Source organism: Vulpes lagopus, chromosome 21 (assembly GCF_018345385.1).
Source record: "Vulpes lagopus strain Blue_001 chromosome 21, ASM1834538v1, whole genome shotgun sequence".
Classification (NCBI taxonomy): Eukaryota; Metazoa; Chordata; class Mammalia; order Carnivora; family Canidae; genus Vulpes; species Vulpes lagopus.
In genome coordinates, this window is record NC_054844.1 from 34,662,414 (window position 1) to 34,806,592 (window position 144,179).

At 37.4% G+C, this 144,179-nt stretch overlaps 1 long non-coding RNA gene across 2 annotated transcripts; it reads left to right on the forward strand.

The window, feature by feature from the left end:
• The first annotated feature begins 17,266 nt into the window (after positions 1-17,266).
• On the forward strand, positions 17,267-107,846 carry LOC121479722. 2 transcript variants are annotated; one of them, XR_005984808.1, is made up of 5 exons: positions 17,267-18,506; positions 19,658-19,778; positions 35,435-35,590; positions 85,363-85,446; positions 106,266-107,846. It is a non-coding gene; the product is annotated as an uncharacterized LOC121479722 (long non-coding RNA). The 2 variants fall into 2 exon arrangements; XR_005984809.1 differs by lacking the exon at positions 85,363-85,446.
• Positions 107,847-144,179: the final 36,333 nt, after the last annotated feature.

Here is a 144,179-nt window from a genome sequence, read left to right on the forward strand (position 1 = left end):
GGACGTGACCATCTCAGCTGGAAGGTCAGGCCGGCATACTTCATAGGGACCCTCAGGTAGCTGTTTTGTTCTTAAAAGAAGAGATACAGTAGTTTCCCTTCATTTGCAGTTTGCTTTCCATGGTTTCAGTTTCTCAGGGTTAACTACAGTCCGTAAGCAGATGATCCTACTTCTGACGTACTGCCAGAAGGTCAATAGTAGCCTACCACTGTGTCACAGTGCCTACATCATTTACCTCACTTCCTGTCATCCTGTAGGCGTTTTATCATCACAGGAGGAGAGTGAATACGGTATAATATTTTGATAGAGAAGAAGAGGGGGATGCACTCACAATACTTTTATTACAGTACAATTGTTCTATTGTGTTATTGGTTATTCTTGTTACTCTGTGCCTAAGTGACAAATTAAACTTTATCATAAGTATCCATGTATAGGAAAAAACACAGTATATATAGACAGGGTTTGGTACTACCCATGGTCCCGGGTATCCCCTGGGAGTCTTGTAACATATCCCTGGGGATAAGGGTCTACTGTACACTGACAGGTATTTGGTACTTCTTGTCAGGAGTCCCAACTTGTCAGGGGTCTTGTTTCTAAGATATCCATTATTCTAAATGAAGTTGAAAATTTTCATTTCAGTTTTTACCTGTTTACAGGTAAGACAAACATCTGTTTCTAGTCTTGTTCTCTGCCTTTTCTTCCTGCAGTGGGGAATACTGACAGCACCTACTTTGAATCAAGCAGACTCATGCCTCCCTGTCTAACATTGCCACTTCATCTGATCTTTGCCTGCCTCTCTCACCATGCTCTCATCGTCACAATAAATGCATCACCAGTCTCATTTTATCTAACTCCCATGGCAACTCACTGCAGCGAATGCTTTTTTGCTCCATTTTAAAGATCAGCAGATAGGCTGAGATGAGTTGAGTGAATCGTCTATTGGCAAACAGAGCTGGAATTTGCAGGGCTGGAATTTGAACCTGACTGATTCCAATGCCTATGTTCTTAATCACTGACTTCTATTGACACTTATATTTCTCACGATTTATTTAAATAAGTTAAAGCAAATTTTTGATGTACTCAATAATAGTCATTTGACATTTCATGAAGTTAAAAAAATGCACAAAGAAATACAATTCAATACAGCCCTAGCATATGTTTTTTTTTGATACCTCATTGACCATATAAAGTAAGATACTTTGGAAATACTCCGTTATTTAGACTCGCCCAAGATAATGTTTCTACTTATGTGAAAAGACAAGAGTCTTGTTTTGAGATTCTTTCACTGGAATCATCTTTATTTGCCAACATTATTGTAGGGGTTCTCAAAGGAGGCAATGGGATGCTTTAGAGAGAGCATGAGGTTGGAGATCTGGAACCTCCAGTTCTGTCTGGCTCTAGCTCTGTGTGCCTCTAAGCAGTCACTCCGCCATTCTGGGCCATAGTTCCTCCTCCATGTAATGAGTGGTTTGCATTAAGGCAGTGATTTTCAAACACTTTGAAGCAACAAATTTCTTTTTTTCTGATGACAGCTTGAAAGGAAACCCAGTCAGATAAAGGACAAAATGCTTGGTTTAAAAAGAATGAAGCTATGTTGAGCCACCCCCATCCCTCTGTGTTCCCTGAGGGACCTCCTCAGAGCACAGCTTGAAAACCATCGAACTGGATGATCTCCAGTAATCAACAGTTTTAATAACTAAATAATTATCCATTACTTAAAAGAAAAAAATAGAAATATACTTGATGTATAACATTGTATAAATTTAAGGTGTCCATGTTATCTTGTTATATTTATCTATTGTGGTATGATTGCCATTGTAGTGATAATTAGCATCTCTGTCACTTAAGGATGATCATTTCTTTTTAGTGATTGGAACAATTAAGTTCTAGTCTCTTAGCAAGTTCGATGAGCATGGCATAGAATCGTTGTCTAGTTTCACTATACTATCTGCATTAGGTCTCTTATTAGGACTTATTTACTAAAAGTTTGTACCTTTAAACCACATCTGTCCTATCTCTAACTTTAGGTATTATTAACATATAATAAACTGTCCATATTTAAAATGTACAATTTGATGAGTTTTGATCTATGTCTACAACCATGAAAGCATTACTACAATCAAGATAATGAACACATCCATCACCTTCAAAACTTTCCTTGTGACCCTCCTCACCATTTGCCACACTGACCTGTTTTTACCATCAGAGATTAGTTTGCATTTTCTGGAGTTTTAAATAAATAGATGCTCATCTTAGGTCTGGCTTCCTTCACTCAGTAGGATTATTTTGAGATTTATCTATAGAGCATCTACCTGTAATTTCTCTTTTCGTTGCCAAGTGGTATTCCATTAAATGTATGTACTGGTTTATCTTTTCATCTGTTGGTGCATATTTTGGATGTTTCTAGTTTTTAACTATTAGAATAAAGCTGCTATAAACATTCGCATACTGTGTACGGGCATATGCTTTCTTTTTTCTTGGGAAAACACCTAGGAGTGGAATGTGTGGGTCATATGGCCCTGTATCTTCAACTTTCTATGAAATGGTCAAACTGTCGTACTATTTTACACTTCTATTGGCAATATATGAAGGTTCCAGTTTCTCTATAACTTTCTAGCACTTGCTGTGGTCAGACTTGTTAATTTTAGTCATTATGCCAGATGCATAGTACTATCTTATTATGGTTTTGGATTGCATTTTTCTAACAAGCAATGATGTAAAGTATCTTTTCATGAGCTTATTTGCCATCTATATAACATCTCTGGTGAAGTGTCTGTTCAAATAACATCTATTTTTAAAACTTAGGTTGCTCTCTTGAGTTTAGAGAGTCATTTATGTATTCTTGCTCTATGTCCTTTGTCAGATACATGTTTTATAAATATTTCCTCCTAGTCTGTGGGTTATCTTTTCATTCTATAAACAGTGTTTTCAAAAGAGCAGACATTTTGAATCTTGGGGAAGCTGAATATGTCAATATTTTCTTCTGTAGAGATGCTTTTGATGCTGTACCTAATGTGTACATTTAGTGCTATAAATTTCTCTAAATCTTGCTTCAGTAGCATCCCCAAAATATTGATATGTTCTCATCTTCATTCAGTCGACAAGGCTTTCCAATTTCCCTTCTGATTTCTTCTGTGACCCATAAGTTATTTGGAAACATATTATTTAATCTTCTAATAGGTGGGGATTTACCATATAATTTATGTTATTGATTTCTAATTTAATTCCATTCTGGTCAGAGAATATACCTTGTATGAATTAAAACCTCTAATTTATTGAGACTTGCTTTGTGGCCCAGAATATAATCTGTCTTGGACAATTTTCCTGTGCCTTAGAAAAGAATGTATATTGTTGTTGGATGGAGTGCTCTGTAAACTGTCAATTAGTCAGGTTTGTTGATGCTGTTATTAAGTCTTCAGTAATCTTACTGATTTTCTGTCTCCTGTTTTTATCAATTATTGATATGTGTATTAAAATCTCTCAGGCAGCCTGGGTGGCTCAGTGGTTTAGCGCTGCCTTCGGCCCAGGAAGTGATCCTGGAGACCTGGGATCGAGTCCCACATCGGGCTCCCTGCATGGGAGCCTGCTTCTCTCTCTGCCTGTGTCTCTGCCTCTCTCTGTCTCTCTCTGTGTGTATCTCATGAATAAAATAAAGAAAATCTTAAAAAAATAAAAAAATAAAATCTCTCTAATTATGAATCTGTTTTCTTCTTTCTGAAGTTTTATCAGTTTTTGTTTCATGCTGAAGCTCTGTGATTAAGTGCTTAAATGTCTATATATCTCTTGGTGAAGAGATTATTATATTTTGAGGTTATTATTGTTGCAAAGGAACTTCTTTATCCCTAGTAATATTCTTTGTTCTGAAATCTCCTTCTGATTTGTGTAACATTTTTTAATCCTTTATTTTTAACTGCGTGTCTTTATATTTAAGGTGCATTTCTTATAAGGGCATCAAATTGGGTTTTGTTTTTTATCTAACCTGATAGTCTTTGCCCATTAATAGGGGTATTTTGACCATTTACATGTAATGTGACTATTGATATAATTAGGGTTAAATCTGTCTTTTCGCTATTTGTCTTATCTGCTTTTTGTTTCATTTGTCCTTCTTTTCTGCCTTTTGAATTAGCCAAATATTTTTTGAGGCTCTATTTTATTTCATGTGTTGGCTTATTAGCTATAACAGTTTGTTTTAGTATTTCAATGGTTCTTTTTAAAAAAGATTTTATTTATTTTAGAGGGAGAGAGAGGGAGTGAATGAGCATGAGTGGAGGGGAGAGGTAGAGGCAGAGAATCCCAAGCAGATGTGGTGCTGAGCCTGGAGCCTGACATGGGGGTTGATCTCATGACCCTGAGGTCATGACCTGAGCTAAAACTGAGTTGGACACAACTGACAGAGCTACCCAGGTGCCCCTCTGTGGTTGTTTTTTGATTTACAGTATACATCTTTAACTTATCACAGGCTATTTTCAAGCTATATTAAACTACTTTATGAATTATTGAAGAACTTTTTAATAGCATACAGTTGACCCTTTAACAATGCAGGTGTTGGGGCATGGATTTTTAACTCCTCCCAAATTTAACTATCAATAGCCTACTATTGATTGGAAGTCTTATCAATAGCATAAACAGTCCATTAACACATATTTTATATGTTATATATATTTTATACTGTTTTATTATAAGAAAGGAAGCTAGGGGAAAAAAGTAATTAAGCAAGTCATAAGGAAAATACATTTACAGTACTATACCATAAAAAATCTGCATTGTAAGTGGACCTGTGTAGTTGAAACTCCTGTTGCTCAAGAGTCAACTATACTTACATTTATCTCTTTTCAACCTATGTACTATTGCTGGCATACATTTTGCTTCTATATATGTTACATTGTTATTATTTTTGGTTAACTATCAATTACTTTTTAAAAAATTTAGGTAATATTAAAACATCTTATATATTTACTATGTATCTACCATTCCTAGTGTTCTTCATTCCTTTATGTAGATCCATATTTTCATCTGTTATCATTTTCTCTATGCCAGAAAGACTTCCTGTAACACTTCTCATACTATAGGCTGGCAGGTGTTATATTCTTTCTACTTTCATATGTCTAAAAAAGTGCTTGTTTCACCTTTGTTTTTGAAAGACATTTTCACAGAATTCCAAATTGGCAGTTTTTTTTTTTCTTTCAGTATTTCGGAAGATGTTGCTACACACTTTCCACAAATTCGGATGAGAAATCTGCTGTCATCCTTACCTTTGTTCTTTTTTATATAATTTATACTTTTTTGTGGCTTCTTTTAAGATTTTCTGTTTATCCCTACTGTTCAGCTGTGAGGGACGCTGAGACTTTAGTGTACTGGACACTTTGGACAAAGGATACTAGAATCAAGTCTATGTATTGGGATGTGGGCTGTAAAATTCAGATTGCCCCAGAGAGAAGGGGGCCAGAATTCTGTCAAGAGGGCAGGAGCCTCAAATCAGGAGTCTAGTGGTACAGGTTGGGCTCTATGAGCAAAAGTAGGGTGACACTGATCTAGAACTCCCCGTGTTTCTGGCATCATGACTCATTTTAGAACTCTGTAGCTAATGACTAAAGCATGGGGTAAGAAGTGAGTGAAGCTGAACCCAAATAAGGAGGCATTAGAGATCCTACTGGAAGGACTAGCAGATGACAGACCTCAAAATAATGCAGAGTTAGAGTAGAGCAGAGTAATGGAAGTGATAAAGGGGAGTTGAGAACCAATTCCAAGGTTTTAACTCTATAAAGCAAAAGCATTTAGACCTGTGTGCACGTGATTGTGTGGAGATCTGCCTAGTAGAATTCCATTCCCTTTTCAAAGTTGTTTCCAAATGGGCAAAAAGTCAGGTGCACTTTCTACAAAATAACTAATAAAATATTTTTGAAAAAAAAACCTTAACATCATAGACTACTAGTATTATTAAAAAGTTTTGTGTTAGAGATTTTTAGAATAGTATCAGGAAGTAAAAAAACACCAAAAAAAAAAAAAAAAAACCCACACACACAAAAAAACCCACTCCACAAACCCAAAACACCTTTTACTGTTTCCATTTATCAATTAAAAAAAATTCGTTTAATATTTTCCATTTGGTGTCATTTTGTTATGACTTTCTATTGTTTGCTCATTTTGCTGTATGGACAAGTTCCTGCTGCCTATAGCCATCTTTGCAAATAGGGAACTCCTCTAAAAGCTTTTGTTTAATCTTGTTAAATAAATTACTAATCATCTTTAAGCAGGGACAAGTCCAAAGTCACCACATGAAGGATAATTCATAATAGGTTTTTTTTTAGCAACAACTTTCTCCCTTTCTTGCCAAACTAGTCAGCAGTCTGGCAGTTTGGTTTTTTGCAATGAATCAGAATGTATGTGCCAGGCCATTTGCACCATCTGCTACAGGAGTGTCATGGGAGAGAGGACTGTGGACACCTGGTGGGTTGACGTTGAAATGTCAGCTCGAGGGTAAACACCAGCTCCAGTGATGAAAGGCCAAGAAAGCAAAAAGCCTGTAAGAAAAAGAAGCTGCTGGTAACAGCAAAAGAGGAACACCTGTTTCTGAACTGGGAAGAAGGTACGTGTGTGTGTGTGTGTGTGTGTGTGTGTGTACACATGTGATGTATGTATGTATTTCCAACATCAGTTACTTTTTTAGACTCTTAATGAGAGGATACATTGAATTCATGGGGAAGGTAAAGGACCGGTAGGTGACATTACACATGTAAGTTCTGGTAAGGACAACTGATGCTTTCTGTAGAAAGAACCGTAAAACATACGTCTATCTATGTTGCCTATGGGAGTTAGATTTTCCACGTACATCCTTTGAGAACAAAGCTGTAATCATGGGCTCACTAAAGCTCTTTTAATTCCCCTCATGGCATATGTCATACAATATACTCAAATTTGATTTCTTTTTTGTTAAGGAGCCATTTAATATCCCCCAACTTTTTAGATGCCAAATATACGGTTTTATTGTCAACATCCAGGACTGACTTGAATGGACAATTGTTTCTGTTACATAATAGTTTCAGAAAGGAGAGCTCTAGAATAATTGTTATCAACTAACGTTCTCATATTTGTTTCTTGAAGTTTAAGTCCCTTATGGAAAACTTTTCTATCCAGCAAGTAAACTTGTTTATTTAAGTGTATATCTTGCAGTTATGATATATTTAAAGTGTATGTTACTTTATGGGAATCTCACTCCGGTGGTATATGGTTCAGATGAGCAATGGGGGTAATCTGCTTTAATTTTTTCTAGGCAAAAATCTTAAGGGTTATTTAAATGATAACAAACGTTTGGGGCTATCATTATCTAACTGTCCTTATCTTAACCTGGACACCTAATCTTTTTCTGAGAAAAATCTTGGCTCTGTCTGGCGGCTACCCCTTGGCCTGTCATTGTGGGTATCAAAACATATTTTCAGGCATATATCACATTTTAGACCCCTTGTTCTAATTTCTAAGCCAGCTGAGCCGAATCAAGCTATCCAGCTGTGTGCTTCCCAGGACCATGGGATACCTGTGTTCTAACGGCTTTTGGGAAATATAACTCCAATTTGTGGCTTCATTATAATTATCAAATCTATCCCCCCAATTTTTAGGGTGATTAAAACATCAAGCCGTTGAAACCAACTGTGGAATACTTAAGGATGTTGGTTTTGATAAACCCCTGGGCATGGTAAGAGAAGAGTTGTGAGCCATTTTCCAGTTATGGACTCGAAGTTGGTTCACTACAGTGATAATTCCCTGTAAAAATAACTGTCTTCTGCGTGGTTTTATCTAGCTTAAATGTACACACACATCCTTTCCTTCTCTCTGATGGTATACAGGAAGATAAGATCATCATCAGTATCATGTTTAAGGGGTTCTGAACATGGAGTTCAAGGTCAAATAGTAGTGCAAACAGCTTTCAAGGTCAAGTCCTCCCAGCCTCAAAGGATCACGCGTACTTTATTCCACATCCTGCATTGTAAGATATTCGTGCATTACTTGCTTCATTGTTGATAAGCAGAGCCAGGGAGGTTCTGTGGGGTGTGCAGTTGACTCCCCTGGCATCAATTTCAATATTTAGACCCCACCCCAAACATTTTAACTTCCTATAAGAGTAGACTTGTAATAAACATCAATGTAAATAATTTCTTGTGGCTGCCATGCAGTTATAATTTTCGCATATATATATCTAAAATTCTTATCTTTAATTTTTCCATTTCTACCCTCTCATTTCTCTCAAACCTGTAGCCATTTTCTCTGTCCCTTTAGTTAGAATTTTTCACGTGGAACTTTGCAGCTTCCCAGTAGGCTTTCCTCCTTTGGCTTTTTACTATGGTTTTATACAAGACAGTTTACAATGTGACCTCTTAAACCTTGCTTTCTCCCCTCATCCTGAACTGCCTGATGTTTTCTTTCTTTTTTTCTTTTTTTTTTTTTTGCCTGATGTTTTCTAAGTGTAAAATGTACAAGGCTATTTTGATTTCCTGATGCTTCTGTCTTCTCTGCTTCAAGCTACTCATCTTACCTGCCTGATGAATTCCTCCGAAGACAGCACTGAAAAGCCTCCACTTCCATGAAGCCTTTAATGATTGTTTCGGCATTTCTCCTCCTTGCTCTTTTAGCATCTTGTTTATCCTAATTACAGTGCTCTAATTATTGGCTAATTGCCTGTCAACCCTGCTGCTCTGCGAACATTTGGAAGATAGAGCCTGAGTCATATTCATCTCTGCAGTCCCAGCACCAGCACAGTGCTTGGCAATTAAGGGGTGCTTAATGAGAATTTTTTGAATGTGTTGTTTCTGAATGCTTTCTGAAAACTTCAGGAAGTGTCGTTGGTGTTTGGGGGAAGTATTTTATTGAGTATCTGTGGTGTGTCTTCAGGGGAGATATTTGAACACAACTGGGAACTACCAAAAGGAACTTGACAAATTACCTACTTTATAAATATGACTAAATGCCTTGGAATTGGCACAATTTCTCAACTCTGATCTCAGGAGAGCAGAGATTTAAATTTCCATTTACAAACAACGATTCCAGCCTTTAACTGCTGCCCCAAATGCTCTTCAGAGAGAGCACCCTTACCATGACCCCAGAGTACCTACTAATCGTGCCTGCTTGCATACCTCCTATAACCCCCAAATCCTTCCCTGACACTGTAGAGAAGAATGGATGGGACTAGATGCCCTACTGAGGAATTATTTGGAAACACTTGTCTTTCACTCTCCCACATCAACATCACTAGGTCCCACTAATTCTCCCTCCTTAATAATATTGCAAATCTGTTCTTTGCTCCAGTTTTACAGCTACTCCCACTGGGGGGTCCCCATATTTTTTTCCACAGATAACTGAGAAAGGCTCTGGTTTGTTTTGTCTTTTCCTATCATCTGTTTTCTACTGTGAGTTGAATGACTTTTCCTGAAACAAATCTGACCATGTGTTGGCCCTACACAAAGTTGTTTGTGCATTTCTACCACCCTCCATAGAGTCCAAACTCCTCAGCCTGGCTTCCCAGGCCCTTTGTGGTCTAGTGCCTACTTTCTATTTTAGCTCAGCTCTTCTCACTGCCCCCAGGGCTTCAGCCATACTGAATGACTTGCTTTTCCCCTAAAAGTGACATATTGTTTGTCTTCAGGTGTTTGAAAACAGTGTTCTCTTTTTCTAGAGCTCCCACTTACCTCCTCCTTCCCACCTTCAATGTCCCTCCCTTTCTTTTCTTTTCTTTTCTTTTCTTTTCTTTTCTTTTCTTTTCTTTTCTTTTCTTTTTTTCCTTTCTTTTTTCTTTTCTTTCTTTTCTTTCTTTCTTTCTTTCTTTCTTTCTTTCCTTCCTTCCTTCCTTCCTTCCTTCCTTCCTTCCTTCCTTCCTTCCTTCTTCCTTTCTTTCTTTCTTTCTTTCTTTCTTTCTTTCTTTCTTTCTCCTTCCTTCCTTCTTCTTTTCTTCTTTCTTTATTTTTTCCTATTCATCTTTTAATCCTTAACTTAAACAATATCTCTTTTGGAAGAATGTATTTATTCTCTTAAACTGGGTTACTACTCCTTGTACGTGTCCCACGAATACATTATTATGATTCTTACCACAAGCATTGTGGTGATCTAATGCATGTTTGTCTCTCTCACTGGGCTGCGAACTCCATTAGTATAAGGATAGGTCTTATTCATCATTATAATCCTAGTTTCCAACACAGAAGTTGCTCAAGAAATATTAGTTGACTAAACAAATAATTGTCAATACATAGCCACATCAATACGTTGGGCAATTTGCAAATGCTTTGGAGATCTGCCCAGACAAAACTCTTCATAACCAATACAATCTTGACATTTGTTTTAACCCAGATACTTAGAGCATTCAAAAATATTCACCTACTTTATTCAGATCTTTATCTGTTTGCTTATGAAAGGTGAGAGTCAGTCCAGTCTAATTAGGAATGAAAAGGGTCTGGGGTGTGCAGCCTGGCCCTATAATGTCATGAAGGGCATGTATTGTCTTGGCATCTGCCAATTAAAATAATAATAATGGAGAAGTGAAACTGGGAGATAATCCATTTATCTTCTTATGGTAGGAACAAATTATGAGTTTAAGACAAAGGAGATTTAGTAGAAAATATTTTGACCTTGAATAATAGAAAGTATGAGAGAAGTTTATGTAGATAGGGAAATGATAGTAACTTCCTTGCCCTAGGTTACTGCTGAGGGCAAGATTTACATGTGATTTCCAATCCTATATGGATGATCTCACTTAAAGGGTGTTGAAAATCAGCCATCATTATCTACACTGACCTTCTTTGTTTCAAGTCTGGGTGCAATTCATGAAACTTCTCTGAAAACACCAGGGAGACTGGTTAAAAAAATGAACATACACACATATTAACTTGAGTTACCAGCAATGATTAGTCTGCTGTATGGATCATTTTTTTAAGCTCCAAAAAATTAAACTCTTTGGAAAAATAATTTATAGCCGCAGCAGATGTAGAGAGAAAAGTCAGTTCCTAAAAATGTGGGAAAATGTTTATAATCCCAAAATTTGTTGATGTTTTGATATTTGGTGAAAGAGACTGTGATAGTGGTAAATCTTTTGGAAAATATCACTGTTCTGTTTGAGGAAGGTTGTCCTCAGGCAGCTTGGTGATTTGTTATCTCCTATGTGTATTTCTTGTCATGTAAGACTTGGCTTATTTGGCACTCCTAGCTCATTTATTCAGTATTTATTGGGAACATAGTGTCATTCATGTCTGGTGTATAGAGGGCCCTGAAATGGAGATGCTGCTTGTGAGCAGTGCCTAGACTCAAGATATAACCACTGATGCTAATAATTATAGTTCAATAGGAGGAGTGAAGGGACTAAATCTGCTTGAGAGAGAGAAGGCTTCAGGGCTGAGGTGACGTTTGACTTGAATAAAGTCCTCACAGAGGGTTTTCTAGACTTATTCAGAGTAGAGACTGCAGAGTAGAAAGTGGGATGGGGTTTGAGGAGATCATTCCAACCATCTGGACTGGTATGGGCAGAGCAATGTAAAGTTGCATGGGATGTAGGAAGAAGGATGGATATTTTGTCAGAGCAGTGGAGTAAGATTTTGGAGAGGGAGTGAGTGAAGACAAAACTCCAAAAGTGGGCTGTTTTCAAATCTTGAAAAACTTGGTAAATAACTTTAAGATATTATTACCAAACTTTATTCATTTCTAAGATACATTTTAAGATTAACTTTTTAATTCAAACTTTTATGCACAAATGTATACACATACTTTTTGTTTTGTTTTGCAGGGCCCTGTGCCATGTTTGCCCTCCCTCCCTTTCTTTTTTATAGTTTTTATTTTTAATTAAAGTATAGTTGACATATAATAATATATTAGTTTCAAGTATACGACAGTGATTCCACAATTAACATGCATTACAAAATGCTCACCCACTTAGTGTAGTTACCAACTTTCACTGAAGTTATTATAATATTTTTGACTATATTCTCTCTATTATACTCTAGAAAGACAAATAGTTCTAGCAGATGTGCTACAGAATTTTATTCTTCACTCACTCATTTATTCATTTACTTGTCAAATACTACGATTGCTGTTACGTGCCAGGTGCTCTACTAAATGCTTTACCAATATTACCTCATTTTAAACAAAACAGAGCAATTTGTTTTTTCCCTCTGTATCACATATTAGATTCTTACTCAACAGGGACAACTATTGTAAACTATTTTAAAGTATTTTAGTTGGTTCTTCTGGTGTTTTCCTTATTGTTTTTAAACAACAGGCTTAGACTGCCATTTATTGATATTATCCATTGAATTCCTTCTAATATATAGTTATATCCTTACTTTTGGTTAAGTCAGTATTCAGTATTTACATTATTATGTTCACACAAATGTAATTTACCTAAGAGTCATTTAGAATTCTATGTTGTTTAATTTTTTAATGAAAAGTTTTTGTCCTTTCTGGACATTATAATTGTTTTGGTACTTACTCTCTTTTCTATGTACTCATTACTAATTCTTTCCAAAAATCTTTGTCAGAAGTGTTAGTATTCTTATTACATCCAAAACACATCAGGAATTCTATTGCTTCTCCTCTTTTGAGCATGTTTCCCCTGGAGTCCTTTGTTCTTCTGTTCTTGCCTGAGTCTCTTTCTCTCTGGATCTGCTGCCCAGTTGTTGCTGCAGACTCTCCGTTGGACCATCATTCTAGGGCTTTCTTTCACTTCTTTCCTAGTTTGGATTCATTACTTCTTTGATTCTATATAATCCTTTCTTGGTTTACTCTCTTATTTTGGCAGAACATCTGCTCTCATAGTTTCTTAAGAAATTGTGGGGATGAGCACTGGGTGTTATTCTGTATGTTGGCAAGTTGAACACCAATAAAAATAAATTTATTATTAAAAAAAAGAAATTGTGTATGTGAAACTTTCGTAGAGTTTGAGTGTCTGATATATATTTATTTTACTTTGATTCTAGCAGAGGTGAAATTTTGAATACCATTTGGATTCTTGATACTTTGTATGAAATCTGATTTTCTTTTCCTTCTAAGCTTATAAGATCTCTTCTTTGTCCCTAGTGCTTTAAGATTTCATCATAAAGTTTCATGGTATAGATCTTTTTCACTCTTCATTTTAGGCACTCAGTGAGCCTTTGCAATCTGGAGACTCATGAATTCTATTCTGGGAAATTATCTTGAATATTTCTCATTTTTCCTGTTACTCTAAAATTTTGTCTCAGAACTCGTGGACTTCCTTCTCTTTTCTCAATGAGAAGTAGGATAAAGGCCAAATAAAGACTAATACTCAGTAATAACTCAGGCAGGAAAATGAAATAATATCATATGATTGAGTTCATTCTTTTTTCACATTAATAAGAGGCCATTTTAAATACATGGTTGCTTGAGTAATGGCCAACTCTAGGAAATGCAGCTGAAAACCTCTAGCTTTCTAGGACATTATAGAGCATGTGCCTGTGAAAGACCTACTCCACAAAGCTAGCTTCATGTGTCCTAGGTGTTTATATAGAAGAAGCCACATCTTATATTAGAAATAAAAAACCTAAGATTGCTTGCTTTCAATTTGCCCAGATAAAGATTAGACTAGTGCATTAAACTAACAGATTGCAGGCCCAAGCAGAAAGATTACGAATTCTGTTAGAGCATGACACACAGAATTTCTTTTATAATAGAATAGCTAGTAGTGGTAAATCTTTTCCTATTCCTTCCAGAAACTTGGTTTTTAGTGCTCTATTACCTCCTGTCAGGCTTTATAGAAAGAAAATTAGTTCCTCCAAATAAGAGCTGGGGTCCTTTAACTGGAGAACGATTTAGGAGTTGGTTGTTGGTAAAACTTTCATATATTTAAAGAAGTCAGGTAACCATCATAAACTTCAAGAGTATTCTTGAGATAGTTGTAAAACTTCTGGAAAATCTGAATTTTGGACTGTGGTGTTCTTTAGGGTCTAGGATAAAGAAAGGATTAAAGTTACCTCCAAAGCCTAGGGATAAAGTCTAAAGATGTTGGGAACTCTGATGCTTTATTTTTCTTCCTTTCCACCAATGCATTCTCCTAAGCAGGTTTAAGAGTAGTGACATTAATGTTAGCTAAACTGTAGTAAGCATCTACTGCCTTATTATACAAATAACTGCGACAGGTGCTATGCTTTCTTTTTCTCATATGTCATTTAATTGTTCCATTCATTTCATGAAATATGTCTACTTTATTATATTATTTTGCAACTGAGAAAAATAAGCACAGAGAAGTTAAGAGTGTTTATCCAAATCACAAAGTTAGTGAGACAGAATTTGAGCACCGGCAGTCGATCCCCCCCCCCCCCCCCCCCCCAGAGTCCAGTCTCATTTGACAATCCAGGAATGAAATTAGTCCTGGAAAGACTAATTAGCCAGCACAGGCAGCCCTGCTGGCTGCTGTGGGAAGGCCTGGTGCAGACTTGTGCATGCATGGAGGTGAGGGTTGCTATAGATGTGTAGTCAGAGAGATAAGTAGTTCATAGTAGCCACTTATATTTTCTTTAACTGTACCTTCAGATGTCTGGCTTTCACTTAGAGCACTTAACTAAAATAATTTTCTTTGAGATTAGCAATGACCTCCCAGTACTGGTGATTTAGTATCTGATGGCCTTTGCTCAGTTCTTAGTCTCTTTGACCTGTCTTCTCCACTCAACACATTTCCCCCTACTGCCCGTTCTCTGCTGAAGATCTTTCCATGTCTCTTCTCTTTTGCTCTTTTTTTCCCTTTTTTTTCTTTTTCTCTGTGCTCTCTTACTTCAGAAAGGAACACATACCTATAATAATATAAAATGATGTAAAAACAAAATTGGTTGAGGAAAACAGACAAAGGGAACAGTGTAGATAGGATCATGAAGATCATGCCAGGGGTGAGATTATACACAAAGTGTCACACCTAACTGGGAACATTTACTAGAGTTGGGCCACAAGTTTGGATCTAGTTTCTCAGGAGCTACATAAACAACTTTAACAATTGATTATATGATTCAGTGTCCTTAGGATAAAAACAAATCTGTTGTTCAAGAGGAACAAACATTTCCTGGAACTGAGACTCAAGAGACATTTACCTGGGAACACGGGGACTGTTTTCAATAACATTTTGACTATAAACCCAATAATTATTTCAAAAGAATCTCTATATTTCTGCATGGCCCACCTCCTCACTTCCCAGGGCCTCTTTTCAGTTGTCACCCTCTGAGGCATGCTTTCTTGGTGGCCACATCTAAAATGGCACCTGCTGTCATCTCTTTGCATCTCCTTTCTCTGTTTTATTTTTCTGCTCACAAGCTGGCAAATCTTTATTAGTTTAGTTATTGTTCATTTTCTTCTTTAGAAGGTGATCTCTATGAGATTAGGAACATCAGTTTCTTCCTATCTTATAAGTGCCTAGGACAGTGTATGACACGCGGTGTTATCAAGTTATGAGTGAACAAATGGCCAAAATGTCATCAGTGAGCTCTAGGAGCTTTAAGGTTATGCTTATTGGAAAGTGTCTTATTTGAGGTAGAGCACGACTGGCCAGTTATTGTAATAGTTGAGTTGGTTAGCTTTTTGTATCAGGTCAGTACAGCAAGTTGAGACTTGGTGCTCAGCAAAATAGGAAATATTCTCAAGTGAAATTGTGAGAAGGGTAACTCTTTTTCCATAAGCAGAAAACATTGGAGGACCATGTTACTTCCTGAGGCAGAAAAAGAGGTATAGATTATCAAGTTGTGAAACAATGGGGACAGGATTAGTTCTCCAAGGATTAGAGCTATAGATTATCAAGTTGTGAAACAATGGGGACAGGATTAGTTCTCCAGGATTAGTTCTAAAGTACCTCTTAGCAGAATCTTGAGTGAGGACCCGATAGGGGTGCTGTGGGACAAGAGTGCATGTGGCAGGGGTGTGGCCATTAAGATTGAGCCATCCTTTGGAGACTCAATCCTTTCCTGTTCTTCCTTAAGAAGACAGGAAAAATATTAAGGAAAACAACCCCAGTTATGTCCATAAAACTTTGTGAGGGAAACTCATGTCCATTATGTGGAGCTGAAATGGCCCTTTTGCTGTCCTTAACTTTTCTAACCTGAGTTATGACAAAAAAAAGCAGCCTCCAACAGGAGCACATCAGATTCATGTTTAAAAGCCCTATTTGTGATAACTTCTACTTTGGCCATTTTATTCACTTTTTATGTTAAGGGAAGAAGTGCTCCTGAATTTGCTGAGAAGGGGGAAAACCAACCTGGGAACAAGTATTTTAGAAGCAGATAAGTTTATAAGTGGTGCAGGCAGTCTGATTAAGGGCCATTTACTTTACTTCCTCCTATGAGGACTTTCAAAATCATTCATCTTCCTTACTAAGGTCTGGTTCTGGGATGTTGTTACATGAAGGACTAAGTTTTGTTGATCCCAGTTATCATGTCTCCTTGGTTGGTATGATACCATTGACCTTTGCTAAAAATAGACAATATATATATTTGAGGCCATGGATTTGAAAACAGAGTTTTTCTTTTCATTGATTATGTTATTTATTTACTTTCATTTTTTTTTGGTCCAATCTTACACAGGCTAGAGGATTCACTGGGGGGACCAGAAAAGCAGGCTTTGGATAGCTAGAGGGTGAAGGTAAGGGTGGGGAAGAAGTACCAAAACTTCCCAGTAATGATGGTTTTGGTGCTTTGTATGCTACTATCCCTTGATGTTCATTGTGAGACTTTGTTCAGAGGCACCTGGGTGGCTCTGTCAGTTAAGCATCTGACTCTTGATCTCAGCTCAGATCTGAATCTCAGTGTCTAGCCCTGTGTTGTGTTCCACGCTGGGTGTGGAAACCCAACTTAGAAAAAAATAATAATAAAATTAAATTTAAAAATGCAAAATTGATAAAAAATAAAAATATGTTCAGATAGGGAAGCAATATAAAAAAAGGAAAGAATGAAGCAAAGTTAAAAAAAAAGTTAAAAGGGATAGTTGGTTGAATGGAGGTTAAAATTTAAAAAGAGAGAATAAGGTAAGAAAAATTAAGCTAAAAGAAAATGAAGTGGAAGCTAAAACAGGAGATTTAAAACCCCCACAAAGGCAAAAGGTTATGAGTTTAAAAATACAAAACACATGAGATTTAAAAATAAAAGATAAAGTACTATAAGCCAATGAGATAAAAGGTTAAAACATGACTAAAAGCTATAATGGTTTGGGCTAAAAGGCTAAAGCCTATGAGATGAAAATCTAAAAACAGACCATTCCTTGGGATTAAGGCTTTGGAACAGGAAATCAGAACTAAAAAGGCAAAAAAAAAAAAAAAAAAAAAAAAGAGTAGGGAAAAAATTAAAATTATAAAAATGAGGTGGATTAGTGAGGCTATTATATATTTTTTAAACTAAAAGGAAAACGAGAACTGGCTCAAGAAAGTGGAGTATGTGGCAACATTTTCAGGGCAGCCTGGCCTTCTCTGTGGGGGACGGAGGGCTGGGTAGAGGCTGCACTGATGGTGTCTTTGTTCCGGGGCCCAGGACAGAGGGCAGAGACTGTCACCCTCTGGGAGCTGAGGAGAGGATTGCAAAACAGGAGCTGGCCTGGCTTCTGGAGCCTCCTTCAGGGAAGTACCTCCTTCCTCTGTCTGTTTAAAATTCTCCTTTACTTGCTCTCCCAGCACCCTGTTCACTCTGCACCCCTGGGCCAGCCGGCCAGCCTCTGCCTTCAGCACCTCCTCTCTGATCTTTGCACTAGCTGTGGTCCTAAGTCTTTCCCCTTCCAGTCTCTTCCCACTTTGCAACCAGACTAACCTTCTGAAAACACTGTTTTGGTCATGGAATTATGTTGTATAAAAACCTTCTGTGCTTATCATTTGAGAGACCAAAGTCCTGAAAGGCCTCATGAAATCTGGCTTTAATGCCCTTTTTCAAATAAGTTAGAGATCTTCTATGTTTGTACTTAAATCCAGCCTTGTTTACTGCATTACTTATGCTAACCCCCGAGATATCTGGAGGTTACGTATTTTGAACCTTGGAGTTTGATCATGAGATTTGGAATTATTTCAGAAAAAAAGGAATTCTTAATTCCATTTTGAAAAAGTCAGGGTAAATTGATACTGATTTTGTTTCAGTTTTTGGTGCTCAGACAAATTAAAAGGAAAGGGGAGAAAGAAGGAAGGAAAAGAACTAGGATTCATATGTATGTGTTTCTGGGAAAATTAGATTTTTGTTTTACTGGAATTAATGCTGGAGCTCTCTTCTTAGCTGTTCCCCAGAATGACTTTCTTTCCTAGTTTAAGGATATATTATCTTTAAAAATGCTTTTTGAGTATTTCTCTACTCAGTTCTGAAAATAATGAAAATTCAGCTTCTCTCACTGTTTGAAGGGGAAAAAAAAAGATTTGGAAAATAAAACTAACCATATTTAAGATTATCCCAATGACTTTTCTGCCAAAACACCAGATGCTACTGGAAAAAAAAAAAATATCTGCCACAATTTGCTGTCTGGGAACTGTGCCTGACTCTTTAACAGGGATAAGGAGAGCAATGTAAAAGAATGAGGTAAATGGCAAATCCTATTCCAAATAAACAGTACTTTTATATATTTTTTAAAAAGGGGGGGTTCTACTTAGGACTATTAGTATTATTGCAATAATTCACATCAAAATCCTATATTTATCAGGAACTACAAGGATGCCTTATAGCCAATGCAGTATGAATGTTGGCCACTATCACACTTAACCATCCTGAAAACATTTTTATATCTTCATTTCATAATTAAATGTTCTAGCAATATCATAAATTCCAGCCTAGGAGCATTTTAGATTCAGAGCTATTTTCTTGTGTTGATTTTTGTTGTCCTTTCAATTTTTGCTTAGGTTTGGATATGTCTAAAGCCTTTTATAAGCCAGATCTATGTTGCATTTACCATATACATATTTAGATTTCTTCTTCTCCTCTCAGTGAATGAAAGCAGCATTAGAAATAGAACTGAACTTTGAGAAATGGAATATGTGTGTAGCTTAAATTGAAGCAACTGAAGCAAGCTTCAAATTAGACGGTAGTCTCAACTTAATATGATTTTTGATCCTTAAAAAATGCTCAGGTGACTTGTATCCTCTATTTTCATGCAATTCTGTGATCTGGCTCCAGCCTACAGCTGGAGCAGAAGTTCCCATACGTTGTGTGAAATGCAGACTTTGCTATACTTCTTAAAATTCTGCAGGATTTAAAAGAAACCCAGAAGGAAGATGGGATCTAAAATTTCCTGCCTTCTGCTTTTTGAGTTACCCTAGTTTTTACTCAATCTGGGGTTCAGATTATTCAGTAGTTTATCATTTCTTAAATTTATTATGGACTGAATGTATGTGTCACCTCCAAATTCATACGTTGAAATCCTAATGTGGCTGTATTTAAAGTAAGGAAATAATGAAGTTTAAATGAGGTCATAAGGATGAGGCCCTGATCCAATAGGCCTTATAAGAAGAGGCATCAGTGTGTCCTTCCCAACCCTCATCATTCCTTTTCCCTTATCCATGCACCAAGGAGAGGCCATATGAGGACACAGTGAGAAGGTGGCTGTCCATAGCCAGAAAGAGAGCACGCATCAGGAACTGAATTGGTCAGAAACTTGATCTTACAATATCTGGTCTGTGGTATTTTGTTACGGCAGCCTGAGCAGACTAATACAACATTTCTATTTCTACTGATAGCAAAAGAAGTGAAATTAGCTCCAAAACGGATATAGGTTATAGAAGAGGGCAGGGACCTCCTTTATCTTGGTGAATAGTCGACCATATTCCTAGCCCTGGAGGACGGCCTGGCTTATGACAGGTACTCAGTGTTTATTTTGTCAAATGAATGAATGAATGAATGAGTGAATGAGTAGATAAAACATCTAAGCTTCTCTAGAGCACCTGAGTGCTACCATCGGTTGAACATCTAAGTCTTGGTTTTGGCTCAGGTTGTAATCTCAGGGTCATGAGATTGAGCCTAGTGTTGAGCCCTTGTGTTGGCCTTGTGCTCAGCCTGGAGTCTGTTTAAGACTCTCTCCCTCTCTCTGCCCACCTCCATGCTCCTGTGTTCTCTCTCTAAATAATAATAAATAAATCTTTTTAAAAAATCTAAACTTCTCATAATAGCTACATTGATCACTGATGTGGATTACAGAAGGGAATATTGCATTTCCTCCTTTAAAAATTTTACATGTATGCCTATCTTGTTTGTTTCTTTTTCTAAAAAAAAAAAATTATTTATTTATTCATAAGAGACACACAGAAAGAGGCAGAGACATAGTCAGAGGGAGAAGCAGGCTCCCCACGAGGAGCTTGATACGGGGCTCAATCCCAGGCCCCAGAATCACAACCCCAAGCCAAAGGCAGGTGCGCAACCACTGAGCCACCCAGGCATCTCTATCTATCTTGTTTATTTCCGATATCTTTGGGGCAGCCCCAACTAAAAGCCATCCACATTTTTTTTTTTAATAAATCCACACTTTATTTAGATTCCACTATCGTTTCCATTAACATTCTTTCTCTTTCTCCAGGATTCATTTCAGCATACTGCATTGCATTTGTCATGTCTCCTTAGTCTACTTTGGTCCGTGATTTTTTTTTTAGGCTTTATTTTATTTATTTGAGAGAGAGTGTGAGTGTGAGAAAAAGCATGAGCAGGAGGGAGGAACAGGAGAAGGGGTAGAAACAGACTCCCTGCTAAGCAGGGAGCCAGACTCAGGGCTCTATCCCAGGACCCTAGATCATAACCTGAGCCAAAGGCAGACACTTAACAAACTGAGCCACCCAGATGCCCTCATCTGTGATTTTTGCTCTGTTTTTTCCTTGTTTTACATGACCTTAAAGAGTACTGGCCAACTGCCTGTATAATGTTCTGAGTCTGATAAACATCAGACAACACTCATTATTAGACTGGTATGGGTCTTTGGAAAGACTACCTCAGATGCGGAATGCTCTTCTCACCCAGATATGAGAAGGTGCATGATAACTATGTGAAATCACTAGTGATATTAAACTGAACTTGTTTATACCAAATTATTATGATTACTGAATACTTCTACAATATTTGCAACAATAATATTTTGCACTTTCTGATTGGACTTAGAAGATCTCACTTTTATCTCCCTAAATTCAGAAATGAAAACTTCTTTCTTCCTATGTTAGAGAAAGTAAGATTATATGTCCATCTTGGTGTGGGGTCTTATATATAGTAAATATTATTTTTGTAGCTTAATCTTCTTTGTCTGAAGAACGGTAGTGAAATATGCTGAATAAATTAATAAGGAATAATTTTTCTCTAAGTTTCTTGGTTCATTTCTGAGATCCAGATAGGAACGTTGATGGCATAGAGCCCAACTTAGCCCTCCCAGTATTAGCGCATTAGGCACCTTATAAAACATAATTTATTTAATGTCCTGCCAGCCATGCCACCCTCAAGTGTGATGTCATCAACACATTAAATAAGGACATTTGGGACCTCCAAAAAAAAAAAAAAAAGAGTTTTGGCAAGTAACTGAGAAGGTAGAATGAAGTAGCAGTGTTGTCTCCCTTTGGTTCCACCTGAGTAATGCTCTTGTGAGTGATGCATAGGGCAGTGTGCTGTGTGCTGATGGACACAAATGAACAGACACAAAACTAGGAGTCAGGCGACTTAATTCTAAAAAGATTGAGATGTTTCCCTCAGCCTTATATTTTGTGGGAATATTTGTGTTGGAACTTATCCAAAGTTGAGTCAAATTAGGTTGAGTAAAGGAGTCTCCGGAGGGGAGAAAGCTTGTCCAGAAGGGGCAGTTCCCTTGGCTAGGGTTTGGCACGGGAATGAACACTTTGCTCCCAACAAGGTCTTTAAATTGCCCAGTTTCAGTCTTGAATTGGGCCCATTATGCCTCACTAAACTCTTGAAATTTTATCGGCTATTCATATTTTACTGTCTGGCTTGGGATATAATTTAATGCATCCACAATCACTAGGCAATCAAGAAGTGCCTGTGACTAAAAAGGGAGAGAGGTAACTGCAGATAGGTAGTAAAGAAGATTTCTGGATTAATGTTATTTTAACCATGAATGTTGACTCCAACTACGATTTTTTAAAAAAAGACAACATTGTCAGTGTCTTTTTCTAGTTCAATAACTCATTTTGAATGCATATTGTGTGAAAATCATTGTTAGGTCTAAAAGGATATAATATAAAGGAAAATAAGAAATGACCCTGCCCTCTCCTAATAGATTGCTAGACAGAAATAAAGTCTATTGCCAATCAATAATAAAATCCAGAATATTAAATAGAATAAAAACATAGCAAGAGATTTAATAAAGCTGTTGGTACTTGGAGATATGTAAATTGAGTGGACATTTCACTTTATTAAGCGGTAAGGGCATACCTGGGTAAAGTGGCTTGTATTTGGTCATCCATAGTCATTTCTGAATCTCGTAGGTAAAACTTCACACTTGCCCTTGAGGTTTTATTGTGGGAATATTATCTCACCAAATTAGAAGGCAACCTTAGACCTTTCAGCTGTATAACTTGGCAGTTCTTAATACTGCACCCACATTCCTTGGCAGAAAAAGGCTCCCAAGAATTCTGAGTTCCTAACCTCTAAGTTTTCCTGGTGGTATGTCATCAACCACACCTATAGTCACCTTCTTCATTCCTTTAGAATTCCACTAAGCTGAGTATAAGCAGTTAATCTCCCCAACACATAGGCTTGACTTATGCATTAAATGATGTATAATGACATTGGGTGGCTTGCAGAGGAAAAAAAAATTGGAAACATTGTAGTGATTTTCATTATATTTCATCTCCAGTAAGTAGGTCCTATTTTGAAATGTGGAATCTGGTGATGAAGACCCCCATGTCTGGTTTCCAGTGATGGCATTGTCTCCCAGGGATAGCCACACCTTTTTTTTTCTTTGCTTCTTTCTGTGTGTGTGTGTGTGTGTGTGTGTGTGTGTGTGTGTGTGAGAGAGAGAGAGAGAGAGAGAGAGAGAGAGAGAGGTGAGCGGGGGTTAAGGGCTTGGGAATTTTCTAATTTTTATATATCCTCAGCAAAGGATTTAAAATAATTGTATTTTATTCAGCATTTAGGTTTTTATTGTTAAAGAGCATTTCAAAATATCTAGTTCAAAATGGTAGTTCTCTCTAGAAAAACTCTAGAGGAAGGAAATGGCATAAATGCATGTGATTTTATCTCATTCTTTTCAGCTTTATCTCATGCTCTCCCTATAAAATGCTCTTTGCAATGAATGAGTTACTGCAGTCAGTTCACTGATATTATTAGAGAACACACAGAAATCTGTTAGGTTCTCTTCTGTACTCTTGCTGTACCATTTCTGCCCTCCCTCTCCCCCGGCTACTTCAAATTTCTGGGAGATCTTAGTCATTCTTCTGGAAATAGGAAATGTGACTTGGATCTCCCTTGAAAGAGCAACAGGAAGTCAGGCCTCCATTGCCTGCTCTCCAGGCAGGCTTATCCAACTGGGCTTGGCCTCATGAATGACCTTGGAAGAAAGCATAATGGTGGAGCCTGGGGTTGATACAGTATTGCCAGGGCCAGAGATAGAATTGGAGTATGATCAAGCAACTGAAAGGGTCAGTTAAGATACAGAAGTTTTGATGATGAGGTAGTAATAAAAACAAAAAACGACTTACACCAGTGCTTATGATCTGTCAGGCATTGTTTTTAGCATTTTATATACTTGAACCATTGAATGCTCACCACATTCTTATGAGGGAGGTACCATCTATTCTCCAGTTTACATTGTTTTGTAAAACTTGCCTCAGGTCATCCAGATAGCAAGTGGAGGGTTCTGGCCTTGAGTCCACATTCTAAATCCCCATACTGTATCTCACCAAATCACCTACAATGGTTACCTCTATGGCCTGGGTTCCTAAGGCCACATAGTCATCCATTTAGATATTTGAAAGGAGAAGACAGTTAAAAAAATAGTTTTGTGTTATATTAGCAATAGGTGATTAGTTACATCTGGTCCTTTTAATATATTTACTTAGTGAATTCCTAGTTTTAATCTTTTGTTTTAGGGGACAAGGATAAGAATAGGTTGGGTGCTTTTTCTGTTTAGGACAAAGAAGGGGAAATACAACAGCTCTGGATTTAGTGAAATTGAATTCAACTGTGATCCTTAGATTCCTCTGCAGCATTTGTGTCCACTGGGTGCCTGTCACTTGGTAGATGAGCGAAGAAGAAAATGAGTTTGTTTCCTTGCTTTTATGTCTATTTGTGTCAACTTGTAACATTCGACAAATATTTCTCTCTCTTTTAAGTGTCCTCTGTTACCTTAGGGTCTGGGATAACAAGGTAGAGCAGGACATACAAGGTCACTGGACTGTGGGGTTTTAAAATCTTGTGGAGGTTATAGACAAGTAATTACATGTAAGTACAGTTGGATAAGATAGAAGAGATAACTCAGCCTTCTACCCATAGATACCTAGTTATCTTGAGATTTTGCTTTTAAAGTCAAAACTTTGGATGACAACAGCAATAGCAAAAAGCCCAGTAATATAGACACAAGACAAAGTTAAAGAAATTGTGGCTGTTGATCTATGAAAGTTTGTAATGATGATTCTCCAGCATACTGAGATTTTTATATAGCAGAAAGCACTGATGGGGGGAAAAGCTGTAATTTTAACATGCCCAGATATATAATTTAAGAAGATGGTGGCAAATTGGAATAGCACCAAGTGAAATTCAGAAATATTTGTTGATTGGAAAAAAGCTAAATTGACGGTAGAGCTCTTCCATCTTGCTCCTTAGTTGAGAAACATTTGAACTACTTTTTAAATTTGCCTAATTTCATTCCTCATGTTAATGATTGCCCTGCTATATCTCAATTTAGTTTTCAGGTTTTATTTTTCTTTGTAAAGAATTCAGCAATTCTCTGCTTTGTTCTGTGCTAGGAACATCTGTTGCAAATCTAGTATTGAGTTTATTTGAAACTAACAGCTGCCCAGTAGCATGTTAAGAGAAACAGCCTAGGTGAAATTTCCCTGTTGATTCTTTTCTAAAAGGGCTAGTTTCAAAAATACATGGAGATATGTAAATTTACTTTTAATTACATTTAAATTATGTGATATGAGGGATATGGGAATGGCAACAATTGTCCCTCTTTAGCATGATGGATCAGTGTTTTGTGTTTATGATAATCCCAACAAATTTAATCCAAATATTTAGATATTTAAAGGCTACATAAGAAAAGAAAAGTTACAATCTAAATTTGAGGCCAGCTGGCTTATCTGGCTCTTGGCTAATGCTTTCCAAGTGAAGTACCACTGCCCAGACTCTGCAAGTTTTTTTGACAAATTCCCAACTCATGTCTGTCTGCCTACAAATCACATTAAAATAAATTTGAATGGTATAACAATCCGAGTCTTTGAGTGGAGCTTACTTTTCAGAACTAAGCAAACAACAAGCTACTACTAAAACAACCATTAAAAAGAAAACCACAAAACTATTACCAGACTAGACTCTACAAATCTTGGGGCCTCTGATGCCCGACTCAGAAGTTTTAGCGAATTCAGCAATGAACATTTATGAAATGTTTGCAAAGTCTCCTCTGGACACATAAAATATGACAGCAACAATGCGCTCTTTAAAGCTTGATTTTGTAAAATTGCTCAACAACTGAATATGACTTAGGTTCATATGGCTAAACCTTTGCATAGAATCCATTGTGAACCTCATACTGTTCTAAGCTTCTAGACACACTATGTCTTACTTTACACAACAGCCTTGTGAGGTGACGATTATTGCTAACCTCAGGTCATAAAGAAGGAATGGAAGTTGAATAACTCATTAAAGTCATGTAACAAACAGATGGACAGAGTCTAAGGGCACTAAGCTAGCAAATGGCAGAGCTGGGACAGACATGGGCCTTTCTAATTCAAAATTCCATCTGTCCTTACTGCGGTTAAGGACTCACCTTTTAGGTATCTGCCTTTGGAGAGGGGAAAAGTAGTGAAGAAGACATTAGGGGTAGAACTCAAGACTCAGAAAACTAGATAATTCTGTGTCAGGATGCTGGTTCTCTTTACTTCATCCCCTAAAAGTGAAGCCCTTCCTACATTGTCCTTCTCCCTGTCCTTTTCTTGCCTTTAATCCCTTTGGCCCCTATATTGTTTATTCCTACTTTGTACTAATATGGGCAACTCTTCCTAAGTGCTCACCAGAGTCTGCTAAACTGTCTACGTATTACAGGGCAAGAAAAACTTTAAAAAAATATGTAAAAGGGAGTGTGTAGAGATCAAATTATACCATTCAAACCTCAAAGCCAAGTTTTGTTTTTCTTTGCTATTCCAATAATGTAGCCGTAGAGAATCATTGAGGGATGGCATGCTGGAGTCGGAAAGAACCATAGATGTAATCAAGTCAAAGTTTCACTGTAAAGGGGAAGAAAATGTCTTCTAGAGACTGGGAGCGGTGTCTAAGGTCACAAAACCAGCAAGTGGCAGATGTGGGACTTTGCCGTGGGACCAGTTATGCGCAGTTTATGCTCTCTCCTTTGAATCCATGTAATGGAGGCGTCTTTCCGGCATGCAGAGTGACTGCTTGGCCTCTCTCCAAGCATGAGATCCCATGTCGTGCTGGATGAGGCAGGGTAAATTGCCTCTAAGACCTTGACTTCTGGAATCAGACAGACCAGGGTCCATATCTCAACTCTACAACTTTCTATCTGCATCATCCAAGGCATGTTACTTACCCTCTTTAAGTCTCTGTTTCCGTATCTGTGGCAAGTGATGATACTTCATGCTTTCTATGGTTGTTGAGAGGATTAAAGGAAATAATACTTAATGTTTATAGGCTGCTTGCTTGCTCTGTGTCATATCTGTACTAAATGTTTTATATCTATTGTGTAATACAATTCATGCAAAGTGCTTCAAACATAAAGTAGTAAATGTGCGCATACACACAAACACACACTAATACACACATCAGTTAGGAATGCCACACACACACATACACACACACGTGCACATCCCAGTATAGGTCAGGAATATCATTTAAGCCTTGACTACACTGACTTTAATAAATAGCATTGTCCTATGGCAGGCTCTCCCATGCCCTTGTTGTCGTCCCATGAAGTTACCAGAACTCATCCTCTTTTTGTCTCTCTGCCCTGCCAAAACCTTAGTAGAAGGCTTCCACTCTCAAGGTCATAGGATGGCTGCTCAGCCATACTCCATCTGTGCTTCAGGCTGTCAAATAGCAGGAAGGAAGAGAGCAGGAGCAGAAGGGCAAAGCATGTTATTCTGGAAATATTGTCCAATGATATGTAAGGGCTTCTGCTTACATATCATTAATACCTCTATCTACAAGAAAAGCTTGGAAAGATAGTCTTTATTTGAGCTTATTCCATCCCTAAGTGCATTAAATGAGTAGGTAACTGGCCATTTCTGCCACCTATTCGTCAAGGTCAGGTGAAAATTCTGTATAAATCCCAGTTTATTGAGAAGCATGTGTGTGTGTGTGTGTGTGTGTGTGTGTATGTATATACACACAATTATAATAGTATGTTGTTTTTTAATGATAAATATTATTTTATAACACTGCATATTCACACATTTACATTTTATTATAAAGAAAACATGACTGCTTGTCACACATAGCACTGTAGTCAGTATACGTAGGGATCAGGAATATAAGTATGATTTGCATATCATCCTAGTGGATTGGTGGCTGGGATTTATGGGGCAGAAATTAAAAGAATCATCACAGAAACAAAGTGATTTGTCACGTGTTGTAGCAACTGAAGCAGGATTCAGAAAAGAGTATAACAGCAGAGAATAGGCAAATCAGCTAGAAATGTGATCAAAGGGATAGTTATGGATGGAAATTTACCTGCATAGGGAGAAACTGTCCAGGAAAGAGATGCATATCTATAATTAGGAGATCTGGAGGGTACTCTTGCTCAAAAAGTTAGGAAACTGAGGGTTAGTCTTGCCTAAACTTGAGTTAAACAGATGGAAAAACCAAAGAGATGGCCTGGCTTCCTCCCTGATTGGACAAGAGGTAGGAAGAGAGAGAGAGATTGAGAGAGAGAGAGAGAGATCTCTAGTTTATATTTGGGATAGGAGGAAATTTGGGATTAGAAGGGAAATGTAATAGCTTGTAATAAGTTGTTCCAAGTTGAATTGAGTAATGAATCTGTATACTTACATTTAATGGCATATAATAAAATAAATGTCCCACCCTCACTGCCTCCCTGAGTTTGGGCTTTCTTCCACACTCCATCTGAACACGACCATTGGGGAAGACAAACAGCAAAGGCTACAGACCTAAGTTTGAAGTTTTAGAAGAGAATCTCTAGAAGAGACGTTGGCTGAGAACCATAGAAAGTTAATTGTGATAGGTATTTTCTGGAATTCTCCATTCTAAGATACTCTGAGCTCATTTTGTCATAGGCCTTCATGACTTGATGAATAACATATTGACTAGTTCCTGCAGTTTAATAAAGAACAGCATGAAATCTGGGTGTATCAATTCCTTGTTAGCTATATATGAGGTTAAGAATGCTTAGCACATAGTAAGCACTCAATAAAAATGTAATTTAATTTATAAATTAAGTGAATAAATAACTATCAAGGGAGTACTTATATAGCTCCAGTAAATAGCAATATGGTTATACTATGCCATTTAGCTACTTACTTAGCTAGTGTTAGTGCTGAAAAAAAACTAGCTTGCATGAAGTACATTTTGAGTTTTTAGTATTTCTTAGTATTTGGCTGAAATCATCATGAATGGACTATTTCCATGCAGTGAAAAAGTACTTTGGAGGAAGAACATTAACAATGCCATTAAAGCATGTTGATTTTCTGTTAAAATGCCTTGAAATTGTATCACTTTTCTCAAATCTATAATTCATGAGGATGAGAAAATCACTCCCTACCCTACCAAAAAAATCTCTCAAAACAAAGTAAATTATTTCTAATATTTTATCAATATTCATAAGAAATTGGCTGAAAGTTCTTTTCTAAGTTAGATTTTCTTCTCTGTTTCCCCTATTTTTTTTTAAGCCTAAGCCTTATAGATCTGACTCTGAGTAGCATAAAGTCTTTCCAACATGACTCATCTGATGGTAGTGTTTATTCATTAGATAAGGGTATGGTCCTACTATGTTCCAGGCAGTGATCTGATTCTTTCTCTCAAGGAGCTTAGTCTACCAGAAAATAAAAACATAAACCATCAGTTAAAATATAGTGTTATTATGTATGTGCTGAAATACAGGGATGTAAAACTCTAATGACAATTGGCACAGCGTTCTCTGGCAACAAAGGGAGGCAGACTAGTGTCATTTTTAAGAGACTAAACTTGGATTTTGAAGTTTGTACTTAAGTTTTCTCATCTGCTTATGACCCTCACTAGCTGTGTAATGTTTGGCAAATTACTCTACCTTTCAGAGCCTCAAGTTCCCCATTTATAAAGTGAAGCTAATAGAAAGATTCATCTCAAAAGGTTTTGTGAGGACTTAATGTGATATATTTATAACGAAATCATTTAGGATAAAGTAGAACTCCTTAGCATCATACTGTGTTCTCCTATTGTCTCTCACTAAGCTCGTCTTTCCTACCCTCTCCCTCCCTCCTTCCCTCCCTCCCTCCCTCCCTCAACACCAGCCACACTTCCTCCAGGTCCTGGAGTACACCAAGCTTTTGCTGCCTCAGGACCTCTGTACATGCTGGTTCCTTGTCTGAAATGCTCTAACACCCTAATTTACAACACTACTGATGATTCATCCTTGAGATTTTGGCCCAAGTATATTTCTCATCCCAAAATGTAAATAAATCCCTTTGCTACCTTCTCTCCTAAATGCCTATTATTTTCTTACCCAGAACCTGTCATAATTTGTAATTATACATTCTGTTGTATCTATATAGTATTTATCTTCCTCATTAGACGGTAGCTCAAGGAAAGTAAGGATTGTGTGTCTTTGGGGTTTGTCACCATAAACTTAGTTCAGGACAAATCTTGGCACACCAGATGTACTTTAAATATTTGATATTTAACGACCAGACAAATGAATGGAAACATGACTTTGCATGTAAAGCATTAACACTATGTTTTTGGCTTTTAGTAAGCATCCTTTAAATGACAAATTTTCTCATTTCAAAGAGCAGTTATCAGATTTAAATTGTGAGAGAAGTCATAAATATTTTGAGAAGAGATGACACTGAAGATGAATTTTGAGGTCAAATTTTATATCCCTCTTTACAGAACACATGTTTTCAGGCTATACCAGTAAGTTTTATGGAAATCCTGAAGAACTTTAGAGAAAAAAATAGTCACTTCACTTTTGAAATTATTTAGTATAGTTTCTTCTGAAGCGTTCAAAGCATTCATTGCCTCACATCATCTCTTTGAGGTAGACAGTAGGAAAGATGATTATTTCTGTTTCAGAGGTGGAAAATCAAAAGTTAACTCAGGCTATGTGATACAACTTCTGGAAGAGATGAAGGATAGACTAGAAGGTAGAAGGCAACAGGGCAAGCTTGAAAGCGTACAGGTCAAGGAGACTATTACTGAATTCTTAGCAAATTACACATTTGGCAGTCATAGGCTACATGCTAGAGCTGATCTGCCCAAAAAGGGCATGTAGGAAAAGGGAGTAGCCCAGTTCAAGCAGTCTGGACCCCCCAAGTGAAACTCACTGGAGCCTCATTAGGAATCAGGATGTCTCTGTCTTGGTGGGCCTTGGCCTTCATTCTGTGGACTGAAATGACCTCCAGTAGGTCAAAATAAGATTCTGATAAAATCTGAAGTATTGCAAGGCACTTATAGTCTTAGGACCATTTTCCTAAGAAAATGTTGAAGATTTCAAATCTGAATGCCTATTTATGAAGTTTTATAAGAGACTATCATTCTAGCACATTCTCTGATATTTCAACACTGTCAGTCTAAGCTCATTTACAGAACTTAACCAAAGATGCTAAAGTACTGAACATCTGTTTTCCCTAAGATGAATGGATGACAGAAGGATTAGATCTTCTTTTTGGGACACTCATCAAAGTTTACAATAGGAAGAAAAGGGTTTTGATTTCTGTTAAATTTTTTTTTAATTAATTTACTTTTATTCTCCCTTGGTCGCTGGCCCCTAAGATAAGAATTCTCAGAAAAGATGACAACAGAGACTACTTTTCAGTTTTTTTCTGTCTCAGCTTTGGCAGGCATGACCCAGCCCACCTGAATTGCTTGACTGTGTCATTCTTGAAATGAATACAGTTGCTTTCTCTGCCTGACATAGCAATTCCGGAGACTGAGGCTCTGAGTCAACATTCATTTAGTGTGTAAGCTCTAAGAATGTAAAGACAATAAAACAAGATCATCCTATGAGGAACTCTAATGTACTGAATAGGGAGAAATGCCAACAGTTTGTTGCAGTGTGATAAGTACTCTGTGCTAAGCAAATCTTCTATGGAAGCTCAGGAGAGAGAGTAAGGCCATTAAATCATTCATCTATAGAGCATCTACTCAAGGCGAAGCCTTCTCCTGTAACTGGGGAGAGGAAACACTGAATAAGAAGTTTCTTTTCCTCCAGGAACTCTACATGCTTTTCTGTGAGAGGCAAATACACAGATAAATAACTCAAATAATATCTAAGCAAATCTATTATATATTCTTTAAAATAACTGAAAAAGTGCTCTGTGTCTGAGAGGACATCTATTTCAAGCATTATCAGAGACTAGAAATTCTAAGGGTCTCACATACCTAAAAATTCTCATTAAAATATTTTAATATATATTCAAAATGCATTGCTGAGCTAGAAACAAAGTAAAGGAAAACCTAAGAGGCTGAAAAATAAAGCAGAAGTACAAATTCATAAAGGTAAGCCAGTGGTGAAAATCAGCTATTCCTCTAAAATCATCTACTGTCTCCCCATAACTTAAAGCATTAGTGTTGTTGATAAATGTGGGTCATGAAGAAATACTAGAAGGAATACCAGATTAGAGATAAAAAAGTCCAGATGTCCAAAGTTATAGTCAGGGAAATGGTGAACTATAAAAATTCCTTCCTTGACTTTGACTCCGGGTAGAAAGGAAAAATTCTCCCTTCAGCTGGGCATCGCAGAGATTTGGAGGCCAAATTCATGCTACTTTTGTGTTTGAGATACCTTGAGCTGAGAATTTATTATAAAGTGACCCTATGTTGGTAGTGTCCCAAGAATGCTCGGAAGAAGAAATATAAAGCCTCCTCTGAAGGATTGTACCTTTGAAATCTGGACCTCAAAAATTCCCATAGATGAAGTTTATGGAACATATGTTTATGATAACAAAATAGTAAAATTCAAGGAAAGAAGCAGTCAAGAACATAAGTAGTCAAAACAAAAAAAAGCATAAAACTACCAAACAACTTAAAAAGAAAGACAGCAGCCTCAGACCCACAAAGACATTAGATATTATGATGACTGAATTAGTATATTTAATATATTTAAAGAAATAAGAATATATTTGAAGTATAGAACAAGAATTTTTAGGAATGAATAGGCAAATTCGAAAAGATTCAAATAGAAATTGTAGAAATAAAAAAATATAATTAAAATGAAAAACCCAATGAAAGGATAGGTGTTAAGCAAAATATTAAACGAAGCTGAAAGGAGAACTAATAAACAGGAAGGATTTCTGAGGAAATCCAGAATGTAGCAAGAGGAAGAGTTAAGATATTATAAAAGAGAAATCAAGAAACATGAAAGATATAGTGAGACAATGTAACGAAATGTCTAACTGGGGTTCCAGAAGAAAAGCAGAAATAATGTAGAGAGGTACTGTTTGAAGTAATAAGGTCTGAGAATTATCTAGAAATGATAAAAGAACTATGAATCCTTAGGAGCAGAGAGTCCACAGAGTTCCAAGCAAGTTAAGAGAAATCTACATCAAGACATTTGTAATTAACTTTCTTTATATCAAAAACATACTAAAGTCAAAACCAAAACCCTTAAAAATAGAGAGAAAAGCCAGGATATCTGTGGAAGAAACAGAATGGCATCTAACTTCTCAGAAACAATAGTGTAAATGAAAAGAACAAAGAAAACTGTCTTCAGAATGTCAACCTAGTGTTGTATACTTAGCAAACTTATCTTTCAAGCTTGAGAATCACATGAGAAGTTTTTTTAGACAACACTGAAGGATTTTTTGATTAATAATAAACCCTAGTTTTGCAAGAAAGACAAATTAACAAGAACCATTTGTATAAAGAAGAACAATACTGTAATTTTGTGGGCACAATAGTGATATAACTAAAATATTATGATAATTAGATATTTTTTGATTAAATACAAATGTTAAAATTTCTAGCTGAATGGTTAAAATAATAAAGAGTGTATAATTTCAAATTAGTTGTGGGCAGAGACAAGAATGAAAAAAAATTCCACAAAAATATACAAGGAAGATTAAAGGAAAAAAAAAACAGAAAAAGCAGAAAATTTAGAAAGAACAAAAATAAGAAAGTAGAAATGAATTAAAATATATCTGGGATCATAACAAATACATATGGGCTAATTTTTTGTTGTTGTCAAAAGATGAAATTGCCAGACTGAGGAAGAAACAAAATTCAATATATGAAATTCAAGAGGCACACCTGAAACAAAAGAATTCAGAAAGTTTGAAAATGAAAAGATGGAAGAGCAGATATAATAATTTGCTGAAACTCTAATCATGAAGGCAATGAAAATAATGATACCATTTACCCAACTTCCATCTAGCAAAATTTTTTTAAAAAATCCATGTTTGGCAAGAATGTGGAGCAATCAGAACATTTATATACTGCTGGTGGAAGTATACATTGGTGCCATATTCTCGAAAGTGCTTTGACATCATCTAGTAAAGTAGCTCACTTATGTGTATCACAGGTTACATATATAAGAATGTTCATAGCATCACTCATTGTAATGCTCAAACTAGAAAATGTCCAAATGTCCATCATCAAAGCAATGGATAAATGTGGTATATTCATATAATGAAATTCTGTGCAGTAATAAAAAGGAAGGAAACACAGTCACACCAAAAAGCATATGTTACACTAATGAGCTAGTGTCAAAAGAAGAAATACACAAAAGAGTATGTAGATAATGGCACCATTTGTGTAAAGCATAAAAAATAGGTAAAATAAATCATACGGTGAACAGTGAACTAGCCATAGAGCAAATCTCAACAATCAGTTTCATAGAGATTCTGTTACCAAATCTCACTTGGGTTAAGCTGTAAATCAATAAATATATGTTTTTAAAACTCCCATACATTTGGCATTTTTTAAAGAGGTGGGGTTTGTATTTGAAAAGATGAATAAAAGCATGAGCAGGAAGAGCATAGTAGCTATATATCCAATGATATAAAGTGATTTGTTAGTGTCAGACGCTGCTCCAATGCTTTATCTATATTTTTTCACTGATTCTGCCAACAATCTTATGGATTAAGTCCTTTCATTAACATTATTTTACCATTAAGAAAACCAAGTAACTTGCTTAAAGTCACACAGTCCATATGCGGTAGAGGTGGGATCCAAACCCAGGCCATCTGATTACGGAGTTTGTCCTTAACCGCTCTGCTATGCTGGCCGGAAACAGCAAAGATGAGAAATGGGGACATGCAAGACATGTTTGGGACACGTGTGCAGGTGCAGATGGACTGTGGGGAATGGTGGTAATAAAGATTTTTAAAGTATCTGGTAGTGGAAATAGAGCAAAATTTGATAAATTGGATTAGTTGTGTGTGTGCTAGAGAAACACTGAAGATTACAGATTATGAAGTGGCACAATGAAATCTGTATTTTAGGGAGATCTGTCTCTTGTCACAGAGGAGAAACATTTGAAGGGTGAGGTAGAAAGACCTTTTAGCAGAAATTAGAAAGGACCTGGACCAGAGAAGTTTGGATGGAAGAGAAGTACGAGAGGAAGATACACTTCCGAGGGAGGATTAACATTTGATGCACGATTAGATGGGAAGGCTGCTTCCAAATTTCCAAACCTTTGAAACCCGGAAGATTATGATCCCATGAACCAAGATAAAGAAGGAAAATGGAGGAATAAGTATGTAGTGGAAGGTGAGCCTTGAGTCAGGGCTTTAAGGTATCTGTGAGATGGACATAAAGGTGTTTTGCTGATGCGGGAAATGTGGACTGACTCAGAAGCTAACTCAGCTCAAAGGGAAGGGCTAGGGATGTAGGTTTGGGCAGCATCCTCTGTGGTGATGAAGCATCATGGGCAGCTGCCAAAGAAATTGCTTCAGAGCAGTGAGACCTAACCCCAGATGGTGAAGGGTGGAGGAGAGGAAGGAGGGAGAAGTGCAGACATCTGTGTCTGCTAATCTTTTAAGAAGTTGGGTAGTGAAGAGAGAGTGAAGGAGAAGATGGTGAACTGGAGGAAGATGGAATCAAACTGTTAATAATCACTGACATTTATCGAGTGTTTAGTAAAAGCTCTGCGTAGATTGTCTAGGTTAACCCCTGCAGCTCTGAAATGGGTCCTTCTGTTACAGATTTTTCCTGAATGGGAGGATGGAAGCGCAGAGATGAAGATCACACAGCTACGTGGTGGAGTCGGGATTTATACAAAGGCAGTGTCTTAAACATGATACCGAAACATAGCCGGATGCTGGGCAGTAGGTGAGATCTCCGCATGCTTGTAGCACAAAGTGAGTCAAACTAGGTGATGGTTGTGAGGACAGAGGGCAGGTGTAGCAGAAAATAGGAAGTCCCGGGGTTGACCAGGAGACGAGGTGGGGAGGGAGAAAATGTGGTCCTCTGGGACTAGGGAAAAGGAAGGGTGGGGGTGGGGGAGGGACTTCAGGGAGTGGGTGGCAGGAAGTCCTGAGGTTCATTCTGGGCTATTTGATCCGGTAGTTTGGTTACAGAGATCATCTGTCGAAGTAACAAGAGCCCAGGGTAGCTTTGTGGCATGGAGTGGGGGCTCTGGTTTGAAGCAGCTGGGGCCACAGTGCTGAAGCAGTGGCAGCATAGTGGAGGAGCACAGTACTCGGAGTCCAGTTCTGATACATAAAGTAAAAATCACAATCATCAAAGAGACTTAAAAAGAGAATCCCTTAAGTCTCTCATAAAGTACAGGATATACGATTTTGTGTCTACGGTCCCGTCTCTCAATTAGTCTGACAGATCCAGCTTTTCCGCTAGCGATGGAACAGATGGCCATTTCTTTGGTTGAGCACCAGAATGATGAGTGGGCTTGCACTGGGCCCCTTGAGTGAAAAAGATCCATGCAAGATGGGGCTCCACTGTGCGGGGAGTATTCCAAGTACAGGCTGTGCAGACAGACTAGGGTGTGAGTCCTGGCATGGCCTGTTCGCTGTGTGATGGTGGGCAACTTTACCAGATTTTTCAGTCTCGGTTTCTTTTTCTGTGACAATGGTTAGTAAGGGCACTGGCATCGACTAGACGCTCAAGTGCTGGTAGAAAATAAGAAAACATAAAACCAAAAAAAAAAAAAAAAGAAAGAAAAAGAAAACATAAAACTGAATGGCAACACCAATTGGTGTGGAAAAGTAAAGAAAGATGGACAAAGGATCCAGCTAAGGTGAGAGAGCCTGAAACAAGGATTCATTTGGCCTTCGTTGGGGGTGCTCACAATGTGGAACGTACAGCAAGAGAGCATGTGGTTGAGTTTACCCAGAATTGAGGGTCCGCGTTAATGTTGTATGGGGCCTACCAGAAGGTCAAGAGCAAAGGCACGTAGGGTGCTGGAAGGGAAAGTGGTAGAACTCGATGCATCAGGAGATGACACTGGGTGACTCAGGAAGAATCAAGCAACTGAGTCACACTGCGTTTTAAGAGCAAGCTCAGTCAGGATGAGGGGAGAGAAGGAAGTAAGGTATGTGAGGGGATGCTAGGGGGAGAAAGGACTTTTGTTCACTCTTCGGTTTTGTGCGTGGGGACTACAAATTAAAGTGGGCAAATGACAGTTTAAGAGGAAAGAAAAAAAAAACCATCCAAAGAGACGGTCAGACCTGGAGGCTTATATACCATCTAACAAAGAGCAATAAATTATGGAGATGGGACAAGACAAAGGAAAAAGGGGTTTGGGCTAGGGCCAGTAAAGTGTGGAAAAGTGAGGAGGCGATATATGGAGGAAACTAATGGATGAGAAGCGTTATTTTAACAAGGTTTGTTTGTACAGACTCCTCTTGGCATGGACCCCCCTTCTCTGGTCATAAGAATGTTCTCTTCCCACTATAGGGAGAGCACCTTTGTCCCTGGAAATTTATGCCCTGCTTTGCTTTTAGGTAGGAAGGGCCCTTCCTGCATCTGCTCTTTCTCAATTGCCTGCAGCTCAAAATAATATGCCAGAGTGGCATATTTTGGGGTGGTATGTTTTGATCCTCTTCAGTGGAGTTCAGAGACAGCATCTGGAGATCGTCCTTACTGATTTTGAGCTTTTCTTTCCGCAGCGAGGCCTTTCATGGACTGAGGGTGGTCAGAGCCAACAAAACTGGTCCCTTCTGAGCTCCGATTTGAAGAGTGCGTCACAGCACGTTTCTTTGAGCAGGCATGAGAGCCTTGTGGTTTTCTAAGGACGATAGCACTACGTGTTGGGAGGATCATTAGGTCTGGAACCAAAAGCATTGGGGTCTGGAGCCATGCTAGGTTCAAATGCTGGCTCTTCCACTGATTAGCTGTGTGATCTTAGTCAGTGGGATTAACTTCTATGTTTCTTGGTTTTCCCATCTATAAAAGGGGTGTGAAAGTGGTTGTTCAGAGGCTCAAATGAATAACTCTTGGTAATAATACTCAAATAATAATACTCTGTGATGAGCCCTTAGGAAATACCAAATGAGCTATTACCGCTATTATTATGAAAATGGGAAAAAAAGCTAATTTTTTAGCCAAGTGGCCACTGAGTTTTTTCTGGGCGGGTTCTAGTTTCATTGTCTAGCTTGCTCTTAATCAGTGCCACATACTTTCGAGTTTGCTGGCTAGGATTAAAAGAGCCATCTGTGGTCCTGGAGCATAGAATGCTCTGTCAAGGGAATGACCCTAGGTGGGATGAAGCGTTCAGTTCTGGGACTGTAAGTTCCGGAGCACAGTACTGGTGGGAACGAGCAATGTCACTATCCACAGGCATCTTTTCTTAGCCAGCACAGCAACAGATCTATTCCCCCCTTTTCTTTTCCTAGGGACATTTGCATCCTTTTACAGGAAATCTCTATCCTCAGCTCCTGGATTACTCTTACAGAGAGACCTGCACAATCACATCTATTGTTTGTTTTTCTGCCATAATTTTACCTTTTTCTTTTTTTCAAAAATCTGTGTAGTTTGTAACCTAATGACTGTTTCTGTAACATCCATCACTCTGACAGAGATAATAACACCCAAGTAGAACGAGGAATGAATAATTTAACAGGAAAAATTAGAATCCTGGTATAAGCTTCTTCAAAGAGATTTTCTGAATTAAAAGGTGAGGTAATCTATTTGGTGGAGAATAAATTAACCCTTTCTTTTGTGTTCAGAGCTCCTTGGAGGATTGTTTATAGCTGATTTGAATAAAGCTGAAACATTAGGTGCTATCTCTGATTCTAAAAGCATCTGTCCATGATACTCTTATATAGCAAGCCCTTTGGACAGTTACTGCAACGACCTGTCCAGCCTAAATGTCTAACATAGGTCCCCACCTGGATGTTTGCTAATGGAAAATAGGACAAGAGGAGCCATTAAAAGATGCTGGTATTGCCAAGCTCCGAGAGGGCTAAAGAAAAACATGCAGGGGGCGGGGGGGTTGGTGTTTCAACAAAATGCAAATTTAAACAAAGAGGAAGCATGATTTATAGTTTAATAAACCATTATCATTTTGACTCAGAATTTCTTCTTGAACTAGAAATCTGGAGGGCAGTAGCCAGGTAATTTTTTATTTTTATTTTTATTTTGTTTATTATTTATTTATTTTATTTTATTTTTTTGCCAGGTAATTTTTTAAAGGAAAAGTATGTTTTTGGTTGCAGTATCGTTTTTAAATCATACCTCAAAATAAGGAATGGATGTTTGGGTCTGTAGCTGGGCGGTCAAAGGGCCAATAGAGAAGAGGTTCTTTTTTTATTGTAAACATATAAATTAATCATGACTCAAAAATGGAATCAGGAGAAAATCTACACCTGGAAATGGAAATTTAAAGAAGATTTTTATTTATTTGTCTAAACACGCAAACATACATGTATACACACACACACACCGTACAAATACGCACTCGTACTCACCATGTAGTTCCTGAAAATCATGACCTCGGGTGTAGAAATGATACCAATTTGACAGTTGGGAAGAAAAACCAGCAGTCATATTTTTATCTTCAGCTCGGTTTATCTAGAATTTGTGCTTAAGCAGGAGTCTTAACAAGATTCTAATACAAAAGCCTTTCCTTACCCCTACCTTCCCCAAATCTGATATATTTTCAAAAGCAAAAATTAAATTAAATGCCGTGTGAGTTCTTGTGTGACGGGACCTCAGAACTATAAAGAGGGCAAGGAGCCACAGAGACATCACACCAGCCGGAATTTAGATGGTTCATCTCCACTGCTTTGAAGGTTTTGTTTTTAAAATTTTATCTGTCTTCTTTCTATCTATCATCCATCTATCTTCTATCCATCTTATATTTATCTTCACCAAAGTACAATGAACAAATGCATAGGACTTTCATTTCTACATATTTTGTACTTTTTCTTTTTTTTTCTTCCAAATTAGGCTTACAGAATTTACAGCCCATAATACTGACTCGAGTCAATGCGGTCTTGGGTTAGTTCTCCCTCACAATTACTGGCTACTCCAGAGGGCTGGGGTCAGAGGCTTGATTAAATAAATTACAGCTTCGGGTCCCCTCCAATAAACCATGTCAAGCTTTAGGCAACCCAAAACAATGCTCCCTGTTTTAACCCATAATGGGCAGTTGAGTTTAGTAAATGGCCTAAGCACTGCAGCATAAATATTTATGGGAGAATTTTTCCAATTAAGGTAGAGGCTTGTTTAGATGCTATCAGTTTAGAGAGGGCTTTTCCAACAAGAAAATTACTGTTAAAAGACATCAGGAAATGGTTAAACTCCAGAAGGCTAAAAGGTCAGTGAGTCTGCAATGTGCAAAGCCCGCGTTCCTATTACTGCTGTCTATATGCATTAAACCCTTCTCCTACCCCTTTAAAAGAAGGATTAAAAAATAGCCCTTTGTACCTGGGGAAAAAATGTTGGTTCGTTCATATGAAAAATATTTATGTTGAGAAATAAAAATGTGGGCAGTGAGTCAACCAGATTTGGTGTTATCCCAACTTTTACAACAGGCTGTACATAGGTCCTGCTTGTTTGCTGGTCTAGAGTATGGAGGGTGGCGCCAATAATCACACTGAATGATTTTCATAGTAGGTGCTATCAGCATGGACTCCAAGGGTTCCTGTTGTACACACCCCAGAAAGAGATGTAAACATGCAATTTGTAAGTTGTATTACCAAGAAAGAGCTGTATAAAATCTGAAATGTGGAGTACAGGCAGAAAAACTCCCAGAGGAGAAGAATATGTGATCTCAGTGGGAATTCATTAATCTACCAAACAGTGTACATGCGTGTCTGCCATATGGTATTTTACTCTAAAGGAAAACATAAAAAAGAAAAAGAGAAAGTGGGAAAAACAATCCTCATAGCATGTGAACACAAAGTACTTTTTTGCCTGAAAATAAACTTACTAAGTTTATGGCACAAGAAACGCAGCAGAGTATCCCTAGATCGTACTATTAGAGCTGAGAAGGTTTTAGATGCGTTGCCATCTGATTTTGATTCTCTCTGGAAAATGGAATAAAGTATTAAAGATTAAGGTTATTTAGCAACGATTTCAGCAGTTAGCTATGACGTGAAACACAGCATATAAACCACAGAAGATGGGGAAGATTGGTCTTCTATATTAGGATAACTCGTGTCCACTTAAGCCATAAGTATGAGCAATCCTTTCCAGTCACAGCTGTGGGGAAACCAGAAGGCAGTGAGATACCTGAAAAAATATGAGGCCACAGGGGGAGGCATTTGCCATTTCATAATTAAACTGTAGGGGAATCTACGTTAAGGCCCCTACCCGGCCCCCACCTCTGCCGCAACCTCAGTGTGAACATGTTAAGTATCTAGAAAAACTGCCTCCAAGCTCAACCGCAGTGATGACTTTGGCTTTTGCCCTTATTGTCCTTTTCCTCCTGGGACTACAGATGAACCAAACTGGTGCTCGAAACAGCACAGGTAGCAGAGCTCGAGGGTCCTCTGGAGTATCCCCTCAACCAAGAAAGTGCACACCTGCAGATGTACAGAGCATGGCTTTGACGGGGAGCCACTTTGAAGCAGTGACACTTTGTCACGGTTGACTCAGGTTCTGCACTGAAGTCTCTGGGGCCGGGGATAATGCAGTGTATGTGTGTGGGGGGTTGTCTTTAAACACTTGGCCCACAGGAGTTGGCTTAGGGCAAGGAAATTGGAATAAAAAATGTCTAATACTCATTGTTACAGCCCTTCTTATGCCCTCCTTTTTAAAATGACATATGTTCTTAGATTTTGCTGCTTATTTTCTATCTTCAACTTAATGATATTAATTGCTTCAGAATCGAATTTCTTTTGAGTGGGAAGTTGAAGCACCCACCTATGGGTAGAACTCCTCTTAATCTGAGATTGAATTAAGACACCGTGGTGGAAAGGAAGCCGGTTACACAAATCTAAGCAGATTCTTAGTTATTCAGACTCCAGTCCTATTACGTAAAACTATGTTGGTAGGTAGAGAACTTGTTTCTGCTCAAAAGAGACCATGTCTTATTTTATTATTTTTCTTAGAGAGGGAAAGGGTGGGGAGGGGAAGAAGAAGAAAGAAAGAGAGAGAGAGAAAATCTTAAGCAGGCTCCATGCCGGGCATGGAACCCAACTTGGGGTTCTATCTGATGACCCTGAGATCATGATCTGAGCTGAAATCAAGAGTTGGATGCTTAACCTACTGAACCATCCAGGCCCCCTGAGACCATGTTTTATTATGTGGAGAATAGGAGTTAGCTCAGATCTTTGTTATTAACTTTCTTTTCTCTGAAATGTTGACTGGCCTAGATTTTGGGGAGGACACACTTTTTTAAAAAGATTTTATTTATTCATGAGAGACACACACACAGAGACAGAGGTACAGACAGAGGCAGAGGGAGAAGCAGGCTCCATGCACGGAGCCCGACGTGGGACTCGATCCCGGGTCTCCAGGATCACACCCTGGGCTGAAAGTGGCGCTAAACCTCTGAGCCACCCGGGCTGCCCAAGGACACACTTTTCATGCTGTATTTGCTCATGAACTTGCAGCAGGAAAATGACTGCATTCAGGAGGCTTTCCTTCTAGATTAGATCACTAGTACATGTGGAGATTTGGGATTTGGACAGATTTGATTTGGTTTTCTGATTTCCCATCTAGAGGTGTTTTGGAGGTCAACAAAATGATGTTGATAATTGCTTTAGGAAAATGCTAGACAAATATAATAGGTTGAAGACTTATTACAAATTAAGAAAAGGAAGCTAATCTCTCTTCTACATTGTCTTATGTCTGTTTAAAGGAATCATCACAGACAATTTTAAGAGCTTTGGCAGGAGTGCTGGATCATCATGATTATCACATTGGGGCTTTGGTGGAGGGGTGATTTCCTGCCTTGTCTCTAGCTAATGCATATTGCAGTCTTGACCATCTGTAACGTGCTATAATACTTCCTTTTTCTGACATAAAGGCTTCAGCATGAGTACTTATTCAGGAACTTTTCAGAATGGGTAGTTTTATTATAAAAACTGTAATCTGTCACTTACATCTAAGCTGACTGATTATAAGAGGCAGAATGTTCTTTAGGGTTAGCAAATCGCATGTAGTGATACTTCTCCACTGAGGTAGTTTTCCAAGTGATGCTTTTCCCATGCTTCGGGTGTCTGTATATCTAAGTTCAGAGAGGGGATGACAAAGAGGAGATGTTGGGTTTAACTCTCATTGGTCTTCTGACCCCAAAGGTTGAAAAAGCAGTTATTTTTGGAGCTAGTGGCATGAGTTGAGTTGGAAGATTTTTTTTTTTTTTGATAGGGATAAGTAGGGCACTTTTAACATGCATTGCCTTGTTTGTTCAGGGACCAGGACTAGCCCAAACTAAATACCTAAATACTAAATTACGAACAAAATAACAAAACCAGGACATGGATGAGAAGTCTTAGGAAGCCCACTATTTTTGTGCAAATAAATGAACCCATCTGAGACTAACACCAAACACAAGCCATGCATCCACTTCCAACACAGTGAACTTTATGGTGAAGCAGGTTGGCCCAATGGCTTTGATTTAACCCTTTACTCCAGCCACAAGTCAGTTCTTTTCTAAATGTTTGGGGCACTACTTAGCGCATTATGCAAATAAGTAGTGGTTTGCGCACTCAGGGAAATCAGGACCAGACTTAAGAAACTTAGGTTTGGGATCTAAAAGTAATTCAGTCTATTTTTTTTCCCTCCTTGCTTTGGTCCTTTTGTTTCATTCTCATGGAAACTGCCATTTATAAGGAAATTCTGAATTTGTTTGCTTTTAGCGTAAATTGGTGCTATATTAGTCACATAATTATAAAAGAAAGACTAATTTCCATAAAGTCAATTTAATTGAGTGCAAATGTTGAAGATGATATTGAATGGCTCCTGATTTGATGAATGGGTGTAACATCTTTCAGGCCTTAACATTCTGTTTTCCAGTTTAATTCCATTTAATTCCATGGATGAATTTATATTCTTTTCCCTACATCACAGCATTTTATATCAGATTCAATTCTATCTACCATTAGAAATACATGCAATACAAAGAGCACTGTAGTGAAAAAAATCAATCTTAATTTTAATAATGCACAGCATTACTGAGACGCTATTAAAATAAGACCTGAATTGATCTTTTTTGTTTGTAACACATTACTTTAAAAAAATAAATCCACAACACACAATACTCCTAACTGTATGTTACATTTGTATAGTATCTTAACATTTTTGAAATTGTTTTAGATCTGCCACTTAACAAATTTCAAAACCAGTATGCAAAAGACCAAATGATTTTATTACCATTTGCGGGGGGGGGGGGGGCTATATATAACTGGCTCTTTCCACCAGTGTCCCTGATGGCTAATGACCGAGGCTACTTTTTAATCAGATGACAAGTATTTCAAACATGGCTGGAATAAGTTTCTTTGATGACTGCCATACTCAAGCAAAACCACTAGATTACCAAAACATCTTTGTACACAAAAGGAAAATCTACATCAAAAAAGGTGGGGTTTTTTGGTTTTTGGTTTTTTGGTTTTTTTGTCTATAAGTGACCTGTGAAGTTTGAAGTCCCAGATGATCTGCCGAGTTTTAAGGTGGACAGCATGATGAGCTCTGATTTTTTTGAAAAAAAAAATTATTCAAAATTTAGACTCAGTATATGATTCCAAGCAGGGGATTTTAATCACTTTCAGTAAGTGGAGGCTGAGAGACTCAGTTTGGAGTTTCTGAGACACACGTTTATAATCCAAAAGTTGGCACTTTGGATAACTGTGGCACAGACGACATTGCTATAACTCAAATACTTCACAACTCAGGAATGCGTGTCTGGAAATTTCCTTCTGAAGTGAATTGTTCCTTCTGCTGATAACTGCAGTGTTGAGACTTACACTCTGCCCCATAATTTCCCTTGCTCCATGGCAAGTCTGAGTGTATATGAGAAGGCCTGTATTCCGACAGCTGGAGCCTCCTTTCCTAAGACCTTTCGAAGGTGTCCATCTTTCACTTCTTTGTACACCTGCTGACAGTTTCTTAAATGGATCAGCGGTTTCCTTACTACTCTACAGAACTGATGACAGTTTTCAAGGGGGTATGAAAAATATCCCAGCCTTGAAGTTGTTTACACCAATATTCACAGTTGATAAATTGGGCTGTCATTCGGATCTTACCGTAGAGGGCAAAAAGGGGATTTAGTAGTGGTGTTGATCACGGCAATACAAGGCACAAACAGATCCTACATCCATTACCAGATTTCTGCATTTGCCACCATCTGTTGTTCTCCATCTCCACCGGGGGTAGGCAAAGAAGACCAAGGTGCACCAAGAAGGATGCAGGCTGTCGTACAGAGGACAGGTATCTGGGACATAAAGGTGTTAAATTCTGAATGGGATGCCCGAGAGAGTTTTTGGGCCCTTCTTACACTCAAGGGCTTAAAATATAAACTGGAAACTGTATTGTCTGGGAACTTGTTGACTAAGCATTCTTGTTTGAAGACAGGTGAAGAAAAATATCATCCCTCAATGGTTGCTTCATGATTTGGGTTCTTTGTTGTACTTACTTCCAAACAACTGAAATGTGAGGGTAGGCAAGGTAGATTATAGGCTTTAAAGCATATGATATTATATTTAGGAATTACTGATTCATCTCTCTATCCTTATTCCCAACTAATGCACAGTGTCAGAATCATCTGGATAATTTTTGCAAACTATGCAAGCCTTGGCCCCCTGCAACTTCAATGTAGCTGAGCATTGAGATTCTTGGACTTGGGTGAAGCGGGCCAGGCTGGGGAGGTCTGGCCACGTGATTAGCCACTTCTACTGCTGCTCAAGAATCACTGCTTCAGGTAGTAAGTTAGTGTTTCCTATGGCTCAGCCCATGAGGGTCACCTAGGAGCTTTATCAAAATATAAATTTCTAGGTCCCATTCTAGCTCTAAAGCAATCAGAGTCTTGAGAGGGTGTGGTGGGGCAGGACCTAGATATCTGTATTTTGAGAAATCTGCCCAGGTGGTTCTGGTGCCCTGACAGGGTTTGGACAACTACCCTAGATGAAGAAGAAATTGATGGAATGAGAATAGCATTGTGAATGATGAAAAGCCACCTGGTATGGCACCAAAGTAGAGATTCATGGGAGACTCAAAGCTGCAATGTGATGAAGACTGTTTTCATGTGATCAATGTTCTACCCACAAAATCAGTTTACCTATGTTGGAACTTCTTTTTCAGCAATCAGAAATAGTTCTAGTATTAATAGCGGCAGTGGAAGCATGTAGATGTTTCTGAATCCTAGGGAAGGAAAGTTCAGAAATGAGTTTTAACTCAGAAATTAGTCTAAGTTATAAGTCCCCTAGAAAACAGAGAAGTGGGATTTATGAAATCTGGCTATCCCACCTGCAGACTGACGTGTGGATGAACGAGAGGGAATACCAATCCAGATGCTAAGCTGTTGCAGGCATCTCACATGCTATCTATGATGACTTTGCCTTTAGAAAGATTGAAACAGAGTACCGGCTACGTAAGTATATAAGCAGTAGTCTGAGATGGCAGCATGTTGTTCTAGAAGTGAATGGTGGAGGGTGAATGGGGGAAAGGTAGGAAGAAGGAGAGAAATTTAGGAGGAAGCTAAGGGCTAGAATTCCCTACAGAGTCTGACAAGAGCTGGAGACAACAGATTTTTACATGGATTAGGTGATTCTCTTGCGCTCAGGTTTTGTCAGCTAATTGCAATGAAAATACTAGCTTTCTCATTTCCTTTTTGCTAAGGACGACAATCTGTTAACTGAATAAACATTAAAATGTAAAAAATTTGTTTTAGAACATGTAGGTGTACAAATATGGATTTTTGGTTACAAAAAATTAAAAAATCTCCTTTGAATCTTAAAAACAGCAGAAAGGAGTCTGACTTTTATTAGGTCATCACTATCAGAAGCAGCACATAATCTCCAAACTGGAGCTATAGGAGCTGTTCTGTCTTTTGCAGAAATTGGAGAGGAAGTTACTGAAACTGGTTTTCCAAATGGCACGGACCAAACCATCTGGAAGCCAGAGACCACGGTAACACAAGGACCTGGAGTCCTGCTCTGTGAGTCTGACTCCAGGTCCCTTTCAAGTTGTGCCACTGACTGAGTAGCTAAGTGGAGATCAGAGACAGGCAGCAGCAGGGAAGGGTTGTTTTCTTTCTGGGGAACAGCCCTAATTTGGACTCTTCTACCTCCACCCTCTTCCCCTAGTCTCCAAGTGATGGCTGTTTGTCTGTTTTTTTTTAATACTGTCAACTTTCAAATGTAAGATCCTAGAGGAGAGAGGACTGTTTCATTTGTTAATGGATGTGGGCACTTCTAGTAAATACTAAATAACTCAAAACTTTAAATTAGATTAACCTTCCTAAACTTAAAAACATTTCAATTTTGTAAGATTTTTTTTTTTTTAAGAAGAGCATTTAGCGGGTTTCAGAGATATTTCTTAGATGCTTTAATACCAAACCTGGGGAAACCCTTCTATTAAATGAACCCAGACTTTCTTATAGTGGGCATTTAGTTAGTCTGTGAAATGATCAATTATCAATACTACATTAATAAAGGCAGTTTAGCTAGCATTTGGATTCTCTTGCAGGAAGTGCATATGGCTCTACGGCAAAGGACACAAATCTGAATCACGTGGATTTTTATTCGTTATAAGCGTGCTATTCAACTCAGTTAAACAAGTATTTGAGGAGATATTTGAAAAGTGGACCAGGTTTTCAGGGCACCGAAACAGAAGTCGGAGACCCAATAGTTTTCTGCAGTTTTGATTCCCCTGATCTGAGGGGGGAAAAAAAAGTGTTTGATTCTAGATTCTAGGACCCGGGCTAACCTGATTGTCTGCAGCACAAGAGCTTAATGAATAATGGGATCTGAGCGATAAATAAATGTCAGAAGGAACTTTACAATCATGACTTACAAGCAATAATCTGATTTAGAAAAATATTAAATTAGGGCCTAAATGGAACGCGGCGCTTGAACGGTTCCATTTGAGGGCCGCAGATTGCGCTCTGTAAGTGGTGCTGGTGGGCAAAGGGCGTTTGTTTCAGCTGTGGCAGGAGTGTGATTGATGCCCCTGCTGGTGCAAGCCTACTGACCACCTTATTATTACAGCAGCTCTGAGGTTTGTCGCTGGGCTGTGCAAACAAATGATCGACATCATGTGGGAATGGCAGTAAGTGGAAGGGCCTCGGTGGAAAACACCGTCTGTGAAACAGGCTTTTCAGCCCAGAAGTTAGCTACCGAGAATGTAAAAACAAAGGTCTTTGCAAGAGAGACAGTGAGCAAAGCATGATGGATAATCTCGACCATGCACATAATTGCTTCCAGGTGTCTGGCCACTTTATTACTCTTGGGGTTATGCTACCACCCTGACAATGTTTTCTTTCTCAAACACGGTAACTCCTCAGAAAGCTGGTGCCAGCAGTTACTGTTAGCCACATCACCCTAGGTTTGACTCGGTTACAGCCCAGTCTCCAGACAACTGCCACATTAGGGAGATTTAATAAGGTAGGTGCATAAAATGGAGTTTGGGGAAGCCCCATGAAAAGTCAGCTGTGGGCTGGAAGTTTGTTTTCTCCATCTGGGTTAAGTTGTCAACTGCTAGAGGTATTGATAATTTTTTCAAAGGCAGCTTCTTTTCTCCACTGCATGATACTTTCAGATGAAGTCCATAGCTCTCTCTCTCTCTCTCCCTCTTTTTTTTTTTTTTTAATTTAACTGATTGGATTCCTAATGCCATTTTCAAAGATTTGTGGTATCCACAATTTACTACTTAATGATTTAATTCAGATGCAAACAGAATGAAAACATAAAGTGTTCTTGCCTGCATGTCAACACCTTGAAGAAAGTTGAAGCAGTTTTCTTAATCACCTGCTTTTCTAGGCTAGAGAAAATAATGTGAAAGCTTAAAAATGCTGTCATGTTTCATTTCTAAAAATCTTGTTCCAAGAATAATAATTCAAATTCATATGTTTTTAAAATTCCTTGAGATAGCCAGAATAAGGTACTGTTGATAATTCAATATCTGGTTTTAAAAATTGCTAAAAAGAAAAAAAAAAAAAGACCTAAGTCTTGTAAATGAAAATAAACATATATTTTGTAGCGACTCACAGCTCCCCTCCTTCTCAGGATCCCTAAAATCAGTGGAGAGGGAGGGAATATTTTTCTTTTTTCCTTTAAAGATTTTATTTATTTATTCATGAGAGACACAGGCAGAGGGAGAAGCAGGCTCCATGCAGGGAGCCTGATGTGGGACTCGATCCCGGGACTCCAGGATCATGCCCTGGGCGGAAGGCAGGCGCTAAACTGCTGAGCCATGCAGGGATCCCCGGGAATATTTTTCTAAAGGTGGAAATAAATGATAGGTTTGATGAAAAAAATTGTGGTATATGGGATAAATACAATAACTCATCTACTTTACCATTAGGTAGGATTTGACTTAAAACATCCTCAAAAGAGGATATTTATAAATAAAAAATATATACACACGTATATATATTATTACTTTATGTTTCTATGTTTTAGACTCTTACTTTGAACTCTCACAAGAAAAATGTCATGAAACTGTGGGAATAATTTTATCTTTATTAAAATTTCTTATTACTCTATCATTTGAAAAACTCAATCATAGTTTTTAGAAATGTCCTTTCATGTTATACACTGACTGGCATCTGCAAGATGAAGCTACTGCCCTTGGGGCAGAGGCTTTTACATCTCAGGACACCTCTGGCTGGACCATCAATCATCTCTTTTTTTCACATGTGATTGTGTTCCTCTTCTCTTTTTGACCTTATCTAATATATTCAATTCAAAGTACGCAAAGGTTGGGTCTTCCATGTAAAAATTCAAATGTATTTTTACTTGCATGGCTCAATCAAATTTTATACTAAAAATGAATCGTGTTGGAATACAGACCTAATCCCCAAGGATGCACTGAAGCATCACTTTTGACCTGGGTGAGGCCAAATGCATCTGCACACTGGCAGGGGGGCCACAGCGGAAAGCAAGATGATTATTAAAAAATATAATGGTGTGAGAATTGCAATGAATTTTAATAAACTCATCTTTCTGCAATGTAAATTCATTTCTTCTACAAGAATATATAAATATATATATTTATTTATTTGTATATGAATGGTCCTTCTTATTATAAAGATAATAACAGTAACTTTTGCTATTCAAGACTGCTACACAAAAAGCTTTTATTTTGTACAAGCAATTTAAATGGGGACCTGGAGTAAACTATTTCAAATGCTATTGACAAGTGCAACCATGACTGAAGTAGTGGATCTAGAATATAAAATAGTCTGCAAGTAGGTCTTTTGTAGACATCTGGCCTAGTTTTGCTCCTTCGAGGACACTGTGCTTTGGCCTGCTTTTGCCCAATCTGCCCTCATTTTCTGGCCCATGCTTGCCATGGAAGTCTCTTTTTCTCTGTTGCCAGTTAAATGACTGATCCAGTTCTCTTGGTCCCACTGTTTCTTGACTGCCTTTCCCCCTCCTCTCAGTGATTGAGAGGACTACCTACTGAGTAATAACTGCTGGCTCCTTCATATAAGGCTCTTGAAACTTCCCTCAGAATAGACAGTCTGCAGCACAACACCCTCGAAATGCTTGATTTTGCAATATGAATCCAGCCTAGGGTCTTTGAGAACCTTCTCTGAAAGTGAAGAAGTTATAAGTAAAGAAGGAACAGTAAGTGGCTCTGGAAGGTGATAGCCAAAACAAAAGTCTTCACTTCATTGAAGGCCTTGGAAATATTTTTGGCAAAGGAACCATGCTCTAGTGTCATTATTTTCCTCTTACTGGTGTTGAACGTTCTAGAATAAGGCCACCAGAAAATAGGTGAGAAAAGTGAAAGCTTAATGGCATACAGGAGGGTCAGTCTGAAAGTGAGACTGACGTACCTCCTTGCAATTAGCAGAGGTTACACACACACACACACACACACACACCCCCGGTGTCTAGGTTGGCCATAGGGGATCAAGGCAGCTCTAACTCAGTAGTTCAATTTTCAGAAGCAGATTGCTAAGTCCAGGACAAGAATGTTCTGTGGTCATTAATTTATCAAGAAAATAGTGCTTTGGTTTGAGTCTTCTAATTCTTTTTACCCATGGCTGTGCAAAGATCTTAAGCTGTTACCATGGTGCTGACTCCTGCCCTCTACACACCTGACTAGGTGAGTTGGCTCATGCTCTGCCTTGCCATTACCTACCTCTGAGATTGAATTTTCTCAATCTGGAATATCCTTCCTCACCTCTACTGACCCAAACCTTAACCACTGCACATGGCTTAAGTTCAGATGTCATTCCCTGAAGTTGTCTCCGATCACCTTGGCAAGAACTGATCTCTCCTTTTGAAGTCCATATAGGTTGATCGTAACACACTATAACATTTACCTCTGTGGCCTTCCAGTGTAGTCACTTGGTTTTTATCCTATTCCTATAGGGTTTGAGGCCACTCATTGGTGAGAAAATTGATATGTGCCAGATATCGTGTTACATATGTTTTGTATCTAATCTCCTTTAATCTTGGTGAGTCATCTCTGATCTAGCTATTATTGTCCTTGTTTTAAAAATGAAGAAACTGAGGCCCAGAGAGTTGAAAGGGACTTGCTCAGGTCCCATGGGTGGTAAGTGGTAGGGTGGAGATTTTGATTCAGGTATGCATGACTGCACAAAACATGCTCTACTTCATACTGACACGCTCAGGGCAGGGACAGGAACTAGTTTTTATTCCTTCCAGGGACTATTAGATATTTGTTGATTTAATTCATGAGTTTGACAAATCACTTGGCATTTAGCTTTGTAAACATTGTATTCTAAAGTGGTTGAAAATGGCATTACAGAAAAAGAAGTGAATTTTGTATTTGGCATTGTGGCTAATTGATTCCATGCTATTTTAACATCATAGTATCCAGCAAATAAGGTAAAATGATAAGAAGAAATGATTGATTTGATGGAGGGTCCTTAAATTTCCCCCTATTTTATTGCAATTTTAGGTATTGATAGATTAAAGAAATGTTGGGGGCTATCATCTGCCGGTAGCACATAAAAGACATGACCTTCTGGCTTTCTTGATTTCCTTATAACAGATTGAGTGAATGTTGAACTTCAGGTCATCCTGTGAACACACACACGTAGTCAGGAGTCACAGTTTCTAGGGAAGTAAGAGTTTTGAGTGTAGTTTAATGTCCCTGGAATTGAGGTCCATTTCATGGGAACCTGAGCCAAGACAACATAGAAAGTCGAAACACTAGATGTGCTACAAGGCACTCTGCTGACCAAGTGACTGAGCAAAGAAAGCACAAAGGAGGCAGTAGGGAGGGGTGGGTCTTCACACCAACTGAGGAGACCCTTGGGGTAAAGTGGAGAAGCCACGTGGCTTTCACAAGCAAGGAGGAAGGGCAGCAACAGAGTCAAGATGACAAACTTTTCAAGGGTAGGGGCCAAATAGGGGTTCACTCTTAACTTCTACTCAGCAGTTTGCTTGGTCTGTTGTGCTCAAAAAGTGCTTATTGAATGGATGACTACTAGAAGCTCCATGGAACTGTGCTTTTGCCAAAATACAAATTATGTTATGTGAGATGTTGACTAACACTTTATATGAAACCAAGAGACTCATTATTTGTGAACACTTGTGAAAATTCCTGAGGATTATTCTGAGGTAGGTAGGATGGAAATGGGGGCTGAGTGACAGTGATTTCCACAGTAGGAGTTAAGCTGGAGATCAGTGTTTCTTTTCTTCTGGTCCCATTATTGCCCTGAGGAAATGTGATTAACATGCTTATGTATTTGTGCTGAGATTTACATCATGGGAGATGGCTCCCAGGATAATAAGATGAGAACTCTTGGTAGTTGTTTTGTCGTTTTCAGGGATCGTTTGGTAAATTATTTTTCCCCCCAAATCTTAAATGGGCCCCGATATGGCCAGAAAGAGTTTATATAACTTCCCAAAATACTTTATATAGTCCTAGGGGCTGATGTGGTCCCAGGAGAAGCTATTTCCAAATTTAGTTTACAAACACAATAAAACAGTATGTGTGGCAAAAGGTTTGAAGATATTATGAAATAATTCAACCCTGATCTTCACACCAGTTTAACTCACCATCTATAGTCTGGGATAATACTTCTAAGACTGCTGATTTTGAATTCCATTTTGAGCTTGCAAGCCTTTTTAAAAACCTCATTTCCTTAAAAGGAACAAGAAGCCCTGTTTTGTCCCTCACAGAGGAATTTGTGCAGGAAACAAGAAGGTAACAGGGTTAGTTATTTGAAGCAGATTCCTGCTGTGTGCAGCATCGTTGACTAAATTGCATCTCAGGCTCCAAAGACAGTTTACTCAAAATAGGTACAAGAGCTTTCTGTTGATCCTAGAGAATAAATGGAATCAAGAACACACCATGCATCTTCTGCATTTCAGAACTCCTAGGGATGCTTCTGCCTCTCTTATTGAAACATGATGTAAAAATTCATAGTGAAAGGCAGATATTCTTGATTAGCACCTAGAAATTTTGCTGACAGTCTCTAAGTCTATATATTCAGCGGTAAGTCCCTAAATGAACTTGAGAAGCAAAGAACTATTTTGAGGAGAAAGAGAGCAGGACCTCAGAAAATGAAACTGTGTTAGCCTGAGGAATGACCCCAATTCTCAGGCAATGAATAAGACTTTTGTTTTGAGGGAGGTGACTTGATTCAGAGAAAAGAAGCAAATAGAACAAACCTCAAACTGGAGACATGGTTTCCTTGGCTTACAAGGCCAAAGGCAGCAGCCAGAACCCAGTGCATGGTGGTGTCTTCTGCAGTTGAATTTTCAGAGAATGTCATCATGTTGCACTCAGAAATGGAGTTAGCTTGTTTATTTATTTTTTTTGACATTGTTGATTAAGCCAATATGGGCGTTCAAGGTCTCTGACCAGATGGTCGCCGAATTGTCCTCTGTGTAGGGCCATCCATTTATCTGTTGTTTAGAAAGAAAACATAATCAAACTTGTAAAATGGTTAGGACTTGTATGCAGTCCAGACAAGCAGCCTGAGTTATGAGGGAACAAGGTCAAAGCTGAGGATAAAGGCAGATCTCAGAATAATGCTGGGTGAGGTGTGGCAAAAGGCATAGTTGGGAATAAGATCAAAAATGAAAAAATCAGGGTCAGAGTTGGAGGAAGAAAGGCAGGGGAGAGGATCCCAGGGCAGGATGCTGGGGAAGCCTTTCTTCTTTTCTTGAGGAGAAGCTGACTGTGCCTTCTGTGACAGAATAATAATGCTTTCAGTTTACGTAGAACGTTTGTACTGAAGAAATTTGGTTCTACAAAATATTGACAATTAGAGAACTAAATATTTTTAAAATTATATTATTCTTAAGAGTTCTTTTAAATCAATAAACATCTTTTTTGAATCTAAAATGTAAACTCTATAAAAGCAAAGAGCGTGTTTCATTCATTATTGAATTCCCAATGCACAGGACAGTATCCAGTAAATATTTTTTAAGTGACTAAAACAGAAATGAAACTCTCATGTACCAGGCACTATGTTAGATGCTTTGAAGACACATAGAGCTCCAATTTTCAAAAAGTCTATTAGGAGATTTAGGATATATTCATAAATAACCATATAAGGCAGAAAATGGTATCAGAGTAGACCCTACTCAATGAGTTTACAGTGAGGATGGTGTCTTCCTGGTAGGTAGGAAGTTGGGGGTAGTAAGGGAAGACTCTACGGGGCTATTTATTTTTTTATTTAGGCTTTGTAGGATAGGGTGAGTTTAGAAATGGCAGAGATGGATAAAATAGGTATTCCAAGTCAAAAACAATACATGAATGAGAGGATTTGAGAAAGGTAGGGGACACTGAGTAGCTCATTTCAGCTAAAGTGAAAACTAGCTACATAATGGGGGCGTGGGAAGGAAGGTGGAGAATGTGCATCAGGATAAATTAAATTCATCACAGAAAGGAGTTTGAATTTTTGCTCTATTCTGAAAGGATGGAGAGGTATTGAGAGTTTTTCAAAAGAGGTCAAGGTTGTATTGTGAAGACGCGTTTGGCAGTAGGATAGCTGATGAATTTGAGAAGAGTGAGGATAAAGGCAATGAGAGAGCCCATCGTGGGGGCCAGGCAAAAGTATGAGCATTTGAACCCGGGTGGTAATAATGAGGGTAGAATGTGCAGGTGAATGTGAGACATATCACAGGTGCGGGTGGATTATCCAGGAATAACTGTTTGATGTAGAATTGGAGGCGTGGGGGTGAAACTTGGGAAAGAAATCAGAATAAGAAAAAGATTTGGAAACCATTTGTATAGAGTTGTTAGTTGAAGCTGTAAAAATCGAACCAGGCACCAAGTGAGCAAGAGCAGAATGAATAGGGAGTTTTGCCAAGGGAAGATCATTTAGGAGAATTTATATTTATGGAGATGATTAAAGAAGAACTGGAGAAAAATGCGGAGGAAAGATTGTCAGAGACAGAAGAGAATGAGGAGCTTGCATTATGGAAACCTTGGGAGAGAGTTTCAACGAGTGTCCATGTCTAATGGCTCCTGATGCTGTAAGAAGGTGAACAACAGGAAGTGAGAAAAAAAAAATCTCTGCCAAAACAAGTTCATTACAGACACTTAAGAAAGTGCACAGTGATAACATTGAGGAAATGGTACAATCCACCAATTCTGGAAGTTTGGAGATTTAAGAGCCAAACATTGAGGAAATGGTACAATCCACCAATTCTGGAAGTTTGGAGATTTAAGAGTCAAGAGAGTAGTGTCTTGATGGGTGCTAAAAGAATTGCAAAAAAAAAAAAAAAAAAATCTTACAGATAGGAGAGGTTGTATGGCTTGTTAGGTGAATGGAAGGAGGTGAAGAAAGAGGGAGGCAAGGGGGGATAGAGACAGAGGCAGAGAAGAAAAGAGACAGAGATGGAAAACGGATGGAGCATTTGGGAATATCCCAGAATCGACATTTTTTCCTCTGATTCTTTCCAGTAGGGCCTGGAAAAGGAGCTTAGTAAATAAGAGACGTTGAATTGTCTTTTGAGTATGGAATGTTTACCTGAGCTCTGCTTTTGCCAAGACCCAAATTATGTTTTTACAGAAGATCTTTCTCCTATTATTTTGTTATCATTTGCTGGCCAGAGTATCCTCCGAGTGCTTCTCCTCTGCCAGGTTGGAAACACAGACCTACACGTTTGGTTCCAAAGTATAAAAACTTATTGTTGGATGCATCACCATGACCTATTCATTCACGTGAATGGCCCAGATTAGTATGGCCCGATCAAGTCAGTCTGTACCTTTTAAAAGCTGTTTCTGCTTGTGTCTGGGCATGAGTTTTCGCTGCGTTTGGAAATGGAAGCCAATGCCAAAATTACACGCATATTCGTAAACTATAAACAAACACACAATTATACATACACAATCCGACACACCCCCTGTAATAATAAAACTGAAACCAAAGGCACCACACAAAATACTTTTTTGCTTTGCTGGCGGAGGTTGTGGAAGGCTTTTTGTAATACTGGGCTCAATTTTCCAAGTTTATTACAAGTCCACAATTAAAGATAGTACACACAAAAGAATTATTCTCAGATGTAGGATTGCAGTACTGTTTGCAACTCAAATATGCACTATCTGGGGTGCTGTTTGAGGTTCAGGACATAGGGCTTTTAATTGTATGTAGCCCTGGTCATGTTTTCAACATATTCTTGGAAAAGTTCTTTTATTTGCTTTTTAGCGTACACGGGCCTTTGCAATTTGTTCTCTTATTTGGACTGTATAAACAGCATCAAGATGCTTTTTTCCCTTCATTCAAACAAACAATGGCTTTGTAACTAAGAAGAAAATTAGTAACAGGTGAAAGTTTATTTTTAATGATGTTGAGATCAAGTTGCTGTTTAACTTACAGAGCAACCCCCCCCCACGTCTCTTTTAATGTTTCAAAATTATTTATAAATTAAACTTACACAACCTCTAAACATGCTCAGAGCATAAAAATGGCCTCTTTATTTTATATTACTAACAGAATACGAAGGATGTTGCTTTGTTCTGACTTTTTTCTTTGCAAACTTATTTTTGAAACATCTTGCATTATAAAAATTTACATAGAGCTGTCTTGGAGATTTTTAATTTTGTACTTGTATATAAATCAAAGTTCTGTTCTCGGAATTCTGTTTCTTATAAAATCCATACTAATGTTTGCTTTTATTAGGTATGTTTTATATTGTATATGTATTTGTTTATGTTCTATTTCATTGTGTTACATGATTATGTCTTTTGGGGACTTTGTAGTTGTCCTATTTCATCACTGTAATTTACAGATTTATAACCACCAATCTAGTAAAAATATTTACTAAGGGTTAAATCCTCCCCATCCCTTTCCTCTTTCTTTAAAAACCACGGAATGTCTAGAACCTATAGAACAACATAAAGAGTGTTAATCAAGATCTAGTTTTGCTCAATATATCCCAACTTTTATAGTAAATTTCTATAGAAACAAATTAAATATTGAATGAATCCATTAATGATAGTTTTATAAAGTATTTGGGAGAGAAGGAAGATGGGTTTCGGTTCAAACCAAGTTTTATGAGTTAAGAGATTCTCAGAAATGGAGGGTGCCTGTGTTACATAGTCAGTTACGTAACGGACTCTTGGTTTTGGCTCGGGTTGTGATCTCAGGGTGGTGAGATTGAGCCTGGCATCAGGCTCTGAGCTCAGTATGAAGTCTGCTTAAGTTTCTTTCTTTCTCCTTCTCTCTTTGCCTGCCTTGATCCTCTCTGAAATAAATAAATCTTTTTAAAAACATGGAACAAGGGCCTTGAAAGGTAGAAGGGTCCTTCCTCCATAAGTGGTTTGATGATCCCCAAGGGAGGAGGGATCCTCCTTAGGTGAAAAATTGTCAATGCCTGGTTGGACATGTTATATGGGGTGTTGAGAGTCTACCGGTCTATGGGAATTGCCAACTTAAGGGTGATTCCACAATGGGTCCAATCAAAAGAATGGATTTTGAATACTGGGGTGTGATGTGGTGGGTGGATAGGTTTGAGGAAGGGGAATTTGGTGTATTAGCATCTTGAAAATGATTTTGGTGACAAGCTAGAATTTCATTTTCTTCCAACATTAGGGGTTTTCTGTTGAAGGTTTAGGCTTTTGACTTGTAATGGTACACATATGAATATTCCAAACGTCACATCTTGTCCCAAGTTAAAAAAAAAAAAAAAAAGGTTGATTAGCATGTAAACTCCGAATGGGTGTCTTCTTCCTCTGGCCTTCGGCATTCTTGTGTGACATTCTATAAATTCTTGTGAATATGAGATTCTGCAAACAATGCACAGGTTTAGTCTAATTCCATTTAATAAACAACTTATTAGATATCAGTTATGTGTAATAATTATGCTAGCATAAGACCCAGTCCTATAATTAAGGGTTTTGCATCCAGAGGGGTAGAGAGTAGATACAAGACTTAGATATTATTACTACTCTTCCATTCTCTCCCTCACAGTCCCTTTCCTCCTTTCCCACTGAATGAGTAAATCTAGCCTAGGGAGCCAAGGCTGGTTGGGAATAGGTTAGCTTGACAAACAAGTTCTGCTAAGGAGGTTTCAGAGGCTTAGGGGTAAATCAGGGCATAGGGAAAACTTCATTATTACTTCAGCCAGGGAATGAATCCTATTCATCCACTGATATCAGTTGATACCAGTGCCCAACACATAGAAGGCACCCATCCATGCTGACTTAACCAATGAGGGAGCAGGACAGATTCCATTGTCACCCGTCCCACCTACTTTTCTAAAGCCTCACTCCCCTAGCCATTGGCATAACCACTGTTATCATGGTACCAGGAGCCTCCTAAATGCCCTCCCTTTTCTAGCTTTAAAACAGAACTACTATTCTCTAAGGAGGTCATGTTGTTTATCCCTGCCCTGGAGTGAATGAATCCCGGGTTTCTATAAGTGTTTGCATTTTAAAAACAAGCACATTGATCAGATACCTAACTAGCTAGTGTGAGGTGATGGGGGACAGCATAGAAAATAGAGTTCTGGGTTGGATGCTCCTAGTCTGCTCTTCACATTTGCTCACCTTACCTTTTTCAAGGACAAAAATGTATGGAGTCAGCTTTGCAGAAACAGATCATTAACTGCTACCTTCTCCTGCTTTTGAAGAGGCTCTGCATCTCAGCGGCTCAGAAGGAGTTGTTGCTTTAGTGAGAGAGTATTTGTTTCCAGAGCACATCACGCATACTTGAAATCTAGGCTCCCAAATTGGGGGTGGGGGCTCTTGGTAGTCTCCTGAGGAACAATTCTAAGCACATTATCAGCATTGTTCCCGTTGCTTATTGTTACCCCCAAACACACAGACTTAGAGGTATAAGCAACAACCATTTAACTCTGCTCACGATTCCATGGGTACAGATTCACATATCAGATAGCCCCACCACATTTGGGGCCTCAGCTGGGAAGGCTCAAATGACTGGGGCTGGAATCACCTGAAGAATTACTTGGTCACGTGTCTTGCACCTGAGCTGGAATTACTCCAAGGCTCAGTTGGGATATATTTACCAGCACACCCACATGTCCCCTTTCCATGTGGCTTAGGCTCCTCACAACGTAGTAGCTGTGTTCTGAGAGGAAATGCTCCCAGAAGAAATGTTAGGGGAGTGAGTGTTCCTAGAGAACAGGGGAGGCTGTGGGGCATTTTCCCCCTAGCCTGGGAGGTCGTGAATCATCACTTGGGCCGCACTCCATTGGTTACAAGGGAGCCCCTAGGCTGGCCAGATTCAAGAAGCGAGGAAGTACACTCCACCTGTCGATGGAGGAGAGTCAAGGTGGCACAGTGGAAGAGCATGTGGGCTGGGAGTTAATGGTGTGGTCATGTTCAGAAAATACAGTTGGCCACAGCACTTAACAATGTTGCCCCTTATTAGTATAGCCCATACTTCACACACATAGTCTCCAATCCTCTCAACCGCCCTGCAAGGTAAACATTACTCTCATTTCTGAGCTAAAGAAACTGAGGCCAGAGGAAGCTTGGAGACTTGCCCTAGGCCACACAGTGATAAAGCCAGGATTGTAGCCTGGGTCTGTTTTACTCCGAAGCCCACACTCCTTCCATTATATGACATTTTTATATTAGATTATATGGGGAATGGGGAAAATTGTGTTTAAGAGAACTAGTTTGAACTTGTTATGGTAATTAGCAAATTATAAGGGATTATATAAACTGAAATAAATATATGTTCACATTTGAGAAATGAGAAAGTCCCACACAATACAAGTCATTTTCCCTTCTTACTGATTATTATTATTATTTTTTGGTCTACCCTGGAACAAGTTGAAAATATGAGGTAAACAGGAACGTAGACTTTCTAAATGTAGGCAGTGTACAAGTTGGCTATTATTGGGGTAGTCAGATGCTTTGGGGGGAAGAGAACAATACACCCCAAACTTTGCTATCCTTGAACAACAGATTATCTGAAAAACATAACAATATGTGGAAGACACATTGTGAGAGGGAAAAATCATGATTGATTTTAACTATAGCCCTTGTTTCACAATTTTCCAGTGTATCTCTTTATGGGCAATCTGACATTAATTAAAAGCAATTTGTTGAAGCATTTGTGATGTATTAGAATTTTTAAGATGTTTTATTTTCAAAGGAAATGCATACATGCCAAATGCTCTCTTTGTATCTGTAAGTGAATGTACATTTCTATGACCTGGAAGCAGCTGAAAAGGTAGAAGGTAAAATTTTACAAAATGTATACAAATATTACATTTCTGGTTCTAGAGTCTTCCTGCCTGTGTGTCTATGTATGTTGGAGGGAGTATGGGGGTGATAAAACTGGGGAACTGCTGGGAGAAACATGCTGTTTTTTCTATGAGGAAAAATATTGCTTTAAAACTAGGTTTGATTTATGTAACTTGCATATATTTACTTTAGAGAACAAAGGGTAAATTATCAGGCCTCCGAATGACCAGTAAATTCCATGGACACAGATTCCTTATAATAGTATGCTGTTATGTTTTCTAGATAAATGTGTTAATAATTTATAACTCCCTGGCAGTTGGAGTGGCAATCCTGAGGTGTTTTCAGGGAATGGAACCTCAACTCTGATATATGTCGTTATTGCTAATTGAGCATTTGTGTCATTATTCACAGTTTGATTTTTAAAGTTTCCTCTCCAGAGTTCGCATGCAACATTGCTACAAGCAACGGGCATATAGGATTGTCCGTAGAAAGCACTACAGTTTCAGAATCTGGGAGGGAGTGGGTTTTTCTGGAAAGGAAAGCTCAGGAACCAAGAAAGGCAGGAACTACCCTTCCTCCCTTGGCCTCTGTGTGAGTTTACTAGGGCTGCCATAACAAAGTGCCCCAAACTGGGGGCCTTAGACAACAGAAATTGATTGTCTCATAGTTGTAGAAGCTGGAAGTCTGAGATCAGCATGTCAGCAGGGTGAGGGAAGGGGCTGCTCCAGGCCTTTCTCCTGAGCTGTAGATGGCCATCTTCTCCCTGTGTCTTCATATCGTCTTCCCAAATTTCCCCTTTTATAAGGACACCGGTCATATTGGATTAGAGCTCACCCTAAATGACCTCATCTTAATTTGGTAACCTCTGTAAAGACTCTATCTCAATAAGGTACCATTCCAAAGTACTGGTCATTAGGACTTCAACATATGAATTGAGGGCAGGGGGACATAATTCCATGCATAACTGACTCCATCCTGAATTTTGACTTGGAGGTATTATCTCTTCAGGAGAACAACAGATATGGAATGGCAGGTGTTTGAGACTCTGGCCACACAAAATTACCCAGAGAAAGGATACAACAGCTCCTAGTGTGAAGGTGATTATATGATCTGTCATGTGAACAGGGACACATGAGAACAGAGTGGGCACAAACCAGAGGACATTCTGGAGGGCCTCCCTACTCTTGCCATTTTGAGAATCCCCAGTTTAGAATGGATGCATTTCCACAAATGGTGCTCACGATTCCTGGCAGTCATTGTTTTGCACATGGCATGATCATAGTAACAGTTACCGTGGTCTGAGCAGTAGGCATGTGCTAGTTACTGCCCCATAAGCCCTACGATATTCTTCAAGGCAGGTGTTGTTTTCATTTTACAGAAGTGGAAAATGAGACCCAGAGAGAGTGATTTGAAGGAAGTCACACAGCTATTAAGAGTGGATTCCTATGCTGGTTATCCTGTTGTCAAGCCTATTGCATCCAATCCTGTACCTCTCTCCATTTCCCTCTCCCCCATTCTCTCACCCTCCATTTTGTTTTGAACATTGCGTACAGGCCACCCTGGCATGCAGCCAGCTGATGTGGGGGTACTTTTTTTTGCGTCTGAATTCGCACTTTCCACAAAGGACTGGTCTCATAAGCATGCACCGAGAAAGGGCTGTTGGTCTCGTGTTGTTTCTACAACCACACATACCCAAAGCAATCCTGACTCTAGAAACATGTGGTCACAATACATTTTATTAAGTTGACTTACGTAGTGTCATAGACAGTTCTTTTAAAAATCTAGATGGATGGTGCACACATGTCCGGTTAACTAGGACAGGTTTGGTGAGCTTATACCTCCAACATGCCACCTGAAGCCTTTGCCACTAGTCACATACTTGGGGTCTTGCCACTCTGCTCTCACAACTCATCATTTTAAAGCTACTTATGAGACTAAATTTTAGTACATGATTGCACATATAGCACTTAGCAGGGTTGATAATTATGGCCTTTGACCAAAGAAAAAGGATTAAGTGATTCAATTCACATTTAATCATTTTTATTTCATTCTGATGCAGAAATCCATTTCCTTTAGAATGAAATAAATGATTCAATCTTCCTCCAGGGAAGAGTTAAGGTAAATGCAGTTGCCACATAAAATCCAAATGGCTCAAGGTAATATTACATATTTCTAAAAGTAGGCAGTTGGAGATGGAAATGAAACTTAATAACAATATTGCAAGCATGCCCTGGGATTTTATTGTAAGTTTATTGCAATCATAAATATGGAATTTACATGCAATATATATATTTCAATATTATATTTTGTTAAATTAGTTCAGCATTTAGTCATTAACTTGTTGGTGGTATGTTACTTATAGTCCCTTTGCATTACATACTCGACTTCTGAGACCCACAAAATGAATTAAAAATCAATTCTTTGCCTTCACAACATATTCTAAAAGAGAGTTTATGTATTCTCAGTATTTTAACCACTTAGGAGGTTTTTGACTAAAACACCTGTGAAAAATTAAATCTATTCTGTCATCTGTGTGTGCGTGTATGTGCTCGTGTATGCTTGTGTGTGCGTGTGTGTAAAATTGAGGAGTTGACATGGAAATTAAGCCATAAACGACTTAATGACCCACCTAACGATCTACAAAGAAATCAAATGACTTCCTTCTCTAAATTCCTAAATGAAACTCCCAAGGCAGTCTATCATATTCATTCACCAGGGAAGCCCACATGTCTGATTTTAGCTCCCATTTTCTCAGCACACACTTGAACAAATCCCACACCCGGAGCTCAGGAAGGTGGTCAGTGCTGTGAACTGTGGGAAAGGCATCCTGTGCACTTCGTTTTCCCTCCCACTCGTCTTCCATCTTCTGTTTCTGGGTCTCCTCTCCCTCCACATCTTCACATTTCTCCCACAAGGTGTGGAGAAATGTGCCACCACCCCCTCCTCCTATTTAGCAGTTAGGAGCAAGGCAGCCAATGGTTTCCCTAAATTCCTCTTTCCAAAGCCAAGCCAAATAGATTTGGACAGTTGTTCTCCCTTGCTTTGGACTACCCTAGCCTTCCTCAGAATGATTATGAATTTTGGAGGTAATGTCAGAAAGAGACTTTGAGCTGATTCTATCAACCCTATTTATAATTTCTGAGAATCCTATTTATCAATTCCATTTATAAATGGGCGCCCATAATATAAGTATAAATGTAAACTTATTACACGTAGTTTTAGGAAAGAAAAAAATATTTCAAAGGTCTCAATCTGTAGTATTTGTTAAAACATTAGAGTGTTCTGAAACCTCATTATAATATCATTTTAGGGTTCAAGTCACACCACTGCACAAACACAGAGTCTTCCAGTACTTTTTGTAACAAAATTTTCTTGGATGAAATTCAAGATAGATCAAGTTTATAGTCACAAATTGAATTGTTCTATCCCAGATGTAAGCTGTGTCCGCGCCCAAGCCACCTACTAGTGAAAGTATGTGGATAGTGAATACTGACTACAGAATTTTTTACAGTGGGGATTGGGGTGGAAAACTGGACCTTGTGGCAGAGAGCTGCTTTTGCATGGCAAGCACATTTTTTTTTTTTTAGAATGTCTGTTACAAATCAATTAAAATAGCAGGCTTCTACTTCCAGATGCTTTTGTTTACACCTTATTAACATTGAGAAATGCCAAGCATCTACATTGAAAAATATTATTTCATTTTAGTTAGGGAGATTCAAACTCTGTCACACATTCAAGCCTCCCCTCGTCCTCGCCCCCTTGTGCTAAGACTAGTGAAAGTTAAAGCAATTTAAGAAAAGAACCAAACACACAAAGCTGAGTTTTGAACATGTAAACTGGTTGGTTGATTCCAGTGTTTGATTCCCCATCCCCCATCTCCCATAGCCTGACATGTATTAGGAGATGATGCAATTGTAAGCATAACATAATTATGGAAAGAGGAAGAAAATACTAAACTTCGGAAAGTGAAAAAGTCCTAATGATGCATATATGAGGCCATATTAGCAATGTTAATATTGAAATTTCTTCAGAAACTCAAGGAAGATTCTAAATGTGGTTTTCTCCCACTTGCTATGTGATTGTGTTTGGGGATTGAGGTTGGTGTCTTTCTTGCTGGCATCACCATTTCCAGCTCACTCTTTCTCCCTCTTCCTTACACACCTCAGATTTTCTCCTCCAATCCTCAGAATTGAAGGCCCCTAGGCCCCCTTTTGAAGCCAAAAGAGGCTTGGTTGTTCTACCCCATAACTTGAGAATTTTAGCTTTTGTTTGCTGGCTCGCCATCTCCATTCAAAAGTGCTGGGTATTTCAACATCCATGTAGACAGTTTTCAAGGACCTGAGTCTGAGTTCCTCTCTTCCAGTTTTCTAGTCCTCCCTCTCGTTGTAGTTATCAACTCCAATGGTCACACATACCATAGGCCTTCTAATTGCCAGTAATAGCACCTCTTTCATAATAGTAATTTAAAGCATCACAGTCTCTGATTCCTTCCTCCTTTCTTTCCAATTTACTCCCTCTAGACCTTGTCTGATACAATTCTTTGACCCCACTGGGAGAGACAATTCATTGATTCTACTACTCTTTCATTATTTTACCTTCACTTCTTGTCCCCATGCCTCTCTTTACTCGAATTCCATCCTATCATGTTTCTTCATCTTTATCATTGTCATCACCTCCACTGCCTTACTCCTCTTTCCCCCTCTTTCCTTCTTTTTCTCTTCACTGGGCTCACCTAGAAAATCTAAACTGTGCACAAATTCAACCCTGCAACCATGTGGCTGGAAATGGCTGGAGAAAAAAAAAAGCCCTACCATACTGCCTGGTCTCACTGTAAATTCATGACCACCATCTTCATGTGGGTTCTTGGAGCCACCGGGCAATCCCATCTCGTCTAATGTCCCTAGTCTATTCACTGCATCAGACTTCTGGATGATTATTGCATTGCTTTTTCTCTTCTGTAAGCCCCTCAACTCCTTTGCCCCAACTCTAGGCTCACTTTATGGCCTTTCTTTTTTTATATCACTGAAAATCATATCATATATTCCTACCACGAAATCCACCAGCCCACTAGCACCTGTATCCATTACATTAGCATCCATCTATTACTATGGATCATGAAATACATGCTTTCTTTTCTCCTTTCCTCAAGGACACCACTTCAGCAATTTTTCATTCTTTCCTGGGAATTTATAGACTTTGCCTTCTATGGGTACAAAATTCCGCAAAGATACAAAGATGCTATAATGTATATCAGTTAAAACAAAAGAAAGAACACTTCTAGAACCTACTTTCACTCCTACCTACTGTTCCATGTCTCTTCACTTCTTTCCTGAAAAAAAAATTTCTTCAAAGATTTTAAAACTATGCTTTCCTAGTTCTACTGAGTATGTTTCAGTGGCTATGGAATTCCATCCAAATCATAAGCCAAAAAAGGGCGCCAGTGTACAGGGGAGAAGGCAGGAGAAGAAGCAGGTGTTTGCTGATCTGAGCCACTCTGACTTGATAACAGTTTCTGCCCCTCTAATCTCCCTTTTCATATATCATAATTATTAATAATCTTGTCCATGAAGATATAGCACAAAAAGGATTCAAAACCCAGAATTGCTTTAATTTTGTCAGCACTACTTTATGAGACATACTTTTTATATCCAAATACTGAAAGTTTTCGTAAACCTTAATCAGCATTTGGTTTGATGGCAGCTTTACAGGGGGTTTACTGGCAAAGTTGCTGAGCACAACGGACAGGCAGGAGGAAGTACCAGGGCAGAGCTCATTCAACATTAATTATTATAATCCTTTCCGTTAGAATATTTTCTAAAGTTTTAAAAATTGATAGTATATTCATTCAAGTAGCTCCTGATGACCATAAATTATATGAAGAATATTTATTCAGTCATTGCTTACAACTTTCTTTAAGCTTAGCAGCTAAGATGAAATCCTGCTTTCATACATCATTTATATTTGATGCTTTTTGAAAAGAAAATTGAGACTCAGTGCCCACCCACCTTGATGTACAAGTGACCCAAGCAGAAGAAAAAAAAGAGCAAAATTCTATGAATAAATAGAATAAATTGGGAAGTCAAAGAAAACTCCCTGGTCAAAAAGTAAAACCAAACCAAAATCCCATGGATAATTGAACTTTCCAGGACAGCAGCTAATGAGTTAGCCACCCTTGAGAAAGATGTGCCATAGACTTGATCCAGACTTCATTTCCTATTCTCATGGGAAAAGGTAAATGCTACTATTAAAATGGTTCTGCTCCTCTTAGACATCTTTGTCTCTATAGTTATAACATTGCACAATGTGCCTAAACACCCAAGTCATGAGTCCAGAAATTAGCATCTTTCAGTAGTCAAGAGATACAAAACTGCTGTTGAAATGGAATCTTGCTTGGAAAAACTATTAGAGACATAGGTTTTTGAAAAACACTGCAGGGTCCGATTGATTTATACTTTTATATTTTATGTATATGTGACTTCTGTACTTACTTATTCATTTTTTTCACCAAAAAAATTTCAGCATCAAAGCCATTCCTCAAGGCCATGTATAAAAATGTGAAAACCAAGGCGAATAAGAATAAACAAAAGCCATGTGTATCTGAGCGAGCTGTTTGAGGCATGCTTAGGAGATGCTGCCTTTAGAAGTCCTCAAGGCAGAGCTCAAAAGTGACCCAAATATCGTCATTTCTAAAAACTAGAACTGTTTTGATTTATCATAAAAAATAGATGCTCTAACTGTTCCTGAGAGCCATTTTTGTTTCTCATTCTCTCTTCCTGGAGGATACTTACTTCATGGTAAGAAGGAACAATGGTGACTTTTATTTTTTTTTTCCTTTTTTTCTTAGTGCCAGTCCCCTCCTCTTCCCTTTGGCACTTCTCTAGTCAGCAAAAGCCTTTTCAAAGCCCTCCCTGAGCTGGGGACTTTACAGCTAGCAGAGGCCAGAGTCCTGGCAAGAATCCAATTCTTATCATTCAAAGTCACTGTTGTTTCTTCTCTGGAGGGGATAGGAAAGGGAAGACAATTTCATGCATTGCTTCCAGCCAAAATAAGTCTTTATTTTGAATCTGTTAAAATAAGATCTTTTTCAAAATTCTTGATCTATAAAATTTTATGTAAATCTTGAAAAGTCATTTCTGCAGAAACCAGATTTCCTGACAGTTGCTTTCTATAATTCATTGGCTGGCTGTGGAGAAACCTTTTATCCAACATAAAATGTCTTTTATTAAAATCTTTGTGCCAAAAATAAAATAGAAAAAAACCCTATTTATAAGGCCCATGCGAAATCTATTTTTACCATCTTATTTTGATAAACTGTTTCAGTCATACAAAATAATGGCATAAAGTAATATAACAAATAAATGTGTTTCTAGTACTCAGTTAAGAAATAAAACATTATAAGTGCAGTGGAAATCCCCTGTGTACCTTCTCCAGTTGCATTTCCCTCCACTTTATGCCTAACCTGGAGACAACTATTGCCCAAAATTCAGTGCCCATCATTTCTACTGTGATTTTATACTTTCATTCACTAAGTCTTCAAAACAAACTTAGCACCTAAGTCAAACAAAGCACATAAAGCAATAGAACAGGAATACAACAGTACAAGAATCTCTAAAAAATAGAGAGCTTTAGAGCTTCTTTCCACTCTAAAATTCCATGAGTCTATAAAATGTGGAAAATGTAGTGAATCAGCTAATTTGCTACTGAAACCAAATAGCAAAGCACATTGAACATTAGGGACCCAGTGAGGTTGTGAATTCTGTTTTCATTTAATTCAGCCATCTGTAGGATTAGACTTCGAATTTGGTGTTGAGAACTGAAGCTTTAGAAACAGTGGCTGTGCAGAAGCAACAGCTTTTCTAAGACTTCTCCAGCTTCCCTTTGTGGGCTCCCTCTGCTAGCTGGACAGCCTAGAGCCTCAGACTCATTTGTAGACTATAACTTGTTCACCTGCACCAGTTGGCTGTCCTTTGATGCATCAACTCTCCCTTTTGGGAAACATAGTTACAACTTGCCAGATCAACACAGACCTAAAAGCTTTCAGGTCCCCTCCCTGAACCTGCAGCTGAGATTTTAAAGGGTTGTGTTCATGATTTTTCCCCCAATCTGCAGGACCCTGAGAAGCAACAAGTCAAGCTAATGTATTCTTCATTGCCACTAAAATATTATTTAGTGGCTACTGCTTGTTCATTCAACACCTTGTCTTGTATGAGTATTTGATTACCAGTGATGATAGAGGAAGATTTAAATAACTGTTTTGTTGTAGCCTGCTAGTGTCCTTTCTACCAGTGGGCATAGGATCACTAATGCCTTAAATCTAAATTTATCAGATCAGTATTTCCAGATTCCCACCCTTATTGTTCTGTTCCCCAGAGCCAACGCTGGTAGCAGCAACTATTAGTGAAGATTCAATTGGGTAAATAGAAGAACCATGAGTATTATGAAATAAGAGATTTATACAGGAATTTTGTCTATACAATTATAAGACAAGCTGGAGCCATGAGAGTCTGAAAAGGGGAGCTGCAGGATCAGAGAATATTCACTAAGCCGCTCTCCTCAAGCCAGGCCCATCCATTGCCAAATATGAGCACAGAGAGCTGGTGGGAAAGAGTAAGGAAGGCCATCATCTCTGCATCTGGGGGAGAGCCTACAGTTACTAGTAGCCATCAGGCCAGCTGTCAGGAAGAAGAGGTAGATATGGGAGGGGGGACAATAAGCTGGACCCCAGCACCGGGTCATCTATCTCTTATTGTATCTACCAACCCTGATTCTCAGAGAGTAATGGCTGCTGTGTCATTTCTGCCCTCAAATCTTGTGCCAATTTCTTTTTTGGCCAGTTCTCACATAGAACCACAGAGAAAGGCAATGCTGGGAAACGGAGTTCCAGCTTAGCCAAGGGGATACAGAATGAAACCACCGTATCTTCTTATCTTTAGTTCTGGGCTCTGAATTCTGACTCAGAATCTATCCTCAGACTCAGAATATCTGACTTAGATCTGATATTTGTCTGCATATTTCAATTAGGTATGTCCTTTTCTCTAATTTCACCCAAATAACAGGCTTTCCTATTCTATCTGTATTTCCCTAGGATCTAGCTTCAGCCTGTAGCAATAATTGTTATATTTATGGCAACCAGCATCTTTTAAACACATTTGTCACATTTATGGGTTTTTCTGTCCCAAAATGTAAGCTACAACTCATCTTACCAGCTTACAGTCATCTAGATCCTGTAAATCAATTCACCACCATGATCTGAGACTGGTGGTAACATTTTAGAGGCAGCAACAGCAAAGTCCCAGTGGGTGTGTTCCGTGCTGGGCATCCCTAAGGGAGAGATGTGGTGCATGTTCCCACAGGCCTAGAAACGTTGAAGGTGCCCATACAAACATGCTGATATTGAGCATATGCATAATTCCTGGATGCAGAGACTGTAAGATGATTCCCTGGGGCTTCTGAAGGCCCATAGAACCCTCCTATATCCTAATATAGCATGGGACTTCTCAAACTTCAGTGTACATATGAAGTAGGTCTAGAATGGGACCTGGATTTTGTACTTCTAATAAACTATTACTGATGAGGAAGCTTCTGGTCTAACTGATAAAGGCCAAACCTATTTTCAGCTTTGCTACCTTCTTGCCATTGGTAGTGAGGCCAGAGTAGTGAGGAGTAAATAAGAATTCCAGTTGGTGGGATACCTGGGTGGCTCAGAAGCTGAGCATCTGCCTTCGGCTCAGGTCGTGATCCCGACATCGAGTGCCGCATTAGGCTCCCTGCATGGAACTTGCTTCTCCCTCTGCCTGTGTCTCTGCCTCTCTCTCTCTCTCTCCCTCTCTCTCTCTCTCTCTCTCTCTCTCTGTGTGTGTGTCTCTCATGAATAAATAAATAAAATCTTTTAAAAAGTTAAACTTAAATTAAATTAAATTAAAAAATAAAAAAAATTTACAAAAGAATTCCAGTTGGTAAATTCTGGTACCAGTGGTGACAGTTGCAGCCGGAGGTCTGGGGAGCTCTGTGTGTTTGGGATTCCAGTGGGGTGAACCTCCTGCTGCAAAAAGGTTATTTCTTTCTAACTGTTATTTACTTTCTAACTTGAGAGAAGAGGGGTTTCTCATAAAATTTTACTTACTATTTTACAATCTTCTAATTGTGATTGGCAATGCTAGATGACCTCAAGGCTTCCAGCACTGCCTATACATTGTTGGCTACTGTGTTTCTATGTCCATCCCAGAACTCACCCCTGAACTCCAGACTTGTAAATCTAAATATTAATTTGACATCTCCCCTGAGAAGTCGCATTTTAGATGTAATACAAGCCATTCTGGATCTCATGATATTTCCCCTAAACCTACTCCGTATGTAATCTTTCTCATCTCAGATAACAGTAACTCCATAATTTGAGTTGCTCATGTTTCAATCTTGGAGGCATTCAGCTCTTCCTTTGCAACTAACATCCAACTCATCAGCAAATTCTTTTTTTTTTTAAGATTTTTAAAAAATTTATTCATAGAGACACAGAGAGAGAGAGAGAGAGAGGCAGAGACACAAGCAGAGGGAGAAGCAGGCTCCATGCTGGGAGCCTGACATGGGACTTGATCCTGGATCTCTGGGATCACGCCCTGGACTGAAGGCGGCGCTAAACCGTCATCAGTAAATTCTTTTCAAAATCCAATTCTTCCCACCTTCACTGTTCTCACTCTCATCTAAATCACCATTCTCCCTCACTTGGATTAGAAGCCTTCCACTGCTTCTATCCTTCCCCTGCTTATCTGTCTTCAGGACAAAACCTAAAGTTTTACTGGTAAAATACATTGCTCAATCTACTCTTTTGCTTAAAATATGCTGGTGACTCTTCTTTCCTTTTGGAATAAAAAAGCCAGACTCCTCACAGTGGCCAAAAGGTCCAAAGCAATCTGGACTTTTGTCAATGTCTGACTTTGATGTTGTCAATGTCTGATCTTCTACAGCTTTGTTCCCCCATACCATTAGCTACAGCCAGACTGGCCTTGTTTACTCAGACACACCAGTCATGGGCCTATCCCAAGGGCCTTTGCACTGGCTAGTGTCTCTCTCTAGAATTTTATTCCCCCAGATATTCACATAGTTTGCTCCCACACGATCTTCAGGTTTTACTCAACTGTCTTGTTTTTCTCAATGAGGCCTTTGGTCATTCTAAAATTCAATCCCCTCTCCTGAGCTTTCCTATGCCCCTTTTCAGCTTTGGGGTTTTTATTACCATTGACCATAGCATAAATCTTGCCTTGTATTTTATTTGTTTTTCTCAAAAGATTCTAAGTTCCATGAGGGAGAGATTCTGTTCTGTTTATTGCCATGTCCACAGTGCCTAGAAACATGCCAAACATGCCTGGCACATAATGGTGATCACTGAGTGTTTGTTGAATGAATGAATTGACAGAGGAGAAGTTTAGTTGGTTTCAGGCCTGCCCCTGAAGAAGTGAATTTCAGGACTTGCAGGAAGATATAATCATAAAAGAGGAGTATTTAGTTCTTACAGATAAGTTAACACTGCATAGCACATTTCTTTATAGTAACGTTTATTCAGTAACAGGATGCAAGATGTATAGAACATATTCTTTGCTCCTAAAAATATGGAAGTCAAATTAAGATAAAAATATAACTACAAATTAAGATAAAAATAACTACAGTTATTTCTGCAAATAACTGTTGTACAAGATGTGTGTTGGTGGATTGGGTTTTCCAAGAATGTGCTATAAGCAAGTAATTATTTCAAGGTTCACAGGGACATACTGCAGTGAAGGGGTCATTTTTAAAGCCTTACACAATGGGATGATACCTATAATCACCCAGCTCAATACTTAGTAAGTGGGAACCATTATACATACTAGCATGTCTCCTAATGATGCCATTAGAGATGGGAGAGGAGCTGAATGAAAGAATGTCGAAGAACTGGCATTAAACTAGTGTAATTTTTCAGATTATTTAAACAGTATTACTTATTATATAAAATTGGAGAATTGAACAAGGTCAAAATATCAAATGAAAATATCCGTTGAAATTTAGTGATAATTCTATCCACAGTTAGCCAACTTCAATGCATATAAATGTATTTTATTTTTTTACTTATTTTATTCAGAATATTTCCCTTTATCAATATATCTTTTAAACATAATTTTAAATGCCTATAAAATATTTTATGTATGTTATACAAATGTTTAAATTTTTCTCTAGCTTTTGGATATTTGTGTCATTTCCTTTTTTCCAAAATCATAAATAATACTATCCTATTATTTCCTTAGGACAGAGTCCACAAAAGTATAATACCAGTCAAAGGTTTAATTACGTATAAAGGAAAAAAATACTACTGTTTAACACATATCTTCTAAAAGGTTCCAATTTACCTAGTATGTGAATGGATAAATAGAGTAAGACATTTTTACAGGCTACATAAATAGAAAAATATACTTTTCCTATCTTATAATACAAGCACTCTCAATTCTGTATTTCCTGTTATTTGAATATCAGTGTCTGACATTGCTAGCTCCAACTAATGATTTCACTGTTGTTAAAGAGTTTGAAGGTGAAAGAGTTGGATACATGGAAGCATGGCTCTGCTCTGCTCACCTGGTTTGTACTTATCACTAGAAGGATTTCTCTTCCATGACCTAAGTATATTGAAAGGGCCAACAGCCCAAGCCTCCATCTACTGATAAATGGAAAAAAAAAAATGTGGTGTACACACACACACACACACACACACACACACACACACACACAGGAATATTATTTAACCATAAAAAAGAATGAAATCTTGCAATCGGCATGACATGGGTGGAGCTAGAAAGTATTATGCTAAGCAAAATAAGTCAGAGAAAGACAACTATCATATGATTTCACTCATATGTGGAATTTAAGAAACAAAACAAGTGAGCAAGAGGGGAAATGAGAGAGAGAGAGGCAAAACAAGAAATAGACTCCTAACTAGAGAGAACAAACTGTGGTTACCAGCAGGGAGGTGGTGGTGGGGGTTGGGGGAGATGGATGAAACAGGTGGTGGGGATTAAGGAGTGCACGTGTGATGAGCACTGGGTGATGTATGGAATTGTTGAATCACTCACTATATTGTACACCTGAAACTAATATTACAATATATTAACTAACTGGAATTCAAATAAAAACTTAAAAAATTTTTTTTCTCTGAATTGATGCTGTGTTTTGCTGGTAAACTATTTAAGAGAAATAGGATAAGTGAGCATTGCACCCCTGCTGCTGCCCCTGGCAGCAGGCAAGCTGGGGAAGCCTCATAATGCCAAAGTCAGCTACTGTATAATGGCATAATGACCTTCTCATCGTCAGAGGTGTTAGCCAACATGAACTCGTTAAGTTTCATGCCATCCCTGCGAGGCAGGCATAGCTAGTTAGAAAAACTAACCCATGATTACAAGGCTCCTTTAAAAGAAAATGCTATCTAAATGCTGAATACCAAATCATAAAAAGCAAATAAATATTATTGTCCCAGGTTTATAGACTGGGGAACTAGGTCATGGGTATTAAGTATTAAGCAATCACTCACTGGGGACAATATAACTAAGGGTACAGAAGAATTCATAATTAGAACTCGGGCATCTTCCAATCTGAGAGGCTGTGCTCAGAGATTTGGACCAGGCCTTTTGGCAATGGTATTGTGCACTGGGAACCATTAAGAACTGGGAAGTTGTAGGGAAGATCAGTGGCTTGAAAGCAAAAGATTCATAGCTTGTACTTCATGTTTGACAATAAAAAAGTGAATTGCAGTTGCATCTGTAGCAGGGTCATGGCAGAGTTCCTTCCTCTGAATTTCCATTGTGGATATTAAATATGTCACCATAATAGCACCTCTTTCTCAAAATAATAGTTATTTTTTTTGACATTTGCGTTTCTCACAAAAGACATCTCTGAGATCACAAATTGCATTTCGTTTTTTATATCTTTGGTGCCTAACTCAGTTTGGTACATTGTAGCTATGAAATAAAATTTCGTTGAGTATACTGCAGAAGAATAAATAATTAGAAATAGGATAGCGTCATTGTTTCATACAACAAATAGGTCTCCTAGGACAGTGTATTCCAATTCTCAACAAAAAGCTCACATTAGAATCAATTGTAGAGCTTCTTAAAAATGCAGTAATTACCCTCTACATGAGGGTCTTCTCATGCAGAATTCCAAGATATCTTTCAATAAGCTTCAAAATTGATTCAGTGTTTACTGCTGATGGGGAATATACAGTCTATTTCCTTTGAAAATCCTTCAGCATCATTTTGTCACCCCACTACTGAAGGACATGGACAGAAATCCCTTTACACTGTATATTTAACTTAATGTAAGAGATGTTGATAGAAAACGAAGGGAAAGTCACGTTGACTGAGCACCTCTCATGTGCCTGGTACTGTCCTGATTGTTTTCACAGGTGTTACTGTATCTGATCTTCACAATGACCCTGCAAAATAGGTGCTTTTCTGTGAATTCTCTTCCCTTAAAGATGAGAAAATTGGGCCTTCATATTTCAAGTTAAATGTTAACTGCTATTACCATTCCGTGGATGTCTACATTCATTCAATATTGCATACAAATCTAATTGGTTTTTACCTCTGCTGTCTTATGAAGGTTCTTAATTGGCCACACTGTTGTCCTTTATTTAGTAAATATTCAGTTTCAGTCTACTATTTATTCTGCACAATGCTAGGTCTCATCCTTCCCATTTGGATTAAAAGCTGTGCAGAGGCTGAACTTCTCTCTTTCTTCTCTCCTTTGTTCTCTCTCTCCCTTTCTCCCTTCCCTTTTTTTTTCTTTCCTTCTCCTCATCCTTCATCTTCATCTTTCATTCTTCTTTTTCTTTCTCTGTTTTAAAGTATAAGTTTTAGTTCTAGGTGGCCAATAGACCAGGAGACAACTGCCCTTGAAAACAGTTGGTTACAGTTTCCGAGGGGATGAGCATGGCAATTAGGAGGCAGAGGGAACAGGGGAAAGCTTAGGCAAATGCAGTTGTTATGGTTTCTGCAGGAAGAGGACAAGAAAAGTGAGCAAGTTTAGCATTGGCTAGTTTGAAAAATTTCAGTGGGCTCTGCACTATAGGGGTGGTCTTTAGTTGTCTAGTGCCTGGCCCCAGGGCAATGTAGGGCAGGGGGTCAGTATTCTGGATTGCAGGAACCCAGTAAAAGGAGGCAAGGTTTGGATATGGATTTGAGATTAGTTGGCTGGCATATTAAAGGTTTGCTCCAGGAAAGTTGTTTATTATCTCTAGAAATTAGCTACCCTTGGGAGGGGCAGTCCCTCCCTGGGTCCATAAGAGACCAAGATGCCAAAGTATCATAAAATAAAGGAAAAAAACCCTATGACTAATCCAGTCTCTCTATTTTTCTTTATGTTTGTATATCAAAGTTATAGTCAATGTAGAATAGGACTCAATACATTTGTCATTTACAACCCATAGCAACAGAAGAGAAATGAAGCTGTGACTATAACTCTAGAATACACACAGTACATTTCAAACTAAACTCTTTCCAAAACTTCTTTTTTTAAAACAAAATTTTAAAATAAGAATGATGAACTTCCAAAAGATTTAAGCTTGTCTTTTACTATAGCAAAAGATGTGAAAATGAAGAAAAATCAAACTGAGCTAGTGACCTGATTGGAAGAAAAAAAAAAAAGGTGCAGAACCTGCAGCTTCTGTCCATAAGAATAAAAGAGATTTCCAGTTAAGTCTTTGAGCTCAGAAAGATTTTTAATTTTTTTTTTTTTTTTTTTTTTTTTTTACAAAAATAGGCATGCTGATCTAAGTGCCCTGGACCAGTAGTGAACTACATTGTAGTTCTGTTAATCGCCTTCCCACCCCCACCCCAATAACAGTGGTCTCAGGACAATTTATGACCCAGAAACACATTTTGGGATAATAAGATAAAGATGTAATTAAACAAAAAAGGATATCTAGGTTTCAGTCTGTTGAAAAGCCTTGAATAATGTTCAGGCAATATGAGGCAGGATATATCTAAATGTCAGCTTTCTACTCACTCACAAAAAAAATTAATAATGACTAATAAGGAGATGTTGGATCCATGGAGAAAATAAAAATTATTCCCTGTATTTTCTATCAGGGTAAATCATAAATATGGTATACCGGTTGGAATTTTTTTTCCTTAGCACACATTTTCCTTCCAGGTCAGGAAAAATTCAGGAGGCAATATTCCTAATTGGAATACCAGCTGCTTAGAAAAGAGGATTAAAGATTTAAAAAATACTCTAAATAAAATGAAGGATTACTGGAGAACAGGGTGGTTAACATTAAAAAAGCCTTTACATAGCCCCTTCTCTGAAATCATTAAGAAATTGTGCTCCTTTAAGCTGCTTCTTCAATCAAGCTGTACCTTCCTAATAACCCCCTGTTCTTGGAGCGGAGGAAACTGTTATTGTAGCTAAAATGGTCATAACTGACATTCCTATGACCTTTTGAACATATTCACCTCATTCAGTGCTCACAACAATCCCATAATCCAGGTTACTCTTCTCATTTTACAGATAATGAAAGAGAGGCTCAACGGTTTACATGACGACCCAAGTATATAAATAGCCAGCAATTGGCTAACCTGGGATTCAAGTTCAATTCTTGTTGATTATAAGCCTTATGCTCTTTAAACCACAACATCCTGCCTTCTTGCCCACTGGACATGCTGGACAGACGTGTGTTGAAATACACTGAGCTGACTTCAAATTTTGAAGGAATTCCAAGATTACATAGATATTTATTTTCTATGGCAATCTTCTTCTGAAATTTAAAACAGGCATACAAGCGAAAAATGGACTTGGTTCCACAGAAAGCACTGGTAATTTTTGACCTATGGTAGAAGGATAGAATTAAGAATATAGGGGTCCAACTTTCTATGGTTTCTTTTAAAAAAAAGATCCATCCTCTATCTTCAGGTATGCCATCTGTCTGCAGCTGATTTGGGGGACACATCAGAGCCATCGTGTCTTCTCTCCCTTTCTTACCAATCCAGGGGCTTGCTCTAGTTGAGTCCTCAAGGAAAGAAGTGGGGGAAGGAAAAGAGGAAAGAGAGCAGATATGACCTTGGCTATGTGTCTTTGAGGATACAGCTGCTTTTCACTGCTGTTGGTTTAGATGTGCGCTTTAGCAGTGAAGCCATGTATAGTTACTTCTCTATTCTCACCCATCTCCTGGGGAAGCTCCCCAAACGATTCAAAATGTAGTGATTATTCCATTTATTTCTGCCAAGTGGTATAGACCTCATTCCAGTCACAGTAGTCAATGTCCAATGTCTGCTTCACTTTGGCGAAGAAATAACTACCATTTAGGGGCAAGGGAGAGAAAAACAGAGAGATCTTGAAGCTGAAAGGCCAGAAAGATTTTTTTTTTCTAGAAAAAAAAATTTCCCAGAGACAAGTTATTTCCTTTGTTAGGTTACTGTCTTTGGTAGAAATGGATGTAGTACAGAGAGCAGTGGTTTATATTATTTTCTCTCTGATCCTCTATTATAAGGGCCAAATCTGACATTGTTGACTTTTGGTATAAGTTGAGTTTCCTCACAATAATGAGCTCTTGCATCTGCTTCTTCGCGGAGATTTATTTATTATTATTATTTTTTTTTTCGGGAAGGAGTAGATCCTCTCAATGTTCCTTCCGGTTCTTAAATTTGATGGTTCTGTGACTGTAATATCAGTCTTCTGTCAAAATCTCAGTTGTACAGCTGGGCTAAATGAACCTATCCTTGATTACATGTGGACTCCCATCCATCTTGCATTTAGGAAAAATGCTTTTCTAACATGCTTCAGAGCTACTTTAATAAACCTAATGGTAAATCACTTCTCCCAAAGGTCAAGGGCAGCAGCGTGATTCAAAGGTTGAACACTATTGAGATTTAATTGGGGTAAATGCCACTAATGCTGCTTTTGGCAAAAATGCTTTTGGCACTAAAATGGATGGCCTTTGAGTTTTACACCCTGGGGATAAGATACAGCTTGATATCTCAAAAAAAAATTAAGTAAATTTTTTACTGATTGGGCCAAGGGGATGTAGAACTAGTCATAGGAAACTAAAATAAAAACTATATCTGTTTTGATGCTATCTATGTCAGGGGAGGAATATGAGAGCAGGGAAGGAGAGAAGGAGCTTCATTTAACATTTGCTGTCCTGAGTAGTAAAAACTAGGTCAAGTGGTAAAAACAGCTTTGTACATCTAATGTGCTATTAAATCATACCAAGTAGTTTTACAAGATGTAGTCTACTTATATAGGAGTCATTGTAATAAAAATTCCAAATTTTGGATTCATGGCCTACAGTGCATGCATAATTTCTCACCTGATACCGCTGTTAGTGTTGGTTGTTTTTCATATTGCACCTGGCACATATAATTTGAAACCTTTTCCTTTAATTATACTAATTGCATAACTTCAGTTTTAAGACTAGCACAGTAAAATATCCTAGTTTATCAACTGGAATTTGTAGTGGTTAGACACATACTGAACTTCATAATTAAAAAATTGAGACAAGAAAGATGGAGTCGTGGGGGATGGGTAGGAGTGATGCCATCAGATATATCCACATCTGATTAATTCCAGAGGAGCAATACATCATCAATACTCCTGAATGCATAGCTCCTTTGGAGTCAGGCTTATTTGCTTAGAGCACTAAGTGATGAGTACAGCTTCCTAGGTGAAATGCGGTGGCTTAAGATATACGCCCGTCAAACTTGTTCAGAGCCACCAAAGGATATTAATACTGCCAGATTCCACATTTCTAACCTGTCTTCAGTGTGTCATCAGACAGACTTAAAAATTTGGAACTTAGCTTGTGTAAGTTATGAATGAGATTGACAGTAGAAGTTTAGACATAAGAAGAACTAGTATGTGCAACTGACTTCCGGTTGTTACTAGTGCCATCAGGCAGGGTAAAATACACAGGATGTGCACATAAACTATATATGGACATTTATATTTAAATTAGATATGTTGAAATAAAATGTCATTATATGTATAATATTCTTTATCTCACTGAGAACTTGATATATCTTGCCTAATGATGTCACGAGGGAGGAGAATGGGCTTTCCAGGAGTCCAGTACTTAGACTTAACCATTTTGTTTTCCAATATGGTATAAGTCCTATAAACAGTGAGTGGGGACCTTGAATTTCTTCATGCTCTTGGCTTTTAGGCTAGGTATCCGTGTTTCCCTAAGTTAGTAACCCAAGATGAAAGAAGAAGGACAATAGCTTCAGTAAGCAAAAAGTCATAGCATATAAAGCAAGCTATAGTTAGCTAGAAAGGTGGGGCACAGAATACTTTTTAAAAACCATAAAATTCTCAATGATTATAGCTCTTTATGTCAAAATATTCAGGGCTGAAATTACTGAAACCCACAAGAGCAGGTGTTCTGAATGATAATTTAAGGTATAATTAGAGTTTCTGAAGAACACTACGTGGTGCAGTTAATTGAAAGAGACTATATAGTTAATCATGCAATGATTTATTAAAAAATTTTTAAAATAGACTGACAAGCTATAAAAAAACCTCCTATTTCCCAAATCTCTATTTTGGCTAAACATAAAGCTGAAATATGTTGCTACTTTGATTAAAAAAATGTAAACAATTTAGTTATGTCTCTAAAATAGTATATAATTATCTCACTTTTTATGATATTACACCTCATTATTTACATAATATGTAGGTTGTTTGCAAGGTTCACAAAACCATGCTGAGCAGACAGATTATAGGGATAAGTGGTAGAGCTGGGCTTCAAGTTCCACTTGGATTAAAGGACTTAAAAATATAGAAAGAAATAAAGATGTAGCCCTCTCCTCTTGATATTTGTAACCACTTTGGGTACTCCTATTTAAACCACTGTAATCTCTATGTGTCTATCAATAACTTCTTAATCATCTCTTTGATTTTTTTCAGTTCCCCAAAAAACTGATCTAGAGCTCTATAATTATTATGAAAAGAATTTTAATGGATGGTGGTGGGTGCTGGTGTCACAAGTTAGAACAAGAATCCTTCACTGATAGGACTTTATTTGAATACTGGTATGTGGGGACAGGGATCACACACTATTTATTGATCAGAAAAAAGTGAAGAATAGAGCTGGAAAGAGAATCAGAGGCATCACATTGGCCTCCTTGGTTATGCAAATGATAACATTGAGGCCCAGTGAGATTAAGACCCTTTCCCAAAGGTCCAATATAGAGCACTCAATTCGTGGAGCAAAACAATGTGATCAGAGGTCTTTAGTGTGGCATGATCTGTGAGAAAGGCACAGAGAAAATAATGTGGGGTTCAAGAGAAAGGAGACATTATATTTGGTAGCAGGAAGGGAAAAGGCAGCATGAAGAGAGTAATATTTCATATGGCTTTTTAAAACAGGGATTTAGGGACCCCTAGGTGGCTCAGAGGTTGAGCATCTGCCTTTGGCTCAGGGTGTGATCCCGGTCCGGGGATCGAGTCCTGCATCAGGTTCCCTGTAAGGAGCCTGCTTCTCTCTCTTCCTATGTCTCTACCACTGTCTGTGTCTCTCATGAATAAATAAATAAAATAATAAAAAAATAAATTTAAAAATAAAAATAAAAACAGGGATTCAGAATTTTCAATGGTTGAGCTGGAGGTCAAAAGGAATGACAAGGAAAAAATATTATTCTGTGAACAATGACCTTGTGGCAGAAACTATGGGATACCTCAGAGCAAGGTTTTTCAGCTCAGCACAATTGACATTTGGGGGGCAGGTAATTTCTTGTCATCTGGGGCTACCATGTGCACTGTAGAATGTTTAGCAGCAACCCCAGGTTCTGCCCATTATATGCCAGTAATACAGGCTCTTGGGCTGTGACAATCAAAACTATTTCTGAACTTTGGCAAATGTCCTTAGGAGACGAAGTTACTCCCTAAGCCCTCCAGAACCACTACACTAAAGCAACAGAGAACCTTGGAAGAAGGGTTTTGGTCACTGGGCATACATTAGTCACATCTAAATGTTAAAAATAAAAAAAGGAAGAAAAGGATGGGAAGAAAGAAGGGAGGAAAGAAGATGAAAAAGAATACTTCTTCCTGAAAACTCTGTCACTAAGTTAAAAACCATTAAAATAGGACTTTAAAAAAAGTTTTAATGGGAAAATTGCAATGCATTTCATCTCAAACTAAGATATCAAAATAATTTTCATAGATTGATGGAGAAGGACAGTCATCATATGGTCTCACTCATATGTGGAATGTAAGAAATAGTGAAAGGGATTAAAAGGGAAAAGAGGGGAACTGATTGGGGAAAAATTAGAGAAGGAGACACACCATGAGAGACTCCTAACTCTGGGAAACAAACAAAGGGTTGCGGAAGGGGAGGCGAATGGGGGAATGGGGTAACTGGGTGATGGGCACTGAGGAGGGCACTTGATGGGATGAGCCCTGGGTGTTATACTGTATGTTGGCAAATGGAATTTAAATTTAAAAATTGTAAAAAAAAAAAATAAAATTTTCTTCATAGATTGAAAAACATACCTTTTATTAAAATCCTGTGGCACAAAATTCACATAAGGAAGGTTTATTGTACTCGACAAAGGTAGAAGAGGGATGTGAGAGCATTGATGGTGATAAGGTATTGAGGAAGTCATTTGTTGGAAGGTGGTAGAGAGTCAGATGGTCCACTCTTAGCAGGCAACCTCTTTGTGACTCATATCTTGTACCTAAGCCACATTTAAAAATAAAGTAATAGAAAAAAGGAATCCTCAAGGCAAAAAATAAAGGTTAAAATTGAGAGTGTTTTGTTACATATGGAAGTAGCCCAATGAACACAAGAGAATGAAGTGGAGTAAGAGTTGCTGTTTTTTTTTTTTTTCTCTTTATCCCACTCATGGAGTGCTATGTTTTAAGTTCATCCAAATATGGTGCATAATTCAAATTTGTTCCCTGTAATAGTTCCAGGCCAGGAATTGTGGTATCAAGTAAATTGGTAATAGTACTTTTTCCTATAGAGTAATGTCAAAGCGTCACTTCTCAGAGTGCAGTTTTTGGAGGGTTAAAATATCATCAAACAAAAAGCATAGATATCTTCCAGAGCCTCTATGATATAAAATAGTTAACTGAACAAACACTATGTGATGTAGGTCCCTATATGTCAGGGCTAATGGGAGACAAAGCTGTGAAGGTAGAATGGAGATATATGATCTAACATAGTACAGTCAGGTATATGGGACATAAAGATGAAAAAGATATGGAACCTATCATCTAGGAAAAATTACTCTAGACATCAGAGAAGCATGAAATTAAGTGTGACTAGGAGACCTGTGAAAGCTTCACAGAAAAGGCCACCATAAGTGAGTAAGATTCCAAGGGAAGTTGGTGGTGGGGGGAAAGCATGTTCTAGGCTGAAGGAGGCTAGAGTCTAAGAAGACGGACGGGTTCACAAAATAAAATGGAATCTGAGGTTTCCAAACATGGTTTAGATTTCAGGTGACATGGATACAGGACCCTAAGCCAGATCATAGAGCTGCTCATGTGTTGTGAACAAGTTAGTTTTTGCTAATATAATAAACTCTTAAACATACATCTCAAAGTGGTAAACATCTGTTATTTCTTATGATTCTGAGGGTTGGCTGAGTAGTTCACCTGGTTGGGGTAAGACCAACTGATTTTTACAATATACCTTTCAGCAGTGTGGCTGTGTGAGGGTTCTAGAATGGCCTTCTTCAAATGTCTGGTGGCTGGCAGGCTGATTATTCTAAACTAAGGGTTGCCAAAATTTTATAATGAATGAGGTAGTAAATATTTTAGACCTTGCAGTCCAAAAGACAGAATTAAGGATATTATATAGGTATACTTATAAAAAGAGAGTAAATAATTTCCCTAGATCTTTTTTTGACAGGACTCAAATAAAATAATAATTGAGTATAACTTTTTTTTGTGATCTAGGTCTTCTAGTGAAAATGGAACATTTTGTGGGGAGGAATAACCTCATACTTAACTGAGATTTGAAGTTAGGGCTCCCTATTATTCAATCAATTGTTAATGTTTTTCTATAAAGATCATTTTTATAGCTCCAGTTGTACTGAAACACATGGCAGGCTGCATCACGTCTGCAAGCTGGAGTTTGCTGACCTCTGGCCTAGAAGGTCTCAGCTCTGCTCCATTCTCTAGAAGGTCTCATTCTCCAATATACAAGCATGGGCATCTTCATGGGGGGTGACTCAGAGTTCCAAAGATAGCAAGAGAAGGCAAGCCCCAATATGCAAACACTTTGCAAGTCTCAGATGTGTCACAGTTTCTAATGTTCCATTGGCCAAAGTGAATCATATGGCCAAGTCCAGATTCTAGGGGTAAAGAAACAGACTCTATGTCCTGATGGGAGGAGTGGTACAGTCATGGTGAAGGGGTGTGCACATGGATGGGAGGAGTCATGACCATTTTTGCAGACACTCTACTGCACATTGTTAAGAGTTTTAAATTTATTTTGAGGGCAGGGAGGCAGTAAAGGTTTTTTGTGCAGATGCTTGCCATATCATAGAATGAGCTGAGGAGAATTTACCGGGTAGCTACGTAAGAGAGATGACAGCCATGGGGATGGGGGAAACTGCAGGCAACTACTATAACTCAAGCAAGAGGTTTTCAGGATTCTAATCAGGGGCGTAACAGAAAACATGGAGAGGAGCAGATAAATGGGAGAGTCACTGGAGAGGCTTCATGGTGTAGTAGAAGACTTTGAGTCAGACCTGCCTTTTATGCCTGTGTCACTTACTGTGTGAACACAGGTTGATGACATAGCTCTATTTATTAAACCTTTTTTTTAAGTTGTAAAGATTAAGGACAATAAGCATAATTATGCAATATTTTGAAAAAAATGCAAATGTGCCTGTCCTTTTACCTTTTCTAGCACATGATGGTCTCTTTAATCAGTGCTTATCATACATCTCGTGTGTGTGTGTGTGTTTGCATGTACGCACGTGCATGAGCATGCTGTGTGGTATTTGTGTGTATCTGTGTGCATAGGGAGGGGTGAATCTATAGAAGGGATGAAAAGCAAAAGAGAGTGTTACTCTTCAGCATCTGGTATCCAAAATAAAATATTTGGTATGATTGTATTTATTGAAGACAGGCTTTAGTGGAGGGGGGAGTTAAAAATTCCTTTATTTCCTGCCTTAACAAATTGAGGTAGGTATAGCTTAACAGGAGTTTTATATTAAGAAGGTCCCATCTGACCAAGAAGAGGAAGGGAAGGGGACTTGACTGCTTCAGCTCTAGGGTTTGTGGGAAGAGAAGAAGAAGGTGGGAGGCAGGAGGGCCAGGGTGGAGATCCTTGACTACCTCTTTCTCCCCTGGAGGGATGACTGACTTTGGGCTCTCCCAGGAGTCTGAGAGTTGCACTCAATCAAAGCAACTCCATCCTTGTAGGCTGTTTGGGTAGAAGGAGAACCAGGGTTTACATTTTTCTGAGCTGTTTTTGATTTCTGTATGCTGTGAACTGGAACCAGAATGTCCCAGAGGGGTCACAGAAAACCGCTGAGTAGACAGCCAGTGGTCCTGGCACTGGTTTTTTTGCAGTATAGGTGCACGATGACCCACAGAGGGACTGCAGGTGAATGATTTAAGCCAGCAGCCAATGGGAGGAACTGGAAGTAGTAGAGAGTCTTCAGAACCAGCAAGAGCAAAGCATCAGGAAAGATGACTGGGCCAGAGATCTAAATCACAGACTAGTGGGCAGCCTATACTGTTCACTCTGTGGATCCCATCTAGCTGTCTCTCCATGTGGAGGTATCAACAAGATGCCAGGTGGGAGAGGGGCAGAGGGAAAAAGGCAGATATATGGGAGATTAAACATTTCTACCCCAAGAGACTACATGCAGCAAAACTGTTTAAATTGTTCTATTAGCTAGATAAAGACTAATATTTAGGTTTATTTCTTCTACCTTTCTAGTAGGACTCTTGAGAAAAAGTCAGAGCAGTGTTAGAGAACAACAGCCAAAAAAGCTTCATTTTCTTTGAAAAGCCGGCGTGCAGGGTAAGTATGACCCCATTTTATATAGCCACAGTATGATACAGAATAGGAATTCACAAAATGGTTGCTATTATTGTAGGACTTGATAACTGATTGAATCTGAATGATTGAGAGAAAAGGAAAAACAACAGAATTTGCCAAGATTTTGACCTGAATAGTAAGAGAATGAAGGCAAAAATAGGGACATCAGCAAGATACAGTTGGGTAGGGTAAAGATAGGGTGCTGGGAAAACAAGAGTGCTGATGAGCTCTGAAGCATGGAATAGTTAAGAGTAATGACTACAAAAATATAAAATGCTGCATATTTATAATGTTAGGCAGCAGGGGGTCCTCAGGATCAGGGAACTGATTATTTATAGGAACTAAATCTTTGTGGTTGAAGGAAGACTAACAAAAGTCTTGGTGGAGAGTCACAGATTTTACTCTTATAATCGTTGACTCCAAAAAGTGGCCTATACATAAATTGATGTCGGAATTTTTGAAAGTGAGCAAATGCAATAAATCTTTTATAGCCAAAGTTGGGGATCGAGAAAATAGTAAATGCTCAAGTTACATATAGAAGGTTATTATTATTTTTCAGTTTCGAAACAATCTAGTTTTCTCATCTTCTTCTGTTTCAAGGAGGAGCAGCTTGGGGAAAGCCCAGAAAACTGGAAGTCTCTCCTTATGCTTTCTGTTTCTTCCCTTTCCCCTCCACATGCACTCTCCCAGCACTCCTGATGGAAGAAAATAGTCTTCTGGAAGTTCTTACCCTCTACTGTGAGAGTTTCACAAAGTCTAAAATTTGTAAGGATCTGGATTATTGGAACTCAATCCCTCTGAGGGCACTTACTGCTCAAGAGGGTCTTTATAAGAATATTAAAGTATAAAAGAGAAGATTTCTAATAGAATGTGGGAGGAAATAAGCTAATGTTACTTCTTGTTTGTAGACTGATTGGTTTACCTGGAAGTATGAGTATATGTATGAGGGAGACTCTGGAGAGGTCCTTGTTAGTTAGCTTCTTGGCACCGGTGTTCTACTCTTTTTTCCCATAAAATATACAAGTACTCTGTGGGTTAAGCGTATAGGGGAAAATGTAAATGATTCCTCCAACTGGCGCTAGGAAGTATTGAGAAAGAAGAATATCGAGAATTATAGAGGGCCCCAGAGAAAAATGATATTGGAGGAACCTCAAGAGTAACAGAAGATCTAGTGGCCAAAAGCAGATTTAAGGCAACGGAGGAGATGAAGTGGGAGGAGATGAAGTAGAGCTAGAAGGATTAATGAAATTTAGAAATGAATGGAGGGAGAAATTAGGATTGACAAAACATAGGTTTTTATACATGTAACTATTTTCTTTTAAATTATATGTGCAATGAATGTAAAGAAGTAGAATCTATCCAAAAAGAACTTTTACTAGGTGACTATAAGTTTAGCATAATGTGTGTTAATATGATAAAAGCAAAATAACCCAGGAAGGCAAGCATATCTCCTAATTAAAACAGGCCTTTTCTTCTTTTCTTTGATTGGCCATGCTGAAGTGGAAAACCTTAAGACAGAGTATTTAATAAGCCATACAGTGTTTCACCACATGGATTTGTTTTTTTTTTTAATAAATGTATTTTTTATTTGTGTTCAATTTGCCAACATATAGAATAACACCCAGGGCTCATCCCATCAAGGGCCCACCTCAGTGCCTGGCTTGTGATGTATTTCCCCCTCTTAGGACTGCTTTTGCTGCATCCCAAAGATTTTGAATGGTTGTATCTTCATTCTCATCAGTTTCCATGAATCTTTTTAATTCTTCCTTAATTTCCTGATTGACCCTTTCATCTTTTAGCAGGATGGTCCTTAACCTCCGCGTGTTTGAAATCTTTCCAAACTTCTTCTTGTGATTTAGTTCTAATTTCAAGGCATTATGGTCTGAGAATACACAGGGGACGATCCCAATCTTTTGGTATCGGTTCAGACCTGATTTGTGGCCCAGTATGTGGTCTATTCTGGAGAAAGTTCCATGTCACCACACGGATTTGTGTCAGGTAAGTAAGTGCCTGCTCTTCAAGTGCAGTTATATAGGTCATGTTACCAGTGGTCCAGGTGAAAACTTGTCCCCAAGTCTTAAACAAAAGGTAACGCTGGTACATTTAGATCATTTGCCCTCATCTCTGTTTGAGGTTCATCACGTTTTACCATTGAGCTGAATAGTTAATGTATTTCCTCCCTTCTCTCTCTTTCTCTTTCCTTGTCTCTCCTTTTTCTCTCTTTCATCTACAACAAACCTACAGTGTAACCAGGCAACCAAACATTATTAATAATCCCAACATCCTGTTAGACTATGAACATATATACGAAAGGCTCATAAAACAGCGAATTTTTGTTGAATAACACACTTCCTACACATTCCTCAACCCCCTTCCTCCAGCTTCCACCCCCATCATTCCTGAAATAGCTTCTGCTAAGGTCACCAGTCATCCAAATTTAAAAGATACAGTTCAGCCTTCACTTGACTTCTCAGCCAATTTCACAACAGCGAATCATTCTGTTCTTAAAACAGTCTTTTCCCTTGTCTTCTGGGACAAAGCCATCCTCCTGGGGTTTTATTCCCTCCTCCCCTTTGCAGACTCCTCTTGTTGGCTCATTTTATGCTACCCAATCTTTAAACATTGGAGTTCCTTAAGACTTGTTTCTACAATCTTCTCCTAAGCTCTCTCCCATTGCTGCAGTTACCATCTTTGTGTCAGTGACTCTCAAATGTATATTTCTAGTCTGAATCGGTCTCTTCAGAATCTCAGACCTGTGTGCATGACCTACTTGATACCTTCACCTGATGGTCTCACAAGCACCCCACATACAACATGTCCCAACCCGGTGCATAATATCATCGGCAACCTCCTTCAGTGCTCCCTGCCATGGTGAGTGGCATCATGGTTCACAGAGATTTGAAAGCCAGAAACCGAGACATCATCCTTGACCAAATCTAGTCCTGAATCCTCTCCTTTTTACTGTCATCTCTCTGGTCAAAGCTCTCATTATCTCTTGCTCAGACTAATGCTGTTGCCTCCTAAATGATCTCCCAGACATTCATTCTTCACTTTCTAGAATCTGCTTTTTTCAGTGCCACCTAAGTAATCTCTTTAAGATGGAAACTTTATCTCATTGATATCCCTATCAAAACCCTTGACTGACTTCCCACTGTGATTAGGATAAAGATCCAAATCCTAACCTCCCAATACTCTCCCACCTTCCTACCCTTCTTGTGATGTACCTATTGACTTTGTTTACCTTTGGATGATCATGTTCTCTTCTTACCTAACACCTTAACGTATATCTCTTTTTCTACCTGGAAGGCATCCCTCTGTATTTCACTGAAAATTTCTACTCATCCATCAGATTTCACTTCTGCTGTCATGGCCTCAAGGAAGCTTCATGCTGTTACAGTGTTATATGCTCTCACAAATCCCTGTTCTTTACTGTTGTAGAACTTACCAGGGTTTACAGCTCTCTAGTTGTGGTTTTCTATGTCTTCCTCACTAGACTTCAAACTCTATAGGGACAGAGACCATTTTTGTTCTGCTGATCATTGTATACCTAGTGCTAAACATAGCACCTGGCACATAATTGGCACTCAATGTTACTTGTTGAATCAATGGAAAGGCTATTTTCTACTTTGGTTTCTGACTCATGCAAAAGAAGTAGTTAATTTTAGTATACCACAAGTCTTTATATACATACAAATTTGCAAAACATGAGCTTGTTAGTGAATGTACCAAAATAATTTTACCTCATGAAGGAAGAAGACTTTAAACCTAGCTAGCATTTAGCCTAGAATTTTTTCAGAGATAGGAGGACATTTTCCTGGAATCTTTGGGGGAACTGATTGTTATTTTAAACTATTAATGTTCCTCTGCTGTGGTTCCCAAGATCAATGTATAGTGGAGAAAGGCAATGATTATAGTGTGCGTGATAACAAGTTTGGGCAGAGGGGGTAGTATTCAGTTTCCAGCTCCACTGAGCATCCCAGAAAGGTAATGGTGGGCCCCACGTGTTGGTCATGAGAGACACCCATGCAGAGCCTCCAGTGGTAGGCCTCAGGAAGGAAAATGTTGGTGTGCGCAGTCAGCGGGAAGTGAGTTGCTACCACTAGGGGAAAAGAGCAGGTGGCCATTTAAGAAAGCACTTCACAATTATTCCTTCATCCAATCTGAAAAGAAACATATAGGGTGTCCAAACTCTAGTCTGTGGATTACATTGCTGGAAACGCCGAAGACTAAGGGTCAGAGTCTGCAGGTGTTTCCTTTCAGAAAAAAAACTAAAAGTAAATAAAAATTATGGTTATTTCGCTGGCACCAGAATAAAATGTATGTATTTTTAGATTGCTGCATTTTAGTTAAAGCTATAAAGGATGAAAGTAAGAGTGAATATGTTATGTGAGAGCTATCATTTCTGCAGTTCCCGATTACTTTAATAGGTGTCACCAATGTGGATTTAATATTCAGAATTCTAATTATTGTAACAGAAACTCAGTAAAGAGAGAATGGACTCCAGTATGTCAGAAAGCTTTGCTTTAGCTGGTCTTGAAATTTTGTCTGTTTTTTTCGCCCCCTAAGGTAAGGGATCTGTTTTTGTTCTGTTTATTTTGTTTTAGTCATGCCATGAGGAAACGAGGTATATAAGTTAATTATTTTAATCCCAATAAAATGATAACAAACTGTAACTACATGATATCCTCCTAGACTGGTCAACTTATTTAAACAGTATGTAAACTAGATTTCTTTTGGTGATTTAGTAACAGAGGGCCTAAATGTTCCTCATGGAAATGGATTACTCTAAAATCACACTATCCTAGAGAAAATCTGAAATTGAATAAGATACAAAATCTCTTTCTATTCTATCCCAGAAGTCTTGTCTACATTACGATAATTTCAATAGATTTAAAACAGTTGTTGAGACACATGAGAAACTAAGTTATTATGGTATTACCATTTTACCCCTCAGGGATAGTTTTCTACATGAATCACAGATTTGGTGTAAAATCTCATGAAATTTTGCAAGAACTTCTTATGAAGTAATTGTCATCTCCAGGGAATATACGTTTGTAAATTAGCATTATGCATATATCACAAAGAACTCACAATCATTTATTTACCAAGGGTGAAAATAATCAAAGAAGCAAGTAAGCAAATGAAAATCACCTCCCCTGTATATGTCTGTATTGAATTGAACAGTGTCCCCCTCAAATTCATATCTCCCAGGAACTCAGAAGATGACCTTATTTGAAAAGGGCTCTTTACAGCTGTAATTAGCTAGGTTAAGATGAGCTCATGCTGGATGTCATGGCCTGAATATTTGTATCCTTCCCAAATTCATATTTGAAAACTAACCCCCAATGTGGTGGTATTTGGAGATGGAACTTTTGGGAGGCAATTAGATCATGAGGGTAGAGGCCCTATGAATGGGATTAACCCTCATAAGAAGAGGCCAGAGAGCTAGCTCACTCCAAGATGTGAGGATTCAAGAAGTTGGCCCACTGTAGTCAGAAAGAAGCCGCCCCCCAGAACCAGACCACATAGGCACCCTGATTTTAGACTTCCAGGCTCCAAAAGTGTGAGAAATAGATTTCTGCTGTTTAACCCACCCAGTGTATGGTATTTTGTTATACCTGAGCTGTCTAAGATATTGGATTAGGATTAGGATTAGGATGGGCTCTAAACCCAGTGGCTGGTGTTTTTAGAAGACAAAGGAGAGGAAGACACAGACAAAGATTGCAGTGCTTTAGCCACATGCCCAGAAATGCCAATCATTGCCAGGAACCCCCCAGAAGCTAGAGAGGAAAGAAAGGGTTCTTCCCTAGAAGTTTCAGAGGGTCATTGGCCTCCTTGATGCCTTGAATTCAGACTCCTAGCCTCCAGAACTATGAGAGAATAAATGTCTGTTGTTAGAAGCCACATAGTTGGTAGTAATTTGTTATGGCAGTCGTAGGAAACGAATGCAATTTTCCAAGCGTTTTTTCCTATCTTCTCCACTTTGCAGTTGAATTTATTGAAAAAATTGCTTACAGTTGCCGTTTCCGCTTCATGGCATGACATTCACACCTCAACCATTGCAGTCTGGGGTCTACCCTCATTATTCCACAGAAATTGCTTTGACCAGGTTTACCAATAGCCCCTTGAGGCTCTACTCAGTGGATTCGTCTCAGCCTTTGCCTTATTTCATCCTCCTCAATATTAGGCATCCTTTACCATTTCTTCCCTGAGTTCTGTGACCACATCCACAAACTTTTCGTCCTACTTTTATGACCATTCTGTCCCAGTGATTGTTCAGGCTCCTCTTGTGGTTGTCCCTTAAATGTTGGTATTGTCAGGATTCTGCTGCGAATTATTGGATAAAATTGAGAGTGGACTTGGGGGAGATGTCACTCCTGGGAAGCCTCTTTCACCTCCATGACACTCATCCCACTGCCTTGTAATTCTGTTTTCCCCAGTGGTCCTCTGAATTGTGAGAAGCTCATCCATTTTATTTACCATGTATCTCCAGTGCCAACAACAGAGCCTGCAGTAAAGAGGTGCAATAAATATTGGCTGAATGAATTACCCTATCCCCATAAAAAAAAAAAAAAGAGAGAGACCAAGGCTCATGATAATTAACTCATCTAGCAAAGCAAATGTAAACCAGGGTCAGATTTTTCTAATGCTTCTCCACTCCGACATATTACCTTAAGAAAGAAAGGGAAAAAAAACAGCTTGTATTATGTAAAATTAAATACTTGTTTAAAAAACATCACTTCTCAATTACAACACACAGAACTGTGAACAATCGATAAAAACTTCTAAGAAAGGCTTGATTATAAATGCTGTACCCTTTTAACAATTTAAAATAAGTTCTTTCTTCTAACTGCTGCTTTGTTTCCTTTGTCTCTTCATCTGTGAATACAGCCACTTTTGCAGCTTTGAACTTTGCTCCTTCAGCTTGTACTCAGCTGCTGGCTGGTCCACAGGTGTCAAATGCCACATTCTTCTCTTCGCTCAGTCTGAGCACCAGTAGTGCCCTCAAGATGCCTCCTGCACATTTTTAGCTTAATCCACCCATTCGTAAGCTCTGACTCTGCTCTGAACTCTCGCTCACCTTGCCTGCCTCTGAGCTGCCTTTGAAGGGGCATGCATGTCATGGTTCTGAATCTGCCCCAGCTGTTCCTAATTCTCTCAGTCCTGAAGCTCTCCTGCCTCAGAGGTTGTGCTTGCTTCTCAAAGGAGGGGCTTTACCCAGGAGAAGGGGGTTGGGGGCTGGAGCTCCACTAGGCCCAGGAGCCTTCTCCTCTCCCTACGGGCCTTTTAAAACTGCTGACCCAGTCAGTGAGGCAAATTAGTTGTCTTTGTTTGGCTTTTTCTTCCTTGTTTCAACAAAAATAAAAATTCTTCATGTTCACTAAAGAAAACTTTGGCAGTAGAGAGAATTAGAAAGCCCACAGAACCTACAGTTTCACCAGCCAATCACCACTGTCATGAAGATGTTGATATATTTCCTTTCAGTCTTATCTATGCAAAAAACTTTGATTTGGACACAATTATTCTATCGTGCATATAATTTTTATCTTATTTTCGCTTACCGATGTTGAAGTCTATTTTGCATGATATTTCATTGGATGAGTGGGCCAGAAAATAATTATCCTCCTTGGTTATACTTATAAGTTGTTTCTGTTTGTCACTGTGAAAAATAACAGGATTTAAGAATGTGATTTAAGCATATAGAAGAATAAAACAGCTCTGAGAAGCACTTCTTTATGCCTAACACCTTGTCTCTATGTAGAATGCTTTCCTTAAGACTTATATCCAGAAGTGAAATTATAGAGTAAAAAGGGAATGAATATTTCCAAAGATCCTATTTTATTGGCTCAAATTGCTTTCCAAACACGTACAATTTATATTGCAACTGGGAATGTATGCGAGTGGTCACTTCATTCATTCTTTACAGGCTCTGGTTACATATTTTTTTCTCCCTAATTTCATATCACCAGTCATCAAACCATTATTTTATTATATTTTTAGAGAAGCTGACCATTTTTACAAATATTAGTTTATATTATGATTTTCTGTGAATTTCTTTTTGTGTCCTTTGATCATTACTATATTGGGGTCTTAATACTTTTCATCTTTCTTATAGCTCTTTATTTAATAAAGACATTAACTCTCACATTTGCTGCAAATATGTTCCCTCTTAGTTTATGTTTTGAATGTTTTGTCTATAGACTTAAAATTTTTTATGTAATCAAATCCATTTATCTTTTTAAGTTTTACTTTTATTAAATTTAAGTTCAAAAGAATACTTTTTCACTACCTGTCTGCTCCCCAACTCCACCCAAACATTTAATCATATTCACTTCCATATTATATTCCAAGATTTTGTGTTTTAAAATATTTTGTGTGTAAATGTTTTTACATAAACACTTTAGTACATATGGGATTTTATTCCAGTGTATGAAGTAAGTGAAGAACCTGTAATTTTTTTTCTAAAATTTTAACCAAATGTCCCCAAGCCATATCTGGAACATTTCTTTTCTTTTCCATTTATTTGGGACTCTTTGTTAATCATATTTTCAATTCTCAAATATATTGGGATTTGTTGTTGGACCGTCAATTATGTCTCACTGATCTGTGGCCATTTTTGTGTCAGTAGTCAATATTTAGTACATTTAAATTTTATAATATGTTTAAGATTTGGAGCAAGGTTATAGTTATTTTAGACAGCTTGCAAAAAGAACTTCTGTAGCAGGCAATTGAAATAAATTTATGCATTTAATGGGAATAGAGGAGTTGCCCTGTTTGAAAATATGCTGTTCTTTCTTCCAAAGCATAAAAGATCTTATGGGTTCCATTTCTATTAATGTTATTCTTGGATTTCTAGCTATTCATGGATTTTAGAAATTTATTTTTGTGGGTATTGTTACTGTAGCCTCTTTTTTTCCATTACATTTTAATTGATTGTTTCAGTTCTATAAAAAGACTGTAAAATTTTATATGTTGATTTTGAATTGGCCCCATTTCACAAAATGAATTTTAGAAGTTTTTCCTGTTAATTATTTTTCCAGGTATATAAGCATATCACCTGAAAATAATAAGTTTGCCTCTCCCTATCGATATTTTTCCGTTTCTTTACTTTGCATCTTATAGCATTTTCCAGACCTTTCATATTAAAAATGACAGTGGTTTTTAGCATTACTTTGTTTCTAATTTTAGTTAAATGACTAAGTTTTTACCACTAGTATTTTATTGACTACTGGTTTGAAATAAATATTGCATATCATTCAAAGGGAACATCCAACTATTCTGATATTTTAAAAATGACTTTTGAATTAGAGATAGATTTGGAGTTTCATCAGGTAATTTTCCTAAATCTTCTATAAATCTTTTCTATAAGGATGACCTCACAGAAAAATTCAACCTGCTGATATGAGATGACATATTATTTATCTCAATTCTCAGTCATTCATGAATGTCTAAAATAAACATTTCTTGGTCATGACAGATTATATTTTTACATTAAGCATTTTGTTGGGGGTTTTTCACATCTCTATTAATAAGTGCAATTGGTTTATAGTTTTATTTGGTGTTTATTTTTGTTAGATTTAATTTCAGAAAAATATTTGCTTGGTAAAATGAAGTGGAAGCATGTCATCTTTTTATGTTTCCTGAAAATATTTATGTAGCATAGAACTTATCTCTTCCCTGGCAATTTGAAATAATTTTATCCCTAAAACCACCTAGACATGGAGCCCTTTGTGGCAAGTATTTCTTTGATGTTGTTCCCATTTCTTTTCTCTGATATTGGTCTATGCATCCTTTCTGTTTTCGTTTTTTCTTTGTGGTTTCTATTTTCCTCAAAAATAATGGTTTAAGTTTTAAGATTCACTTAATAATAAAATTATTTGTAGAAGTTATTCATATGTTTAGTGTTTAAGTGTTATGTGCTTTAGTTTATATATATTTAAATATCTCTTGTGTTTGCTTTTTTATTTTTCCCGATAGATTTGCTAATAGTTTATTTGAAATAAAAACATTCATTTATTTTGTTTACTTGTTAATATTTACTCATTTCAATATAATCATCTCTATTTCATCACTGTCAATTATCTCCATCTGCTTTCCTTAGCATTGTTCATTCCAACAGCTTGAATTAAATGCTTATGTTGTTTATTTTTTCACCTCTTTTCAGATAAAAGACTATATTTGTGTTTTAATTATCTAAGTTGTGTGCTATTCTGGTTGTTATTTTTACTTGAATCAATAATTAACTGTTTTCCATAGCTTTGGCTGGCATTTTTGTTATTGTTGGCTTGAATTTTTATCTATAACATCTACTTTTTATGTTATTATCCGAAAATGTATAGTGCCAATTTTCCTCAAAATGTATAGTGCACATTTTCCTCTTTCTTAGAATTATTTTAGAGTTTTTCATAAACATAAACTCAATTACAAATGTTGGCGATGGTGTATTTTTTCAATTTATAACATTTGATACACATTCTATATCTTTTTTTAGATTAAATAAGTTAAATATAAATAAATATATATATAAATATAAATAAATATATTCTGTATCTTTAACTCATTTCACTTGTCTCTCATTCTACCATAATTGACTAAGAAGACTGAGCTTAACTTTCTACAAGTATGTTTTGTCGGTTTCTTCTTGCCTTTCAAACTTGTTTGAACCACTATTGGTGCTTTAAGGTTCTCCATCATCATACTTTTTGGGCATTTTCTATCTCTATAAAATGATCTTGTTTATCCCATTTAATGTTTTCCCTCTGTAAATTCTTCCTTGACTAGTACTTCTCTAGCCACTCTTGCATGTATTCATGAATACATGTATTCTATATAACTTCTTGTTCTTGCTAATCTTGTCACTTTTTACCTTTTTGTTTCTATATTTCCTTGACCTTGTATTTATCTTTTAACATGCAGTCTGTTTTGACTTTTACCTTTAAAAATTTGCACAGCAGAGAACATTAGTTTGAAGCTATTTTGGTATACTCATGATTTCTTAAAACTGTGGACATTAAATTATAAAAACAGAAAACTTGGAAATTCAATTCGGAAAAACTTTAACATTTAATTTCCTGATCATTTACAAGTAAGATAAGACCACCCACAAAACTAGGTGAGTGCTCAACATCAAAGCTATTTTCTACCCCAAATTCACCATTCTTTTTTTTTATTGGAGTTCAATTTGCCAACATATAGCATAACACCCAGTGCTCATCCCGCCAAGTGCCCCCCTCAGTGCCCATCACCCAGTCACCCCAACCACCCACCCACTTCCCCTTCCACTACCCCTTGTTCATTTCCCAGAGTTAGGAGTCTCTCATATTTTGTCACCCTCACTGATATTTTCACTCATTTTCTCTCCTCTCCCTTTATTCCCTTTCACTAATTTTATATTATGCTGAGTGAAATAAATCAATCAGAAAAAGACAAATTCACCATTCTTAAACTCCACAGCCCCAGTTGCTTCTGGCATTCCTCCTACCCCTCTGGCCATTTCTTGGTTTCCTTAGCCAGCATCTTGTCCTATCCAGAATGTCGAAGCGAGAATCCTAAGGCCTAAGTGTTGGGCCCTTTCTCTGTAGGGAGTGATAGATGAGCTGAATGATGTAGGCAAGAGTGAGTCTGGCGAACATGTGGCAATGATTTCATCCAATCCTGTGGCATCAGATACCACCCATCTGTAGACATTTCTAAACCATACCAAGAAGTCTCAGGGGATTTCTTCACACCTCATTTTCCTTTGCTCCACAAATACAGTCCGTTAGCCAACTCTAGATTCTTCATCCGTTTTAGAGCAGAATCAGGAGCCTATCTGCACTGAGATCCAATCCACTTTAGCTCATTGCTTGCCTGACCTATTATAATGGTCTCCTCACTGGCATATCTGTCTTCACTCTCACTCCACCTGCTACCCAATAGTGATCTTTGCAAATTAGACATCAAATTATATCAATCTCTGGCTAGAAATTATTCAGTGGTTTCTCATTACACTCAAAATAATATCCAAATATTTCAACATAAACAAAAATACCTTTCATGATTTGGCTTCTGCCTACCTCAACCAACCCATCTTGTACCATATTCCATTTTGCCTGCATTGGTCTCCTTTTAGTTTCTTTAATGCTCTGAGTTCTTCCACAGGATTCTTATACACCATGCCCTCTGCCTGAAATGTTCTTTCTAGATTCTTCACGAGACTGATTCTTCTCCCTCGGGTCACAGGTCATCTGTCACTTCTTCAGAGAGGCCTTTCCTGATTACAGAATGTAGAATATGCCTCACATGTCACATCTTTCTTCTCTCTCATACTAACAACTTGCCAATATATATTTACTCATGTGTTTATTTGTTTAATGGTCGGTAACTTTTAAGATGGTTACCAATGATTCTTCGCCTCCTGGTTTCATGCCCTTGAGTATGCTTTGGACTAGTGACTTGCTTCTAACCAATATAATATGGCAAAAAGATTGAGGGGTTACTTTGATATCAGGTTATTTTGATTTCTGTTCTGTTCTCTGGCTGGCTCACTCTGAGAGAAGCCATCTGTCATGTAAATTTCCCTTTGGAGGATCCAATGGCAAGAAATTGAGGGAGGCCTCCAGCCAACAGTCAGCAAGGAACTGAGGCCCTCTGTCCAACTCTTCATGAGGCGCTGAATCCTGCCAACAGCCACCTGAGCTACTCATCTCTCCCTCAACATGTCCGGAAGGAGGTTTGGGAAAAGCTAGCCAGTCTTTACCACAGTAAGGCTGGCTTACTTACTTTTCCATTCTTGTTTTTTGTGACTACTCCCTCATACAAAAACTATTCTCCAGCCAGTGTACTAGTAGTTCATATTTAATTACCTGATAAATAAATATTTACAGAATGCCTCCTATGTTCCAGTTGTTGAGTTAGGCATCAGAATAAAACAATGTGCAAAATATCCTACCCCTATCTGGGTGGAATTTATGATGTAGAGAAGTAGAGACATTGTCAATGTATGAAATGTCAAATTGTGATTAGTGTTATGGAGGAAAATAAAGGAATGAAAGGAGGGAGTGTCAGGGTAGAGTTACGGGTCACTATTTTATTTTGAGTATGGTTAAGACAATTCTCCTTGAGAAGGTGACATTTGAACAGAGACCCCCAAATGAGAGGGGGAGAGTGTCACTCAGCTCTCAGGGGAAACATGTTTCAGGCAGAGGAAAAGCATATATACAACCCTTGAAGCAGGCATATTTGAACCCAGAAAAAAATATATCAAATTCTAGATAATTACCAAAGGTAGAGCTGATAAAACTTGCTTATAGGTTGTATGCAGGATGTGAGAGAGTGAGGAACTTAAAATGCTTCCAAGGTTTTGGGTTGAGAAACTGGATTAATCAATTGCCTTATAACTGAGGCCGGGGAGACAGTGTTTTTTTTTTTTTTTTTTTTGAGAGAGAATAGGGGTGAAAACGGGAGGTTTTTGTACTCATGTTCCAGGAACATGTGTTATCTTTTGCTTTGGGCCTTTGCATACATTGATTGATCTTTTTAGAATGTCCTCTCACCCACTCCTTGCCAGGGGATACTATCCTCAGTGTTGGCATCACCTCCTCCAGGGACCTCCTGCTCTAGCAGGGTCTCAAGGAGAGAGCCTAATGAAACTGTTTTCTTACATTCCCTCCTAGAGAACAGGGATAGAGCAGGAATTCTACTTGATTATTTCCTATGAAAATCTGAATTAGAGGAAAACTTTATCACCCAACCTGTAGGATATTGTCCATCCCTGCCAACTTGTGCTGAAGGATTTGTTCATTTGCATCTTGCTGATCTTTTTCTGTTTGTTCATTCTTGAATAATAAAGAAGAGTTAGGCTGTATGCCTCTCATGTTTTCTAACCATCTGCTAAATTGCTGGTGAGTTTGAAAAGCCTTTCACCATATTTATTAGTCATTTTTAATTTTTTGTTAATTTTCTAATTCTATTCAGTTTTTTGTTTCTATGCTCTATTGACTATCTAGAGCTCTTTATATATTAAAAAAATTAACATTTCAAAAAATTAAATGTAACCGAATTATTTCTAGAATTTAGAGTCCCTGTTAAATTTGCTATTTCTCATTTAGATATCTACCATTCCCAAGAAACCTGTTTCAAAGACAGACACCTCATTTAGGCCAATGAGATTTACATTTTATTCTGGTAATACTCACACTATGATTTTTTTCTAAAAAGCCAGTGTGTATGCAAATGTAATCATTAGAGCTGAATAATAAAGGCATCAGTATAGTTCTCTTATTACTTGATTCCATACAGCATTATAACTTATTGAAAGAGAAATATTAAGCTTGGAAATTAAAATTTAGACTGTGGAATTCTTACCAACAGCTCCATTCTTTAGAATTGCAAGGTTTAGAAAATAACATTCAATGAATAATTGTAAAATAAAGACTTTAAAATTTTGTTTCTACTTTTCCTTTAAATTTTCTCTCCCTGGCAGCATACATCCATTTTTAGAATAACGATGAGACTAATCCTATAAAATGAACAGGTTAGGTCAAAATAATATAGAAATAAACTAGCTTCTCTCCCTCACCCCCCGCCTCTCTCTCTCTCTCTCTCTCTCTCACACACACACACACACACACACACACACACATATTCTTTTTTCACAAGTGTGTCATGAGCACATATTGGGTAGACTGTTATTTGGACCCCTCTTATCTTTGTTTGTTGTTGTTGTTTTTTTTCTTAGAGGCAATCTTAGTGACTTCGGTATCTTTTACTTCAGTGTCATTGAACTTGTCATTAAATCCCAACGAACAGGCTAGAAGAAGTCAGGAAAAGCAGAAAGGTTAAGTTGAAAGAATCTAAAAGACAAGAGAGGTGAAATCTAGGCTTCAGTTACAAATTTGCATTAACTGTCCTGTAAAAGGAACTATTTATACACTCTGCTGCAAATTTCCTATCTATAGAGGTAGTAGCTACCTCAGGGGTTGGTCCGAGATCAAATATGCAAACCTCTAGAAAATATTAAAGACAGTTGAATGCAAATTTTATTACTTTCATTATTTAAAAATTTAATTTATAGTGATATATTTAAAATCTGTGCCAAAAAATTAAGCAATTCAGAAAAGAATGAGTTACATAAATCAAGACGTAAGTATTCCCCGATCCTCCTATTTCCCAGTGGGAAACCAGAGAAAGATTTTTATACTATGGGTTAGGCACAAGCTCCTTTTTGATTCTTTTTGCAAAAGTCTGGTCTGGGGATCACTTAAACATTGTTGGTGGGTCATTTATTGGCTTTTCATTTATATTCTCTCTTTGTAACTTTGTAAAGTCCTATGAACAAAAGGATATATAAATAATAGATAATTATGTAATTATATTCTGCTTTTAAAATTTTGTGTCCTTTGAAGGAGTTGGGAAAATGACCAGGGCCGTGTATTTTCTGTGTGAGGCTAAGAGAACACATCCTGGAGCACTCTTACTTGGCCTACAAATCCCTCACTAGTAAAGCCCAGTTTTCTGCTTTAAGGAGGTATCTGTCTACTTAGTTCAGGCTGAAGTAGTCAGCAGGACTTTGTCATAATTATAAATTAACTTTTTAAATCTGATTATGTGAGAAAGTGGAAGAAGATAATCTCTCACTTTGGGTTAGTCTTGAATCAAAGCCAAAATTTTAGGTTCAAGATTCCTTGCATGAGATAACTATTAATATAGGCATGTAAGGAAAAAAAAATCATAGCAATCACAGGCTGAGATGCATTTTGGTTAAAATAAGGAACTCAGTGGTATAGGGTGGGCATCAGTGGGTTTGGATGGCAGTAACTGATGTTGATATTTAAAAAGAATGTTTTGATCAACAATTAATTAATAATTTGCATTTTTGTTGATAACAATGATTTTCTTTGTATTTCACCTTGACCTGGAAGGTTGTAATTTTTCTTTTTTTTTGGAAACATATACAAAGTGAAAAGATTGCTTGCAAGGAAAATGAATATCCAAGGAAATTCATCTAAAAATGTCTAGATAATTTCAAATAAAAATTAAATCTACCAAATTAAAAGATTGGTAGGAAATATTTTCTTATTGTTCTGTTTTATTTTTATAATTTAGGGGTAAATATGCCAGTTCAAGAGGTAGGTTCATTTCAGTGTAAAGCATGGGGCTAAGCACCATAGAAAATACAAAGGGTGAATACCAAGAATTACTTGCATTGAGTTGCATTTATGGCTTACTGTGTACTTTAATACTTATTATTCATTTTGATCTTTCATCCACCTTGGAAGGAATCACTCTCAGGTATTATCATCTTTTTTGGACACAGAGAAGGAAACAAGACCAGATACCATAGTTGCCTTGGCCAAGGTCAAAGAGCTAGTTTGACCAGACAGTATCTCAAGTGAATTAATAATGCTGTAAAGAGGACCCTGACAAAAGAAAGAGTTCCAGCTGGCAGAAATGAAGATACTAAATAAGGGCCATGAGAATGGTTTAAATGACAAAGACTTGGCATTTCAGGTGGTGGAAATGGTGTGAAATAAAAGCACGGGTTGTGAAAATCAGGATGCTGGATAATAGCTCTAGATTTATAAGAGGATGGGGAGCCACTGAGTGTTTTTGTGGTAGCTTCTTGTTTATACAATGAGACTCAGTCTGCCATGGTTCAAATCTCAGTTCCACTACTTTCCAAATTGTTTGATCTTGGGTTTTATCTAAACCTTGGGTTCCTCAACAGTAAAATGGGTATTAGGGTCACTACTTCCAGAGATTATTGTGAGGATTTAAATGGGTAAAGTGCATGTGCCTGGAACAGAGCACCTGAAAATAATTATTCGCCATCACTATGACCTGATCAGAGGTACACTTTAGGACAGCTATTATGGTAAGAATGGCCAATAGTCAGGAGTGGTGGGGAAATAACTGGAGGAGGGAGTCAAATTTAAGTTCAAACAGCAAGTTGGAGCCTACACCAAGAGTCCAAGTGAGCTCCAGTGAGGGCTTGACTTGGAACATCAGCATCAGGAATGTCAAGTGTCAAATATTTTAATATCTTCTATAGATGAGAAATAAAATGTGATGTGTGTGTTTTTAAATTGTCCCCAAATTAAGCTTTTCTCTGTTGACTGGCTAGGTTTAAAAAGTTTGATGGTCAAATTTATAATGGTTTGTTCCAGTCCCCAAATCCTATAAATACACCAGATAATTCTAGCCTTCACACCTGTTTAAACAACAACAGAGATAAAACGAACTAGCGGAAAGACCACCCCTTTCCTTTCCTTAATGAGGTTCCATTGATTTTTGCAAACAAATGAAAGACAATAAATTGCCCCAAATGCCCTTTTTTTTCACAGCCAGGTTATAGGACTGATTCGGGTGTTCCCAGCCTACTCAAGGCCATCAGGCCTCACAGCTGGACCATAAAATGCTTTTGCAGCTCTGAGGATATACCCCAACATCTCTTTGTTCCCAACAGAGCTTTGAGCATTTGGGAGTTTATCCTGTCAGTCTCAAGACTAATATTTCTTTTGTTTGTTTCATAGGCCCATAACCAAAAATCTCTAACAAGTCACAAAGAAGCTCATGAAGAGGTCAGAGGTTGCCCAAAAGGCATTTGATTTCTGTCCCAGGAACTCTGCACAGACCTGAGATCTGGGCTACAGTAAAATCTTTAGCAACTTGTCATTTCTACAAGAGTAGGGAGTTTGCTTCCTTCCATGGCTTCTGCTATGTATGCTTACTTCTGCTCCAAAGACTGAGATCTAGTGCTGAGCTGCTCAATGTGGAGTCATGAGCAACATGTGGTTGCTGAGCACCTGAAATGTGGCAAGAGTTGAAATGTGTAAGTGTAAAATACACACCGGGTTTCAGAGGCTCAGTATGAAAGAAAAAAGAAAATATCTCAATATGTTTGTATTGATTACATTTTGAAATGATAATATTATAAAATTAGTTTCGCTGGTCTTTTTTTTACTTTTTCTTTTTTTTTTTTTTTTTTTAATTTTTATTTATTTATGATAGTCACACACACACACAGAGAGAGAGAGAGAGAGAGAGAGAGAGAGAGAGAGAGAGAGGCAGAGACACAGGCAGAGGGAGAAACAGGCTCCATGCACCGGGAGCCCGATGTGGGATTCGATCCTGGGTCTCCAGGATCGTGCCCTGGGCCAAAGGCAGGCGCTAAACCGCTGCGCCACCCAGGGATCCCTTTTTTACTTTTTCTAATGTGACTACTAGACTGCTTAAAATTACATATGTGGCTCATATGGTACTTCTTTTGAAAAGTACTATTAAATGAGGAGGATGCCATTAGGCCTGCAGATTCTCCTGATAGATTCAAAGCATTGGGTAATTCCTGATTATCTTGTATATTTGTCCTGCAATTTGTCTTTTAAATTTGACTCTAGCGCAAGATGGAGTCCATTTTGTCTTAATTAGAGGAGCCACACTAGGTAGACGATGAACAAATAAAGGCAGAAGGGGGAAAAGGGAAGAAAAAATGTACTTTATAGGGAAATTTCTACTCAGAACACAGGATATATGTTGTTTTTGCCATTTTTACAGAGGAAGAAATAGTGGCTCAGAGGGATTAGGTGATTTTCCAAAGTAACAACACTCTTCATATCCATCAGAGGGTTCAAAACATCTAATGAACTCCAAAGCACAAACTGTCTCTACATCATACATCATAGAAGCGTCTCTTCTACGGACAACTTTTGAGAAAATTTAACAGTAACAATGATTTTGGAGATATTTCTTTTATTAATCACATATGTCCTTGTTTATGATTTATGCTTGTGCTGGTGCTTATCTGCCAAGTTATTTTAATACTGGTTAGAAAGTGTGGAAGAAACTTTATTCATGGAACCATGCTTCTATTCATGAGAGCTCAGTAAGTATTCTGTGGGCCCTCTTCTTTCTCTTCCGGTTGTTGTGTAATCTTAAATAACCACATTTGCAACATGGAGTTAATGACACAGATCTCATGGGGCTCTTGAGGGGTAAGAGAAGGCTACGTGGGAGAAAGTAGAACGTACACTTGCCAGAGTTGGCCTCTTCAAACCTTCCTCCCACCCCTGGAACGGACATAAGATAGTGATGTCACTGCTACATTTATATTATATCGCCAGACATTTGGGGCCACTTATCCTCTCTGTAAATGAGACACAATATGAAAAACCTAGAAATTATGAGGACTTTATGGGTTGCCTACTTTATCGCTCTCTTAACGCAGGACTGTTTTTCAGGAACCACAGACAAGTCTCATAAAGTTTCCTTTCAATAATGTATTCCAGCCTCTTTGATCTTTTTACTCAAGGAATTTTTCCCCTTCTGCTAACGCAAATTTCCTCATTAGTTATTTTGGATGAAAATGAGAAAGATATAGGAAGATTACTATCACCTCATAACTTTCTCTTCTCTAGGCTAAGATAGCCTGTGGCCATTAACTGTCTCCTTTTCTTCATATTCACTGCTGTCTCCTGAAACCCATTTGTATGAATTTCTATTCAAATGGCTCATATTTACTAAGTAGGAATTCTGATTGTAGAGGGATGCATTACTGCCGCTATTTTAGAGAAATCTTTCTAAAATTTCTAAAATCTAGAAATTCTTTTCTAAAAAAGAAATCTTTCTCCTTTACAGTCAGTATGTATTTTTTTTCTTTCTTGCTTTCAACTAGACTCAAGGAGAATGATTTAAAGAGTTTTGGGATAATACTTTGTTGCTTGCTGCTGTTGACTCAGGTTCTCATTTTAACATTTGAGACTAAAAGTAAGATAAAAGATAGTGGGGGCAAGAGAGTCAACAGAAAAGGTGCGTTTGTTCATCAGGACCTGACATGGAGTCAGTGTATTGTATAGGTAGCAGTAGCACTGAACTTTAAAAATCAGAGTGTTGCATTAGGTCCTTTGGACTATGAGGAGACTGCCCCTACAAATTTACTCTCACTATGGGGGTTGAAGACATCACCAAGGTGAATGTGTTAATACAAAAAGAGCAAAATGTAGTGAAAATGAGAATGACATTTCTCAATATTTAATTACTGATCTACTATCAAGATACTTCTCCTGTTCTTAAATCTCCATATGTTTAGAGATTTTAGTTTATAGGAGACACAGCAATAGTACCATGGAACTGGAAGTTGAGACTGCCACCTGGCCACTTGGGGTACCACTGGAACAGCATGTAGAAATGGATATATTTCTATAATGGATATATTTCAGATTAAAGCTGATTATCAAGGGAAATTGACTTGGTCTGATACAGTGGTACAAGGATGAACTGGATTGCAACTTGGAAGATTCTCTGAATGTGCTACTCAGTTTTCTTGTGATCTGTAGCAAAATAATATAGACCACACTGGTAATGACACAAACCCTTCAGGTATAAACATGTGGGTTCAACAGACAAAGAACCAAGACATTTGATAAGGTTAGAGAGAATTTAAAATAGCAGTGGAAGAAGGATATTATAAACACCAACTACAACCATGTGAGTGGTTTCACAAACAAGGGTCACAGAAGTCATGTGTATTATTTCCTTGCTTTGATACAAATATATGTATTTTTATTAACCAATCTTTTCCTCTGCTCAATTCTCATATAATATAAAGCTTGTTAGCAATGACTAACCTCGTATAAGTAATAAACTACATGATATCAAAGGGAGAGCATGAATTGATAGCAGAGAGGTAACTATCATCCAGAGATAAATAAAATAATATGAGATTTTGTGTTTCGTCTTTTGTGGAGGTCAGCATGTTGAGGTGACCCAAACACTAACTCTTCCAAGGCTGGTAACCGTATTTCTAATAATTCACTTCTCCGTAGGTTCTGGTGTAAGACTTTGCCAATGAGAAGTATTGCTGGGAGTTTTGGAAGTTGGAAATAGAGCAGAAGCTACTCTTCTTGGGAGGACATGGTAGGAGAATGTTGACAGATGTTGACAGATGTGGAAGCTCTATGGACATCTCCAGGTGTCTCATTTCATCGCTGTGACCGCTAGACACGTGTCTCCATGATCCCCTTCTCCACAGTCATGGAAGCCAAGTTTGATAGCTTCCTGACCTTCTCAGTGACTCTGACTTGGCCACCTTCTCCAGTGCTGTGGGCTAAATTCATAAGTAATGACTTCTCCAGTATTCAAGCTGCTGCTTTTTCATGTGTTTCCTGCCCAGTTCTTCCCACATTCACAAAACCTCTAATTCCTCTATCATTAATATCACTTTATTTTCAACACAGGTAATGGCTCTGTTTCCCTAACTGAACCCAAACAATAGTATATGATCCAGTGATCATTGTGCTGTATAACTCATGATTTCCTTTTTTTTTTTTTGATTCCTTCAAATTTAATTGCCATAATCTTAGGGCCTAATTTTTTATTATAATCATTATGCTTATAACATATTGATGTCATATTTTTGGAAAAGTAGACAAACATAAGGGAATATTGTGAGACTGATTAAAGTGATATGATCATTTAACTCTTTATGACTCTGTGAAAAGTGACAATGGAACACATACCAGTATTTTATACTCACAGTTTGCTTCCAGGTAAGATAATGTTCAATGGGTAATAGTCCTGCTGATGGTGACACCAAAAACAACTGTGTGGATACTAAAGAAATAGACCTTTATTTGACATTTGAGTACATAGTGATAAATATTTTGATGCTTTTAATGTTTTAGAGTTTTGACATTTTGCAGATAAAATGCAAAAATGATTCATTAAGCTTTTAAACTTTTTGTTCAGATGTTTGTCATAGTGCTCTTAAGATAGAATGGAAACAACCTAACTGCCATTTGTTTTCATTTCTACATTAATGCAAAAGATATGTAATTAAATAGTCTAAGTGCTGAGCCACTAAATTAAGTACTGGTTCTGTAATTCAGACAATTTCATCAAATGCTCTTGCTGTTTCTGGACTTACATCAAATCACTTTGGTCTAATGCCAGTTTCATGGATTTCATGGCACGAGAATGATTAGTGAAAATGTAATTAAACATGAATTATTTCCCATTACAGTTTTGTAAAATAAAGCATATTTAGGTGTGAGTTGGCAGTAAAATATAAATAAATATGTTCCTAAACACAAACCTCCCCCAAGTCAGCAAGGAGATACTTACTGGTTTTGCTAAATATGTCTATGGTATCAGGGTAATTTCAGCTCCAAGTGACTACACATCTAATTGAACCTGACTGAAACAATGAAGATAATTTAGTATTTCAGAAAACATAGATTCTGAAATTACCAAGAACCAAAGTAAACTAAGTTTTAGACTTGTTTTAAAAATGTATGGGCAAAAAAAATAAATAAATAAAAATGTATGGGCAAGGAACAGCTGGATGGTGTGTCAGTTAAGCATCTGACTCTTGATCTCGGTTCAGGTCATGGTCTCGGGGTCATGAGATTGAGCCCCACATTGGCCTCTACACTCAGTGGGGAGTCTGCTTAAGATTCTGACTTCCTCTCCCCCTGCCCCTCCCACTTGTGCTCTCTCTCTAACATAACTGAATAGACCTTTTTTTTTTTTTTTTTTTTTTTTTTTAATTTTATTTATTTATGATAGTCATACAGAGAGAAAGAGAGAGGCAGAGACACAGGCAGAGGGAGAAGCAGGCTCCATGCGCTGGGAGCCTGATGTGGGATTCGATCCCGGGTCTCCAGGATCGCGCCCTGGGCCAAAGGCAGGCGCCAAACCGCTGCGCCACCCAGGGATCCCCTGAATAGACCTTTTTAAAGGTCTATTGGCAAAGCCCTCAATGACAGACACTCCAGCTACATTGGAGGAATAATTTGATAATGGATTAATCTGTTTGAGGGATCTGAACTTTTTAAGAGCAAGCTTTTATAATATTCTCTAAATTTCTGTTACTTCTGCATGTGTGCTCATATGTATGTTCATTTTTTAAAAAAGATTTTATTTATTTATTCATGAGAGACAGAGAGAGAGAGAGAGAGAGAGAGAGAGAGAGAGAGAGAGGCGGAGACACAGGCAGAGGGAGAAGCAGGCTCCATGCAGGGAGCCCGATGTGGGACTTGATCCTGGGACTCTAGGATCATGCCCTGGGCCGAAGGCAGATGCTCAACTACTGAGCCACCTAGGCGTCCCCACATGTGTGTTCAATAAAAATAGATTTGTACAGAAAAATCTCTGTTTCATTTATTCTATCTGGTGAAAGGAGATTTACCATATGTCAAAGTTGCAATCAGAAAAATCTCAGGATTGGAGTGAATCTTAACATTCATCTACTGAGTGAATTTTATATATATTTCATATATATATAATTTTATATATATCTTATATTCAGAGAATCAAAGTGTAATAAATAATATCTGAGATAAATTATATCAAATATTTAATTTTTGTTGTCGGCAATAGAGTACTTAAAAGTCTTCCTTCAAGTCTTATTGTGATTGCCAGTCATCATACTATAAAAATGCAAAAGTTTCAGTTAATGATGTGTAGGTAGTAGAATGTTCTACTAAAGTGGTACCCTGACTGGTCTTCAGGGTTAACTCACTTCAAGCTTATCACTCATTTTTTTTTTTAAGATTTTATTTACTTATTCATGAGAAACATAGAGAGGAGAGAGAGAGGCAAAGACACAGGCAGAGGGAGAAGCAGGCTCCATGCAGGGAGCCCGATGTAGGACTTGATCCCAGGACTCCAGGATCACACCCTGGACTGAAGGCAAACGCTCAACCGCTGAGCCACCCAGGCATCCTAAGCTTATCATTCATTGCTCGCTGACCTAAATTCCATAGTTTGTAGCAGAACTAACATACTTCCCTTGAGATCCTGCAGACCACTAGCCTTAAGGAACAAAGGACCAGACTGTCAGCCTGCACTCAAAAACAGCCTCCTCTAACCCTGGTATCTTCAATAAGAGTCCCCTGGGAGTCTTGATTACTGGGCAGAGCAGAGAAATCTGGAAGCCTCACAAGGCAAATGATTAACTGCTGAGCACCAGCTTTCCCTGCATGTTGCCCCTTCACTAGTTCCCATGTTTTCCCTTTTAAATGTCTCCTGCTTCACCTGGACTCAAAAAAAAAGGTCTTTGAGAAGCTGGTCTGCCATCTTCCCATGTTGCTGGCTTCCTGAATAAATGAATAAAACCACCTTTCCTTTCCCACCAATGCCTATCTCTGTTTAAGGTTGGCTTTCGAGCAGCGAGCAGCTGAACCTGAGTTTGGAACCACTCCTCTGCTGGGTGACAGTGTAAGCTTTCTCCTTCCATAAGTCTAAATTATCGTTATTTAAGTGTTCCAGGGAAACCATAACCCTAGGCCTTTGCTGGCACTCGTAATCTGCCAAATGCCAAGTCACCAGAGAAATTTGCTGACTTGCTAACCTGGTCCTAAGGATGCACTACTCTACGTAGTGCTAGAAAACCTCACTGAGTAGCTAGTAAATATCAAAACAAGCTGAGTGAGGGTATTAAACTACTTTTATGCCAAATCTTGGACCAAGAAAATTAGCCTTTTCAGTTGTGATATGTACAACATCCTAAGTAGTACCAGTGTCTAGCAAACTTTAGGAAAATGCTTTGAGAAAGACAAGTTATCTGACCTTAATAGTAATAGCAATGCTAAATTTCTAATTATAAAAGCAATAAATGCTTATGTAAAATTTAGGAAATGTAAACAGCATATGTATGAAGAAAAAATAAGTCTCACTTTACAAGCCATAGGTAGTCACTGTTTTTATTTTTTAAATATTTATGTATATAAATTTATGGGTGTAGATTTAATTCAAAAGACACAACTTTTTGTATTACAGTTTAACATTTTTCCACTAAATATTAAGAACATGATTTTTAATTCCCCGAATATTAATCATTTGGATGTATCACACTTAAACTGAGTTCACGTAGTTGGAGAATTAGATTGTTTTTTGTTACTCTATTTGATGAAAATCTCGATATGTAATTTTTGAGAATATAGTAGGTTATTTTCCTAGATCAATTCTTCAAGTAAGGCATTAAGTCAAATGATATAAATATTTTTAAGGTTTTGGGTTTATATATTGTAATTGTCCTTACTCAGATTCTTAGAGATTAGCTTCTTCAACCTCTAATATAAGAGTGTGTCAATGGGTGGTTGGCTCTCAGCCACTTGATATTTCTTGATCATTGCTGCTGGCTCAGCCTTTGAGCCTATTTGGGGGATGTTTTTAAGCCACTCTAGATGGACCTTATGGGCCTGGCTAGCTTGTAGTCATCCTTGAATCCTTGAGGCTCTCTGACCCTGAAATCTTTTCTCTGCTGCTTCTCCAATTTGGAATACTTGTTCTAGAACTCTGCTTCACCTCACATGGTTTTTTTCCGGCTATTGTCTTGACTAAATCTGATGGGCTCTATGTCACTATATGCCCACTTGCCAAAAGATAGAAGTCTGGTTTTTGGATTCCAAACTAATGGCCAAGGGCCTATTACTGATAACTTTCCAGGTGTAGATAGTGTGAACAGTGATAAACAACACGACCATATAACTTATTTTTCAAATAGGAATGTATTTGAGAGGTGTAGGGGGCACTATTAATAATTATGCTAGTAAAATAGGCATAAACTGGGACTGTCTTAGGCAACCTAGAATGTATGGTAGCTTGGATGTCTTATCTCCATGTATGCCCAGCTGGTGGGGCATCTTGCGCTACATCTTCATGGCTGATGGACTGCTTTGCATCTGTGGTTACACTCATATGTGGTTCTTGCGATAAAACACAACCTTAAACCTCTGCTGCATAAAACTTTTTATAATGCTGGTTGAGAGAAATGCTATTTAATAATATTTATGAATGAGTACTTGCAGGGCATGCAGCTTTTCCATTCCTATAAGAGATTCTAAAATTAGGCCATCTATCAAACCAGATGTTAGAGTTCTGCCTTCTTGGAACCCAAGTTAATTGCCATCTGGTATCATTTTTTAAAAAGGATATATTGGAGCACATTTTAAGAAACAGGTGTTTGAAATTTGCTGCTTTATCAGTTGTTGACATGTTGTAAAGAAGGCATTTGTTTCTTCACTGTGTCATCTTGCGAGAACAATGAGACAAGTTCTTCTCTGGTCTTGATTTAAGGAGAAGAAGCTATGTCTCTTCTGAGCCATTGGTTTGTCTCTTATTTTATAGACACTGAGCCAAGTAACACACTGTGTTTCTCTCTTTGCTTTGGTCGCTAGTAAGCTCAGGGCGAAATTTTGCCACATTTCTAGCAACTGTGCAATACTTTGGATATATTTCTTATACGTGGCCTAATTATTTCTTTAGCCCTATTCCTCTTAGTCAACATCCCTACATCTAGCTTGCAATTTTGCAATATAATTTCAGTTTTTGTTATGGTTTGGTGGTTAGCTACTCCAGGCCTTATGTGGAAGGAGGCAGTACTTAAGAATATTAGTAAATGTTCAACCAGGAAGTGTTCCACAGAGAGAGAGAGAATAATACAGATTTGGGAAAACTTTTTTATTTGTAACTAAGTCTCATCCATGTTATTGTTGGAAGTATTTCTTTTTTATGTGAGGTCGGTGATACTGTCTCTTTCATGCTTTTATCTCTGCATTCTTCTTTCCCTTCCAAGAGAAACTAAATGATTTCAAGTCTCACCTTTCTTTCAAAACTAAAATCCTTCCTCTAAGGTTTTAAAATGAAAACTCCAGCTTCCCCCTTATTCTCTGCTGTCTCTTTCTCTCCATGTTGAAAGAAGTGTCTGCAATCACTGTCTCCCTTACTTCTCCTTCACTTCCCTAACCCCTGAAGCTGACCCCTTGAAAGTCAGCCTGGTTTCCCCAGTGTTCAATCCAAGAGATACTTCTCAGCCCTGGACTTCTTAGCTCTCACTTCTTTCTCAGAATGTGCTGTTCCCATGGAGTCTCTGACACCATATGCTGCTGGATTTTTTTCCTGCACTCTCTTTCGGCCACTGCTGCTCAGCTGCTTTTTCAGGCTCCTCTACCTCTATCCTTCCTTTAAAAGTTAGTGTTTCTCAGGGTTTGGTCCTACTCCCTCTTTTCCTTCTACCCACACATCCTGTGCAGTCTCCATTGTCTCCTAAATTATATCTCTAGCCCGATAACTGTCCTGATCTCAGTTGCCTATTACACGTTGGACATCTGGATATCTTTCAAGCATATCACACTCAAGTCTTCATCTTGGTCCTTTTCCGCTGGACCTGTTCCCTCTTTTGTTTTCTTTGCTTTGAGAATGGCACCGCCAGGGTCCTTCCCATTAACTCCAAAAACCTAGGAGTCTTCTTCAGCTTCTCTCTGTCCCTTCTTCCATCCAGACAGTCATCAAATCCTGGTGATATGTTGTCTAAATATCTCCGAAATTACCACCATTGCAGGCTGATCCCACCACAGGGACTCTGTTCTTTCACGCACCTTAATGTCTCCTATGCTTGTACAATGCCAGGGGTGTAATAAGGACCCAAAATATTTCTTGAACAAATGATTAATGTTAGAAAATTGAGAAACATTAAGAGATAACAGCAGTGGAATATGGATTTAAAAAAATCCTCGTGTTATTAGCACACAATTTATTTTAACAAGCCAAATGAGTCCAATGTTTTTTATACTAAATTGTTTGGGGGAATATCTATATCAAAAACATATACTTAGAAATGTATTTTTAATAACTTCCAGGAGGCTGTTTCTTCACATTTTATGTGAGAAAATGCTATACAATGAGTAATTTAGTCACATGGGTCTATGGCTGAGATTTAACGTATAAACATTTAACAAAACACCAAAATAAAGAAGCAGCATATAAAAGGTCGCCACAATGAAATTTCATGTATTATTTGCTTTTAGGAAAGCAAGAACCACATTTCTAAATGTCTTTGAAAACTGTAATATTGATGGTCTAATAAATAGGGTCTTTAATGTATTATAATTTATAAAACTAAGGTCCTAGTGATAAGATTCTAATTCTTCAAATATATGTGTTCATAATGGGGCAGCAAAGAGTGTGGATAATTGGGAAGCTCTTTTGAAAATTGAATCCTGGTAATTTCTTTATCTAGTAATTAGTACTTCTCTTTCCCAGGGTACTGTTTTATTTTTGTTTTGTTTTGTTTTTTGTATTTTTGGTTTTTTTTACCTTAAAGATTTTATTTATTTATGCACGAGAGACATAGAGAGAGGCAGGGACACAGGCAGAGGGAGAAGCAGGCTCCATGCAGGGAGCCCAACACGGGACTCGATCCCCGGTCTCCAGGGTCACGCCCTGGGCTGAAGGTGGCGCTGGTTTTAAAGATTTTGCTAAAAGCTTCTGCAAAGCAGTATTCACTTCTAATATTTAGTCTTTCTGGCCGTCGAACACTGTAGGCCTTTAAGGAACGAGAAGAGGAAAGGGCTACTTCTGAGGGCCTATATATGGAAGAGTGGAATTGCTTCTTGATGTTATGTTCATACATGTCTGTCTAGGTTTTACCTGGTTGGTATGAGAATATTAATGGTTCAATATCTGGATGTTCTGAAGGCATATCTTTATGTCAAGATGCTCTATAGTCAGGAGAGGGTAGTATGTGTCAAGGGTGGATTAAAGGCTCTTTACCCTGGATTCTGTTTAGAGTTTAATGTTCAGAGATTGATCACCTCTGTGGTGATCACTCCTGTCGCTATCCCTGGACACCGAACAAAAAAGAGTGATATTAGTTGAAGTCATCACAATATCTTTAAAAAATCATGGTGTTGAATCTTGATGTTGAGTTAGTAGTAGTAAATGAACATGTTAGCTTTAAAGTTAGGGTTGTTTAGACATTGAGTGGGCAGGTATCCAATACATGACTGGACGTTTGCATTTTTTAGTTGCTAGAGATTCCTTTAACCTTGGTGAAAGCCAAAAGAGAGGAAATAGCATTCAAAGAAGCAGAACTTAAAATGAAAAACACATGAGGTAGGCATTCTCTGTGGAACTGAAGCATGGAACACTGACTAGGAACGTGGTGGTGTTTACCCTTGCACACCTTGGCCCAATCACTCGGAGGAATGCCTGATGTTAGATTGTCCATGTGTAATAAGCACAATGAAAAAGAGATAATTATCGGGCAGTCGAATTTCATATATAGTTTTCAAAAATATAAACATTTTGATCATATATATGTATCTGAAGTGTTCTGTGAATTTATTAATAGCTGTGAAATTAGTATGTGTCTTTCATTGTGTCCATTTACAGACATAAAATTAAAAGGTCATTAATTTCTATGATCCTTCCATATTGGATAAACAGGGACCTGCATAACAAAAGGCATGTATTTATAATTAGATATGGGAGATTTGTTATAAGTGGCTCTAACTGCCTTGTAGCAGATGCTATTCTCTATTAAAATTACTTATATTTTTAACTAACATTTATTGTCTCATATAATGATGACATCGACATTTAAAAAGGAAAACAAGTCAATTACCCATATGAAAGTTAATCTGCTGAAATTAGATTTTAAAAATAAATCCCAAAAGAATTATCTGTCACTCTGCAGGTAGAGTAGGAATTGCTATTAGGAACTAAGCATATATTTTTAAAACTTCATGATGTAATAGTAAAGTTTTTCTTTCAGCACAAGTATATTATGACCCCTTCCACTAATATTTTTGCCTTGAAATTTATAAGCAAAAATATGATTTTATAATAAAGTTAGTAAATTTAATTCATTGCCCATTATGAAGTTTATATAACTGAACAAATGAACTACTGGGTTCTCATTAAAGGAAAAGTCAGTTCTGTATATAAAAGGAAATGCTAGTTCTTTCATCTTTGCCTCGTTTTCCAGTCAAGGATGATGATGAGACTTTTAAAACTACTTCACACGCCCTTATTGATCATGTTTTCAATGTTGATTGCTCTTTCACTCTCTTCCATGTTTGGTGAAACCCTACCTATCCTTCAAAGGCCAGTACAAATGTCATCTTCTCCAGAAGGACTTTTTAAGGAAGGACTCAACTTGCCTTCCTATGAGTTCCCTTTGCCCTAAGCCATAGCACCAGCAGCACCTATGACAAAGATATACCGTCTGCTTGGTTTCTAATGAAGATAGGGATAGCACTTCACCATATTTGTGGACCATTGGGTGATACAATGCCCATCACAAAATGTTTGACTTAAATAATGAAACAAAATAAGTCAATGGTTTTTAGATATGTTTCAAATGAAAATACCATTATTTTCCTTCTAACTCCAGGAAATAATAAATTTTACATCAAAGAAGAAAGCATTTATTGTCTTCATTTCCTAACTGATGGGATCCAGGCTTAAAAGCTTATATTTTATTTTGTTTCTCTTGCTGTACTGGCTTTGGGAATAGATAAAAGACCAAATGGCTACATATCAGCAAGTTTATGGAAAAATTACCTATTTAATTTGCCTAAGATGGGCTTTACTATCTCCAGTTTTGCTTAAGGATCATCTCTTACAACATGGCTCCTGATACACTACTGCTCAAAGCAATTATAACAATTGACGGTAAAATATCTGTTACCAGTAGCATGATACAATTGAGCTTTTGAGATCAGGTTTATAAAACCTCAAGGAACACTGTTTATTGTGAAGTTTGTCCTTATTTTACTTTCATGTAAAAGATATAAAACATGAATAGAATTTTGAGGATATAATAAATCCTATATTTATTTTTGCCAGTGACTTTATTTACGTGTATATATATTTTATATACCTGTGATTGTTTTCATTTTTTTTAAAGATTTATTTATTTAGAGAGGGACTAAGAGCACAAGCAGTGAGGAGGGACAGATAGAGAAGCAGACTCCCTGCTGAGTAGGGAGCCAGATGTGGGGCTCAATCCCAGGACCCTGAGATCATGACCTGAGCTGAAGGCAGATGCTTAACTGACTGAGTCACACATTAGTCCCTATATACTTGTAATTCTATTGAAACTACCATTGTGCTATACATTGTGTGTGTTATAGTTTTTAACTGTATACCATATCATGATATTTCCTCATGTTTTGGTGCAGTCTTCATTATTGCAATTTCAAGAGAAGTATTTTTCTATTACATTGTTGTGCCATAATGTATGCATATGTGTGTTTATATAATATAATTGTAAATTCAATTTATTATTTATATAATATACTTTTAAGTAAATATATATATTTGTCTATCATCTTGCTAGCTGGCTAAACACCTATTTAAAACCCAAAATAAATCTTCCAGGTTACCTAAAAGAAATATAACATTCTCTCTATTTTTTTATAACGATTTTGGTTAATTTTCCTGGAGATCTATCTGCTTAAAAATTTTAAATGTTTTTGTTAGAGAAATGATCTAGTGACATGGGGAATAGTATAAGAGTTTTCAGCTAAAGAAATCTTTTTTTTTTTTCAGATGAATGGAATATTTTTTTTTAATTTTATTTATTTATTTATGAGAGACACACAGAGAGAGAGGCAGAGACACAGGAGGAGGGAGAAGCAGGCTCCATGCAGGGAGCCCAACGTGGGACTCGATCCCAGATCTCCAGGATCACGCCCTGGGCTGAAGGTGGCGCTAAACCGCTGAGCCACCCAGGCATCCCTGAATGGAATATTTTACTTTATTTAAAACAAATTTTTCAATGCTTGCTAGGTTTCAGGAATTGGGATTTTGCTGGGATCACAAACATGAATATGATAAACATACCATCAACAACTTGAACTCATTCCAATGAAGGTAAGAAACTGAGAATAGATAAACGGACAAATATTTATGAATTGTAACACCAGAGAGGAAAGTTTTTTTTTTTTTTTTTTTTTTTTTTTTTAAGCATCTCATATAGAAAATGTCCGTTTAGGGTGAGAGGTCAGTGAACCACTGACAGTAGAGGAGTCAGGTATATGTGGATGGGGTGGGGATGAGGGGCTTTTAGGTAGTGGAACAGCAAGAGATAAAGCCCTGAGGTGGGGAAGGGTTTATTTGAATAACTGGGAGTAGGGGAGGGAGTAGAGTGAGCCTCAGATAATGAGCAGAGGGTAAATGGCATGAGACGAGATTGAAGCAATAGATAGCATCAGATTGAGGGACCAGATAACGTTGGACTTGTCAGCTGGGATTAGTAATGTGCACTTTGTTCTGAGTGTAATGTGAAGCCTTTGCATGATTAACCAACGTAGTCATGTTGTCTGACTTCCACATTAATTTCATACAATGGGTTAGGGGTAGGGGAGCATGGATGGCAAAGGAAACTATGTTGGGGGCAGTTGTACCTGTCCAGGTCAGAAATAGTGGCATCGTGGAGTGAACTGGTAACAGGAAATGGGAAATAGTGTTCAAAACACAATGTACCTTTCAGGCGGAAACAAGTACAAGGTGCATAAGGTGCTGTTTGGATGTGGGGAGTAGAAGAAAAGAGAAATCAAGAATGATTTAAATATCTGACTTGAACTACCACATCACTGGTGGTGATGTTTACTGAGATGTGGGAGATGAGGGGTGGGTAGCAATGGTGGTGTTAAGTGGTTGCATACAGTGAATCTGGGGGTCAGAGGAGGGGCCTGGCAGAAGAGGCTGGTTGACTCCTTTGGTGGTGGGGGAAGGCCCTGTGATGAAGGCCTCCTGACAACGTGTGTGTCTTCATTTTCATTAGGACTTTAAGCCTGAGGAAATGCATAGAATTATTTAGGGAGGGAGATTAGAGAAAGAGAAAAGTCATCTTGAGATCAAATTTGGGAACCCCAACACTTAAAGTGTGCAGGGAGTTGGAGAAGCTGACATTGGAGATTTGACTAGCGAAAGTCTGGCTGTATCTATAATGTTTTATCTCTAAAAAGTCCTGAAAAAACATTACAAATGAGTTGATAAGTCTAGATGACAGGTACATAGATGCCTACTCTGTATGTTCTGTAGTCTAAAAAATGTTTGAAATACTACTTAATTTCAAACATTTAAAATTAAATTATGAAATGCTTTGCAAAAGTCATTCATAAAATGGTAGCATTAGGTAATAGGTCTCACAAACCCTTTTCTTTATTCGTTAATGACTCTAGTAAACCACCACTGTAAATGTTGGAATTGACTAGAGCGCTGAGTTTCTTGCAATGTTAAATGATGTAGAAAATAAAGCATAGGATATAGGGTCACCTCCTAGGGAAGTTTTTGAGTCTCTGAAATGCAACTGTCTTCAATTTACATTCTCCATCTGCTGTGAGCCCTAGGTTCCAAAGCAGGCAGTGATGGTAAAGCTATCTAACCTGTCACATCATTTTCTGAAGAAGAAATTGACTCTCAGAGATGCTGATGGGCTTGCTCAGTCTCGCCCAAGACTTCACCTGGTTTCATGTAAAGACCCATTTAGGTGACATGCATCTGGGGATGGCTTTATGCTAGATTAGAAATGCATATGTTAGACTACAGGTTTAACTTACATGAAAAGCCCAATTAGGTTGTTTTATAATATGGGCTTTGATTTTAACACATCTTTGTGCTTTTTGTTATTACTGGTAGGTTGTGAGAAACTTTGCTACAAAATAAAAAGCTGCGAAATGCGTTTTGTCTTAAGCAAGCTGATTAAATAACAGAGTATATATAAAAGACAAAGGTGATTAAACACATTACAAAGGAATTTTTACTTTTTTTTTGGAATTTTTACTTTTATACAAGTACTCCTTATACTATTTTAAACAGAAGATCTTCTAATATAGAAATGGCAAACAGATTTAATTAGGTATATCATCTCTAACTGACTGGTAGTGACTACCTGGGGCAAGTATTGAGCTAAGACTATGCCTGGGGCAGCCCCGGTGGCGCAGCGGTTTAGCGCCGCCTGCAGCCCAGGGTGTGATCCTGGAGACCTGGGATCGAGTCCCACATCAGGCTCCTTGTATGGAGCCTGCTTCTGCCTGTGTCTCTGCCTCTCTCTCTCTCTCTGTGTTTCTCATGAATAAATAAATAAATAAATAAATAAATAAATCTTTAAAAAAAAAAAAAAAAGACTATGCCTGGACTCACTGGGGATATTAGAGGTCTCCAGAACCGATAGGATATTGTGTAGAATCCATACACAGAAATTCGTTTTAAGGAATTAACTCATGTGATAGTAGGGGCTAAGTGAGGAATCTGTACAGCAGGCCAACAGATTGGAGATTCAGGTAAGAGTTGATGTTGCAGTCTTGAGGCAGAATTACTTCTTCTGGAAACCTCAGTCTTTGCTCTTAGGGTCTTCAACTTATTGGATGGCCCACCCATATTATGGAGGCTGATCTGCTTCCCTCAAAATCTTTTTTGTAAATGTTAATCACACCTAAATACCATCTTCACAGCAAAATATTGACCATTGTTTGACCAAACACCTGGGTATCATAGCTTAGATTTAAAAAATGGCCATCACACTAAGGAAAGGTACAGTGACCATGAACCCCTACAGTATGTCAAGGAGGGATGTGAGGCATCATTCCAGCCATGTGTTTGCCATCCTTACCCTGGTTGTATTTAGGTGTTCCTTTAGTGTAAGAAAATCCATTTTATTGACAAAACTTCAAGAATATTATTGCATGAAATGAAATAAGTCCTAAAGATTTTTAAATTTGAAAAGCAGGAAGAAAAAGACTTTCAGGCTCATGAAGAGAGTTTTCAATAAATGTACATTTTACTTTATTGTTGCATTATTCCTAAAGATGTTTTAAATCCTTCCCATCCCATTCTATCCCACTGTATAATCCAGAGTTTCAGCCCACATTCGTTATGGGTCTCTCATTCATCCATTTGTGCTGTAAAGAGGTTTCCAATAGTAATATTTTAGAGAAATTACTGTCTGGAATTTTCAGAAACTAACCACTACTTATAGTCCCAAGATTAAAATGCAAACTGTCAAAAAACATTTAATAATCACTTGATGGATTCAGTCTACTATGTTGGTTTTAATCTTTAAAGTGATATGACACATCACAAACTCCTGGTAACTTCATCAGTGTCTCATCTAATCTAATGTGATGTGCTATAGCCCAAACAATTGTTCTATTGTATCCAATAATCCCTATATTTTCGGAAAATGATGGGGGAAAATCTCATTTGAGGAGTAGTGTCGCCTATACATTTTTGTTAGAGAAGATTCAAAATAGAATTTAAAATGGTAACCTTTGTTATCAAAACACCTTAATATAAGAGCATTCAAAAAATCTCAGGAAAAATAAACCCTTAAAAGTAAAACAATAGTTGCCGAAGGAATGATACTTGGATAATATTTGAGTAAAAGCAAATCCAATAAGTATTTTCATTAGAGTGTTCCTTTTGTTCCCCCTTGAAAATGTTTTACATTATTGAATATCACATGTCTCCCTGAATTTCTGTTTTTAGGCACGTTTCCTGCTAGGAACATATGGAAAGGGTAAATGTCTGGAGTAAAATTTAAATGATATTATAAACTATGAGAGAGGATCTTGAAGGATTAATGCAGTTGAAAGAACTAAAACTATGTCTGCAGTTAGATTTAGACGACCATTTTGCTTATCCTATATATATTTTTTTTATGGAAAAGAAAATGTAAAAAGCAGAACTTATAAAATCCCATTACTTTGTGTTTACATTTTGATGTTGATATCAATTTATCTTCCTGCAGATGCATAGTGTTATTGTTTTAAATGCAGAAATTTCATGTGTATAAAACTGTAGAAACTCTAGTGGTGGACATTTATAGGTACAAATAGGATTTCCATGAAGAACTTTCACTCAGAACTTCAGTGCTGTTTTGTGACATCCTCTACTCCTGGGGCTTATATCTCCTGAACAAACTGAAGCATGTGATTCTTAGATGTTAGAGGTGAATGTAGGAGTCACGGCCCAAAGTCAGGGTAGATGTGGGCAATTACCTCAGTAAATCAGGCGTAAAATGTGCTGTTAGTATTTGGCTCATTTAGTCTTCAATGCTCTACTTTGCTGTGGTTGTAAAGACATGGCCTTTCTTTCCCTTCATGATTTAAAACTTAGACTTCCAGGGGCACCTGAGTGGCTCAGTGGTTGAGTGTCTGCCTTTGGCTCAGGTTGTGATCCCAGGGTCCTGGGATTGAGTCCTGCATTGGGCTCCCCCGCAAGGAGCCTGCTTCTCCCTCTGCCAGTGTCTCTGCCTCTCTCTGTGTGTCTCTCATGAATAAATAAATAAAATCTTTTTATTTTTTTTATTTTTTTATTTTTAAATAAAATCTTTTTAAAAATAAAATAAAATAAAATAAAATTTAGACTTCCAGGGAACCAAAGGCACTAATCCATTGCCTTCTTGTGACTACTCTTGCTTCAGAGTCCTTGCTGAGGCACAAGGAATCGATCAGTGCAGGACTCAGAGGCCAGGGCACATTGCACACTAGAGTGTGGCTGCCCAACTTGGGGGGATGCTGATATAACCATATATTTCGTCCCATGCCAGACTGTAGGATGCACATGCTTTTAGCAGACCTCCCCACAAACCGTGGAAGATAGGCTCATTAATCCTATTTTACAAATAAGACAGCTAATTCGAGTTACTTGTCAAAGACTTTAGGAGTTTAGACCTAGGATTGGAATTCGGCCATGCTGTTGTACTTTTGTTATCATTTTCATTACTGAACACAGTGTTATACATTTTGAACTTACTCAACTTGCTAGTGACTTGCTCCATAAAAAGATATGACAAATTATATTGATCAGTGCTGGTAGACATTTAATATTTCACTGGCTCTCAAAACAGGTCATCAAAGCATTTGAATTCTTATCTTAGTATCAGCTCACAACACTGAGATAAATAGGGTACGCTTGACAGTGGAGATGAGGGTCCTTTAAGTAAGAACCTGGAATGCTCTGAATTGATTTGGTTGTAACCGCAGACCTGAAATGGGTAGTCATTCAAAATTCAGGGCATATGGTCTGTAGTGCTTTTGCATACTCCTGGGTATTTATCAATTAGGATTCAGCAGCATTTTGCCTGTTCTCATTATGTAATTACGTTAAAAATATTCCTTATCACAGGAAAGAAAAACCTAATTACTAAATCTTGATTAAACCTTGTGCTAGAGGCTAACCTCTTGACCAGTGACATATGACCATAACAAAAGAAAGGCAAACCAGAAAATTCATTGAGCGTTGGTCGTTCATTCAACGACCATGAACACCCAAGAACTGATGTGTTTGCTCTCTCTTTATTTTATTCTCTTTAGTAAAATTGATTATAAATAATTAGTGGCATCAAGACCACATGATATATTGACAACCACAACGTCTTTTCCTACATGGATGTCTTGATTTTGCTATAAATCCAAAGCACCTCAAAATATATTCTTAAAGAAAAGATTTGGTGGCCAACAAATATGTACCAGCACATTTTCTTCCTTCTGCTTCCTCTTTATGGGGAGAGAGTGTAAGATTGCATTGGTATACAATTAGAGCATAAATTACATTTCCATTTTTATTGAATCATATGTAACAACGAACTAAAACTTCTTTAATACTTTTCTATCCAATCAAGCCAATATCACCAAACTAGATATCTCACAAAATTATTTAAAAGTTGATTAGACATTTTTACTGGTATGCCATGGTTCTATTTATAATGAAAACTTCAGGACTTAATGTGGTCGATATTTTTATTTTCTTTATTATTTTTAGAAGGATTGGAGGCTCAGAAAGATAAAGGGAATATTTCAATTTTTTAACCTACTAGCATGAAAAACTGTCCCTTTTCACCATTTATAATGCATATTTTTGGTAACCAGAAGTTTGCTAAACCATATAATTTCCTTAACAATTTCTGTTATATTTTCTGCATATTCAGATAAATTCAGAAAGGAGTTGATTACAAGAAACTGTGATCCCCATGCTTCTAAAATGTTTTATTTCTACATGAAAGTGTGCAGCTTCCTTTCCTGTGGCTGTACTGAAGTTGAAGGTTTTTCATAGTTTTAGCTTTTCTGAAGGTATGTAGGATTAGGACTCTCTCCCTGAAAGAGTCTTTTCTTGTCCATCTTATGAAAATTAGCCTTTCTCCACGCTGCTCTGGCAATTATTTTGTTTATTTTGATTTGTGGTTTATCCTACAAGATTGAAAGCTCTACAAGGGTAGAGATCATGTCTATCTGTCTTACCACTGTTTCCTCAGTGATTATGGTACAATGCCTGGCATACAGTGGGTGCTTAAGAAATACCTGGAGATGGAATGAATGCATAAGTGAGTGGTTGTATACAGGGATCCCAACATATTGAATGTAGAATTCTATAACCATTGGCAGATGTAAGCTGAGTGACAAATAACAAACAACAGAAATCCAGCAGGCAGATCTGCTATTATTATAGCCACTTTCATTTATTAAACTGGTATTATATGCTACACTCTGTACTACATGTTTTATTTTTCACTTTTTCAGTCCACTCTACAGCACTAAGGAGATATGTGAATAGGAGAAAAGGCAGAGAGGAAAGAGAGGAGCAGAGATTAGGCATATGTAGGTAATTTAGGCATAAATTATGCAGCTAGCATTTGTCAGATTTAGACTTTCATTTTTTGTGTTTCTTTGATGGTGGAGAAATAGGTTTCTTTATCTTTTTACTATTTTAAATTTGGGACCTAAGAGAAGGAAAGGCACAAACTCATTGTTCTATGAAATATTTTTCGACAGAGCTAATCTGGCGCCATTGCCCATGTCAGTAGTATTGTGCGATGATACCCTAGTTCACAGTTCAATTGGCAGAGGGAAGAGGCAGGTCAATGACATCCATGCATGTCTACCAGGTAGGCCATGCAAATTTCAATTTATGCCAATCAGCTAGCAGCCCTGTGTTGTGTATAGAATTAGTGAATATGATAAGAATCTGTGTTCAGAGAGGCCATGCAAGAGAGTGAAATGTATGTAACTTACAACCAAAAGCCATTCCAGAGTCATGTCAGAAAGAGCTTTGCCATTCTTTCCCCCTCTACTCCCCCCAACCCCCCACTCCAATGTATGAGGGCAGGAGAAAATTAAGAGGCACATTGCCTTGTGATGGGAGGTGACTACACATGGATGGGATTTAAATGCCAGATAGGACGTCTCTATCATTTTGACCGTATAAGGAACCATAGAACCAGTTGGGCCTCAGGATGTAATCTGACACTCAAAGTACATTAATACTTTTTTTTCAATCAAATAATATAAAGACCAGAGACATGTATAGATTGTACTGTGTTTCTTGGCTAGTCACTCTTGTTTCAAATCAGAAGATTAACAGTCATTATCTATATCCTGAATTAACTTACCTATAATTCTCTACACTTGTTAGTTTGAAAAAAGGTGGATAATAAGGTCAAGGATAAAAGGCACATAGTATCTCATCTTGCTGTCAAAATCTATTACTTAAGGGAGCCTGGGTTGTTCAGTGGTTGAGTGTCTGCCTTCGGCTCAGGTCATGATCCCGAGGTCCTGGGATCGAGTCCAGCATTGGGCTCCCCATGGGGAGTCTGCTTCACCCTCTGCCTATGTCTCTGCCTCTCTCTGTGTGTCTCTCGTGAATAAATAAATAAAATCTTTTAAAAAAATTATTATTTAAATAATTAGAAACTTCTGAAACATTAAAGTAAAAGTAGTACTCAAGGGAATAAGAAGGATTTTTCTTTAAAGGAGGAAGAGAGACAGAAAAAGAAGGAAATTGGATTTTGTGTAATCATGATGTGTCAATGTATGATCAGCTTGTTTAATAAATGTAGTACTGTAGTGGGGTGTGGTGAAAGCAGGGGCTGTGAGTGTATGGGGCAGGGGGCATATGGATATACTTTCTGCTTGCTTTTACTGTAAACCTAAAACTGTTCTAAAAGATGTAGTATATTTAAAAATATAAATGGATAAGATTTAAAAGTCTTTGTATGCACCAAGGTTATTGCAAGGTTTCGGACTTAGGTATTTGTATCGATTACCATATCTATAGTGATGACCACATGCAGAGTGAGGAAGCCTGACCATTCAGGTTATATCTGCTTCCTCTGTGTGAACCCCTTATCACTTCTCTAAGCTAAACTCCTATTTCAATATATTACTTTGTTCTATATATGAAAATATACTTTTGAGAAATCTGATAGGATTATGCTTGAGAATTCTGAAAGAATTTCCCACAGTTAGAAAAAATTTCACTGTGAAGATCCAAAGGAATCCAAAACTAATCAAGTTGGGCTTTCATACACAGGGAACACTGATATAAGCTTTGGGAAGTTCAGTTCCTGAGTTCCTATAATTGGTGGGATATTCCCATCAATCATGGTGGTTCTGTCTCTATAACCTAGAGGAGACTTTCAAGGCCTGATTAACCTGGTTCAGTGGAAGTTAGAGATTAGGGCTACGTTTGTTGTGTTAACTTGTGAAGTTCTTGCTTTGCCTGAGGTTTCTCTGAAAAAAGAATGAGTTTGGTTAAGTTGAGAAAATCCATTGCCTCCTTTTCAACTGATTTTAATGCTTGTTTTCAATTATATGTCTTACAAATAGAACTGCTTTTTCTCTATAAATTCTTCATTCCAAATTGATTGTTACCACAAGAAACACTTATGTTCACTGGGCAGATTTTGGAATGAGGTTCATGAGATGATAAAATTATAAATTGGGAAGCATAATTTTTTATCCTTTTAAATTGGCTAGGTTTCTGGAGAAGGATATAGCAAATGGCTAGAAAACATTACAACTAAAACATGAGATTTGGAATACAGGCAGACATCATTTTTTTGCACTTGCTTTTTTGTGCTTTGCAAATATCATGTGTGTGTGCGCATGTTTTCTTGCTGTTGTTTTGGCAAATTGTGGCAACCTGCATCGAGCACATCTATCAGCCATTTTTCCAACAGCACTTGCTCACTTTGTGTCTCTATCATATTTTGGTAATTCTAGCAATATTTGAAACTTTTTCATTACTACATTTGTTACAGTGATCTGTGATCAGTGATTTTTGATATTACTATTGTAACTGTTTTGGGGGACCATAAATTGTGCCCATATATGATGGTAACCACCACCTTGATTAGTCAGCAGCTATCAACATCAAGGCAAGACCCTCTACCAGCAAAAAGATCATGACTTGTTGAAAGTTCAGATGATGGTTAGCATTTCTTATCAATGAATATTTTCAAATTAAGGTATGAACATTTTTTTTAAACAATGCACACTTAGTTGACTATGGTCACTATGGTATAGTGTTAATAAATAAATAAATAATAAATAAATAAACTTTTATAGGCACTGGGAATCCAAAAAAAATCATTCAGTACCTTTTTTGTGATGTTTGCTTTATTGTGGTGGTCTGGAACTGAACCCACAGGATCTCGCAGATATGCCTATATTAGGATGAGAAGGAACAAAGATGAATGCTACCCTATGGGAACTATATACTCAATTCTTTGGGAATTGTGATTTGCAGCTCTTTAAGTGAATCTAGAAATCTGGTTACTGGATAAATTATTAAATAATTTCGTTCCTTGTGTATTAAAAACTCTTAACATTTACCAATGAATAGTTTTCAAATATATTACAATATCTTTCTCAATTATCTGTTCTAAAATAAATGTCTACTTTCCCTTTGAGTGTTTCAAAATCACACTTTAGTCTATTGTGTGTAGATATATAAACATACACACACACACACACACACATATATATGTAAGACATATTAAAGAACTTTGAGAACTGTTTCTTTCTCCCTTAGAAACATCAGTGTCATAATAAAAATCCAACTCTTTGTAAAAGGCACTGATTAATATAGCTTTTTCCCCTTAGCTACTGAATGATTTATCAACTATTTATTGGACTTCAGAAAGGAGTTCATAAAAATGGAAAATAATAATTAAAATCCCCTGAGGGTTATTAGTTATTAGTTGACTTTCTTGAACCCATTACCTTATATAATAAAAATTATCCCTATACTGTATGTCTCTCTGTAATCTGTTTGAATGCTTATACTTACACAGTTAATCTTTTCTAAGTAATAATCTCATGTTATGTTTTTATTCTGTTATTCTCAAAAATAGAGCAGAGAGCAGGAAACTTCTAATTCTGAATCTGTTATTACATAAAACCATTTGTAAACCTCTTTCAGTTGATGCTGTTTTTATTTATTACTAAGAAAGCATTTCCTCTAAAATCAGGAACAAGACAAAGATGCCTACTTTCACCACTCCCATTCAATATAGTACTAGAAGTCCTACCTAGACAAACTATGCAAGACAAAGAAATAAAAAGCATCCAAGCTGGAAAAGAAAAATTATTGCTATTTGCTGATGATATGATCTTATTTACAGAAAATCCCAAAGAGTCAATAAAAAAAAAATGGTTGGGATTAATCAATGATTTCAGTAAAGTGGCAAGTTACAAAATCAACAGAGGAATCAGTTGCATTCCTTCTCACTAATGATGAGGCATTGGAAAAGAAATAAAACTATCCCATTCGTAATAGCACCAAAAATAATAAAAATACTTAGGGATATATTTAACCGAGGAAGTGAAAAATCTGTGCAATGAAAACTACAAGACTTTGCTGAGAGAAATCAAAGAAGACACAAACAAATGGAAGGACATCCATGTTTATAGATCAAAAAAATAAATATTTTTAAAATGGCCATAATACCAAAGCCATCAACAGAGTCAGTGTTATCTGCATCAAAATACCAAAGACATTATTCACAGGAAAAACAAACAAAAAACAAACAAAAAAAATCCTAAAATTTGTGTGGTACCACAGAAGACTGTAGATAGACAAAGCAGTCCCAAGGAAAAAAAAATTTAAACAGGTAGATGTATCACACTTTCTGATTTCAAACTATACTCAAAACCATAGTAATAAAGATAATATGGTACTGAAACAAAAATAGACATATAGACCAATGGAAAAGAATAGAGAGCCCAGATTTAAATCCTGGCATATATGGTCAGCTAATATTTAACAAGGGAGCCAAGAACAGCCAGGGTAGACAAATAGTTCTTCAACAAATAGTTCAAGAAAAATTTCAACAAATAATGCCACAGAACAATAAAATTGGATCCCTATCTCACACCACTCACAAAAATTAACTCCAAGTGGATTAAAGGCTTAAACACCTGATATCATATATTCATATATTTTTTTTAGTAAAAACAGAATGTAAAGAGGAAGCTCATTGATATTGTCTTGGCAGTGATTTTTTAGACATGAAGCCAAAAGCACAACAAAAGCAAAAATCAACAAATGGGACTACATCAAACTCAAAAGCTTCTGTACAGGAAAAAAACAACAACAAACAATTAGCAAAATGAAAAAATAGCCTATAGAATGGGAGAAAACTTTTGCAAAGCATATATTAGACCAGATACCAAAGAACTCATACAACTTAACACCCAAAATACCAAAGAACTCATATTCAAAATACCAAAGAATTCATACAATTTAATAACAAAAAATTTTATTTAAAAATGTGCAGAAGAACTAAATGAACAGTTTTCCAAAGAGGACATCAAAATGGCCAATTGCCACAGGAGAAGATGCTCAACGTCACCAATCATCAGGAAAATGTAAATCAAAACCACACTGAGGTATCATTTCACACCTGAGAATGGCTATCATCAGGAAGACAAGAGACAATAGGTGTGGGTGAGGATGTCATGAAAAGGGGGCTCTTATATACCACTGGGAATATAAATAAACCCAACCACTATGGAAAAATGTGGAGGTTCCTCAAAAAATTAAAAATAGATCTGCCATATGATCTATTCAGCATAATTCATAGTGGGAAATATAGAAAAGATAGATCTTTGTAAATTTCTTGGAGAAGGTAGGAATGGAGTTAGGCACTGATAGATGGGTCATGTTTTAATCAGAGGAGCTATAAATCTAGTTTCTGTTTTATAGCTAGGGAATTATAATGGCATTTTTTTTATAATGACAAATTTAATTTCAGATCTTGGATTCAGTCTAGAAGTCAATGCTGTATTATATTTTAACTTATAACTATTAATCAAGTAGGCAAGATTAGATTTAGAGAGTACAGTGAATTTAGGAGCTTAAATGTATATATGGCTTTTCAAAGGGATTCCTGTTCATAAGTAAAATTTATATAAAGTTACCCACTTACAAAAGTAAAGAGAAAGTCCTAAAGAAACTGAAAAAACCATCAAGGCAAAAGCAAGTAGCAAACCATTAGGGAAGCCATTAACAATTTAACAAAAGGGAATAGGGATTTCACCCACCAAAGAGAATAAAGTATTACAGATATGATTGACATGGTTTGCAGCTATCATAGCAAAAGAGGTTGGATGGCTCCATAGGGCTGTTTCTGAATCTTTGATCTTATTACATTAATCAAAAATAATGTATGTTTATAAAGTAGCTCATGTTGCATTTTATTATACTGATGTTGGCCATGTCTATTGTCCAGTGGTACAAGGGAGAAAACTGAGAATAGAGAAAAGGAAGAAAATTATGGAGCACAAAACCTTTTGGTTGGCTTAAAAAGCCATCATCCATCTTTCTAGGAAACAACAATCATTTCAGTAAATAATCTTGGGCTTGGAAGATTTCTTACAACATTTATGCAGAAAAACATTTCTCAGCATCTGTTGTGTATACAGAAGGTAAGCACTTCAGCATTCCTAAGACACTTTGTAGATACAAATATAAATCAGACCTCGACTCTGCCTCAGGAATCTTACAGTCTAGGAGGGGAAATCTGTCAAGAATATGAGTACTTATGTCATAATCATGGTCCAGTTAAATACCATGGGAGTTCAGAGGAGGGAAGTCATATTCTTAATAGCTGTTTTTATGTTGGCTGGAAATAGTGTTCTTTGAATCATGGTTAAGCCTCTTCCATCTCAAAATGTAATGTTATTTTGCAACAAAAACTTAAGTGTTTTTGTTATAAAGCTTTTTACATCAGAACCAAAAATAAACCCCTTTGTTGAACCCTGTGTTAAAGGTATTTTTCTAGATTACGCTAGATGTTTTTTTCTAGATTGCATCTCTAGGAGTTTTTCTAGATTGCTTCTCTTCTGCTGGCAAAGTTCTTAAAAGGAAGAGTCTTTAGTTCCTTTTTCCACAACCTTATCTAAAACCTATCCACTCCATGTCATCCACAAACTGATTTCCACATCCGCCACAAATACAATCAGCAACAAATATAAAAAACTATTTTGAGTCGTTTTATTACCTTCCATGTCTTCTGCATTTAGCTCCTGATTTCTTTTTTCTTGAAACTGTTTAATCCCCTAGTATGCTAGAATTTTGCATTCTGATTAATGATTCCTTCTAAGTCTTCTTCCCAGGTCTCTTTTCCTCAACCAGTCCCTTAAATGTTCATATGCTCTAAAGATTGATTCATTGTTGGATCTTCCACTTCTTTTTCTAGGAAACAACATTCCTCTATTCTTAAAGTTTTGTTTTGTTTTGTTTTTCCTATAAATAACTTATGTCTCCTACAAAGTATTCATGTTCTCTCTTCCATAATGTAGACTTTCTAAGGACTGTATTTTTCAGACCAAGCCCCTTGAATCCAAGAGAGAGCACAATATCAGTTTATGACAAAAGAATATAAAGAGAAAGGACAAGTCATTTCTGGGCCATGGAATTAACAACAAAACAAAACAAAACAAAATAAAACAAAAACAAACATCTCTTCTGAATTTTGCCATCTATCGTGGGAGAAAGTGGAACTACACAATGAAAGTAACCTGGGACCTATAATCAGCATGTGACTAACTACTAGCCAGGAACATTTACAACTAATCTTTAATGTGAATCAGAAGAAAATTCTATTGTGTTAATCCATTGAGATTTGGAGATCTATTTATTACAGTAGCTGACATTAATATAGAAATTGGTCATTTGAAGTGTGGTGCTATGACTTGAAAATTTAAAATATGTGAAATTGGATGAGTGTTTGGGTAGCAGGCAATAAGGAAACCAACATCACAGTATGGAAAGATTTTGATAAAGTCACATTTAGTAAAATATTTGGTAAAACTATTCCCTGTAATAATTTGGAAGGCATGCAGGACTCCTGTCTGTAGTTGTAGATTGGAAAACAGAATGTTAATACTGTTTGTTGATTGTCACTGGTTGACCTTAACAAAGTTTTAGAAGAAAACAATGAGGTCAGACAAGTAAGAATCATTATATAATCAATAAATAAAAGAAGTAGAGAGAGCTCTCAAATACAGAATTTCTCAGGGTGATAAGATATTAATTACTTGTAGATCCAAATCAAAAAGAAATGAGGCTTTAACAGGCTTTGAGAAGATACAACAAAATAATATATAATCCGGACTTCATTAAAATTAAAACATGCTCTTTGGAAGATAAGGCCAAGAGAGTGAGAAGGCAAACTGCAGGGTGGGAGAAAATATTTACAAAAGACCAATCTGATAAAGGAGTATTGTCCCAAATATACAAAAAACTTCTAAGCATTTAACAATAAGAAAATGAACAACCCAATTAAAAAGTGGGCAAAATATTTGAATAGACACCACCAAAGAAGATCTACAGATGGAAAATAAGCATATGGGAGATGCTCATCATATATCATTAGGGGATTGCAAATTAAAATGATGAGATACCACCACACACCTATTAACATGGTGAAAATTCAAAGTACTGACAAAACCAAATGCAGGTGAGGATATAGAGCAATAGGAACTCTCATTATTTGCTGGTAGGAATAAAAAATGACATAGACTTTTGAAAGACACTTTGGCAGTCACTTACAAAACTAAACAGTCTTATCATATAAACCAGTAATATTGCTCTTTGGTATTTACCCAATTGAAAATCTAGGTCCATTAAAATTTCTGCACATGAATGTTTTTAGCAGCTTTAGTTATAATTACAAAAATCTGAAGCAACCAAGACATCTTTAAACAGGTGAATGGGTAAATAAATGGTACAGATGGTGAAGTATTATTCAGTGCTTAAAAAGGAACATGAAATATCCAGCCATGAAAAGATATGGAGGTGAAAGTGGAGACCTTACAATTGATATCACAGAAATACCAAGAATTCTAAGGGACTACTATCAACAATTATAGGCCAAATAATTGGATAATCCAGAAGAAATCAGTAAATTCCTAGAAATAAACAACCTACGAAGACTGAATCACAGAGAAAACCTTGAACAGACTATTATTAACAAGAGATTGAAGCAATAATAAAAAAAAATCTCAAAAAATAAATACCCATGGCCAAGTGGCTTCACTGGTGAATTCTACCAAATTTAAAGAAGAATTAACACTAATCTTTTTCAAACTCTTTCAAACAATTGAAGAGGAGGGCACACTTTCAAACTCATTTCATAAGACCAGCATTATCTTCACACCAAAGCCAGAGAAGGACACTACAAGAAAAGAAAATTACAAGTTATATCACTGATGAACACAGATGCCAAAATCTTCAACAAAACATTAGCAAACTGAAATCAACAGCAAATTAAAAGAATATTACACACTTGTAGTGAGCATAGCAAAATGTATAGGGTGGTTAATCACTATGTTGTGCAGCTGAAACTAATATTGTGTGTCAACTACAATAATAAGAAAGAATCATAGACCATGGTCAAGTGGGATTTATCCTTGCAATTTTTTGTGGGCTGCCAAATTATTATACAAAAATTAGCTATGTGTCTATACACTAAAAACTATCTGAGAAAGAAATTAAAGAGAACAATCTCATTTACAATAGCATCAAAAAGATAAAATATTTAGAATTCAATCTAATCAAGGACAGATCGGTATGCTGAAAATTATAAGACCTTGGTGAAAGAAATCGAAGACACACATAAATGGAAAGATATGTCATGTTCATGATTGGAAGAATTGTTAAAAAATGCCCATAGTACTCAAAGTGATATACAAATTCAATGCAGTCTTTCTATCAAAATTCCAGTGGCATTTTTCACAGGAATTAAAAAAAAAAAAACAGTCCTGAAATTCATATGGAATCACGAAAAACCCTGAATATCTAAAGCCATCTTGAGAAGGAAGAACAAAGCTGGTGCATCACAGCTTCTAATTATGGTCTATGTTACACAGCTACAGTAATCAAAATAGTATGGTACAGGCATAAAAAGAGACACATAGACCAATGGAACAGAATCAAGAGCCCTGCATATATGATCAACTAATCTTTGGCAAAGGCGCCAAGAATACATAATGGGGGAAATAATAGGCTCTTCGATAAATGGTGTTGGGAAAACTAGATATTCACATGCAAAAAAAAAATTATGTTGGACCCTTTTCTCACACTATACATAAAAATTAACTCAAAATGGATTAAAAAATTCATGCAAGAGCTGAAACCATAAAACTCCTGGAAGAAAACAGGGAAAAACCTACTTGATATCTTGCAAATGATTTTTTGGATATGACACCAAAAGCATAGGCAACAAAAACCAGTGGGACTGTATCAAAAAAGCTTCTGTACAGTAAGAGAAACAACAAAATGAGAAGACTACCTACATAATGGGGAAAAATATTTGCAAACCATATATCTGATAAGGAGTTAACATCCAAAATATATAAGGCCCCCATACGACTTAATAACAACAGACAAACAAAATCCCAAATAGCCCAGTTTAAAAATAGGCAGATTTCCTGGATAGACATTTTCCAAAGAGGACAAATGGCCAACAGGTATATGAAAGGTGCTCAATATCACTAATCAGGGAAATGCAAATCGAAACCACTGCTTCTTCTTCTCCCTCTGCTACTCCTCCTGCTTGTGCTCTCTCACTCACTCTCTCTGTCAAACAAAATCTTAAAAAAAAAAAAAAAAAGCGGGCACTGAGGTGGACACTTGACGGGATGAGCACTGGGTGTTTTTCTGTATGTTGGTAAATTGAACACCAATAAAAATTAAAAAAAAAAAAAAGCCAAACCACTGTGAAATACTACCTCACATTTATTAGAACGGCTATTAAAAGACATGAGATGACAACTATGGAGAAAAGGGAGCCCTCGTGCCCTGTTGGTAGGAATGTAAATTGGTACATATTATGGAAAGCAGAATGAAGGCTCCTCAGAAAATTAAAAATAACCATCTAATCCAGCAATCCTACTTCTGGGTATATACCTAAGGAAAATAAAATCAGTATCTCCAAGGTATCTGCAATTCTGTTCATTCACATTAACCAAGATTGAACCTACGTGTTCATTGACAGATGAATAAAGAAAATGTGGTATATATAGTGCAACATTATTCAATATACTGCAATATTGTTCAGTCATAAAAGGAAGAAAATCTTGCCACTTATGACAACATGGAGGACATTATGCTAAGCAAAATAAATTATACACAGACAAAATACTGTATGATCTTACTTACATGTGGAATCTGAAAAACTCAAACTCTTAAAACCAGAGAGTAGATTGGTGGTTGCCAGGGGCTGGAACGTGGAAGATATGGGGAGATATTGGTCAAGAGTATAAACTTATAAGATGAATAAGCTCTAGAGAGCTAATGTATAGCATGGTGATTATGATTAATAATCCTATACTGTATGCTTGAAATTTGCTAAGAGAGTACTTAAGTTCTCACCACACACACACAAAAAAGGTAATTACGTGAGGTGATGGATGTGTTAATTAACTTGATTGTGATAATTATTTCATAATATACACATATATTAAGTTGTTATATTATACCTTAAAAATCATGCTGTACAACCTAATATAATTTTTTTGCTTATAGTCATACCTCACTAAAGCTGGGGAAATAGAAGATATGGAAGAAATTTATATGTATATTGCTAGATGAAGGAAGCCAATCAGAAAAAGTACCAATTGTATGATTCCAATTTCCTTGAAAAGGCCAAACTATAGAAAAAATAAAAATCAGTGATTCCCAAGGATTAGGGGTAGGAGAGGGATGAATAAACAGAGCACAGAGGATTTTTAGAGCAATGAAGCTATTCTATATGATAATATGATGGTGGATATATATCTTATACCTTTGTCAAAACTCATGGAATGTACAACACCAAGAATGAACCATGGACTTTTAGTGATAATAGTGTGTCAGTGTAGTTTGTCCATTATTACAGTGGTGCCACTCTAGTGGGGGACATTGATAGTGGATGAGGCTTTGTGAGTGTGGGATATATGGAAACTCTCTGTAGTTTCTGCTCAATTTTCTAATGAACTCAACACTGCTCTAAAAGAATAAATTCTATTACAAATGATAATAAATAAAAATATCTAGTGATAATTTGTTTAAAAAGAGGCTACCAGGACAAGAGTCTCATTAAAATTTCTTGTAAAACAAAAGATCTCATCTTGGTGGTCATTACCTGATCTCTGGCAATTGCTTTAGATGGCCTAAAGGACCCACATTTAAGTTGAGAGAGGTTGGGGTAAGGGCAAGGAAGCATAGTAATAAAGGAGGCTGAGTAGGATATACTTAGGAAAAATCTTTGGGTATATTTGCTTCCATGATTAACTACCTAAATATGGGGAGTCTTAGCATAATGGTAAACATTTATGGTTTTTAAATTAATGGTAATTGCTGTATCCACACTAAGCATCTTTATTAATATTTCATTGCTTTTAACTTACTTTTCCACTACATCCTGCTTCCTCTTTCCATCTTCTTATCTAGGACACACAACCTAATATAAAAATGTTGGTGTCTCTAAGAAGAAATTACTTGAAACAAATAGATAAGATGCATATTTAGTTTTGGCAGGCATATTTATTTCGGTCAAAATAACCAAATACTGTTACTTTAGGACTAACACTGGATTCTCAAACAGACACCAGCAGGAAAGAGCTATAAAATTTGTGCAGGCACTAAGAAGCCCTAAAACTCATTTCCAATGTAACCATGGGGGGACAAAGGGCAAGAAAACAATCTCCCAGAGGTGGAGCCAGGAACTCATTGCTATAGAGTGATGAATGCTCTGTGTCTCTGGTCCTTTGTTTGTTTGTTTGCTTTTCTTTTGTTTTCTGAGTGGAAGTTTTTATTATAGTCTTTCTGCCCCTGTGCCAACATCATCTATTAGAGCAATGAGAGGGGAGGTAACTTGTCCTCCAGTACATTAGTTGCTGGATAATCAGGAACAATATTTGAACTTGCTGGAGAAGACTGTATGTCAGTGATCCTGAAACTTGAGCTGGATGAAGTGACCATACTGGACCATGTGGTGTCTTTGGACCTCCCTTTGGAGAGGGAAAGGGTGTATGTAGTCTGCTCATGAATTTGGTGGCTGGAAATGTGGGCTCTGGCTCTCTGTCAAAGGTTCATGCTCCACTTCCATACTTGTATTAGTCAGGGCTTTCCAGAGAAACAGAACCCATAGGATGGTGTCTGTGTGTGTATGAAATAAAGAGATTTATTATGAGGAATTGGCTCATGCAACTATGGAGGCTGTCAAGACCAAATCTGCAGTGTAGGCTGACAGGCTGGAGACGAAGGAGAACCAATGGTGCCAGTGAAATACAAAAACATTGGAGCATCCTCTCTTGCTTACACTCAGTAGCATGAACTAGAATTTGTATTTTTCCCCTTACCACGAATTCTTCCTCATTCTGCATAATCAATTAGCAACTAAATTCTGGTAATTTTACCTCCTTATCTATCATATTTATCTCAGATACCACAACCTAATATGATGGATCCTCTCCCTCTGACTGTTCTTATCATCTTCTAAGAGGTATGCCTGCCTCATTCTAGTTTTGTTTTAAATACTTTCTCCACAAGTTGCTGTAATGATTTATTGAAAACATGGGTCAGACCACAGCAGTCTACTGCCTAAAATGTTTTAATGTTCATCAACTATTTCACGATTAAATCCAAACTTCTTGGCATGCATACAGTGCTCCCTCTGATCTGCTTCCTTTAAAATAATTCACCTTTTCCACCAGTCATGTCTTACCTCAAACTTGACATTGAATCAACAGTTCCACTGCTCGCTGTTCTGCATTTCACCTTAGATTTTCTTTGACCTTGCCCTCCTTCCCCTTCCTTCAAACAATTCAGTGGAAGCTAGAAGAGGCAGATGGGAGGTGCCATGAGATTTCCCAGTCCATGACTAGTCTTTACAGAAATCTGGAAAGAGACTTGAGACAAGATGGGGAAGTTTGGAGCTTGAGTTAATCTTATTTGGATCTTAAGGAAGTGAGTGATTCTATTTGATGTCTTAATTACATAAAGCATTTGTATTTTAACACAAATTAAAATGTTAAGGGATGCAGTCTTTGAATTTGATGTTGAGTAGGGCATAATTTGGGGTGCATTTCAAGGGACTGTGAGAATAAGAAAAAAATTAAAAGGAAAGTCTAGATAGAAGGTCCCTAGAGGGAAATGGAGAGAGGTCAAAGCCCATTTCCCCAGGATGCCCTTAGAGCTTTGCCCCTTTCGTCTTCCTATGTTCTATTTTTTCTCTCTTTGGCCCCAATCAGCCTGCTTTTTATCCCAGCCTTGCTGGAGACTAGCACTTACTGGTATCTACTCTTTTCCTTCGTAGACATATAGCTGTATCACATTTTCTAGTTTCCTTGCGTTAGGGCAGATCATGATATTCAAGCTAATGGAATGTGGGCAGAGTGATGTAAACTTCTTGGCTTGGCCATAAACTATGTCCTCTTTCTTCTTCCATCCTCATGGCTAGAAAATACAGTTGAGAGGATACTGCCGTGGAGAGCTCCTGATCGGGGACATCTGCCTTAGATTTTATGTGAATGATAAGCTTTTGTGTTAAGCCACTGATATCTTGTTTTTGTTTTTACAGTAGCTATTGCTTCTCTAACTTGATGTGGTTAACAGTGCTGACTCCTTCCACCTCCCTCTCTCTCTTCTTTATTTTCCATCTGGTCAAAATATCTTTCTTGCTTAGTATATGCCTTCCATTTGGCTCATGTGACATTTGGGGGAGGTGGAAGGGGACAGGAAAAGGAGCTAAGTTTAGAGAATGGCTATATGTGGTAGAAGAGAATTCAGTGAAAGCTGGAAGAGGCAGCTGGAAGTTACTATGAGACTCCCCAGTCTTTCACATTTGATAAACTTTGAGTTCTATGTTATCACTGCTATAATCATTCATTACCTTTTAACTATGTGCAAAGTTACACTGTCCTCATTATAGGGCTTGAAGATTTGGAAGACCTGATTTTAAGCTAATTGAGGACAGGGATTACATATCTTTGTAGCTCTATATTTAATTAAAAGTTTTTTTTTAAAGAAGAGATAGCTTGACAGGCTTAATGAAATTTAGGAAAGCAGTAGATCTGCCTCCAAGATACTGATAAAAAATGCTTAATTTGAATCATTGAATAAAACCTAATAAATTTTTACTCTATTATGAACATATTGTTAAAATATGCTACTTTCCAAGGTCAAAACCACCCATTTTGTGTAAAGGTCCTAATGTCAGCAGTTCCTGTCAAGGCCAGATGTGCTGCCTCAACGAAGTTATCTACTGTCTCTTGTATTCACTGTGGGCTGCTTATGACATATTTTAGGTTCTGTAGTTATTTTTCAGGGCATCCATATAGACAAGATTCATTTTAAATCCTTTAACACATTTTCCTCATACGGATGTTACTGTTACAGTCCCTTGTGAGAACATGTGTTGGTTATGTTAGAATGAAACTTAAAGTAACAAATTGACTTCCTTTCAAATGCTTTAAAAAATTTTAACCCTCAGGAATAAATCCCTAATTAGGTGGTCAAGTCTCAGGGAGTAAGTGAAAATAGAGGAGGGGAAATTTTCCAGCAGAGGTCTCCGCCTCTGGAGACCATCCTGCGGGAGTTGTCAGGAAACCACCATTCTCTCCTTACAGTCCTCCCAGTTACCTACCTGTCTGGTGGTAGTACGTAGGTAAAGGGATTCTTAGATGGGGAACGAAGGAAAGTGGGGAGTGGGCTAGTAATTCTGGGAAGCAAAGTGTGTAAATCAGTGTAGGATTGCTTGTTTGTAAAATGGAGAGATTTAGGGGGGGATAAACTCAATGGCTGATGCAAGCAAGGGTGAAGAATTAACTCATTCAAAATTCATGTTCTATTTTACACCCAAAGATATCATTAAAAAACAAACAAACAAACAAACAAAAACACAAAGTTATCATTAAATCATCTCTACTTTTGTTTTGTCCCTCTGTCCACTGGACTCTCTTATACCTACTCTAGTGTTCATAATATACTTTTATATGTATAATTTCTCATGCATTGTCTCATTTTATCTTTACAATAGCAATGTGAAGTAGGTGGGACAGGATTGGTATCAACAGTTTATAAATCAGGAAAGTAAGGCTCAGAAAGCTTGTGGGTGTATTTTGGAAAATATAAGGCTAGTAAGTCTCAAGTTTGGGACATTTGTTTCTACACTTCATGACTGATTCATATTATGCTCTTCATAACCTAGAAGTCTCTTCATGATCTGGTTCTTCTTTCCTTTTCAGGTCTTGTATTTTATCACTTTCTTATCTTGTAATCTGTAACACAGTCATGCTGAACATCTTTCACGTCCTCACTTTTGCCACAGTCTCTCTCACTTCTGATCACTCTGTTCTCTGCTTCTGCCTTTAATATCCTAGCCACTATTTTGTCTGATTAACTCTTAGTCAACTTTCACGTTTCACCAGATGTGTCAGCACTTCCTGGGAACCTTTACTGACCGGTCCTCTCCATAGCAGCCCCGACAGTGCCTTGCTTGCCCTCCATCTGCATATGTGTCATGTTTAATGTGCTGTAATTTTATCACCCACTGGTCTGTGAACTGTGTGAGAACAGTAGACCACATCTGTTTTATTTAGTGTCTGGCTTATAGTATAGTAAGTGCTCAATATTTATTCTTGGACTGACTTAAAGGTAAGTGAGTGAATGAATGGATGGCTATTCCTTACCCAAATTTACCCTTTCTTCCAGCTAGTTTCCAAGTCTCCCTTGTTATTTTCTCAAATGTTTTTAAGAAACTAAGAATAACAGTTAATTTGAGTTATGGGCGTATCCCATATTTGTAAATACAAAATCTAGTCACTCCGTGGCCTTCTGAGAGTAGACCTTCTGGGAAGACCAGATGTCACTTTGAGTGAGGAGAAAGAATAAATCAAAGATCCTACTTTGCTACTTTTCTGGTTTTATTTTTGTTCTCCCACCACCAATTTTTTAGCCTTGGATTCCAGTCACTTCCATTTTTAACCTATCCATCAAGACGTGCAAATATTTTCTGTGAGCCATTTGTTACCTGTATAGAGCTAACTCATAGGTCAAATAACAATAAAAATGCAAATTTATAGGAGTATGGTAACATAATTTTAGATTTTGCTAAAATCAATTCTCCTGAGATATTTCCATCTAAAAGTTCTCAAAATTCTTTGTTAGAGTTCTCAGTCCTGGCAGGCAACTTTGAAAGCTTGGGCACACTCTGGTAGGAATTTTTTAATCTAAAGGAGTAAAAGCTTCTCAAAGGTTATCTATTTTGAAATATGTCCAAGTTTTCCATGAATGAGCTACATAAAATCTTGCCATATGTTCCTCTTCCTATTGGTACATCTGAATAAAGTAAGATATTTATAAAATAATGTAAATATATTCACAGATTGATGAAAGTCATTAGTTTCTGAATACTCAACTCAATATCTGGCATTGTTAGATTTACCTAGAAAAGTGAAATGTGGTTGAAACAAACCTATAGGGTCTTATATCATGGAGCCTTTTTTTTTTTTTTTTTTTGGCATGGAAAAGGTCTGGGGAGCAGCTGGTTACCAGCTGGAGCCTCATATTGTTTTATTGAAGTGGAATTGGGGCTTTAACAAGCTTAATTATAACAAGACTTCACCTGCATCACAGAACCCGTTAGCCACCTCCCCCTCCCCACCTTTTTATTTATTTTTTTTTAACACATTGCTGGTTGTTTGGAAGGCTGTTTTCAATATTTCCACACAGACCATATTTGATCTCAAAGCTTTATAGTGATACTGTTGATTTAGTTACAATGGCACAAACGGATAAATTAAATCTAGCTACTTTTGTTTAGGTAAGATCAGGACTTGGAGATAATGGTGTTATCTATAAACTTTATTTAAGTGATAGATCTGGTTAGATATTTTGTTTCAATGGGTTGATGAGGGAACCATGTGTTCATATCATTAGTCCATGTGTCCTGAGGGCTTACCTTTATTTCGCTTTATGATTCTCTTAAGCATATTATATAATGTGAGCCTTATATTTGATTGTAAGCACTTCTAAGTACTTCCTAATGTAGCTGATACAGTTCCCAATATGCAATTGACACTTAGAAAATACCACTGATAACTTGATTTATTGGAAGTCTATGCAGATTTGCAAAGAAAAAAGATTACTAATCACATATTTAAATATTATGTTATACACTTTTTTTTTTTTTTAGCATGAGCTGCTTAATGACAATTCACCAGTGCTATTTCCTTTATGTTGTGTTTTCAGTACATAAGCAAATGATACTTAACCTCTTTAAGATGATGACCTTGGGGGTGGGTTTAGACAGAGCTTTAAAATTACCTTTCAAATATTAAGAGAAAAAAAGTGATGAAAATCTTTGGTTGGTAACAAAAGTAATAATACAATGTGAAAACATTGGTAAAAAGTAACAATCCCCTGTCACTTTTTGTCCTAAAAGATTTCTAAATCCTAGGCAGCCTCGAAATGCATAAGGCTACTGGATGAATTAAATATTAGCATGAAATTAGTGAGTTGACTTTTTTGGATTTATGTTCATAGCTTTCTTGTCAATAAGGTAATTATATTTGTATTTTTCAGTAACACTTGGGATTAGAGATATTTATGACCTAATAAAGGAATTGAGGACAGTTGGATTAGTCCGACCACAGTAATGCAGTAGCAAGGTTTTCTAAACTGAAAATTGGATGAAGGAATCATCTCTGATATTTACCATATAGCTTATTTTAGGAGGTTTAGCAGACACATGATATTCAATGAGAGACAGGGAAATGCCATATGGCTTTGGACAGTCTAATGAAGAAGGGATTATGGTCCTATAATATATTTCTTTTAATTATTATATGTATTACTTAGTCTTTTTTCAAATATTTCAGTATTTTAAGTTCAATTTCTCTCAAGCTCTAAGATTCAAACTCAAATGTCTCTTCTTTGTAGCTTTCTCTTTCTTTTTGGCTCACCCCTTTGTTCCCCCTCCAGCAGGATTATCATCTCCTTCATCTCTGCTAACATCTCTGCTAAGAGTGCATTCCTTTTCTCTTATAGCACTTCTCAAATTGCATTGTAATTATTTGTTTACATGTCTGTCTCCCTCGCCAGACTGTGAGTTCTTCAAGGACTGAGACAACATTTTACTTGATTCATTCAGTATACCCACAGCCTGTCAGTGTCTCGCACATGATAGGCACATAATAAATGCTGAAAGATAAAAAGGGGGGATTAATGAACAAATGTAAATTATTGTCATCTCTGATTTATTTGGCAGTCATATCATAGTGTGCAAAAAAGAAACACCCATCTGATTACTCTTTCGATGTTGTTATAGACTTCTAGAAAACTCCAGAGTGTTTAACAGTCTTCTCAACTCATATTGCATAATTCCACAATATTGATAACAGCACTGTAACTAAAATGTAAGTACTGCCAAATCACTGTAAATCATACTGAGTTGCAATCCTGGAATCTATGAGTATAGTTTTTGTTTCAATTCATTCTTTAAAAAATAAATGATGTCCAATTGGGTATATAAAACTTGATAACTAATGATTAGACTTAAAATTCATTTGCATCTATAAATAGTTAGAATTTATTCTTAGGAAAAAAAGGAGTTAAGTTGAGCCATTAGGTGATCAAGTAAGCTTGCTGGTAAATGGTTCACTTGTTCAAAGATAAAGATTAACCCTCAAGGTTGGTGAGTTAAGTAGGATGGTACCTGAAAAGCCTGCTGGGTATTAAGTTTATCTTTTGAACAAATGTTTTGGTTTCATTAAAAATGAAAATGCATTCAACCCAGATTTTCTTATTATTATGTAAATTTATGTGTATTTAGGAGAAATTTAATTATTCTATTTCACTCATTTACATTTGAGCCATTAAAAAGATTTTGGTAGTGGATAATAGGGGCCTTTTTTTTTTGGCTTTACTCTTTATTACTATAAACCCCTAAGACATTTTTTCCCTGACATTCAACGCTCTTAACTGATTAGATGGCCTGACAGCAGCAGTCACCTCCAATACTATTTTTGGCTGAAGAAATGGAAAAATATTTTGTTCACTATCCTTAGTAAATGATGTCTGATAGGTTACATTATTTTTATAAATGAATATGTAAAATTAAACACATAAATTTGCAACATGAACATTTATAGATCTTTAAGAACAGAGACCATGATTTCTTATTCATGATTACATTATCAGGTCCTAGCAGAATGCCTAGGACAAAACAGAAACTCAATAAATATTGAATATGGATTAATTGGTGAATGCACCAACAAATGTTAAAGGATAATATAAAATTTTTTGTTTAGTGATTAAATCAGCAGAGGGGAATGAAAAGGTCATTTTCGTATTTGAGATGTGAGGAATTACGGTAGGAGGCCTGCAGAGAGAGAAACCTTGATTTATATGCAATGTATATTTTGTACCCTGAAGAAAAAATAGGAAAGTTGGTTTTAAACAAAACAAAGCAAAGATTTAATTAAATGACAGAGTTTCTGATTAGCCAATATTGGGACTAGAAAAAGATTGGGATGGGAACACTAGAAGTGCTTGTTTTTTTCCTCTATCTGCATGTTCTTAACTTGATCAGTAGAATTGTGGTCATCAGGGAATGGGCAACACCTAGTTTCTATATTCCCTGAATATGCATTTCCCCTCCCCCCCACACTGGACTA